The sequence below is a fragment of the Urocitellus parryii genome, chromosome 10 (assembly GCF_045843805.1).
Source record: "Urocitellus parryii isolate mUroPar1 chromosome 10, mUroPar1.hap1, whole genome shotgun sequence".
Taxonomy (NCBI): Eukaryota; Metazoa; Chordata; class Mammalia; order Rodentia; family Sciuridae; genus Urocitellus; species Urocitellus parryii.
Genome location: NC_135540.1, coordinates 1,874,761 through 2,017,489, shown reverse-complemented (window position 1 = coordinate 2,017,489; position 142,729 = coordinate 1,874,761). Strand labels below are relative to the sequence as shown.

At 44.3% G+C, this 142,729-nt stretch overlaps 4 protein-coding genes across 7 annotated transcripts; 3 read left to right on the top strand and 1 right to left on the bottom strand.

Annotated features, from left to right (window-relative positions):
• The first annotated feature begins 1,643 nt into the window (after nt 1-1,643).
• On the top strand, nt 1,644-42,841 carry Trpc3 (transient receptor potential cation channel subfamily C member 3). The gene is made up of 11 exons (XM_026411749.2): nt 1,644-2,411; nt 8,996-9,181; nt 18,357-18,521; nt 20,994-21,210; nt 22,358-22,591; nt 24,930-25,194; nt 27,523-27,718; nt 28,990-29,199; nt 32,121-32,204; nt 39,949-40,024; nt 42,068-42,841. The coding sequence occupies exons 1-11, from the start codon at nt 1,644-1,646 to the stop codon at nt 42,208-42,210; spliced, it is 2,544 nt and encodes an 847-aa protein (XP_026267534.2). The 3' UTR covers nt 42,211-42,841.
• A 6,836-nt stretch (nt 42,842-49,677) lies between these two features.
• Nucleotides 49,678-87,680, top strand: Bbs7 (Bardet-Biedl syndrome 7). Of its 2 annotated transcripts, none has more exons than XM_026411760.2 (19): nt 49,678-49,827; nt 61,190-61,255; nt 62,171-62,233; nt 63,556-63,731; nt 65,428-65,614; nt 66,424-66,496; nt 66,837-66,953; nt 69,224-69,354; nt 71,046-71,130; nt 71,898-72,000; nt 73,562-73,754; nt 74,906-74,980; nt 76,816-76,881; nt 80,437-80,576; nt 82,274-82,438; nt 85,011-85,120; nt 85,224-85,327; nt 85,452-85,575; nt 87,432-87,680. In XM_026411760.2, the coding sequence occupies exons 1-19, from the start codon at nt 49,792-49,794 to the stop codon at nt 87,563-87,565; spliced, it is 2,148 nt and encodes a 715-aa protein (XP_026267545.2). In that variant the 5' UTR covers nt 49,678-49,791; the 3' UTR covers nt 87,566-87,680. The 2 variants fall into 2 exon arrangements, with proteins under 2 accessions (XP_026267545.2, XP_026267546.2); XM_026411761.2 differs by lacking the exon at nt 87,432-87,680 and adding an exon at nt 86,507-87,321.
• Nucleotides 87,681-89,817: 2,137 nt separating this feature from the next.
• Ccna2 (cyclin A2) lies at nt 89,818-94,903 on the top strand. The gene is made up of 8 exons (XM_026411763.2): nt 89,818-90,024; nt 90,605-90,848; nt 91,721-91,833; nt 92,017-92,240; nt 92,888-93,095; nt 93,821-93,934; nt 94,235-94,368; nt 94,750-94,903. Exons 1-8 carry the CDS (start codon nt 89,818-89,820, stop codon nt 94,796-94,798), a joined length of 1,293 nt encoding a protein of 430 aa, XP_026267548.2. The 3' UTR covers nt 94,799-94,903.
• Nucleotides 94,904-95,545: 642 nt separating this feature from the next.
• Nucleotides 95,546-106,965, bottom strand: Exosc9 (exosome component 9). 3 transcript variants are annotated; one of them, XM_026411755.2, is made up of 12 exons: nt 106,802-106,965; nt 106,628-106,722; nt 105,581-105,700; nt 105,362-105,464; nt 104,143-104,280; nt 102,066-102,148; nt 100,695-100,827; nt 99,691-99,779; nt 98,918-99,064; nt 97,889-98,070; nt 95,904-95,982; nt 95,546-95,667 (listed from the first exon to the last, which is right to left on the bottom strand). In XM_026411755.2, exons 1-12 carry the CDS (start codon nt 106,865-106,867, stop codon nt 95,583-95,585), a joined length of 1,320 nt encoding a protein of 439 aa, XP_026267540.2. In that variant the 5' UTR covers nt 106,868-106,965; the 3' UTR covers nt 95,546-95,582. The 3 variants fall into 3 exon arrangements, with proteins under 3 accessions (XP_026267540.2, XP_026267541.2, XP_026267542.2); XM_026411756.2 differs by lacking the exon at nt 106,802-106,965 and having other exon boundaries at nt 106,424-106,712; XM_026411757.2 differs by lacking the exon at nt 106,802-106,965 and having other exon boundaries at nt 106,448-106,712.
• Nucleotides 106,966-142,729: the final 35,764 nt, after the last annotated feature.

Below are 142,729 nucleotides of genomic sequence, written 5' to 3'. Positions count from 1 at the left end.
CACAAGCCTCCCTGGGGTCCTCTCTGGTGTCATCTGGAGCCCAGGTTGGCCTTGGTTTCGATTTAGAAACCTTCCACAGAGTGGAGAGCTGCTGGGGACTGGTACCCTCTCTGGTCTACCTGCTGAGGAGGCTGCCCAGCCTAGATGTCCTCCTCCAGGCTCCAGGGAGGCCAGTGGCCTCCCAGGGACTTCTCAGCCCTAATTCTATAAATATGATTTTCTCAATGGAAGGAGGTATTTCTGGAATGTATTGTCAAAATAAAGCATTTTCCTTTCCAGCCACTTTTCAAAAGACAGCAATGTGAGGGGGGAAATGCTTTATCTGGTTCCTTTTGGTGCAACTCATACCCCCCCTCCCCCTGCCAAAAAATAAATAAAACACACACACGCACACACACACACACACACAAAAAAAAAAAACGACTTTTAAAGGAAAGTTATCTTGAGTGCTTCAGTCAGCAGAATGCTGGGACTGGGAAAAGGTAAAGACATGGATTTGCACGATCATTGTGCAATCTTCAATGGCCACTAAACACTGCACCAATCATTAAGGTATTCTAGATGATCACAATGTAAAATTATATTATTTATTTAGCATCGTTTTTCAGAGACACATAATTTCTTTTAAAAAGCTTTTAGCTTTTCATTCATAAGCTTATGAGCAAAATCCAGAGAACTTGATAAATTTTCATTTACACGTGTAGTGAGGAAGCACAAGGGAATGAAATTATTTACCCAACCTCATAAAAAAATTGATGTAAACGCAAGTCCCTGCACACATCAATTAATGACATGGCTTTTATAATGCAGTCAAATCTTACCTAATGAGGTTGGCATTAGCATTTCAGAGCACATTATTCTAGATGTTCAGTTAGTACCTAGATACTTTATTCTCAAAGTAATACTAGGGAACTTTAAAACATAAATCAAACCATATCCTATTAGTTCAAAAGTGCAAATATATAGGTAATTAAACAATTCTCATAACAGGACAATTACTTTCAGCAAAGTAAATCCGAATCCATACTTGAATTTATATTTGCTAAATCTTGATTAGGTCATTGAAAAGACAAACCCTGTGATTTATTTGGAGGGAGAGGGGGAGGTCCCCTTAAGAGAAAAAATTAAAACCAATATCTCACAAGATGGATGCTTGGCCTAAGTGCCAATCTCTGTGTGTGTGTGTGTGTATGGGGGGTGGAGAGAGAGAGGAGAAAGACATTTTCCATTAAAAGTAGGAGCTGTGCGTGGAGAGGGTCGCTGTGCCCTGACGCATGAGTACACGAGCTTCTTCAGTGTCCCCAAGCCTGGTGCCTGGTGCCAAGCACCTGCAGCCTCTATTTCCAAGACTTTAAGAGGAGGAGATGGTTACTGCCACAGGGCAGGCTGGCTGAACCCCGGCTGTGCCAGGGTCACCGGAGCGGTGGGTGGCTGGTGGGAGTGGTCTTCAGCGTCATTCCATCAGAACAGCATTTTCTGGGGACAGGAGCTGTTCCCTGAAGGGCTCCCTGCCGCCCGGGCGTCCAGCTGCTCCTTGTGGCTGCGTCCTTAGAGCCGGCCTGGCGGGGCCCGGGCCCGGGTCTGGTGCGCGGCGACCCTGCGAGCCCTGGTCCCACAGCTGTTCTGTCCTTGCGCCTAGGTCCATGGAGGGGAGCCCGTCCCTGAGGCGCATGACGGTGATGCGCGAGAAGGGCCGGCGCCAGGCTGTCCGCGGCCCGGCCTTCATGTTCAACGACCGGGGCACCAGCCTCACGGCTGAGGAGGAGCGCTTCCTCGACGCCGCCGAGTACGGCAACATCCCCGTGGTGCGCAAGATGCTGGAGGAGTCCCGGACGCTGAACGTCAACTGCGTGGACTACATGGGCCAGAACGCGCTGCAGCTGGCTGTGGGCAACGAGCACCTGGAGGTGACCGAGCTGCTGCTCAAGAAGGAGAACCTGGCGCGCATCGGCGATGCGCTGCTGCTGGCCATCAGCAAGGGCTACGTGCGCATCGTGGAGGCCATCCTCAACCACCCCGGCTTCGCGGCCAGCGAGCGCCTGACCCTGAGCCCCTGCGAGCAGGAGCTGCAGGACGACGACTTCTATGCCTACGACGAGGACGGCACGCGCTTCTCGCCGGACATCACCCCCATCATCCTGGCCGCGCACTGCCAGAAGTACGAGGTGGTGCACATGCTGCTGCTGAAGGGCGCGCGCATCGAGCGGCCGCACGACTACTTCTGCAAGTGCGGGGACTGCACCGAGAAGCAGCGGCACGACTCCTTCAGCCACTCGCGCTCGCGGATCAACGCCTACAAGGGGCTGGCCAGCCCGGCCTACCTGTCCTTGTCCAGCGAGGACCCGGTGCTCACGGCCCTGGAGCTCAGCAACGAGCTGGCCAAGCTGGCCAACATCGAGAAAGAGTTCAAGGTGAGCCCTGTGCGCCCGGCTGCTCCCTGGGCTGTCCACACTAGGCGCCAGAAGCTCTAGAATGGGTTTCACCTAGTGGATCTTAGGTCACCAGGGATTGGGAGCACCCTGCAGTGTTGATGTGATGATTTTCCCCTTGTCAATGATAGTGCTGTGATATTCGCTTTGGGGATGGGTATATTCTGAATCCGAGCTACAAGTTTGGTATCCCTCTGTGTTCTGGGTAAACGTTAAATAAAACTCAAGACTTCTCCATCCCCTTTTACCAAATAAGATTTGGTGTGACCTTCCCTCTCCCCAGTTCTTCCTCTTGTCTTGCAGTTAGTGTCCGGTGACACCCAACACAGAAGTAGTTATTAGCTTTTTGGTTTGTTTTTATTCGGGGGTAGGGATGGGGATGCCTGGTCCCTGGAGGAGCTGCAGGACCAGGTCCATGATGGGAGTGGACGCTCCTATTCCTTCCCTCTGCAGTGATATTAGTTTTGAAAGCCCTGTTAATGGGCACAAGTGTTTTGATAGCCCTTTACAATCAAAGATCAAGAGGATGATATAAAACACTATTAAAATCATTTCGTTAATGTGACTAATGCCTCTCCCTGAATTCCACAAATGTATATTCAGAGGGTGAGACATAGATGTCAGGTCAACGCAGAAACCCAAGGACACCCAAATGGGTTGCCTTAATGGATTTTGTTGTTGTTGTTAATGAGTGAACATTTTTATTCCGCTTTAATGGACTTTTTAAGTGAGTGAACTTTTTTCTGGACCTAATTTCCAGTCAAGCAGTATTATTTTTATAAAGATTATATATTAGTGAGAGACTTTTTTTCTCAATGCTGCATCCTCCTATGCATTTTGAATGGTTCTAGCTGTTAAACTCTAGGGCTAAAGTGTATTTCGTACTTCTGGTAAAAATCAGTCAAACTCTTGAGCAGTTCTTGTCTCCCACTTTTCACCTAAGAAGATGCAGGCATCAATTCCTTGAATGATTTTCTGGGCACCGTGTTAATTTTTTGGTTTAGTGTTGTGGTATCAAATCACAGGAAGAGTGGTTTGTCTGTCTTTCAAATCTTAATATCATTTTTCACATATAAGTGAGATTTATTCAATGTAACTAACAACATGATTCAGGTTAAGGAAAAACTGTTTTCCTCTGGGGTTCCAAGAAAATGGTGGGAGAGTGGTTTTCTCCCCTGCTTTCCAAACACCAAATTCCCTACCTATTCATCAGACCTTGCTAGACCTCCTGGTGGAGATCTAGCCTTAAGATGATCTTGTTAATTCATTCAATTTTTTTTCCTGATGCAAAAGCTAGACATAATTATTGTAAAAATCTTTTCAGAAAACATGGGAAAATATGAAGAAGAAAATTAGTATCACTTTATATCTAGTCCCTTTGAAGACATTTATTATGTGGTAATTGAAAAGATTAATTTCCTTGGATCCAAGATAAAAGTCTTTTAGATAGAATTCAGGTTGAAAAATTTCAAAATTTCAAACTGGCTAGAGAGGGTAGAAAAACATTTGGGTAAAATGCTTCTAAATATCGGGGGTTTTGTTTTGTTTTGAGACAATAATTGAAACATAATTCTGAATTTGCTTATTATCCACCATTTCAAAAGCACCACGAACCTTGTTTTTAGTTTGCTTGATGTATATTGAAAGTCTGCAGAAGAAATTCTACAGACAGGATTATTTTGAAAGATTCTGTAATTTACTAAAGGTGGCCATGTTTGCAGTTTTCCCAGGGAAGTCACGCAGAGAAGCAATGGCAGGCGTTTGTTAGTCCCGGTTTCCCCCGAAGCTGGCTAAGTCCATATCAGTGATGCTGGGACTCCACTCGGATGGAAGAGTCGCTGCTGATAACCTGTCAGGTGCAGCAGCCCACGGGGACAAGCGCAGGGAGTCCCAGAGGACAGCCATGGGGCGGCCACACACTGAGAATGGGCCAGTGTCCCCAAATCTCCAGTTCCTTTTCTCCTTGCATGGCAAGCGGGTGTAGCCTGACCCCCTCTGAGCCTGGGAGGACTGTCCTTCCTGCGGTCAGAGCCTCCCAAGACTGCCAGGCTCCCTGCCCTGATGGAGGCGCGGTTCCTCCCCTGCACCCCGTCCTCACTGTTCCCTTCTCATCTGCTCTCCCGCTGCCCCTGTGCCCTCCCATCCCGGGCGCCGGGCATCTGTCAGGGCTTTAGACAGAAAGAGAAGCTGGTGCTTTCCCAGCCTGACCCAGACTCTCTGAGCTCTGAAAGGGCAGTGCGAGCGAAGCTCTTCCTGGGGAAAGCAGGTAACCTAATTTGCCCTGTTCTGCCGTGTTCGCAATCCTCTCTCCGCAGGGACTTTGAGTACCAGCCTTGGAATGGAAAAATAGATATCGTGTTCCCTGGTGAAAACGTGGTGATTTTCCCCTTCTCAGACACCTATGCCTATTTCATCTTATTAATGGTCTGTAATAGCTCATGTCTCACCTCTCAAATTGCCTTCCTGTAGGTGCTTTGGAGGAGATTCTCAGCCACTGTGCAGTTTCCAAAGTTCCTTGAGGGCTGCAATCCGCAGGGTGTCAAAAACACATGAAGGTCATTACCTGCAGAGGTCGCGCATTCTAGGACATAGATTTAGATAGATTAACAGAGGACAGCCCAGTGACAGGTTATTAAAGAAGTATTTTAGATGTGCAAATGCTGTCTGAAGCTATTCTAAGAAACAGAATATCAGACAGGAGGGTTCTGGGTCTAATTGGCCACATGTCAGTGACAAGGAAGTCAGCCATCTATTAAACAGTGAGAAAGCAAATTGAAATTTCCTAACTCTGACTGAGCGGGTGATGTACTTTTTAAATAAAAGACAAAACAAAATGACAATAACTACAAAACAAAGCCACCAGCCTTCCTGTGCCTCAGTTTGCCTCTCCTTAAAGCAGAAAGGCAGTTTCGATTTACACCACAATAAGGAGAAAGAAAATAAATATGATCTACACGCAGGGTAATGTTTGAGAGCAGGAGGATACTCAAAGAGTCATCTGCTTCCATAGTCCTCTCATTTTACAAATGAGGAAATCAAGGCTAAATCCCAGGTCCCATTTGCTAAGCCTCGATTTGAGTGTCTTAGATCCCTGTTCTAGGAATTATAGCTAGAATAATAGACCTGATAATACTGAAGCACCTCTATAGTACTTAATGTGTACCAAGCACTTAATCCTTATAATACTTGTAGAAGGCAGGATTATTCTCATCAGAGAGAGCAAGTAAATTCCACCAGAGTACACAGCAGGTCAGTGGTAGAAGCAGGGTTTGAGTCCAGGAGTCTGACTTCAGGTTCTAAGGAAAGCCAAGCTTAATCACTACACCTCCTCCCTCTTTTGCTGTTAGAGAAAGGACCCTGGAGAACCAAGCCTGCTTAGAGTTGAATTTAGTTTTCCTCTTCAGGACAGAAAGGGATTGGAATGGAGATTAGACCATATAAATTGAAAGAAGTAGAGCTGAGTGTTGATGAAGACTGAGCTCTGCAGTCACTGCTTTGGCTTGAGCAGGTCCCGGGGTTTGCAGCGCCTGCCCTGTACTGTGCCGTGAGTCCCTCTGCCAACTGGAGGGCCATGGTAATGGAAAAGCAGCACTGTGAAGACCATTGAGCAAAGCTAAAGAGAGGAATGTCTTAGAAATTGTAACCAATCATGATCTGAGCTGCGAAGCCACGCGGCAGGACCTCAGAGTGGGATGAGCAGTCAGCATAGGCTTCATGGATGCCCTTCTGGGAACTGATGGCAGGTGCTGAGTTAGACAGAGCTGTCTGCCTTCCTGAGGGCTCCCAGTAGCTCTTAGAAATGGTGCCCCATGATGGCAGTGAAGGAGATTCCCATTAGCTGGTCCTGGTGGTGCACGCCTGTAGCCCTGGTATTCGAGAGTCTGACACATGGGTTGCTTGCGCCCAAGAGTCAAGAGTTTCAGGTCAATCTGGGCAATGCAAGGAGACCTCAGGTCAAACAGACAAAAAGAGAGAGAAGAGGAGGAGGACAAAGGCAGGAAGGAGGGAAGGGCGGACCATCCTCTCCGGCTATGATTGTTTTCTGCACTTTGTTATGAAAACAAAACATTGTCCTTGCAACTTGCATAATTACTAACTTTTTGTTTCTTGACTGACCTTTCGGTGAATGTGAAAAAAATTTACACAGCTTTACTTAAAACTGGACACTTTTCAGATTATGATTTTAAAGGTAATGAGTCAGCATTTGGGTATCACTGCAAAAGCCAAGTGCTGAGCTTTCTTCCAAACCTGGGAAGCAGCCTCTTTTATTTCTGATCGGTGGAGAAATGGCCATCCTATGTTTTACAAATCTTACAGAACGGTCTGAACTGAAGAGTAACATGAGAAAATTCCATCTAAAAAGACTGTATTAAAAAGGGAGCTTTCTATGGAAACAGGCATGGATTTAATACTTCTGTGTGCTATAATAAAATATTTCATTAGTCTTCAGGAATGGAGGGCAGATGGATGTTTAACTGACCCTCTGCTTAGAAACCAGAGACTGGATATTTTATTAATTTTATCAGTTGCGTGGTACCAACTTGAATGGAAACCAAAGATCGAAGTTTTATTCATTGTATCTGTTCCCTTATGAGAGGAGAAGGATTAACTGTGACTGTTCCGAATCTAATCTCTGACATCAGAAATGGAAACTGTTCTAGTTGGGGCAGCCTTTGAACAATACCTCTTTCCTCTACTTTATTTTAGTTGGTGCAGTTTTGCCCATAAGATCAAGTTAAATATTTAAAGGAAGAGAATTGGAATTCTTTGTGTCTTCTTGCAAAGAATGATCTCTGGAAGCCCAGGAATTCTGCAGTGCTGAGTATTGCTGGGTTATACAGACACAAGGAGTCTCAGAATGTGTTGCAATGAGGAATTCTATTTCCCTCAAGTGTACCAAATTAAATGACTATCTGGATGGCTTCCGTAAGGGGCTAGAATTTTAGTTCACAGAGGTAGAGCTGAGGTTTCTGAAGGTGAGACACTTTCCCAAGAGATGGTCTGTGGCACCTTGACCGGAACCCAAGGCTGGAAATAGAGCTGCCTTCAGGAGGCAGCAGGGACTGCTGTGGGCGCCACTGAATATGCAAATGAAATTAAAAACTCTCAGATTATTTTTAGCAAGGTGTTAGTTCCAGTGGCCTGGAAATTTTTCTCGCAGGTATTGACTTTCTGTAACCCTTGAGATTTCAATTATGTATAATCAGGCATTTCTCTCCTAGTTCTGCTGGGAGTGATAATGTGCCTTGAAGACAAACCAGGAAGAAAACCCTCCTCATATGGTGGGAACCCATTCACTCCTTCATGTTTATCAGAAAACATTCTCAAGCATGAGCTTGGGTCAGAACCACTCACAGGTCACTGGGCCCTCCTCCATTTTCTGCATCAGGACACCTGGTACAGATCTGAGAACTGTGCTTTGAGAAGCAAACTCTCCTACAAGGCAAGGGATGGCGACCTGGACGGGGTCCTTCCACATGTAGTCCATCTTCCATGTCCAATTGCCAGTCAATAGATATAATGTTGTTTGGGCTTTAGAATAACTATTGTGTGTATAAAACAGATACAACTCTTTGATCCTTTGGTCTTTCAGCATTGCCAATTAGCCAACATCACTTAATAAGAACCAGTGAATTATAAGCACATCACTTTTTTTAAAGAAATGTAAATTTTTTTATTTTTTGTAGTGATGGTGAATCAAACCCAGGGCCTCACACATCCTAGGAAGTGCTCTGCTACACTGAGCTACATTGCCAGCTAGAATTTTTAATTGACATAATGATTTTATATATTTATGGAGTACCATGTGAAATTTTGATGTATGTGTGCAACGTGGAATGATCACATGAGCAGTTAACATATTCATCACCTCCCTTATCATTGTTTATGGTGTGATACTTGAAGTTTACTCTCAGAAATTTTGTTTTGAGGGGGTGGGTACTAGGGATTAAACTCAGGGGCACTCAACCACTGAGCCACACCCCAACCCTATTTTGTATTTTATTTAGAGACAGGGTCTCACTGAGTTACTTAGTGCCTCATCATTGCTTAGGCTGGCTTTGAACTTGGGATTCTCCTTCTCAGCCTCCTGAACCCCTGGATTACAGGTGTGCACCACTGCACCTGGCTATTCTCAGCAATTTTGAAATATTACATATTACAATAGTTACATTGTTGTAACTGTAACCACTGTGCTATGCAATAGATTTTGAAAATCCATTCTTCCTATCTAACTGAAACTTTGAACCCTTTGTTCACCATCTCTCCATTCCCTCCTCACCCCAGTTAACCATTATCTGTTCTTCACTTCCAGGGGTTGGGGGGTTTAGATTCCACATGTAAGTGAGATCGCATGCATACTGTTTTCAGAACTGTCCCAAGTCATTGGGCAGGTCATAGAGGGGAACCTAGCTAAGGAGGAGGCAACTCCAGCCCTATCTATCTCAGCAAGGCTTCTTGTCTGGGGAAGGGACACCTTTGCTAATCCACACACACTTAAACGCTTCCCGCTGGGTAAAGGGAAATCTGTTGTTTTAAGCACAACTATAAAAACCTCTTGTTTTTAGAACGACTATAGGAAGCTCTCCATGCAGTGCAAAGATTTTGTGGTGGGCGTACTGGACCTCTGCCGGGACTCGGAGGAGGTGGAGGCCATTCTGAACGGAGACCTGGAGTCTTCGGAGCCCCCGGAGGTGCACAGGCCCAGAGCGCTGAGCCGCGTCAAGCTCGCCATCAAGTATGAAGTCAAAAAGGTGAGTGGACGCTTCACCAGGACGTGGCACACCAGTGCCAGTGTCCAGGATGCTTGGGGACCATCAGAGCAGATGCCATGGACTGAAGGAATTCCTGTTACTTCGTGACAGACATTGAGTAGAGAATCCAGGTAGAGCTGCAAGATAAACGTCTAGGTTTGGATCCTTTCCACTTATTTTCCATTATGGGTCCTTGGATAAGTCATAAATCTATAAGTTTCAGATTCCTCATATAAAAGGAGGACATTCCCCGTTATGTGTCTCAGGGTTTTGGTGGGATTTAAAAGGATGAAGATATGCAAAACATTCTGGCAACTGTTGCAATTTCAATGCAATTAATACTAGTATCTGTAGCTTGTATACATGTAAGTATAATCACTGTGCTATGCAATGGATTTCGAAAATCCATTCCTCCTGTCTAACTGAAGCTTTGAACCCTTTAATCACCATCTCTTCATTCCCTCTGCACCCTAGTTAACCACTTGTTCTTCACTTCCAGGAGTTGGGGGGTTTAGATTCCACGTATAAGAGAGATCGCATGCCTACTCTTTTCAGAGCTGTCCCATGTCGTTGGTACTATTACATTGACAACAGGCTGGGGAACTCACATGTAAGGTACTATTACATTTTTTCTCATCCTAATCTTTGCAGCAAGACTATGTTATTATTTATTTTACTATAAAATAGCTAAGATAGATGATGAGGTTTCTGTTGTTCTGGAAAACTGAAGGTCACTGACTTAAATGACATGTCCAAGGTCCAGAGCTATGGAGTTGGTCATATAAGTATGAGAAATTGAAAGTATGATTATTTTTATTCTATTGCAGAAAAACTGTTAGGTATATTTATAAAACTGTTAGGTATATATATTTTATTTATTTCTAAAACTGTTAGGGATATATATTAAATAAATAGATAATTAGATAATAAAGTATTAGATAATTCATGAAAATAGTAGTTGCAGTATTTTTCACTATAATAAAATCATATTTATCCAGAATCTGACAGTTTATCCATGTTGTAGCTGAGGGGGTTTCTTTGTTCTGTTTTTGTTTTTTGCTGTGTGTGCTTTAAATGGAGCTGACAGATCATGAAGACGTTAGCTATTATTAGAACAGACAGAGATCTGGTTTCCTGATCAGGTCAATGACCAGCACGGCTTCTGTCCTTTCTGCAGAGTGGCATGGGGCTTAGGAGGACAGGCATCGGAGCCACCCTGCAGGACTCAAGGCCTGATGTTGCCATGGGTTCCCCGAGTGGCCAGTGGCAAGTCGCCTGGCCATCTAGGCTCGATCTGCTGGTCAGGAAAGTGGGGACCATAACAGTGACTAACATTCAGGTGTTTGATGGTTGGTTACAGCAGATACAGGGTACTACACGGTGTTTGCTCAATAAGCATTAACTAATAACATTTCTCCATTATGAAAATTCCTGCTCAAAGTGAATGACCTTTAGGCAAGATCAGTCACTAAAGACATGTTTCGGGTCCCTTGTGCTGGTTCCAGTCCTTGGTATCAGACGTAGCCGATTTTAGCAGGAAACCATGGGTGTTAGGAAGCTCACAGAACCAGAAGGAAAGGTGGAACTAAGCTGGGCTTCTAGAAACTTCACTGGAACTGACCTGGACAGGGAGTTCCTGTGGCCCCAACAGAACGATTCTGCGGCTGAGCAGACAGCAGCTCCTGCACCGCGGAAAGGACGCTGTGAGTCCCCCAGCCTGTTGTCAAAGGGCCCTTGCAAGTCACACCAGCAGGAGCTCTTGGCAGCAGGTGAGGACGGGGCAGTCTCCCTGTACCCTCGTGGACACACACAGGTGTGCACACACATGCACAACACAACCACAGTGTGGAGAGCTTCTGCATGTGCCACTCTGTGGATTCTGTTCAGACATTAATGACAAATCTCCCTTTCCTTAACAAGACAGTCAGATGTGAAGGTTCTCAGCAAAGATCAAAGCAAAATAACTTTTCATGGAAATTATCAGTTGCAAGGTAATTCAGTTGGCTTGACCGCCCTCTTCTCAGCGCATCCTTGCTAGTTGAGGTTTCACTATGTTGGGGGAAAAGATAATTTCAACAAGATTGATAGTAAGCTGTTTTTAGAAAGTTGTCTGGACACGTCTTCACGGAGCTTGCAATATGTGGTCCTTCCGTTTGGCACCTGAGAGTAGAGAATTGATTCTGCTTGTCTCTGGTTTTTTATCATGGCTGTGGAGTGTCGTGTTGGCAGAGACAGCTCGTCTGCAGATGCACTCCTGTTAACCACGCTGTCTTGCAGAGTGATTGTCCTTCTGCATGTTAATTTTAAGCAAATTGGTGCATAGGTCACAATGTGTGAGGTGTCATTAATAGTAAATTTGCTAACAGTCAACCACCAGGAAACAAACAAACAAACAAAAAGTATTTAGAACTGAAAGGTGACTTAGCCCTTCGTAAGCATTTCTGTTCTGTTTGTTTTATGCCCTAAGGAATATTGAAGCCTTTGGTTTGGAATCTTCACTCAATAACAGTGTATAAGAACTTCATTCTAGCTAGGCATGGTGACACACCTATAATCCCAGCTGTCCTGGAGGGTCATAAGTTCAAGGCCAACCTCAGCAACTTACTGAGACCCCCCTCTGGAAATTAAAAACAGAACACCTGGAGGTGTAGATCCTGGGTTCAGTCACCGTCCTGGGGGGCTCTGTCCTGGAATCCCAGCACCGCCCCAGCTCTCCCTTTCCTCTGCTGTCTCGGAGGCGGGCTGCACTCTGCACTCCCCGCTCCCATCTCCACCCCAGCCACGGGGAAGAGCATCACCCCTTCCACTCTGCCACTTCCCTCACCACCACCTCCTTACTAGTCCCCAAGCAAAGCGACCTCTAGATGATAAGGACACGTCTGCCCACTGAGGCTCAGAGCTGGTCCACGGGGCTCCCAAGTGACGTCATGCCTTAGGGCCCCCTGTCCTCAGTAGCCTCGTGAGTCCATGCTCATTCAGCCGATGTTCCACCGTGGACACTGGCTTTATTAATGGCAAGCTGTGGAGGCCGACGACTTAGGACTTCTTTCCTCTGCCACCTGCCCAAGGGCTGCTCCCTGCTTTACTCCATAAGCAGGCCATGAGCCTGGACCAGCCCCGAGCCCCCAGAGCCCAGGTCCTGCCCAGGTCCATCCATTCACTCCATCCCGGCCTCACAGAGCATCCACAGGTGATGAGCAGAATGAATACGCAGAAGGCCGGAACAGGAAATATGCGACCGTGCTTTTGACGTTTGTATGGGAAAGAAATTTCCCACATGAAGGCAAAAGAAGTCTCAAAGCAGAAACAAATGATACTGCACCCCAGAAAGATCACAGACAGAACAGGGAAGGCTGAGGTGGAGACTCCGAGGTGGTGTGCTTGTCTAGCACGTGCCAGCCCTGGTTTCCAGCCTCAGCACCACATATCAGTGAATAAATTAAGTGAAGGTACTGTGTCCAATTACAACTAAAAAATGATTTCTTTAAAAAAAAAAAAAGCAAGGGACAAACTGGGAAAAGATTTTTCTGGATTGTCACTTACAGAGGATTGGTGTTCTTAATATCCAGAGGGCGCAGAGAAATGTGTGTGGAAACGTCCAGGGCCGGGGGACCGTGAGCAAAGGCTCCCCACGTGACCCCAGGAGAGGAAGACTCAAGTTTCAGTGTTTACTAACGTGCAGACCCTGTGCTCCCTCCCTGTTATCAGAGAGCCAGAGCCACAGCTCAGGGGAAGTGGCAAGCCCGCTCACCGCGTCCTATCAGGGAGTAGATCTTGAAGGTTACTGGTCCTAGAACTATTTCTGTGGGATGTCCAAAGCAAACCCTGAGGCCAGAAGGATGATAAACATTACTGTTTACATAGATGGGCACTCTATTCCACTAAGAGCATGGAATCCAGTGAAAATGAAATTGAGTTTCTGAAAATTAACTTTTGGACAAAAGCATTAACTTTGTCCAATTTGAATAATGGACTCTGCCCCTAAAAAGGCTTTTGAGTTCCAATCCTGGCTGAACCTCGGTCCTGCTCTTCAAGTGAGCCTCAACCCCTGCCCTCCACAGGTGTGATAAGTGCCACCTGGGAAGTGTCCCAGGAGCCGGCTGCTGTGGCCGATGGCCCTGCATCATGCAGACCACTCAATCTGTGGACCTGCGAGCCTGAGAGGAAGCGTCCCCTGGCTCCTCTCCCTGGGTTCCTCTCCCTGCATAATGGGCTCAGTTTCATTGTCTGAGACTCATCTAAGGAGGGGACGTGAAGCAGTGCAGGCCTGACAGCCCCAGAGCCACCGACTCTGTGCCCTCGGCCAGGCCCAGGGGCTGCCCCCGCACCTCTCCTACCCCTGGGCTCAGGTACCCGGACAACAGCAGGCCCTCAGCCCGGTCCACAGTCTGGGAAACCTGTACAGTATAGAAGCTTTACATTTATATTTCACAACTCAATGAGCTGTAAAAAGAAGTTGTCCAGTTGTCACTCACAAGAATATTTTCTTTTAAGCTGTATGAATTGTGGCTCTATCCGTGTCACTAAAAACAAAAACAGAGTGTTCCTACCACGTTTTTACACAGCAATATGATATGTGAATATTGTGAAATCTGATTTGATGAAAAGACGGTGTAAAATGAAAATGTTTAAGTGTAAACCTATTTAATTGTTCTGTCTAGCTTGTCCTGATTGGTGGTTCAGTTTACAACCTACTAGTCATTTGGCAGGAAAAAAAAAATGTTTGTCCTAGAGTGCTGTGGTGCTTTGCTCCACCAAAAGATCGGCGTTTGCTTGGGTCAAGCATTCTTCCTTCAAATCAGAAAACCTCAAATAAGGGTATTATTTTTGTAATGACTTCAATTTGCTGGTCCACTGAAGTTGGGAAACAACATACAAATTCTATCCAGCTAGTTGTGGTGTGGAACACAGGGATATTTTTTAGAAAGTAAAATAGTTTTAAGAGATAAAGGTCAGTGCCCTATTTTGAAGTCATTGGAAAGTGAAAAACTCATCTCCTAGAGGGATTAGTTTTGTTGGTTTTTTTTCCCCTTACTTGCTAATACTATATTTGGTTTTATCTTCTGCTTTTGAAATGCCCTTTATATGCTTGTAGTAGAATTTTAAATTGTTGAGAAAAATCTATTTGCATGAACTAAAAGTAATACAGATGTCATGGAGGGTGAATTATCACAAATAAAGAGAGGGTAGAAGTAGGTGTGTAGGAAACACACCTGCTAGGCTGAGTCTTAAAGTATGACACACAGAGCAGACACTGTGATCTGGGCTGGCATCTAACAGGCTGGGAGATTTGCACTGTGTGTCCAAGTCACAGCAAGTCAGACACTGACCCTCACGTTTGCTGTGTGGTAAGGACAGGTTTCCGTCGGGGGTCTGAGGCCGTGCAACCTTTATGCAGATGTAATTCATGCCATCAAACGCATCTTCAGGTCTGAGGATTAGCAGGCAGGAAGAGGGAGAGCCACACCACAGCTTCAATGTTTCCATCCTCAGGGTTTAAAGCCTCAGAGAATCATAGTCCTTGTGCTGCTGTAACCGAATATTTGAGGCTAATTTACAGGAAGAGAGATGTCTTCCTCGGAGCTCTGGAGATAGTCCTAGATCAAGAAAGCATCCGCAGGTTCAGTTCTGGTGAGGACTGCATCCTTCAGACAGGCAGGGTCCTGACGCGGCAGAGAGTGAAGACAAGCCAGCTCACCGTGGCGCAGGAACTCTCTCTGTAAGGTTTCATTCCCTCAGGGAGGGAGGGCCCTCTCGGCCTCCTCACCTCTTAGTAGAGGGATTTCTGCTTTTGTTTTAAGAGACAGGGTCTTGTGATGTTGCGCAGCTGGCCTTGCACTCCTGAGCTGAAGGAATCCTCCTGCCTCAGCCTCCCGAGAGCTGAGGTGTGCACCCTACACCTGGTCACCTCTCAAAGCTCTCACCTCTTAAGAATATCACATGGGCAACATCCAAATTTTGGAGGAGACACATTCAAACCATAGTCAGCAGACAAGCCCCAAGGAAATTTATCCAGAAATCCCAGTGGACACAGCCCACGTGTCTCCAGACCTCACGGGTATTCTGTGCCTCACAGAAACCCCTCGACTTATTAAAAAAAAAAAAAAAGGTGCAAGGTTGTGGGGCTGGGGCCACAGCTCAGTGGTAGAGTGCTCATCTCGCACGTGTGAGGCCCTGGGTTCGGTCCTCAGCACCACGTAAAAATAAATAAAGATATTTTTAAAAAAAGAAACATGATATCCTTAAAAAAAAAAAAGGTACAAGGTTGGCTTTCCAGGTAGTGACAATCTGGTGACTTATGTGCTCAGCCTGTAGCTTTCCTTCCTGTGCCAGCCTGGCCAGCGTTACCAGGGGTGCCCTTTATTTCTGCCTGTCCAACTTCCCACAAATGCACCCCCCCAAATTCCAAGAGACGTGGACCAACATCCAAATTAACACTGTTTCATTTTAAACTCTGTGTGCCCCACGTGGAGTCCCACCTCTGTGACCACGCCTGTCCCTTGGCGAGAGCTCGCTGCGTTCCCTGGGCAGGGCCAAGCCCTCTGGGCAAGGCGGGTGCCCCCATCTTTATCTTCTTGTGCCAAGTGCCCAGCACAGTGTCTGGCTCTCAGCAAGGTCTCAGCCATTCTGATGAGTGAATGAATAATGAGATGGACATTGGGAGCTGGAGAGAGGGGTGAGAATAAGAAAATGATACAAATATAGGACCAGGGCGGGGGTGGAAATTTGGAGTTCTCATCAAGGGTCCTAAGAATCTCGTCACCTAGACCCGGGAAGTTGTCACCCTTGATTATACCCACAGATTTCTTTCTCCTTCTCCTCCTCCTCCCTCTCCTCCTCCCCCCTCCTCTTCCTTCTTTTTTCTACAGCTGAGGATGGAACCCCAACTCTGTGCACCAGTGTTCCACCACTGAGCTACACCCCAGCCCTTTTTATTTATTGAGACAGGGTCTCACTAAATTGCCAAGTCTTGCCTCCAACTTGCAATCCTCCTGCCCCAGCCTCTCTAATAGCTGGAATTACAGGCATGTGCCACCATACCCAGCACTAGACCCAGGGATTTTATCATTTTCGAATAATGACTGCAATGTTACATGAAATATTGTTTTCAAAAGGCAGAAAGTTTAAAGTGTGACAGCATCTTGGTCTGGAAAGATCTAATGAGTACTTAGCATCCGGCAAGCACTAGAGTGCATAAGGACCTCAGATCTGTATAACTGAATGAAAGGAATTTATAATAAAATGTGTCGTAGTTTGGGCCACTGTAACAAAATACCTCAGCCTGGGTGATTTATAAACAAAAGAAATGTATTTCTCACTGTTCTGGGGGCTGGAGGGGGAGCTCAGGTGCAGCAGGGTTGGGCTCTGGTGAAGGTGCTTTTCCGGGTTACAGACTGTGATCTTCTCATTTACCCACATGTGGCAGGAAGGGGACTCTTACAAGGGCACTGATCCTGCCATGAGAGCTCCACCCTCACCGAAAGCAAAATGAAAGAGAAAGAAAAAGAAACAGAGACAGACCCCATGGGTCAGCCATGCTTAGTTCCTCAGTGGAGGGCAAGTTTTCAAGAGAGAAAATGGCAGCTGGTGACAGTAGGGTCTGAGTTCCCGAGGGTTTAGTGAGACTGAATCTCAGTGAATGTGTGGGTGGGGCAGTCGGGGGACAGTTGTGAAAGTCCAGAGCCCTTGTTCTCCTCTTCTCCCTGGGGGTTCACTCACCCTCTCCTGACACCCTCACATCAGGGGTTGGACACAAACACTAAGTCCATAACATATAAATATACATTGACCATCAAACAAGAAAAGAGCAGCCTCTTGCAAGCCGTTAAACCCTCCAAACACCACTAGGTAGTGGTGTTGCAAGTAATCCAGTTGAGTATTTCAAATATCACATCTGTGTCTGCATTCCCTCCGCTCTGTCAACTGGCTCTCAAGTCCTCTTGCACGCGGCTCAGTGGCAGCTGGCAGAGCTGTCAGGCCTGCATGCCCGGAGTGGGTGCCTGCAGGCTTCAGCCAGGGGTGGCCATGCGGGGGCATCGTGCCCAGGGGTGTGGACAGCTGGGTGGCTTGAGGAACTGCCTGGGTGACAGGCACCGTTAGGGTCACTGGCCAGAACTTGATGGACGAGAAACCCTTGGCCAGTGGGACTGCGGCTGCTCTCTGCCTCTCCAAGTTCCCAGAACATTTTGTGGGTGCATCCTAACAGGTTTGTTGTTATTGCTTATTCTGGCTTTCCAGAAGACAGTGAGAATTTTATTTTATCATAGTAAAAGTCTCCTTTAAAAAAATCTGTTGGCGCTCATAGTCCGCTTTGGAATGACCTCCAGATTCGCAAGCTTGGGCATTCAAAGGAGGGCGGACCTAGCACCATGGCAGCTTTGGGGCCTGGGAGCTTTACCTTGGCCTGATATTGTGCTTCCCGGAAGAGGGCAGGTCCCTGAGAACCCCGGTGCCTCTCAACGATGCAGGCAGATGGCGTGGCGAACTCAAGTGGCAGGCTGAAGTCAGTGACACTGGTTCATTTTTCCTGAAGAGACCGTAGTCATGAAATAACTGCTGGAGATGTTGTGTTCTTCTCGCCTGTGTGGAGGAAGGCCCTGCAAGAGGGCAGGTTTCTGAAATAGAGAAATCCCGGGGATGCCAGCCCGGAGGCAGTGGGCGTGGACCCGGCCCCACCTGCAGGTCACTGGTGCTTGGCAGGTCTGGGTTTTCAGTGACAATACCTACACACTCAGGGGGCACAGCATCTCTGTGTTTTTCATACATGATGCATTTTAGGGCTGCTCGAGACATTTAAAAACACCCTCTTTCAGCAGTAGTCGACAATAAGCCAGATACCTTTTGCGTTTCCATTGGCATTGAGTGCCAGGAGCCGGCAGATGGCAGGTCGCATGCTTTCACAAAAGGAGCCAGGCGCCACTCAAACTGCTCACAGGAAGCAGTGCACGTTGGAGGGTTTCTGTCAGAAAGAACTCTGATGGAGGACAGTGTCGGTTCCACGCCTGTCTCCACATGAGCTCTGCTAACAGTCACGAAGTAGCTTCGGGAAATGGAGGGAAGGCAAAGGAGGATTCTCCGGAACCTCCAGGGCCTGGGTCTGGCACTGTCTGGGCGCACGTGGGGCCCGGCTGAGCGGTGTGTGCGGTGTGGTGACTTCTCTCTCTCCCTTCCCCAGTTTGTGGCGCACCCCAACTGCCAGCAGCAGCTCCTGACCATCTGGTACGAGAACCTCTCGGGCCTGCGGGAGCAGACGGTGGCTGTCAAGTGCCTGGTGGTGCTGGTGGTGGCCGTGGGCCTCCCGCTGCTCGCCATCGGCTACTGGATCGCCCCCTGCAGCCGGGTACTGGCCCCACACCCTCCTGTGTTGGTGCAGTGTGACCCTCTAGATGAGGAGAGAAGGGAGCTTCCCCTGGATGTTGGTTCCCTCGCGAGCACAGATCTGTGCTGCGTCTTCAGGCACAAGGCGCTCAGGCCCAGGAGTTAAGATCTCGGGTAGACAGACAGGAGAGAGAGCCCAGCGCATTCAGGCCCACACTGTTGACAGCTTCATAAGCAGAGCGTTGACCGTGCTGGAACCAGAAGGGACAGCCCCACTGTGAGAACCAAGCAGTAGGTCATCGGGGCTGGCCGGAGCCCGCGGGAGCCATCTGAGGCTGGGTCCCAAGCCCACTGAGGACGGGCTCTCGGCCTGGGACCTGAGTCGCCCCCCTAGCCCTCGGTTCCTCCAGGCACATGTGGGGTCTGTGACATCATCTGGTTTTGCTTAGGCCACCTGTCCCCTACCCTTCCTCGCCTCTCGGCCTGCTCATGAGGAGCCCTGCAGAGGGGCCTGAGAGGTCCCTGAAGGAGGCGGGAGCGGGACCCAGCCTGGCCGCGGAGTCCCGGGAGGCTGATAAGGCACTGCTGGAGGGAGGGAAGGAGCTGCTCCGAGGCCGCTCAGTCCTGCTCCGTCTTCCAGAACCTGGTTTTATTTATAATGGGGGCAGTGTCAGGCAGAACGAGTCACGGCCACTTCTAAATGGCCCTGGAAACCCGTGGGCACTCTGGCTAGACTCCCGGGCAGTCCTGCTCCAGGGCACTGTGTGTGTGTGTGTGTGTGTGTGTGTGTGTGTGTGTGTCTCTGTGTGTGTCTGTGTGTGTCTGTGTGTGTGTCTGTGTGTGTGTCTGTATGTGTGTGTCTGTGTGTGTGTGTCTGTGTGTGTGTCTGTGTGTGTGTCTGTGTGTGTGTCTGGGGGGGGGATTCCTCATTCCTCTCACCTCAGTGCTGGGCTGCCCAGGGCAGCCGAGGGCAGAAAGCTCTCATGACGGACGAAGTTCTTCTGTTCCATATTGTGGAAAAGTACTTCCTGATTCTTCAGCTACATAAACACCAAACCCTGATCCATGAGGACAGCGCCGAGGGACACCACCACCCTCCCACGGGCGTCCCTCTCTGTGGGTGATGAACTGGAGCACTCCCATGTCTCCTAGCAGCTCACCAGCTAGGACAGGACGTCAGGTTTGAAGTGGACCTCTGGGCCACTCCTCACAGGGTGGTAGTCTCTCCTGGGCAGAGGGGGTCGTGGGAGCTGAGTCATTCCTCGTGCCCCCGTGTATAGCTGCAGTGAACCACCCACCCAGGGCCCAAAGGAGACAGCAAGCGTACTCCACACCTGCCCCATTACTCAGAGAAGGGCACAGCTTCCTCTTCCCCCTTTAGGAGAAGCAGATGCTGTGGACAAGCTGCCCCGTGTGCCCTCTCCACGGCTGTGGACAGCAGTGTGACACGGCAGTGTACTCCTCTGTGTCCAGCCTAGAAGATGTGAATTCTGCCATGTGCCCTCCTGTGTCTCCAGCCCCAGCAATACTGGATGTTCTTGGTCATTTGTCGACATCAGACTGAGGCTCTGGACATTTGTTCAAAGTTCAGTCTTTCAAATGCGAACCTCAGTGCTTCTGAGGTCACAGAGCGAGTTCCAGGCAGGAGCTGGGAGTGTGGACTGGACAACTCACTTGATAAATCTACCGCATGCTCAGGAATGAGGGCCGCGGAGGCCTGGGAGGCAGGAGGGACTGCTTTTCATTTCCACTAGAACACGGGACTTTTAAGGACATCGTGTCCCAGGGGATTTTTCAGGAGTCACCTAAAAATAATTACAAACTGAACTTTAGAATAGCTTTGCACTACAGCATGATTTTCCAAACTCAGAGGATGACTTTTAATTAAGTTAACCTACTTGGAGGTTTCAATGATTGAGGTGGTAATGGATAAAATATTCATTTTGATTCTAATATTTTCTGCCTTTTCATATGATACAAGGTATAATGATTTTGAAGTATTTAGAAATGAGAACTCGAATTTACTTCTGCTGTAGTAACTATGTTTTCCAACCCCTCAGAGAGTTTTTAATGCCCTGAAGTCTACAAACTTCTAGAATTTCAGTTACAAAGCATCACAGAACCGCATAGGGCACATTCAAAGTTTCTTTCCAGCTGCAAGGACTTTGATTTCGACAAGTCTCTCTCGTGAAGAGGGAACAAGAACCGCACGCGTCCTGGGAGCCCTGGAAGTGCATCTGCCAGCGTAGTTGCCCGAGGGAAACGAGACGTTGAGAAACCATGAATCCCGAGGAGGCCTTATTAAATCACTTTTCAACCCAGGGTCTCCCTGTAAAGATTAGCTTTCACCATTATAGCTCTTCAGGAACAGAAGCAGGTCTTTAAAGTGCTCCCATTTCCTTTGTCTGTTGTCTGTATGTGAAGTGTTAAAAGTGGAAGGCACGTTTTCTAAAGTGAAATTTCTCTGTCTCCCCGCTGCCCCGTCTTGCTCCAGCTGGGGCGGGTTCTGCGGAGCCCTTTCATGAAGTTTGTGGCACACGCGGCCTCCTTCATCATCTTCCTGGGCCTGCTGGTGTTCAACGCCTCCGACAGGTTTGAAGGCATCGCCACACTGCCCAACATCACGGTCACTGACTACCCCAAACAGATCTTCAGGGTGAAGACCACTCAGTTCACGTGGACAGAGATGCTGATCATGGTCTGGGTTCTCGGTGAGGCTTTGATTTCAAGTACCCTAACTTTTACCAAAAACTAGTTGTCTAAATAATGGTCAGTTGCTGCCAAAGCTGCTATGCCTTCCCTGGTAAGGACGTCACCAGTGTCAGGTGAGCTAAGGAGCAAAATAATTGAATAACTTGGTACATGCCTATAAAAGTTATGCCTTAACTCAGAATAAGTTTTTATGATTAACTTGACCTGATTACAAATTTACCATGTTTCAGAAATCTAACTTCAATGATTGAACACAACTAAGTTAAGTTTTTAAATGTAGTTCACTGTTGTGATCAATTGAAATGCTTATGAAATAAACTGAGGACTAAAGAACCTTTATGTTGCATTTGAGAGATTTTTAGGAGTTTCCATTTTCAGGATATTGGTTACTTTGCTTTGCAGTAACCCATTTTGAGTACCTGTGTTAAAGTGAACATTTTAATAAGTGCATGTTGGAACAGGTTTGTCCACTGATCACTGATCCAAATTTTTGTCTGTTTTCTGTCTTCCATCCTGTGTGTTTCTTGGTGTCTTCTCCTTCCCTGAGTGGATGGGCTTGTTATCCCCTTCACTGGCCCCTGGTCTCAACCTGGGCCAAGTAATCATCTTAGGAACTCTGTCTTGGTGAACTCTCGGGTTCCTGTGCCCTCTCACAGGGCGACCTTGTGCCCTTCTCCCCTCGAGGCACCTCTGCCTTCAGTTTTATCCTAAGTGGCGCCTTTCTGGGGGGGTTTGTCTTGTCCCTGGGATGCTCCTGGCCCCCCCAGCATGGGGCAGAGTGGGAGTGGGGAGAGGACAGTCCGGCTTCCTGGGTGGCTGGGGAGCCCGTCATTAGAATTCCAGGTGACTGTCTCCTGCAGGGGCTCGTTTGCCCAGTCACCATGGCTTGATGGTCAGCCACTTGGATTTTTGTAGGGACACCTCTTCTTCTGTCCTCCCTGAGTCTGACCTGCCTGCTTCCTCCCTCCTCTCTGCACCTGCCGCAGGTCCCGTCTGGGTGGCCACGCGTAGAGCCCTGTCTCTGGTTCTGGCGGGGTGTGTCCTCCCGAGGGAAGCCCTTCCCCCCAGGGTGGGCCTGGGTCGGCAGGCGCCTGGCGGCAGCTTCCCCCTGAGCTTGCTCTCACGCGCACCTCGCTTCCCACGCAGGGATGATGTGGTCTGAGTGTAAGGAGCTGTGGCTGGAAGGGCCCAGGGAGTACATCCTGCAGCTGTGGAACGTGCTGGACTTTGGGATGCTCTCCATCTTCATCGCCGCCTTCACGGCCAGGCTCCTGGCCTTCCTTCAGGCGACAAAAGCCCAGCAGTACGTGGACAGCTACGTCCAAGAGAGTGACCTCAGCCAAGTGACGCTGCCGCCCGAGATACAGTACTTCACCTACGGTGAGTGGCTCGCTGCGGGAGGAAATGCCAGTCAGGAGTACGGTGGCCTCCATCCAGGATGGGCGTGTCCCGAGGCCCCCAGGGGGCTCCTGAAACTGCGGATGTATATATATATTGTCTCTTCCCACACATGAATATGCACTTACAGTAAATCTAGTAAGTAGGTCAGGCACAATGTGAGATTAATGACATTCATGATAAAATGGAATAACTATAATATATGATAATACAGTTGCTAGCATCGCTTCTCTTTCTTTGGGCGTATTATTAAATAAAATGAGGGTTTCTTGAACAATGAACACTGCAATACAGTGACAGTGGTCTGATCACCTAGACGGCTCCTAAGTCGCTGATGGGCAGGTAGCTTATGCCACATGGACACACTGGTATTCATGTCCTACAAGAGACAGAATGAGTCTGCACAGATTGAGCGGGCTGCTCAGAATGCTGTGCCATATAACACTTAAAAATGGTTTATTTGTGGAAACTTCCACTTAAAATTTTCAGATCACAGTTGACCATGAGTAACTGAAACCACATAAGCACCCCCCTTAAATAATGGACCACTTCCGTGTGTTAGTGTGAAAGGTGTGTTGCACATTTGTGGACAGTGGACGCAGCATGAGCCTTGGAATCTATGAAGCCAGATCCTCAGGGCCCAGAGTCCCCGAGGCTGTGGGTTCAAGCAAATGAGACAATGGAAGTCTAAACGGCTGTGAGAGCCACGTGAAAAAGACGTAAGCTGAGGTGCCGGGGCACTGAGGCCAAGAGAGCCGCAGCTGCGGAGACGGCAGACACACCTGGCCCAGAGTGGGGCTCTTGCCGGACTTCTCTGTCACCAAGAGCAGGGGCCCCGTGGACATCCAGGTGAAAGGCGGCGGATGACCTCTTGCCCAGCACAGACCTGTCGGGTGCTGTTTGTTCCCTTCCCTGAACTGCAGTGACAATCTTCACCTACGTGTATAAATCCAAGCCCTGCAGAGGTGGAAGCTCAGGCGTGGAGTGTGTGTTCTGCTTGGAGGATGACTGTAGAGGCAGTAGTCAGGGTTCCCTGGGGGGCGAGTCCAGGTTGGAAGGCTGGGCTCCTGCTCTCACGAGCAAGGTCTTGCAATGTGTGGAACTGAAGCGTGGTGTCTCCTGCTGTCAGCAAGGATTTTCACCCAGCCAGGACACTGGTTCAAACGAGCCAAGGATCACCATTTGCACTTAAGAATTAGTCTTTATTTGTGTGTTATCTAGGTCTTGATATTTCCATAACTTATGTGTCTTGAGTTTATCTGTGTCTATTTAATGGCTGTTGTCTCAAGGGGACTTGGTGACTGCTGGCCTTCCACCTCCTGGACAAGTGATCTGATCATGGTTTTGACTTTCCAAGTCTTGGCTTCTGCATCTCCAAGAGGCCAGCATTTGCCACACATGCTCACGGGGCAGCACGTGACAGTGACGTGCTGGGAGTGTTCAGTGAATGTTAATGCTTCTTACTGCAATGTCCACAGCGTGTCCATGCTTTTGGAAATGACCCAGTTCACACAAAATCAGCCACACAGTTCTTCACTGACCTGCTGGGGAAATGGATCTGCTGCAGACTCAGTAACCCTGAAAGGCTCATTAAGCTCTTGTTGTGAATCTGCATCCCCAATCTTTACCCTTCCTGGCCTTTTACGTCCTCTAGAAACAAGTCAGCTTGCTTGGCCGTCACCTGGCAGCACTACTGTGGTCCAGTGACACTCTCCCTCAATGCTGTCTGAGATTTCACTTGCATAAACTGATAGACAAACTAATTTCCCACCAAACATGGGAAAGAAGTTTCACTTCGGGCTGGGACAATAGCTCAGTGGCAGAGCGCTTGCCTCGCACAGGTGAGGCACTGGGTTCGAGCCTCAGCACCACATACAAATAAGTAAAATAAAGATATTGTGTCCATCTACAACTAAATTGTGTCCATCTACAACTAAAGATATTTTTAAAAAAGTTTTGCTCCAGCTATGCCCATTGGACACCAGAAGAGCTGATTAATAAGTCTAACGATGAGAGGACAGGCCAGTGGGTGGTTGCGTCATCTGGACACGTCGGTGTCTGAGAAGTGCTCTAACTTCTTTATCTCTTATTCTTTTTCGGATCCATGTGTTGTCAGTTTAGTGTCTTTACACTGGTCTTTTCTCCACTGAAAGTAATATAGAAATTGTGTTTCTTGATTAACGTAAGAATAGTACTGGACAGTTAATTAAATGGGCCGAGAGCAGAGCCAGCCACCTACAGGACAGACCTACTGGTGCGTTCACTTTGCCTGCTGGCCGGGGGCAGGGCACTCCATTGTTCATCTCTCTCTCTTTTCTAGCTAGAGATAAATGGCTGCCTTCTGACCCGCAGATCATCTCCGAAGGCCTGTATGCCATCGCTGTTGTGCTCAGCTTCTCTCGCATCGCCTACATCCTCCCTGCCAACGAGAGCTTCGGCCCCTTGCAGATCTCTCTTGGAAGGACGGTGAAGGACATATTCAAGTTCATGGTCCTCTTCATCATGGTGTTTCTGGCCTTCATGATCGGCATGTTCATACTGTACTCTTACTACCTGGGGGCCAAAGTCAACGCTGCTTTCACCACGTAAGTCGAGCACGAAGAGGAATTCCAGCAGGTCTAGACGAAGCAGAAGAAAAATTCCAATTACCGTAGTGAAGGTGTTTTTAAGAGCAGAAAAAAAAACATGAAAACAGTCAGTTCCTGCGTGTGATTCTGTGGCTCCACAACTTCCTCTCTTTTACCTTAGTGAACATTTGGCCACAGAATCAATCAGGATTCGGAAAAAATCCTGGACAAAATCTGCTATTTTAAGAGACTGGAGTATGGGATTGCTAATCCTGGATGTCTCTTTCCTTATGTTAGATTTAGGCCTGTCCCTTTGTAGCTAGGACTACTCTTCTGAACCGGAAGCGCTGGTTTGTCTCAGTGAGTCTTTGACAGTGCGGGGAGGAGGGCGAGGGGAAAGGGCACGTCCTGGAGCCCACTGGAGTGGTGAGGCCGCTTCCTGCCCAGGGTCACCTGGTTCCTGCACTGTGACTGTCTCCCTGGGAAGCCTTCCTTGACCCAGCTGAGTCTCACTACCCCTGTGGGCTCGGGGTGGAGGTACCCAGACTGTGGGCCCTTCTCGCCCGTTGGTGTTCGGTTGTCATGGAGATGGCCTCCCTGTATCATGCTCCCTCCTGCCGTTCCTGGGTGCCCTGTGAAGGAAGCCACAGCTGGGAACCAGCTTCCCTCTCGGCAGGTTCCCCGTAGGGGAAAATAGCTTACCAAGGCCTTGCGGGCATCTGAATAGCTCTGAACTAGTGTTCCCAGCAGTTAACAGAGAGCAGTCGGAAGGTGCGAGAGACTGAAATTCACTTTATTGTAATAAAGGAAACCATCAGCTTGAACCTGCTGGGGAAAGCACAGAGGTACACAGCGCCCCCCCTTTCCCTCCCCCTCTTTAAATACTATTCCCATTCATTGTTTTCCGGAAAAAGAACTTGCTTTAGAACCTTTCTTTGTAATGGAATTTTACATAACTGTTCCAGGATTATTTATTTAGTCCTCGGATCAGGGATCACAAGTCAGTCACATGTTAAAAACAGCCATGTGCCTTTTGCCAAAGTGGCTGAGGAACGCCAGCAGGGGACTGGTGTGGGAGAGCCGGGTGCTGGTGGCTGAAGGAGGAATCAGGAAGTCCTGTGATCGGGGCAGACACGCGGCCTCCTTGTTCCGCTGCCCCACTTCATGTCCAGCCAAGGGCGGCTTCTGGGGAGGTGACACTGTTGGCTCTCAAGATCTGTGGGCTCCTTGTAAGTTCAGCGAGCCCTGGGTCACGAGTGGCCTGACAACACCGTGTCCTTGCTGAACCCACACAGCTGTTTTTCCTTGTCCTTGTTCCCTGTACGGCACAGGAGAACAACTGTTGCAACAACTGCATTGCAGTGTCACCATATCAAGTATTGTAAGCCACCTGGAGATGGTTTAAAGCATGCAGGAGAGGTGCATAGGTTATATGTAAACACTAAGCCTTCTTTAAGGGACTGGGCACCCACAGACGTCCATATTCCCAGAGAGTCCTAGAACCCAGCCCCCACAGATACCCAGCGGTGACTGACTGTATGTTCTTGTGACAAAAGATTCAGAGAGGTGTCTACGATGACAGGCTGGTCCCCCCCCCCACCCTTGGCCCCCAGTCTGCTAATTCTCCCTAGTTCCAGAAATGCCTATGTCTTTGGGACACTTTGAGATTTTTTTTTTTTTTCATAAAGTAGAATGTAAGTATCTGGTTTCCCTTGTCACTGGATGATAGAGGTTTTCGCCATGTCTGTCTTGTTTCTTACTTAACCCTCCTCTGGCATCGCTGAGTGAACACGTGGAGACAGGTCTGTCCCACTTCCCCCCCGTGGTTGCATGGCCTTCCGGGTTTCGATGCCCCAGAATCATTCAGCCTGTTCCTTGCATATCTAGCTTGCTTTTATTCTAAAAGCAAATTATTTCATAGCAAATGATGCAGCAAGGAATATGTTCATATACTTTTTAAAAGTAGATTCATAATTTTAATTTCTGTTCTACTCCAGGAAAACTGACTTAAATATCTAAACCATCTACCAAATCAAGCTTCAAACTTTCATCCTCCCAGGAGAAAGGAATGGGCGTGGTAATATGGCTTCAGCTTTCTCCTGCTGAGCACAGACAACTTTCCCTGGAAAGTCCTTCAGGAAAGCTCCCTTGGCCATTTAATCTCCAGTCCTGAAAACCTGAGGGGGGATTTCTATTAACCATCTTCAAATCGTTAGAAGTAGTGGCTAATGTTTGTTCTGATTGCATTTTACATCTGTATGGTGTTCAGCCCTGACTTGTCTTTACTTCTGAATAATTAATACTTGGAATCATTAATTAATTACTGTGTGTCTTTTTTCCCCACAGTGTAGAAGAAAGTTTCAAGACTTTGTTTTGGTCGATATTTGGGTTGTCTGAAGTGACTTCCGTTGTGCTCAAATACGACCACAAATTCATAGAGAATATTGGCTATGTCCTTTACGGGATATACAATGTAACTATGGTGGTGGTTCTACTCAACATGCTCATTGCTATGATCAATAGCTCCTATCAAGAAATTGAGGTAAGCCCACTGCGTCCCGAGCATCTGCCCTGGCCATCCCACTCTGACGGCATGCGACATCTGTTTCTGTGCCTTGTGGTCACAAAGAGGCTCCTTTCCGTGCAGAGAGCCTGGTCTCAGCTGTGTCTCCCCCTGAGCAGGTAGTCACTCCGGTCCAGTTCTTCTAGGAGCCCAGATCCCAGGAGGTCCCTCCCACTCCACCTCTCTCAGGGTGTCTCAGAAGTCTTGAAGTCACTGACCACGTACCCTGCCGTAGGCAGACACATTTTGTCTCCTGGGTTAGCCAGTCAGCGTCCTTCCTGGTGGAAGAATTGCTAGATGCCTGCAAACAGATGGCAAACTTGATCTGGTCAGAATTTCTAGTATCTGGAAACTGCTCGGCCTTGGATCTCTGGTTGGGCCTGGGGTGGTAGCATCTTCTTCACTGAATGTATTTTCCTCCATCCCCCAGTTTTGTGCTCGGTATCTTCCTAGTGCCTAGCTGTTTCTCAGCTCTACCAAATCTCCAAGTGTGTTTAGAGCCTCGCAATATAGTGTCCCCAACGCAGAGGTTAGCTCCTCCAGAAATGAAGCGCTGAACGCCTACCTGTGTGGGTGCGTCCGTGCCTGTCTGGGCTGTGTGACCTGAGCGACCCGGCCTCCTCCACCCTAGGCCCCCTCTTCCTAGCCCCTATTGGAATGGTCATGCCCATCACCATGGGGTGGCCCTGAGGAGAGGAGTAGATGGAGACCGTCCAGGCTACTGGGGAACTACATGACATTTGAGGGCATGTGTCAGAAACATAATCTCCCAAAATCTGTTCTAAATTCTCATTTTCCTTTTGCCCTTAGAGTATAACACGTCACGTGTATAACCTGGCTTGGGTGGGTGTGGGGAGGGGAGAGTGAGGTAGAGAGCCAAGAACTAACTTTGAACATGCAGAATTGGTGGGGCGAAGAATGGGGGGAGGGAATTAACACTTTTGTCTTTTCTTGCCTCTAATTTTTCTGATATTTTTGTCTTATCTTGTGAGGAATAGGAAATTCTGGTTATATTTTACTGGATATAGACAAAGGAATATGGAAAAGAAAACGTTTAAGTGGTGTCATAGAAGTGATCCTCAGTTTATCCCATAGCATATAGAGATCGTATGTAGAAAATTATGTTTAAGTTCCTTACCTGTTTCAAAAATCATTTATATTCATTGCTAGAATTTACATTGTTACTGGAATATTTAGTTTAAAAATTTAGTAGCTAATTTCAAATCAGTAATTTCTATTTTGCAACACAGGATGACAGTGACGTAGAATGGAAATTTGCTCGTTCCAAACTTTGGCTCTCCTATTTTGATGATGGGAAAACCTTGCCCCCACCCTTCAGCCTGGTTCCTAGTCCAAAATCATTTGTGTATCTCATCATGCGGATCATCAACTTCTCCAAATGTAGAAGGAGAAGGCTCCAGAAGGATCCAGAAATGGGAATGGGTAACTCAAAGTCCAGGGTAGGTATCGACAACTTACCAAGACCTTAAAATCCATGTTTTGTCTCTTTCTCCTTGTCTTTTGATGTGTAATTTTTATGTGTGGTGCAATAGTTTTTATGTGTGAACCTAGAAGACCTTGAAAGTGGCCGTGCATCCCACCAGCTGCCATAGACAAGGGCTTGATGTCTGCACAATGTTTCAAGAGCCACTTGTCTATGCTCTGGGCGGTCAGAAGTTCCTGGGAACCACCAGATTAAAAACAGACAAGACTCCCTTGAACTGTTAAACGTAAACAGAAACCTTGTTGTTAGGAAGCACTTTGCTTTGGTGTGTTCCATGTTCTCGGCTGTGATTCTGAAGTTAAATAATTTTAGCCTCAGATCATCCTCTTCTTGTTCATGGGCTAAGTAACTTTTTTCCTTTAGTATCATAAAACCGAGAGTTATTTGAGAGCTCCTCAAATAACTCCAAGCGCCCCTTTTATAATAGCAAGAATGGCCTGCCTACATTGTCCCAGTTGAGTCAGACTTTAATTTTAACAAACGTTTCATGATGGTACTTTATGAGCGTGAATTTAATTTTCAAAGATAAGCTTGGTAGAGGAGACAGAAAAATACAGGAAAAATTCAAATAACAGTGAAGGAGGAAGATAGGAGAAAATGTACAGGCTTAATATACAATTTTTGTCTAAAATTGTGAAAATGGCCTGTAGCTGTAGCCATCTAGAAGCCCACAGGATTTTAGGTTAATTCTCTAAAATACAGGCCTTCCTGAGCAGAGGTGGGTACTTTTTCTCAGTTGAAGCTGGGGAAAAGAGGATTAATGCAATTTAATTTCTCGGTTTTTAAGATAGAGGTGAGTTTGCAAGATTTGTTACAACCCTAGAATCTTATTCTTTAAGAATGCAATCTTTTAATCCTCTCTGACCTGCATGTGAGCTCTGACAGCTGTTAGGTTGTAAGGGAATGAGGGTTATGGCATGACAAGATTTAAAACAGAACCTCGTAAGCATACAACGAGAAGCATTACAGTGCAAGGAAGACAGCCCTGCTGCTGGACTTGGGCTTGAATCTTGGCTCTTAGGAGTCAGACCAGGTAGCGGGGATAAACCACGTGGCCATTTGAGCTTTAATCGCTTCCCCTGAAAGAGGAAGCTTCTGGAGGGTTGTGGTGAGGACTAAGAGAGCTCCAGCCTCAACAAATATCAGGGCCCTTCCCTATTCACAGTTTACAAAGTGCTTTGCAGTACGTCTGAACCTCAGGTCGTGCTGCAAGGTGGGTATCCGTTATTCCATTTTATAAATAAGACAACTTCGCCCTTCAAATTCCTCCCCTACAACTGGGCTGGCCGTGCAGGGCAGGCCTGGGTCCAGCTTTCTGTTGCACCTGGCTGCTCTGTGCTCAGCCGCCCAGTCCAGGCTGTGGCCTCCCTCTCCCTCCCTGAGCTGTACCTTCAGCTGTGGGGCAGCAGGTCTCCTAAAGGGGCCTGGGTGGAACTGTCATCCTGGGTGGCGCCTGCTACTGCTGAAACTGACTTTGCTTTGAAAGACTGAAGTATATAAAAGGAGTGTCCCAGGTGCGGAGTTTGCAACCCTAGCACCTCATAGAACACACCTTAGTTTTCTTCTTTCTTTCTGTAGGCAGCTGAGTCCGTGGACCTCTTTCCTGACCCTGTCATAAAGTAGAAAGGGGAACTCAGATTGAGAAGAGCACACCCAGGCCGCGGCTGCCTGGACCCCTCTAAAGGAAACTAGCTTCTCCCAGGAATGAGGGGAGCGTTTATGTAGGATGTCCACTGAGGGTGTCCCCTGAGGTCACCTGCTCCTGTCTGTGTGTGCCACGGGCAGGAAAGGTGCTGGTAGCAGAAGATGGGCTGGGCTCATCTCTGGGGAGGCAAGAGCCTCCGCTTCCTAGACCTCCCACATCTGGCTTAAGTGGTCGTTGTGATTCTAAGTTGCGCATAGGCCTGTTCAGACCCTTTCACCTTCTGCACAGTCATAGACTTTCGTGAATGCTGAATTTAGTAAAAATTTGGAGAATTCCATTTCCTGTTTTTCTTTATGGACGAGGGAGGCCCTGGAGCAGCCTTTCCTGCTCACCTGTCTGACTGACCTTGGTTGGTAGGCAGACACTGACCTCCAGTGGCCAACAGGAGAATTAACTCCGCTAGATGAGGTTTTTCCCTGGCACTGCAGAACTAGTGGAAGGGTCCGTGCCACCTCCACTCCCCGCCCCCGCATCCCTCACCTCCCGCATTGTGATGGTGGTTCTCGGGTCCTGGGGCGTATATGCTTTTTTGGACGGAGGCGGGGGGTCTTGCTTTTGAACCACACGTACCAGGGGGCAGTGTGCTCATGAGTAATAGGTCACACGGGAGTGGATGTGCCTCTGTGCCCCCCCTGCTCTCATTCTTGCCCAAAGTCTAGACCTTAAGAAGAGAAGCAGAGGAGGGAAAGAAAACCAAGATTCTGTAGCCCAATTCTCTCCCAAGTGTGATCCCAGCTCTTGTACGGCCTTGAGAAGATGCATTACTGAGACTTGTATTGTAAGGCTATGGGATCCCACAGTGCTACCCAGTAGCATGCCCTGCGCAGGCCCAGCAGCCGACTGAACTGCTTCCCTGGAACTGCGCTGCCAGGAGCCAAGTGCACATTTTGATCAAGACCAGGTCCCAGGGAAAATTGTGCCCAGTAGGAGCCAACTTTTAAAAAACGTGTTCTCAACCAGCAGTTCTGTTCCGCCCATCTTGCCAACACTTGGACCAGTGTGAGTACGCGTCCCCCTTAGAGCTTGCCTTTGGAATTAGATGAAGTCACATAGAAAACTCACCCTCCACAAGGTGTTCCTCAGAAATGTTACCAAGGAGAATAGGAGAGACTGTACTTCTGATTCCAAATGAATGTATTCTAATTTACTAGGTTAATTGTATTTTTTCCTAGTTAAACCTCTTCACTCAGTCTAACTCAAGAGTTTTTGAATCACACAGTTTTAACAGCATTCTCAACCAGCCAACTCGTTATCAGGTAAGAACTCCTTAGACATCTCTCTTTATCTGTGTGTGATTCTGTGTGTGTGTGTGTGTGTGTGTGTGTGTGTGCGCGCGCGCACGCATAGCCAGTGGCGCTATAAGACGGGAACAGAGAAGATGAGAAAAGAACACTCTAGTTGGAGGGGGCTTTAGAAATCAGTCTAACTGCTCCTCCCCTTCCCCTCCCTCTCCCCCTCCCTCTCCCCCTCCTTCTCCCCCTCCCCTTTTTTTTGGCTGAGGAAGAAGAGTTCTTTTCTCAATATTGAAAGCAAAATGTTGCTATAATTTCCAAAGCATGTTGCATAAACCTTGAACTGGACAAAGAAATAGGAGTTATGGTGTATTAGAGAAATACCTCTCTCACAGTTTGAAAATCGGACTGTTTCTGCAGGCTTTTCTCCAGAGCAACCCATCTTCCAGGTGACTGTGGTCAGGCTGTGCTCCTTCCATGGCACTGCTTTAGAATACCTTCGGGCAGGTGCAGTGACACAGGCCTGTAGTCCCAGCAGCTCAGGAGTCTGAGGCAGGAGGAGCGTGAGTTCAAGGACAGCCTCAGCAACTGAGCGAGGCCCTAAGGGAACTGAGTGAGACCCTGTCTCTAATAAAAATAAAAGGGGTTGGGGATGTGGCTCAGTGGTTAATCACCCCTGAGTTCAATCTCCAGTACCCAAATAAACAAACACAACACCCTATGCATTTACTGTTGGCTGTGACCCTTGAATTCTGTTCCTCAGCTGGCCTCATTTTGAGTCTTTAGATTCTGGTGTGCGGGGGGGGGGGGGGGGGGGGTGTCTTGAGGACAGAGGAAGTGATGATGTCAGGTGATGCTGGGAGAGTGACACGCCCACCTTCACACAGCTCTCCTGGAGGAGGGGACTCTGCAGAACTGATTGGCTCACTGATTACCACAGCCATTCTTTGGATGGTCACATTACATCCCATACGGTGTGCTTGTTTATCTCATCCAGCTCCTACTGAGAGAGAGGGTATTGCCAGTATTTAATGCCAGTATTAATAAGTAATACTTCCAGAAACAACCTCATGTACTTGACATTTCAAACGTGCAAATGTGGAGAATTTTCTGGTTAAGTATCTGTGTATTTAAATTTTTTAGTCATTATCAAGCTGATTTTGGTGGAGCTTGTAACATTGACACTCACGATACACGTAGGAGAGTATCTGTTTCCTTCCTAAACCAAACAGTGTGTGGCGAGGGCTTGGGGTCTTGTCTTACCTATGACAATGGCTTCTGGGCATGAGCTGGACCTTTACTTTGAGTGAACTTGACCTTGATTTTATGTTTAGTGTTCTATATTCTTAGGACCCAATGTCTACCTGCTTTTCTTGATGGCTTTTGGTATAAGTTAAGAGGAATTCTTAATATTTTAAGGTATGAGCTGTTGTGTTATGAGTTGGGAAGGTTTTTGCCAATTTGTTGTGTGTCGACATTCACAAGTGTGATTTCTTATTTCTGCAGTCACCTTCCCAAGTCTATCAGGTCGGAGATTCGTGCAGTCTTTGAAAAGATCTTCTCCCATCTGAGATCATTTAACAAGCTTTCTCCCCATCCTTATTTCTTAAGTTCTGTCATGTTTTATGTGAAAATATTCAGCCATGTAGAATATATTTTAGCATAATATGTGGGGTGGGGATCCAAATTCATTTTTTCTTCCAGATGATTACATAGCTCAGTGTGTTTGAATAATATTTCTTTTATACTGATTTGAAATCCTGCTTTTATTGCTAAATTCTGGTCTCTATTTGTATTTATTTCTAGCTTTTCCATTCTGTCTATTCATGCAATTTGACCATATTATTTTAATTCTTGTAGTTTAAAACAAAATCAAACAAATGAACCCCCATTTTTGCTATTCTTTCTTTTTCCTCCCCTCTCTCTTTCTTTCTCCTGTCCTTTTGAATTTTGGAGTTGATTGGTCTACTTCACAAACAGACTGGTGGTATTTTTACTGAGATCGATGTTTACTTAAGGAGAATTGGCACTGTGTCTGGGTACTGGGGGTTGAGCCTGGGTGCTCACCCCTGGGCCGCACCCCAGCCCTTTGTGCTGTGTTTGGGATCTTGCAGGCTGCTGAGCCTGGTCTTGAACTTGCTGCCCTGCTGCCTCGGCCCCCGAGTGGCTGGGATCACAGGTGTGGGCATTGCATACAGCAGGGACTGGCACCTTATGAAGTCCTCATTTCCTTTTGAGAACACGGTGATTTTCCACTGGTTCAGGTCTGCTTTGGTCTCTTGGAGTCCTGTAAGTAGTCGTCTTTGCTCATATTAATTAGGATTAATGTGGTACCATTCACACAGAACCACCAAACACCAACCACTAAAGGGCTAAAAGAAAATGGACATTTAATTCTCTTTTCTTTTCAAGAATTTGGGGTGGGGGGCGGCTGGGGAGACAGCTCGGTGGTAAAGCACTTGCCTAGCATGCGTGAGGCCCTGAGTTCAATCCCCATCACCACATTAAACAACAACAACAACAACAACAACAAAAATAATTCAGGAGGTGGTCATTCTTTTCTTCTATCTTCTTGGGTTCAGTACCTGAGGTTTGCAAGTTAAACTGTCAAAAGGCAGACTAACAATAGCGAAAATAAAACACCCTGTGATGGGTAGCTAGGATTTAGAGCTTGCGTATATCTTGCCAAGTGCAATAAATTTGTTGAGAAGTGAAAGATGAAGAAAATAGAGTTGGAGAATCTCATGGAAGACAGGGTTATCTTCCTAAGGTTGGCTTGAGCAGACCCGTCCTGGAGCCCACATTCTGTCCCCAGGCATGACAGATGTGAAATCCTGGCCTGGGAGAGAGGAGGGGGAATCTTTCCCAGAAGAAGATTTAAGTCCAGCTTTCAGGCAGATGGAGAGTGAAGTCGGGGGAGGGCAGGTGAGGGCCTGATGGTACTGAGCAGCAGCAGCCTGAGTTTGAATTAGTAAACAAAAGTTAGTGGACAAAAGAGAGTGAAAAGAGGCGCTGGCTCCTTGGGGAGGAAGCTGTTCCCGCCCACGTCTGTTCCTTCTCCCTGTCTCAGTGGAGGATTTGGGAAGGAACCTGGTTTTGTTTGCAAGGAGAACCAGCCGGGTCTGCACCTTGCCACCCCTCAGTCTCAGCTTTGGGGATCTCTTTCCAGGCCTTCCACTCCCTGGACAGAGAAAATCCGTAGTCTACACCATAAAGTCACAGTGTCCTCTGGAAATGTGACTCATAAGTGTCCTCAAGAAGTGCAGATGACTCCTGGAGGTCTGAGGAGTGGGGATGTTAATCTACAGGCTACTGTAGTTAGTCAGTAATTGGACCCAAAGAGGCAAATCCAATAAATCTGTTTTGGTCAATTTAATTCGGGGTATTAAAGGTAAATTTTTAAACGGCACTTTCACTTGTTACATGTGAGTTTCCTGGTCGTTTGTAGCACTCTGACTATCAGGACAAACAAGCAGCATTTGCTGCACAGAAGCATAGATGACCATAAGAAACTCAGAGTCCCAGTAAGGGAGTCATTTCCTGGGGCTCCCTGCTTTGTAAGATACACTGTCACATTCTCTCTGCACCGAGGTAGACACCTGTAAGTCACCACTCAGGTCTGGCAGCTCGCCTTCTGAACTTTGCTTCAGAGGGTGACGGGGGATCCCCTTCAGGAGCTGTTGCCACAGGGGGAGTCCCAAGGGAGAGCCTCGGCAGCTGCCCCAGACCAGCGGCCTTCCTGAGACTCACAGGAACCCTGCACCGTGGACCAAGGGGTTCAGTTCAACCCAGGGCCTTTCTTGCCTCCTAGAGGGGCTGGGGCTTGGTGCACAGGGGTGTTTAAGCTGGAAAAATCACAGTGGCGTTTCTGTGGGATGTGGGACCAGCTAAAAACACACCAGACATTGAAGGGGAAAGCTGTAGCCTTTAGCAGGCAGGAGGTGACAGGTGACAACAGCTCGCCTTCCTTTCTTCCCCGCAGTGAGGGAAGTCGATGAGCTTTGTTCAGGCTATTTCTGGGGAACTTGAACCACACAGGAATTTCTTTTTTAAAAAACGTGCCCTAATTATTTAAACATGACTGTAGAACACATTTATCCACTTGGATGTATCATCCGTAAATGGAGTATCATCTCTCACTTTTCTAATGGTACATGTTGTAGAATCACATTAGTCATGCAGTCATGGATGTGCATAGGAAATGATGTGTTTCCTTCTACTGCCTTTCCTACCCCCCCACCCCTGCTCCTACCTAAGCTAAGGTAACTCTGTCTCCCAGCCCCAGTGAGCTAGCATCTGCATATCAGAGAAAACCTTGGCCTTTGGTTTGGGGGGATTGACTTATGAGCTTAGCATGATATTCTCCAGCTCCATCCGTTTACCATAAACTTTCTATTTTCCTACCACTTTCCCTTCTGGCAGTGGGTGGAAGACTATGTAGACTTCCTACGTATAGTTTCAGAAAACTTGATGTAAGTATTTGAGAGAGTGTTGCATCGGGAAACGTGAGCGGTGACATCTTAGTCTGCACCCTAACTGTAGCTGACCTTCTCCAGCAGAACCTGTGCTTTTACATGCACTGCATTGTTTCCTCTGCACAGCTCCTTCTGGGCTGAGTTTTACTGCCCCGTTATAGAGATGAGGAAAGGAAGCTTAGAGATTCAGTGTCTTGAGCTCTGGACTTGTAAATAAAGGCCTGTATTCAAATTCAGACACTCCTTGCTCCAAACACATTCTGCTTCCCCTTCATCTCAAGAGGTTTTACTTTTTGCAGAGGTAGGATTTACAAATAAAAGTTTTCTTAGTGGTTCATGCAGACCACCTACAGCCCTTCCCTCCCAGCTCCTCTCAGCCTTCCGTGTCTACATGAAAACTAGGTCCACCAGGTCTGAAGGGCTCTGGCTGCTGAAGAGGCAGCGTGGCCGCCCGGGCTGGAGAGGCCCAGGAAAGGCAAGGCAGCAACTATTTGTTGTAATGGTTGAAGAGTTTTAATTTTATTACATTTAAAATAGCTGATTATGGACTTTTTCAAACACAGAAAAGTATCACGAGTATTCTCTTTGTGTCTGTGCTGCTGCCACCTTGACTTGACAAATGCTTTTGCCATATTCTAAGCCAGGCATGGTGACAGTGCCTGTGGTCCCAGCCACGCTGGAGGCTGGGGCAGGAGGACCACCCGAGCACTTGAGTGGAGGCCAGCCCCAGTGGAAGAGCCATATCCCTGGCAAAACAAAAACACTCTTGGATAGTTTTTGTAAGAAATTTCTGACGCAACTTAAATCCCCTGCTCTATGGCATTAGCTGCCGTCCTCCCAGACACCCTGGTTACCTGGAAGTCACGTGTGCGCTCTGCCCAGGCACACTTTTAGATATCTATCACCCACATAGATACATCCATAACATTATGCACTAGGTTTTTTGAAATTTGTATGAGCGTCACATGCCCCTGCTGTCTTTGCTTATCTTCCTACTGTTGTCTGCATTGATACACGTATCTCGCAGTTCTTATTCTAACTGCTGTGGAATGTTCCCCAGCGTGAAGAAGCCACTGAGTCTGTTCCTTCCTTCATTGAAGGACATTTAGCGAGCTGCTCTGAACTGTTGTAAAGATGAGCTAAATCCACCTCACTCTTCTCTCAACTTAGATCCCTGATACGCTCACCTCCCTCAGGGAGTTGTGCTGGGTAGGTAAGAAGTCTTGCCAGAGTGGCGGCAGCCCTGTCTGTCTCTGGCACAGAGCCTGGCCCGGAGCTGGCTCTCAGTGCGCACTCGCCGACCAAAGGATGAGCGTGTCTGTGAGCCAACGGGAGCCCAGCCCAGCTCCCACACCCCCCCACGGGTGTTCTGCTTTGCTGTCACTGGTGAAGTGGGCGTTGCCCACAGCGTGGCTCTGCCTTGGTCTGTTGTGATTCTCCCAAGCAGGTGTTTGGAGGAACCAGGGTGACTTTGCATCAGAAGGTCCCTGATTTCCATCTCCCTGTGACTGAGTTTCGGTTCAGGCCTTTCCCCGTTTCTTGTTACCTTGGAAGCGTGGTATTTGACTCATGTAGCGATGCTGAGCTGCCAAGCATCACTGTGTGCATAATCAGAAACCCACTGTGTGCACACTCAGAAACCCACTGTGTGCACACTCAGAAACCCACTGTGTGCACACTGGGAAACCAACCAGGGATGTCATGGGTCCACTCTGTGCTCCTGTGCATCTCCGCCCTGCCCCGCCTCCACCCAGGGGCTACCACCATCCTGGAGTTTGGTTTTCTAATCCTCTTGCTTTAGTTTTCTTTGTAAATTATAGGCTTATTAAATATGCAGACAGTCCTAAAACATAGGTTTATTTCCTATTGAGCTTCGTAACAACAGTCTCATGCTCCCTGATCGGCAGCTGGACTCTCCCTTCCACGTTGTGCTTCTTGGGTTCCTCCCGCTGCCGTGTGGGGCTCACAGTGTGCTCCTGGGCACCGCAGTGAGCACCCACCGCAGTGAGCACCCCCGTGACTGGCTTGTCCGTCTCCTGTTGCTGTTTGTTTCCCGTCACCCACGCTGGTCAGGCCAGGGCTGCGTCTGTTCTGCCTCTGGCTCCACCGTGCGGCTCCCTGGGCCCTTCCCGCTTTCTGCACGAAGGCGCGCCAGTGTCCGGCTTCAGAAGATGAGACCACATTGCTCTCAAAGTGGCTTGTCCAGGAAAGGGGGGTCCTCGTTGGCCCCCGTCTTTCCCAACACCTCTTGGCGTTGCCAAATTTAATTAACAGAAAAGAGTGTGGATGCTCCGTGGGCCTGCTGGCGTCCATGTTCCCGTGGCTGCGAGCGCCTGTCTGCCTTTCGCTCTTTTGAGTCTCCCTGTTGAGTCACAGCTTTTACACGTGTTTTCACATATTGGATACGAACTGTTTGTCAGTTACAAGTCCCGCCAGGATGTTCTCCCGCTCTGCGGCTTGGCCTGCCCTGTGCTCAGATCTAGAGATCTAGAGTCCTAAGGACACTTACCAATATTTTCCATTACCGTGGGAAATTTTTATCTTTTTTGAAAGTCCAGTTCCACTTTGAAATAAATATTTCTCCTACACTTTTTTTAAGGACTTGAAGGTTTTGTCTTTCACACTTAAGATGCACTAGAATTAATTTTTGTGTTCCGGGTATGAATGAAGACTCTAGTTTTTTTCAATGTGGACAAATCATTACCCTATAAGAACCCTTACTTAGAGTGGAGAATAACAGTGACATATATTGCTATGAGGGGAAAGCCTGGGATATAGCATGATACCCAGGAAATGTAAAATTTCATACGTGCAATAATTATGAATATATAAAATTTAAAGAAAAGCTATTAGAAGGACATATGTGAAAGTCACAACAGCGATTATCTTGGGATAGTGGTATTATCAATGGTTTTGTTTATTTATTTTGCTGTTCTCTGTATTTTCCAAATTCTTTGTATTGAGCCTGCAGTAACAGTGTGAATAAGGCAGTGTCTGTCTATGGGAATAATATAGTGTCAGTGCACCTGAAAGAGAAACCATTTCTTATTTGGAAGAGAAACCATGATTTGAAATCTTCCAACTCAGCGTTTTGTAAAGCTTCTTCCATTTCCGAGGCATAAAGACAAGTTCGTGGGTCACGCAGTGAAGTCTCAGACAGGTGCAAGGGGGGTGGGGGTCTGAGGCCTGGGTACTGTGTCCCTAGTTCTGAGAACTTCTTCCAGGCATGGGAGGCCCCCCAGGAGCAGTGTCCAGGGCTGTGTGACCACTGACCACTTCTCCTTGCCCAACAGCAGATAATGAAGAGACTGATAAAGCGGTATGTCCTGAAAGCGCAAGTGGACAAGGAGAACGACGAGGTGAATGAAGGTAAGCCCCGAGCAGCCCGTCCTCCGAGACGGAGGCCGGGGAGCCTCCACAGCAGGGCGCGGCTCGGGCTCCCCCAAGATCGACAGGACAGTCTCCTGTTGCCCCTCCAACATGCCACCTTCCAAGCGAACGGCATCTAGATGCTGTGCAGAGCAGTCTCCCCTCTTCAGGGTGCCCAAGATTCTTGGCCCCTGGAGATGGCCGACCTCCTGACCCGGGGTCCTCCATGGTGTCTGCTCCATTTCCAGTGAGTTCACACGAGACTCGACATTTTCCAGTGATGCAGGCAGAGGAGCAATGGGGGCCCCTCAGATGGACCCCTCACTCTCCAGGAGGCCTCTGTCTAATCTGGAAACAAATCTCAAATCCATTTGCCTTGTCTGAAGTTCCTGTCGTGAACTTCACTGTGCCCACTGGCTTCCTGCCTAAGTGTCTCCTTCTCAGGGCGCATCCTGGGCACAGCCTTAGAGCTGGGGGCGGATCCAAAGCACAGGCCTAGAGTTGGAAAAAATAAACCTGGGGAAAAAGTTTCCTGAAAACAGAAAGTGTCCCTTCCCCTGAGACATGCATGGATCTGTGGACGGGGGTGAGAGGAGAAAGGCTGGCCTTGGCATCGCTGTGGGCGGTGGAGCCTTTACCTGATCCATCTGAGATCCCTGCCAGTCGGGGCCAATCCAGTGGTTCATATGTGCAGAAAAGAAGTCTGTGAATGTGCGACTGAGAACCAGCAACTAGGGGCTGACCTAGACAGTGTCAGGGAGAAAGAAGTGGGATGGGTGTTTGCTTTGGAAGGCAGAAACCTGCTCGGCTGTGTCATGGCCACCCCTGGAAGACAGAACTGGAGCAAAGTGGGAGGAGCTTGACGGGCATAAGAGCTTCAGAAACAAGTAGCATTTATCAAGCGCTTGCCCAAAGGAGGAAAATCAATGAGATTGAGTTTTGGACAAAATTCTTATAAGAAAGTTGATAACAGAGCTCATGCAGGGTCTTAGATGAAGTAAGTTTTCATCAAATAAATGATAAACTAAATGCAGCACTGATGTGTAGTCTCTGCGTACCAGGAAGGGTAGGGTAGGAGCGAGAAGCAGGGCGGTCCACCATGGTACCCAATAACGTGAGGAAATTCACATGGGCTGTGGATGTAGTTCAGGGGTAGAGCATGCGCTTAGCACACATAAGGCCCTAGGTCTGGTTCCCAGTACCACAGAAAAGCAAAAGCAAACAAAACACAAAAAGCACCAGAGTGCTTTCATCAAGTCCCTCGGAGCCTGTCATCTCCAAGACATCCAGGTTTTCATCGCCATCTCCCTCTGCTCCGAGCACCACCAGGCAGAATCACGGCACGGCCTTGTTTGAATGCCGACATCCTCCTGTCCTCCCCAGAGAACAGAGGCTGCCCGTGGCCAGTGGCATGGTGTCGGAACCCCTCACCCCACCTCTGCCCCAAGCTCACCTGTTCCCCGGCTCCAAGCTCATGACCTTTGTCTGCCCTAATAAACAGCCCCTTCCGCCCATTCCTTTCCCCTTTCCACTCTGATTTATAATTTGCTTATTTATGGGAGCATTAGGCCCTTAGATAGAGTGATTCTTTTTAGTGAAGGTCAGTTTTGCGTGGGTTCCCCTTGATTCTGGAAATGGGAGAGATGACCAATGAGTGTGGACCTGAGGTCTGTGGGACAGAGGGAGGAGGGCAGATGAAGAGGGCAGCTCTGTAGTCAGGTAACCAAGAAGACCCTGCATTAAAGGCTGGGGTGGAGCTTGCTCAGCATGCAGAGGCCCAGGGTCGGATCCAGCACAATAAAACAAACAGAAAATGTTGGGTTTAGCTGCAGGACCATGCTTGGGCTTCAGCCCTGCAGGCATAGCTGGACTGTTCTTATAGCTTTGAGCAAAGGTCAGTGTGTTTGTGAAGACAGATATTTCTTAAACCTTGGGAGACTTTAGGAAGCAAATGTATTCAAGTCACATGAGTTTTATTTTGTTCTTTTCTAAATTCAAAGAGAATCACCAATTTTATATATTTTTTAATACAAATACTTACAGGTGAATTAAAAGAAATCAAGCAAGACATCTCCAGCCTTCGGTATGAGCTTTTGGAGGACAAGAGCCAAGCGACCGAGGAGCTGGCCATTCTGATCCACAAACTCAGCGAGAAGCTGAGTCCCAGCGTGCTGAGGTGTGAATGACGGCGGCTGGAGCCTGGGGGTGCACCGCAGCACAGATGTGGCAATAACGCTTCTAAGTGTGAAATACTTGAAAAACTGGTGTACGTTTTTAGTAGCAACTACCTTTATCATGTGACTCTTCAAAGGTTAGGGTTAAGGATTTTGCAGTTTTATCACAAGAAAACGCATTTCATTGTCTGCCTTGACATTACAAACGACAATATACCATTGTATTTAAAGGCCCAATATTACTATGTTACTGACAGTTTTGTCTATTTTAGAATATACTCTGTTTTTGCACTACCTGTTTGCCTCCAAGAGATTGTAAACTCCTTGGAGACAGGACTATGTCTTATTCATCTTTGTGTCTCCAGCACCTAGTACAGTGCCTGGTACATAGTAGGTGCTCAATAAATGTTGAAGCCAAGTGAACTGAACTGCCAATAAAATACAAATAAAAATTCATCACTGTGTAGCATACCTTCCCATGTCCAACTTCTCAAGAGTTTGAATTTTTTAAAATAGAAATGGAAGAAATTTTACAATCAGCTATGACCTAGTGAGAACTATGACCTATTTTCTTAGAATTTTAGGCATTGCTGATAATCCCAGGACCAATGAGCCCTGAGTGAGAATTTAACAATGAGGTTGGTTAATGGAAGACACATTACAGATTTAAGTTTCATCGGATTGTCCGAAACAACACATTAAAGATTTTTCTAAAATAGATGACATTTGCTTTCTGTTGTGGTCTCTGACTCATTGTTTGTGAGTAATGTGAATTCAGTTGATGGGAAGCGAGTTTTTTTTTCAAGTTTGGGGGCAGATGGGTTTGTTATTTGATGATGACCTTCTCATTTCTACATCCGATGCCTCAGTGCTAAATAAGATTCCAACACCTGACTTTGGGTCTTGCTCACTTGTTGCATTCTGGGCTTCGGTGGTCAGCTGATGGGAAGGGGTGGGAGCCACTAGGCCTGGAAAGACAGTGCCAGGCACCATGCGGTGGCCTCCCGGGGGGCAGCTCTGTTGTCACTGGCATCTCCCATGATTGACATCTTTTTCTTATGAAAGGACTTCAGTTCTTCCTACCTGACCTAGATTGTGAGGGACCTTGCTGGACGTCCTGCACAGCTGAGCTGAATGCTGGTAATGTCCACTGGGCACGTGACTCCGATAGGAAAGGGGATGTCAGCCACGGGCTCTGTGGTCTCTTCACAGACTGCAAAACACTCAGGATTTTTGTCACCAGCTAGGTTTCAATCTCCAATAGAGTGACTTCAAGACCCTGAGTCTCCTCACCTGGATGCTCTCAAGCTTCTCAGGGACACCAATTGTGATCACAGCTCAGAGAGTTTGACACCGGATGCTCTCCTCATCCCTGTCACCAGGAGGGCTGTCTAGAGACCAAGTCAGCATTCGGGGCTGGGGTGTGACTCAGTGGTACAGTGCTTGCCTGGCAGACAGGAGGCCCTGGGTTCAGCACTTAGCACTGCAAAAAAAAAAAAAAAATTAAATAAGACCACATAAAGCTCTTTAAAGACTGCTTCTCTGCTTCTTAATTTCTACTTCTTAATTTTTTGCTACCTTTGTAGACTATTTCATTAACTTTTGTTTTATGCTAATAGCATAATAGTATTTGTATGCTATTAATATTTTATGCTGATTTGTGCTAATAGTACTTGTCTTAAACATTTTTCCATTTTAGAATAAAAATTTTAAAAAGCAAAAAAAATTAAAAATATTTTCAAATTTTGTGTATTTTATGTCACTCCTCAGAACTGAATGAAATAGTGGATTTTTCCATTGTTGTATGTTACCGTGAATTAAAACAGCAGTGATATGTAGTTTCTACAAGAGACACTTCAGTTTTTTCGTATTGTCTAGGATCCCAAGGTGGAGGTTTTGCTTATGGCGTACTCAGTAATGTTCCTAACTGAGCTTTGGAAAAAAGCTGAATGAGGGGCTGGGGATGGGGCTCAAGCGGTAGCGTGCTCGCCTGGCACGTCCGGGGTGCTGGGTTCGATCCTCAGCACCACATAAAATAAAGATGTTGTGTCCACCGAAAACTAAAAATAGATATTAAAAATAAATATTAAAAAAAAAAGAAAAGAAAAAAGCTGAATGAAGAAGTGTCAGATTCAGCTGGGACTTGGCCCTTGGGATCTGGAGATCAGAGGTTTGAGGACAAAACCCAGGCCGTCCACACCATGTGCACATAGTCTGTGGGTTCTCCTTCCTTCCTTCCTTCCTTCCCTCCCTCCCTCCCTCCCTTCCTTTCCTCCTTCCCTCCCTCCCTCCCTCCCTTCCTTCCTTCCTTCCTCCCTCCCTTCCTTCCCTCCCTCCCTCCCTCCCTTCCTTCCCTCCCTCCCTCCCTTCCTTCCCTCCTTCCCTCCCTCCCTCCCTCCCTCCCTTCCTTTCCTCCTTCCCTCCCTCCCTCCCCTCCTTCCTTCCTTCCTCCCTCCCTTCCTTTCCTCCTTCCCTCCCTCCCTCCCTTCCTTCCTTCTTTCCTCCCTCCCTTCCTTCCCTCCCTCCCTCCCTCCCTTCCTTCCCTCCCTCCCTCCCTTCCTTCCCTCCTTCCCTCCCTCCCTCCCTCCCTTCCTTTCCTCCTTCCCTCCCTCCCTCCCTTCCTTCCTTCCTTCCTTCCTTCTTCCTTCCCTCCTTCCCTCCCTCCCTCCTTCCTCCCTCCCTTCCTCCCTCCCTCCCTCCCTTCCTTCCCTCCTTCCCTCCCTCCCTCCTTCCTTCCTTCCTTCCCTCCCTCCCTCCCTTCCTTCCTTCCTTCCCTCCCTCCCTCCTTCCTCCCTCCCTTCCTTCCCTCCTTCCCTCCCTCCCTCCCTCCCTTCCTTCCTTCCTTCCTTCCCTCCTTCCCTCCCTCCCTCCCTCCCTTCCTTCCTTCCTTCCTTCCCTCCTTCCCTCCCTCCCTCCCTCCCTCCCTCCCTTCCTTCCCTCCCTCCTTCCCTCCTTCCCTCCCTCCCTCCCTCCCTCCCTCCCTTCCTTCCCTCCCTCCCTCCCTTCCTTCCCTCCCTCCCTCCCTTCCCTCCTTCCCTCCCTCCCTCCCTTCCTTCCTTCCTTCCTCCCTCCCTTCCTTCCCTCCTTCCCTCCCTCCCTCCCTCCCTTCCTTCCTTCCTTCCTTCCCTCCCTCCCTCCCTCCCTCCCTCCCTCCCTCCCTCCCTTCCTTCCCTCCTTCCCTCCCTCCCTCCCTCCCTTCCTTCCTTCCTTCCTTCCCTCCTTCCCTCCCTCCCTTCCTTCCCTCCCTCCCTTCCTTCCTTCCTCCCTTCCTTCCCTCCTCCCTCCTTCCTTTCATTCTCTTTCTTTTTTTGGTCCAGTCCTCCCATAACTATAGGCTCCTGACATAGCTTTGTGTGGGTGTGGTTTTCTGCACTTGTATGAAGATGGCACTGCATTGTTTTAGATTTCATTTCTTCCCTTCCTCAGAGTTCTGAGATGTTGAGAAAGGAGAGGTGATGACAGGTGTAGTGGACACTGTGGGTGGCATTGGTGCCCCATCCTGGAGCCTGGGCCAGGACACCCCTGGGACCCCTCCACAGTCTCTGGACTCTCCACAGATTCCAGAACTCCTGGACAGTTCTGAGGACGCTCCAGGGGTCCTAGCTCGTCACTGCCCAGCCTCAGTCCTAGGAAGCAGCCCTGCCTGCTCCCGGTCCTCCCCACAGCCAAGGATTGCCTGGGGCTGGCCCCTTGGATGATAGTGGGTGGCCTTCGGGTGGCCTTCTCCCTCCAGCAGAGCTCCTGGGGTCAGGCTGGCGCAGACCCACCCAGCACTTGTCCGCCCCCCTTTCCTGGCCCTTCCCCTTCCCCTTCCCCTTCCCCTAGAGCTTCGCTGTGTGTCCGGTGTCCAGTCTGGGAGGGCTTCTTCAAGGGGATTTTAGGATTTGCTTTTTCTCGTTCTGTGAAGAACGTTGCTGATATTTTAAGGGAATCACATTGGATCTAGAGATCACTTTGGGTAACGTGCACATTTTAACGATGCAAATCCACCTAGTTCTTGAACACGAGAGGTCTTCCCACTTTTTGTGTCTTTTCGGTTTCTCACATCAGCGTTTTCACATCACTAATTCAGTTTAGTCACAGGAGTTTTATTATTTTTGCAGCTATTATGAATAGAATTGTGTTCTTCACGACTTCTTTTTCAGCAAGTTTATTATTGGTGTATAGAAATTCTTCTGATTTTTGTATGCTGACTTTGTACACTGCGACTTCACTGGATTCATTTGTGAGTTCTGAACATCAGCTGGTGGAGTCTGGTGTTTGTGGATAGAATCCTATCACCTCCTGAGATCCTCCTCGGTGCCTTTCCTTTCTCTTCCTGATTGCTCTGCTACTGCTTCCTGACAACCTGAGCAGGGTTGGGGGGGTGCCCATCCTTGCTTCCTTCCAGACCTCAGCTTCTCTCCCTTCAGGGTGGTGTTGGCTGTGGGTTTCTCAGACGCAAACTTCATCTTGTGGAGTTATTTATGTTCTTCCCCGAGTAATTTGTTCAGAGTTTTTTTCCTGAAGAGATGTTGAGTTTTATCAAATGCTTCCCTGCATCTATCAAATGATCATGATTTTTGTTCTTCATTCTGTTGATTACACCTATTACATTTATTGTATTGCATTGCATCCCTGGGGGTGGGAGGAACCACTTAAATATGGTAAATTGTGTGTGTGTGTGTGTGTGTGTGTGTGTGTGTATGCGTGGGCACGCTTTGATACCGGAAACTTCTCATTCCGTCTAAGGTTTCAAATGTGGGGCTCATGAGGATCCCTAATGCTCCTGATGACCTGACATTGTCTGTGGTTATCAGTCGTGCTCACCTCCATTTCTCATCTCTGATTTTATTTATTTATGTCTTCTCTCTTTGTGTCTTTCTTTGAAAAACAAAACAAAACAAAACAGTGATGACAAGGGAAGCCCCCAAACACAGCACGTGAATCAGCTCAAGAGAAAACATTTGTGACAGTTGCTAGGTGAACTTTTTTTTTTTCATGGAAGGCTATTTTTAATTTAAATCATGATTATTCAGACTCGGATATTGGTGTACATTTTCTTGCGAATTTAGAAAAGGAACTTCTCAGTTCTAAGGAAACAACTGGCATTTGTTGTCAACGCTTAAAATTCAAGCTTTGAAGAACTGGGGGAATTGTGTATTGACTGTTTCACAATATTCCAATGCTCCAAGATTTCTGATGAGATCCACAGTGATCAATAGGATTTGGAGGGATTGTTATATAATGAAATCACATTTCATATTGGAACTAAGTTTCTTTTTTTTTTAACTAAATTTTCAAACACTACCACTTGTTGACTTTGCACCACATTTTCTTATGTACATAAACAAAAACAACATACCTAGCCAAAGCAATCCCTAGCAAGAAGAGTGAAGCAGGAGGCATCGTAATACCAGACATTAAACTGCACTACAGAGCCACAGTAACAAAAATGGCAGGGAACTGGCACAAAAACAGACACATAGACCAATGGTACAGAAGAGAAGATACAGAGACAAACCCACGTAAATACACTTATCTCATACTAGACAAAGGTGCCAAAAACATTCACTGGACAAAAGATAGCCTATTCAATAAATGGCGCTGGGAAAATCGTAACAAAATGAAATCAAACCCCTGTCTCTCACCCTGCACAAAACTCAACTCAAGGTGATCAAAGACTTAGGCACTAGACCAGAGACCCTGCACCTAATAGAAGAAAAAGCAGGCCCAAATCTTCATCATGCCAGTTTAGGACCTGACTTCCTTAACTAGACTCCTAAAGTGCAAGAAGTGAAATCAAGAACCAATAAATGGGATGGATTTTTAAAAAGTTTCTGCTCAGCAAAGGAAACAATAATGTGAAGACAGAGCCTACAGAATGGGAGAAAATTGTTAACCACGTGCACTTCAGATAGAACATTAATCTCCAGGATATATAAAGAACTCAAAAAACTTAACATCCACAAACCAAATAATTCAATCTGTAAATGGGCTAAGGAACTGAGTAGACACTTCACAGAAGAAGAAATAAACAAGTGATCAATAAACATATGAAAAAAATGTTCATCATCTCTAGAAATTAGAGAAGTGCAAATCAAAACTACTCTTAAGAGTTCATCACACCCCAATCAGAACGGCAATTATCAAGAATATAAACAACAATAAATGTTGGCGAGAATGTGAGGGAAAAGGTACATTCATACACTGCTGGTGGGAATGCAAATTAGGGCAATCATTATGGAAAGCATTACAGTGATTCCTCAGAAAACTTGGCATGGAACCACCACTTGACCAGCTATCCCATTCCTCAATTTATACCCAAAGGACTTAAAATCAGCATATTACAGTGATGCAGCCACATCAATGTATATAGCTGATCAATTCACAATAGCTAAACTATGAAAGGTGCCCTTCAATAGATGAATGGATTTTTAAAATGTGATGTGTTTATATATATATATGATGGAATATTACTCAGGCTTAAAGAAAAAAGACATTATGGCATTTGCCAATAAGTAGATGGAGCTGGAGAATATCATGCTAAGCGAAATAAGTCAATGCCCCCAAACCAAAAGCCGAATGTTTTCTCTGATACACTGATGCTAGTTCACAATAGAGGGAGGCTAGGGACCAATAGATGTACTTCAGATTATGTAAAGGAGAATGAAGGGAGAAGAGGGGTATGGGGGTAGGAAGGACAGTAGAATGAATCTGACATACTATCCTAGGTACATATATGATTACACGACCCGTGTGATTCTACATCATATACAACCAGATGAATGAAAAATTATATATAATATAATTATACATTATTATATACGGTGTATCAAAGTGCATTCCATTGTCATGTATAACCAATTAAAACAAAAATTATTAATATTGTTTAGTAATATTACATACCAAAAACAATAATAAAATTCGCATGTTTGGGTTTGCAAAAACAAAAAACAAAACAAAACAACCCCGATAGATTGATTACAAAAGCAGACCTGGGACTCCTGTCATCTACTATTATCTTGGAGAGAGTTGGTAAACATTTTTAAAATTTTGAAAAATCAGTTATTTTTATTAAGATTCTTATGCAATGGGGTTTTAGAAGTACATTAATTAAAAGCATTTTCAGTTCTAATGTTCAATACAGCAAATACCAATATAAATTCATGCAAACAAAAGGTCCAAGAGTTTTGCAAACTCATTGCAAAGCTAAACGTATGAGGACGGCTGCTGAACGCCAACCCCTAAAACGGAGACCCTAACCCTGGCGCTTTCCTCCTCAGAGTGCAAGAGCTCAGCAGGCACGCGCCCAGCTGAGCGCCCTGGGCGGGAGCTCTGAGTCTCTGGTCTCCCTGGAAACCGCCCGCCGGCCCGCCCCTCGGCGGACCCCGTGCTTTATTCCCCTTGTTCTGATTGGAGCAGGCTGCCGGCGGGGGGTGGGGTGGCACCGCCCCTCGCGCGAGCGCACTGACGTCACGCCGCTGCCGCCGCCCCGCGCCGAGCTGCCGAGTCCGTGGCGGAGCTGAGCCCAGGCCGGTACCGCTGAGGGCGCGGCGGCCTGTGGGGCCCCCGAGGCTGCGGTCGGAGTCCCTGCCGCCCCCCGCAGCCGGCATGGATCTGGTTTTAAACCGGGCGGATTATTCACAGGTAAACCCGAGGGTGGGGCGGGCGCCGTGCGGCGATCCGGCCCGGAGAGGCTGGGTCCTCAGCCGACGCCGCCGGGTCTTCCCGCCGCGGTTCCCCGAGGGCCCGGCTGGGAGCCTGCGCGTGCCGCCTGGGGCGACGGGGCGCGCCCCGCGGTGCGGTCCTCGGGCTGCTCTGGTGTCCCGCTGTGCGGTCCTCGGGCTGCTCTGGTGTCCCGCGGGGCGTGGGGCGGCGGTGCGGTGCGGTCCTCGGGCTGCTCTGGTGTCCCGCGGTGCGGTCCTCGGGCTGCTCTGGTGTCCCGCGGTGCGGTCCTCGGGCTGCTCTGGTGTCCCGCGGGGCGTGGGGCGGCGGTGCGGTGCGGTGGTCGGGCTGCCCCCGTGCCTGTCTGTGCGGCCTGGGGAGACGGTGTGCGCCACGCAGTGTGGTCCTTGGGCTGCTCTGGTGTCCCGCGGGGCCTGGGGCGGCGGTGCGGTGCGGTGCGGTCCTCGGGCTGCTCTGGTGTCCCGCGGTGCGGTCCTCGGGCTGCTCTGGTGTCCCGCGGGGCGTGGGGCGGCGGTGCGGTGCGGTGGTCGGGCTGCCCCCGTGCCTGTCTGTGCGGCCTGGGGAGACGGTGTGCGCCACGCAGTGTGGTCCTTGGGCTGCTCTGGTGTCCCGCGGGGCCTGGGGCGGCGGTGCGGTGCGGTCCTCGGGCTGCTCTGGTGTCCCGCGGGGCCTGGGGCGGCGGTGCGGTGCGGTGCGGTCCTCGGGCTGCTCTGGTGTCCCGCGGGGCGTGGGGCGGCGGTGCAGTGCGGTGGTCGGGCTGCCCCCGTGCCTGTGTGTGCGGCCTGGGGGAGACGGTGTGCGCCACGCAGTGTGGTCCTTGGGCTGCTCCAGTGTCCCGCGGGGCCTGGGGCGACGGTGCGCCCCCAGCCGTGCCAGAGGTGCTCCCCCAGGACTCGCCCTTGCAGTTCTCCCTGGCTGAAGCTGCCTGTGCACCTCCAACTCCTGCCTCTCAGCTCTACCAGAGCCTTTTACAGGCATTTACTTCTTAGCAGCCATTGTCCACTACCAGCAACGACAGTCTGTCAGTGAGCAGCTAGTTTATTCAGAGAACTTAGCATGTATACTTGACTCTCATAACAGTTTTCAAAGTACGTGATATTATAAATGAGGATTTAGGGTCTCGCCAGCGACCCGCGCTGACAAGATGAGCTGGGTTCAAGGAGCTGGCTGCAACATTAAACTAAGAGAATGGCCAAGAAATCACTCAATACATGGACATGAGTTTCTCACATCGAAGGTGGGATTGCTCTGTGACTTCAGGGTCAGCTTCCACCGTGGATGGCTGGAAAAAGAGAGCATGCACCTGAGACTTCTTATTTTTATAGAGATGACACACAAAGGACTCTTGATAGAATATTCTACCAAATAAAGCAGGGGATGAGGTTTCAAAGGTGGAGTCTTGCTTCATGATGTCTTGTGGTCAGGCAGATTGACATCTTTGCAATTCACACCCATCTCAGGTGCTGTGTGAGATCACAGGCCCAGTGAGAGGAGAGGTGCACTTGCATCCCACAGCCCAATCAGTGTACAATGCCAGACCTGTCCCCTCATATAGCTACAATGTGCATAGCTCATACACACAACCCATGGATGGCTCATGACATCAGGGTAAATAGACTGTTCAATAGCTAAAAATTATGTTGTTATTTGAATAAAAACCTTGCAATCTAGAACTTTCTATTACATCTAGTTTCCTTTCTTCCCAGATTCCTTTCATCATAGAATTGTCTTTTCCAAGTTCCCATCTCCTCCTTTTTAGCCATCCTGTTTTAGCTAATGGTGCAAATATTTGCTTAGTGAGTTTCCCTTGGAGTTTTGCTAAGTATTTCCTACTTTAATATCTTTTTTTAAAACCAGGGAATGATTTCAGGGGAGCTTTACCGCTGAGCCACATCCCCACCCCTTTTTATATTTTTATTTTGATATAGAGTCTCACTCAGCTGCTTAGGGCTTTACTAAGTAGCTGAGGCTGGTCTTGAACTTAGGATCCTCCTGTCTCAGCCTCCTAAGTTGCTGGGATCACAGGTGTGTGCCACTGCCCCCCTCCATCTTCTGTATCTGATTATCACACTTGCTGATTTTATCATAGATATTTCTTGAATTGGTCCCACTTTTCATCATCTCCATCACCTCCTCTCATCTTCCTTGCTAAAGTAATTGAAATTGGCTCTTAACTGGATCTGTACGTTCCAGGTTCACCTTCCTCTAAGTCATTCTTTTGTATCACTTGCTAGAAGGATGTTTTAAAAATGCAAATCTTAACAGATTGCTTTAAACTTTAATACTACTCCCTGAAGTGCACAATGGAATAATTTATGCAAATTCTTTCATGATCTGCTTTTTAAACTTCTCTCCTGTTAGTCCTGTCTCTTCCTCTAGCTTTATCCCTCTATTGACAGATCCCTGCTGAGCAAGTTCTGCTGTCCCCATCTTTCCATTTTTCTCTTTTGTAGAATTATTTACATTTTGGGAAATAATTTTCACCCTCAGTTAGATTGGATGTTATTATCAGCATGTTTGGTCTTTTATTTTATCATTGTTATGTTTGGTACTGGGAATTAAACCTAGGGACACTTTACAACTGGGCTGTTACAGCCTCAGTCCTTTTTATTTTTGTTTTGGGACAGGATCTTGCAAGTTGCAGAGGTTGGCCTCAAGAACTCATGATCCTCCTGCCTCAGCCCCCTGAGTTACTAGGATTGCAGGCATGGACCACCACACCCAGCATGTTTGGTAATTTAGGAGAACTTTTCTATATTATCTTTCAGTAGCTACAATCTATTTCCAAAGATTTTTAGCCATTTTACAAAAATTCTTCAACACTGTATGAAATTAGAAAAGACTTACTAAAAAACATTTTCACGAAACACAGAAATGTCACATAATTGTTTTTGGCTTGGCTACCTTATGGAATAAATTTTAGTATTTTTGATTGTTTCCTACATTCTGACTTTTGTGACCTGTTTTATTAGAAAATATCAGCTGGGCATGATGGTTAACACTTATAATCCCAACTATGTGGGAGGAGGCAGGAGGATCACAAGTTTAAAACGCTTAGAAAATTTAATAAGAACTTATCTCAAAAAATAAAAAGGGCTGGGGTTATTGCTCAGTGGTAAAATTTCTTTGGGTTCAATCCCCAGTGTGTGGGGAGTTCATTGCTGATTGTGATACTAGGTGTATCAGGAGAGGTGTTGCATCAGAGGAAGGGATGCTCCCCAGGGAGGTCCTCAGCACAGAAGCGGCCACCTCAGCAAGGTGGGTTGTGAAGGGAATTCCCTGAAATTCAGTACTGGACAGTAGAACACCACAGAGGCTCGGAACGTGGGGAACTTCTAACATAATATAAGAAATAATCCATGAGAGACTTGGCCCTGGAGGGAAGGGGCACAGGCAAAGAGGGGACAGCGTGATGTGGCCTGGGGGACCCTGGAGATTAGAAAGGGAGCGGAGCTTAATGGACCCAGAGGCAATGGGGCAAGTTCTTGAGTGAAAAGCAATGAAAATCGCTTGGCCTACAGGCTGGTCATTCAGGGGGCGGGGGGAGGGGCGGGACTGGAGTCTGTCCTGGGAACCATCCATAAGCACTGCCCCTTCATAAGCAGATGCCCACGGACAGAGCCAGCACCCAGGGCTAGCTGCTGGGAGCCCCGGCTAGGACTCTGCAACACCTCGCAATGGGGGACATGGTTGGCCCGCACTCCCCCGTCCACCCCACCCTGTGCCGGAGACGGGAAGCTGAGGACCACTAGAGCCAGCCCGGGCTCCGAGCCACAGCAGCTGTCAGCTAGGTGAGGAACACAGGGACGGTGGACTTACCCCCAGCCCTGAACCCGGAGTTACAGAGCCCAAAATCAGTACCAAGAACGAAACTTCACCTTTGCCAACAGTTTTGGCCGCCTCAGCAGAAACAAGCCCTTGATTTCTCATTAAAGAAATAATGAGGAATATTGTTCTTTTTTCATACCCATATCTCTCATTTTTAATTTTATTCTTTATTCTAATTTTTAAAAAATTTTCAGATATTATTTTTTTTCTATTCTGCAAGACTGTGTATGAGTTTTGTCACTGCATAGATAGGTTCAAATATATGTTTTTTCATATAATTTTACTTCCATTTTCATTGCTTTCTTTTACCCCTGTTTATTATGTGCCTTGTTTTGATGTAGGTGGGGTGTAATTATATGTGGGTTTGAGTTGTTTTGATCTTACATTTGTTTATTCCTGATTATTTTTGTCCCTCTTGTTACTCCTTCCTCACTCTCTTTCCCCATTATTAGCCAAATTTTCCTGTTCCTTCTTTCACTCTTTTTATTTTTTAATTACTTTATTTATTATGCTCCTCCTTTATCTGCTATTTCCTGCCTCTCTTCTGTTCACTTCCTAATATTCCAAACTTTTTCTTGCCTTCCTACACTATTTTCTCTTCACCTAAGAAACTGCAGTCCCACTATCTAATAGAATTCTATAGTTTATGTAATTCCTACCCCATTTGTGTTATGATTATAAATATAGTAGACAATATAGCAGACCCCTGCTGTTTAATGTCTGATCTAGTTCATGTTCTTTATTGTTGGTGCTGATGTTCAATGCTGACCCCCTGTAGAAGTGGCAGTTAGTGTCACATGTGTCAACATAAACAGTGGACATTTACCTTAAGGCCGTATCCTATTGCTAACATCAGTGCTGCTTCTGGCTCCCTGCTTCCTCTAAGAGGGGCTGGAAAGTGCTGGGATGCTTCAAATTCACAAAGTAGAGATCCTGTTCTGAGCAATGCTCATAGCTCAGCCAAGTAACAGCACATCTCACCTCACATGATCTAGCCCCACCTGGGCCTCAGCAAAACTTCAAAACACAGAATTGGAGAAGAAAAATCCCAAACCAATAACCAAACTCCAAAGAGCATCAAAATCCCAGAGAAAAAGTATAAGAAACTGATACAATGTTCAGTGAACTAAAAGAAGATCTAGGAAAGGAATTAAGAGAGCAAATAGAGGAGATGAAAGACTGTTTTGATAAAGAGAGATGCTGGTAGCAAACCAATCAGAACCACTAGAAATGAAAGACACAATGAATCAAATTAAAAATCCACTCAAAAGCATCACCAACAGATTAGATTGCATAGTGAACAGAACTTCAGGCCTTGAAGACAGGGCATATGAACTTGAACACTCAATATGCTGTAAAGGGGAGGGGAAGACCATGATCAGAATACAGAGGAACTCTGGGACAGCATCAAGAGAACAAATCTGAGAGTTGTTGGGACAGAAGAGAACATGGAGATGCAGGGTTAAGGCATTAAGAACATCCTCAATGAGATAGTAACAGAAAAGTTTCCTCATATTAGAAATGGGACATTCACAAATGGGAGGCATATGGGACCCCCAGTAGATAAGAGCCTATTTAGGACACATCATAATCAAAATGTCTAACAGAAAATAAGAAAACATGTCTGCAAGATAAAAATCTTATGCCACATTTAGAAGCAAACCAATAAGGCTCACTTGTGACTTCTCAAGTCAGGTTCCAAAATCAAGGAGGACTGGGTATGGTGGTACGTGCCTATATGCCCAGTGATTTGGGAGGCTGAGGCAGGAGAATCACGAGTTCAAAGCCAGCCTCAGCAACTTAGACCCTAAGCAACTTAGTAAGATCCTGTCTCTAAATAAAAAAATATAAAAAAGGGCTGGTAATTTGGCTCAGTGGTTAAGTGCCCCTGAGTTCAATCCCTCGTATATAAAAAAGAAAAAAGTCAAGGAGGGCCTGGAATGAGATTCTGAAAAACAATTACCAGCCAAGATTACTATATCCAGCAAAGCTATCTTTTGAAATCAGTGGGGAAATAAAATCTTTCCTTGACAAGGATAAACTGAAAGAAGTCATGACCACCCAAGCCAGCACTACACAGAATACCTAAAGATATGCTGTACACAGTGGAACCCAAAAACAAACCACAAAGCTCCCAAATAAAAGATCAGTAGAAGAACAGTCAACTAAATGAAAAGACAGAATTAAATACAGCAAATAAACCAAAATGTCAGGAAACTACACATGCATTTCCATGATAACACCTAATGTAGATGGTCTCAACTCCCCAAATTAAAGACATAGATTAGCCAGATTTGGTTTTTGGAGCAAAAACCAAGAGCCAACTATATGCTGTTTGTTAAGAGATTCATCTCATAGGCAAAGACATCTACAGGCTGAAAGTAAAAGGATGCCAAAAGATAGTTTATGCAAATGGAATCTGAAAGTAAGCAGGAGTAGGTGTTCTCATATATGACAAAGTAGATTTCAAGCAAAAATTAATCAGCAGAAACAAAGAAGGCCACTATATACTGGTAAAGGGAACAGTTCATTAAGAAAATATAATGATAGTAATATGTATGTGTCTGCCACAGTCCGGCTGCAGCAAAATAACCCGGGGGGAGGGGGGGAGTTATGAGCAACTTGTGTAGATTGATACAGCAGGAGTAGGAGCCATTTATTGTAGGACAGGAGGGGTATATATACATTCCACACAGCTTATCTAATTAACATAAACTAGATACAGCAGTCAACCAATAAGGAATCTCCACACTTAATGGCTCGCTGGCGTTACTTCACAAACCACTCCCTCTGGCAAAATGCCAGGCGCCATCTTGACTTGTTTACAGACTGTAACATGCACCAAATGTTAGTGTACCTAATTACATAAAAAATGTCTTGATATTAAATCACAGATAGACCCCAGTATCATACTACTGTGTGATTTCAGCACACCCTTGTCACCAATAGATCAAACAAATAAAAATCAATAAAGATATTTCTGACCTAAATGATAATATAAATCAAATCGACCTATGAGACTGTTTCACTCCAAAACAGCTGAATTTATTTTCTTTTCAGCAGCTCATGGAATCTTCTCCAAAATAGCACATATTCTAGGTTTCAGTATATTAGTAAATATCAATGACACACACAAAGTCCCATGCATCCTATCAGATCATAATGGAATGAAACTTGAAATCAACAGCAAGAAAAATAATAGAAATCACATAAACACATGGAAATTGAATAGTAGTTTTAAATGAGAAATGGGCCTAGAGGAAATGAGAGAAATCAAGAATTTTTTTTAGAAACAAATGGGAAGAGTGACATATCAAAATCTCAGCATGAAAGCAGTTCTAAAAGGAAAATTTATAGTATTGAGTGCCTACTTAAAAAAAAAAGGATCCCAAATAAGCTTATGCTTTACCTTAAGACCTTAAAAAAGGAAGAAAAAATTCCAAAATTAGTAGAAGACAAGAAATAAAAAAGATTAGAGCCAAAGTTAATGAAATTGAGAATTAAAAACAGCACACAGGATCGGTGCAACAAAGAATTGGTTCTTTGAAAAGATAAATAAGATTAATAAGTCCTTATCCAAACTAACCAAAAGAATGACACAGAAAACCCAAATAAAATGAGAGATGAAAAAGGAGATATCACCACAGACACTTCTGAAATTCAGAGAGCCATTAGAAACTATTTTGAAAATTTATACTCCAGTAAACTGGAAAATCTAGAAGATATTGACAGATTTCTAAACATGTGTGACCAAATTTAATCAGGAAGTTATAGAAAACCTAAACAGACCAATATCATGCAATGAAATTGAAATAGCAATTAAAAGCCTTCTAACAAAGAAAGCTGGAAGGGAGAAAACATTCCCAAATACATTTTGTGAAGCCAGTATAACTCTGATCCAAAACCTGACAAAGGCACATCAAGGAAAAAAAAAAAACTACAGACTAATATCCCTGATGAACATAGATGCAAAAATCCTTAATAAAATATTAACAAACCATATTAAAACACATCAAGAAGATAAATGGGTTTAATCCCAGGAATGTAAATTCTTAATAAAATACTAGCAAAGTGCGTTAAAAAACACATCAAGAAGATATACACCTTGATCAAGTGGGTTTCATCCCAGGGATGTTCAACATATGCAAATCAATTTCACTATGTAAATAGAATTTAGGACAAAAATCATATGATTATCTCAATTGAGGCAGGAAAGGTGTTTGATAAAATTTAGCACCCATTCATGTTAAAATGCTAGAGCAACTTGGAATAGAAGGAACTTACCTCAATACTATAAAGGCTATATATGACAAACCCAAGCCAGAAACAACATACTGAATAGAGAAAAGCTGAAAGCATTTCCTCTAAAATCAGGAACTAGACATGGATGTCCACATTCACCACTTCCATTCATTGTGGTTCTTGAAACTCTAGCTAGACCAATTAGGCAAGAGAAAGAAATTAAAAGGATAGAAATAGGAAAAGAAGTAGTCCAGTTATCTCTTTGCTAATGACATAATCCTATATCTTGAAGACCCAATAAACTCCTACCATCAGACTTCTAGAGCTAGTAAATGAATTTAACAAAGTAGTAGACTGTAAGACCAACATTCATCAATTGATAGGTTTTTTTATACTCCAATGGTGATTCTGCTGAGAAAGAAATTGGGGAAAATAACAACAACAAAAAATGAAACCAAATCACCTGGGGATTAATATAACCAAAGAGGTGAACGATCTCTACAATGAAAAGTATAGGACACTAAAGAAAGAAATTGAAGAAAATCTTCGAAGATGGAATGATCTTCTGTGTTCTTGGATAGAGAGAATTAATATTGTCAAAATGGCCAACTACCAAAAGCAATGTGTAGATTCAGTGCAATCTCCATCAAGGTACCAATGACATTCTTCACAGACTAGGAAAAAAGCCGTCCTGAAGTTCATTTGGAAGAAAAAGTGGCCCAAAATAGCCAAAAATAATACTGAGCAAGAAGAGTGATATAGGGAGAATCACAATACCTAATCTCAAATTGTACCACAGAGTTACAGTAAGAGGAACAGCATGGTACTGGCATTAAAATAGACATGAAGACAGTGGAATGGAAGAAACGACATAGAGACAAACCCACATACTTAATAGTCATCTGTTACTTGGCAGAGGTGTCAAAATATATGTTGGACAGGGTTGGGGTTGTGGCTCAGCAGTAGAGCGCATGCCTAGCATGTGTGAGGTGCTGGGTTTGATCCTCAGCACCACATAAAAATAAATAAATGAATACAGGTATTATGTCCAACTAAAAAAAAATATTATATATAATGGAGAAAAGAGCTTTTTAACAAATGTCAGGAAAACTGGATACACATATATAGAAGAAGGAAACTAGGTCCCTATCTTTCATTATGCACAAAAGTCAAAGTGGATCAAAGACTTAGGAATTAGATCAGAAACTTTGCAACTGCCGGAAGAAAACACAGGGTTCAACATTCCATCCTCTTGGTGCAAACACCAGCTTCTTTAACAAGACTCCAAAGCTCAAGAAATGAAAAAGTCAGTAAGTAGAATGTCATTCAACTAAAAGAGTTTTGCATAGCAAAGTCAGGGAGTAAGAGTGAAAAAATTGCCTACAGAGTGGAAGAAAGTCTTTACCAGCTAGTCCCCTGACAGGAGATTGGTTAATAGCCCAAATATATAAAGAACTCAAAAAATTCAATGCCAAAACCTCAAACAACCCATTCAATAAATGAGCAAAAGAACTTAACATTTCTCAAAAGAATAAAACACAAATGGCCAACAAATATATGAAAACATGTTCAACATTTCTAGCTATCAGGGAGATTGCAAATCAAAACTATACTAAGATTTCATCTCACTGTAGTCAGAATGACATATATCAAGAAAACAAATATAAAAAGTGCTGGGGTTGGGGTTGTGGCTCAGCTACAGAGCGCTTGCCTAGCACATGCGAGGCACTGGGTTTGATCCTCAGCACCACATAAAAATAAAGAAAGGTGGGGCTAGGTTGTGGCTCAGTGGTAGAGCACTTGCCTAATGTGTGAGGCGCTGGGTTTGATTCTCAGCACCGAATATAAATAAGTAAAATAAAGGTTCATTGAAAACTAAAAACATATATGTTAAAAAAAGAAAGGTATTTGAAAAAAGAGTTAAAAATGCTGGCAAATTTAACACGATCACACTGTGCACGTATAATATGCCACCTTTTGTGTACCACATTGTTGGTGGGACTGCAAATTAGTGCAACCACTCTAGAAAGCAGTGTGGAGATTTTTTGAAAAACTAGGAATGGAACCACCATACAGCCCAGTTATCCCACTGCTTGTTATTTTTCCTAAAGTACTAAAATCAGTCTCTGTGACTAAAAGACCTGACAAGAACAGTTAGAGGCGGAAACGTTGATCTGAGGCCTCATCGTTTCAGAGCTCTCAGTTCATGGATGGCTGACTCCATTCCCTGGGGCTCCAGGTAAGTGGCAGGGGAAAGGGCACAGGACATCACATCAGGAAGCAGAGAGAGAGAGAGAAGGACTCTACGCACCAAAGGAATGCCCCCAAAGGGACACCCCCCCCCCCAGCGACCCACCTCCTCTAGCCACACCGTACCTGCCTTCAGGTACCACTCAGTTAATCTCTGTCAGGATTAAATCACTGATTGGTTAAGACGCTCATAATGCAGTCATTTCACCTGTACGCCTTCTTGCACGATCTCACACATGAGCCTTTGGAGGACACCTCATATCTAAACCATAACAATAGGGTTACACCACATAAATGTTGATAGCTGCACAATTCACAATAGCCAAGTTACAGAACCAACCAAATGCCCATCAGCAGATGAGTGGATTAAACAAATGTGGTGTACGTACACAGTGGACTTTTACTCAGCTGTAAAGAAGAATGGAATTATGGCGTTTGCTGGAAAATGGATGGAATGGAAACATCATGCTATGTGCAAGAAATTCGAAAACCAAGGGTCAAACGTTTTATATATGGAATCTAGAGAAAATAAGGGGGGGAAGGAGAGGGAGATTGGATATAAAAAATATAGGGAAGATCAGTGGAGTAGGAGATGGAGAGGAAAGGAGAAGGGACAGGAAAGGAGAGAAAATGTGGAATGAATTTGACAAAACCACACTGTGCATGTATAAGTATACCACGGGGAATTCCACCTTTAAATGTAGAAAGCATCAACAAAAATAAATGAGTGAAAGATCAGTAGAGTAGGGGAAGGGAGGGAGGACGGTAAAGGACTGAAATGGGCTACATCACATTCCATGCATGTGTGACTTTGTCTAAATGAACCCAACTTCCATGTATAACTATAATGCTCTAAAAAAAAAAATAGGCATCATTCATTTCAGATAAAAAGAAAATTAAGGCTCACTATGATCTGATCTACTCCTTTTAAATTCTGATATAATAACTTCAAATTACAGAGTATCACAAAAACATTGACTAGGCAGCTGGTCTGTTTTCTTAGGTGGGAGTGACCTCGCAGAAGACTATGAAGCTACTTCCTTCGTCAAGACATAGAGCGGCACAGAAGGTACTGTGGACACCTTGCTTACCTCTCCTCACCTCCTCCTCCACCAGGGAGTTAGTCTTTTAAAAACAGTCGTGTTAAAATGAAAATGAATTTCTTTTAATTTGAATGAAGTTTGACTACCAAGGCACATTTAGACATAGTAATTTTCTTGGACATTTTAAAAATTATTCTGTACGTTTAGTAAATAGCATAATAAACTTGTTAAAAACTATATTCCATTTTTCTGCCAATAATTTGTTCTAAGTGTACCAGATTGTGTATATGGAAAAAAAAATATAAAGTATATCAAAATGTAGAGAAAATTCTTTCCTTAAGCTTTACCATATTTTTAAGTCATTTATTATTTTGATGTTGAACTTTGTATTTAGTTAACACTATTGCTTTTTAATAAAAATAAGGTCTTTGAACCTTTACATGTTTAAATTATGAAGATCTCAAAGAATATTATGTAGGTTGTATCTATCAAAACTTACTGTATTAAAATTAAGTCTAAGAAATGTTAAAAATATTTTAAAAATGTATATGTTTATATAGATAACACATTTTTATTGAAAGTATTTTTTCTAAAATAATTTAGAAAGACTAGTGATATGATGTTATATTCTTGCAAATTCTTTAGTCTCAGGCATAATCAAAGGCTGAGTTCTCATATCTGTTTTCTATATTCAGTCTGTTGTGATATGTTGTTTGATTGAAATATGTGAAGAAAACTCAGCTTGTCCAGATACATAGCTGGAAATGAGAAAGGTATTTAGATAGCATTTTCAGATGATTCTGACTATTCTCTTCCCATTTGATACTACACTTAAACTTGAGGATGTGGTTTCTTAAACATTAGTGCAGTGTAGAATCTGAAACTATTTAATGAACTTTTAATAGTAAAAGGAATGTTAGATTTTTACCATTCTGTTACAGGTGGTTATTGGAGATCATGATGGAGTAGTCCTGTGCTTTGGTATGAAGAAAGGAGAAGCAATGGTAAGTGCAGCCTTTTTAGACGGGAGAAGTTTTTTAAAAAGACAAATGTACCACTTTTTTTTTTTTTTTTTTTTTTAATACTCCTAGGTTAAGAATTTTCTACAGTACAGAGAGTGGAAAGTGGGGTGAGGGAAGGTCTGGCTTGTTCCCAAAGTCCTTGCCAAGTGGTCCATTCATAGTCCTTCCTGCAAACCAGTGGCCTTTCAAGTAAGCAGGAGAGTCTCTTAGAGTGTGCAGGTGGGGTCTTATAAAGCATACGGTGAGAGTGGAAGCGACTGTCCTGTCGCCTTGCCCCTTAGCTAGCCCAACCAAGGTTTCATTGTCATACTCAAAGGGGACACATGCTCCATCTGAGATGGGAGCTTGGGTACTCACTGTATATTACATGGTATTTAAAAAACAGATGAAGAGAGTTAAAACTCCCAGAAGCACCCCCTCTCCATTGTTCACATAGCCTCCCAGAAATCTCATTTTCTGTGTATGAATCATGACAGGGAGGGGGAATGGTGCAAATAATAAATGGAAAACACGGAAAAAGTCAGTGATCAGAAATGTTGTTTTTAGTTAGAAATATGATTAAGGTATTAAAATATTCTTTTCAGTAAATTCTGTAATTAGTCCTTTACCAAATTTTTAAATAAAATTGTACAAAGTTCAGGTGAGATTAGTTTCAAAAACATGGTTATGGTATTTGTACCATGTCCATTGAACCTTAGTAAAGAGTTTGCCAAGTGGACTTTCCTGTAGAACCAGTCCTTCTCGAGCTTTATCCTGTACTGGAACCAGCTATGGAATCCTGTTAAAATGCAGATTCTCACTCAGTAGGTCTCCAATGGGTTTAAGAGTCTGCCTTTTTAATGAATTTAGCAATGCTAATCATACTGCTCTGGTATGTGAACACTGCTTTGAGTTGCAAGGATTTAGGAAAAGGTTGGGGGAGCGGTGGGTCTTATGAAAATAGAAGAGAGGTGGAGGGTGAGAGGAGGGAAAAGGAAGGTACCGGGGAATGAAGTTAACCAGATTGTGTGGCACGCATGTACAAACATGTCACAATGAATTCCACTACGTATGATTACAGTGCTCCAATTGAAAAAGTATCAGGATAAATACGCCAGAGTTTAAGGATTTCTAGCACAAAACCAGAAGACCCACTAAAACAAATAGATTTTTTTTCTAAAAATGTTTCTATATAGTTTCTATAAAAGTTTCTGTAAATTTATAATGTTTTGTAAGTTCAAAATTATAGCAGTTTTTTATGGTAAAGGAAAGAGGTTTACAATACAATAACTTGTATACTTACTATTTGTGAATGATTTTTTCAGGCAGTATTCAAGACCTTACCAGGGCAGAAGATTGCCCGACTGGAGCTGGGAGGGGTTCTTAATACACCTCAGGAGAAAATCTTTATTGCTGCAGGATCTGAGATTAGAGGCTTCACCAAGAGAGGAAAACAGTTCCTCTCTTTTGAAACGAACCTCACTGAGAGCATTAAAGCTATGTATGTTCATTGTACATATCTATTTTCAATGTTTCTAGTAGACGTAGATCATGTGATTAATTTGTCATATCTTAAGTTTTCTGGAAAATAAAATTAACTATGTTACAGATGTTCCACTGGAAACCACATTTGCTGTTGAATATTTTTTTGTTGTTGTTGTTAAAGAGCTTTATTATATAAACACATTCATTTGTTGTTTTTTTGGATTTTTGTTTCCAGTACCACTTGGATTGGTTTGAGGACACTCTACTGCTGAGCTGTATCCCCATCCCTTTTTATTTATTGTTATTTTGAGATGGGGTCTTGATAAGTTGCATAGGCTGACCTTGAATATGTGGTCCTCCTGCTGGCCTCAGGAGTGGTGGGATCACAGGTGTGAGATCCTTCTCCCTTGTCTCTCCAGTAGCCATGATCTCTCCAGTGGCCCTGCTCTGGGCATTTCTGTTTGAAATACATTTTATTTTTAATTGTACATATTTGTGAGGTACAGAGTGACATTTCATTGCATGTATATGATGTATAATGATCAGATCATTATATGGTAATATTCAGAGCCAAACAGTAAGGCCATGTCATAATGAAGTGAGGGGCAGTACAGGGTAAGCAGATCACAGGGCGATTTTAGTATTGAAAACTTTTAAAGGGACCATAGGGGTGGAGAAATAGATGAAAGGCCGAAATAAAATTATCTTCTGGATAGTCACGTGGTGATAATCTAGAAGTGAAAGATATACATGTTTAGTGTCCCTTTTCTCAAATACTTGGGACCAGATTCCAAAACTTTTCAGATTTTTCAGATATTTGCAAAGACTATCAGTTGAGCATCCCTTACCTATAAATTTGAAATGCTCCAAGGTCTGAAACTCTTGGAGAATTATGTTAATATAAAGTTTAGGGTTTAGGATTTTCAGATTGCTTAACCTGCATTCCAATAGCATATATGAAAAATATAAATTTTTATCAAGAAATTTCAGCTCCACCAAGAGAAAACTGTATGTATTCTAAGAATTAGAACATCATTATGATTATTACCAAAATTTTGTTAAAATAATTTGAAATGAACTTGTTTCTCATTTCTTTATTCCAAATAAAGTTCTAATGGAGACATTCTCCACTGCTTATCATGTAGTTTACAATAGATTCACTTTGAGTAGGCTTTTCTGGGCTGTCTAGTGTGGTAGTAAGAAAGCTTAATTCTAGAGGTCAAAGTGCCTGCCTGCTTTGCAGCCCACTCCACCCACTGTCACTGGTTGTGAGTCAGCAGGCTGTCCCCACCCCCCCCACCCCCACCCCAGCCCCCACCCCCCCCCCAGCCATGGTAGTCAGTAATCCCAATTTACAGACCATGAGGGTCGATTTACATGGAAACCCCCAGGACAGTGCTTGACAGGGAATGTCCTACACATTTAAAAACACTTTTCTGGTATTTCTTCACATAGAAATTATCATTTTTGTTTTCAGTTTTTCTGAGCTTAGTTTGTATTGCAAAACCTTAAGCTTTAAGATCTTCATTTTTATCTTACAAAATAAAAAGGTAATATCAAAAAGGCCAGAAATCAAGTGGGGAAATGAAAAAAAGGTTGTGTTCTCTAAATCTGTGGTAATTTTTGTTTTCATTTCTGAGAAAAATTCAAGAATTACCTGTGCTTATTTTTTAAATTATGGAGATCTGAAATTACTATTTTAATGTTCTCAGGCACATATCTGGCTCTGACCTCTTTCTCAGCGCAAGTTACATCTATAATCATTATTGTGACTGCAAAGACCAACATTATTACCTTTCTGCAGACAAAATCAATGATGTCATCTGCCTTCCAGTGGAAAGAGTACCTCAGATTACACCCATCTTGGCCTGCCAGGACAGAGTGCTCAGGGTTTTACAGGTGGCTGTTTGCATTTTTGTGACTTTTCATAATCTAAGTAAATGAATAATTATGAGTATTGTTATAAATTATTTTAACAATTACTACTTTTGTCCTGTATAAAGTTGTATATGAAAAATACTTTTCAAATTTAATTGATAAGTTAATTTGTTTAGTTGGGGCAAGTGTGTTGAGACCTTTTGCAAGAGGGCATATGTGGAAGAAAAAAGGACACCTTCTCCCCCTGCCCCAGTTTCTGACCTGGCCCAGTCGTAGCAGAGGGCTCTTGCTACAGAGAACCTCCAGCAGCATTTCTCCTTCCTTTCTCCATCACTCTCCTCTTCCCCCAGAAATCAAACTAAAGGAAGACATTAGGTTAGGGAGAGGGTGATATTTAATTTGAGTTTATCCAACATTTTGACAGTAGGTAGAATGAAGCAAGTTTGTTGGATAAGTAGGTAAGAGAGAGGGAAAATCACTTTGGTGTCCTCACATTTCCAGGGAGGTGCTTGATGGCTGACACAGCTGTTCAGGTCATTGCTGTTAGTGACCTCTGTGTCTCCTGGAGGTGGTCTCCTGGAAACCCTTGGAGTTTACTAGGTAACTGGAAGGTTCGTTGGATCGGTATTTGATAGTAGTTGGTACAGTTAATCCAAAAAAATATTTTTGAGACAGGGTCTTATTAAATTTCCCAGGCTGTCCTTGAACTTGGGATCCTTCTGTCTCAGTCTCCTGAGTAGCTATGATTATAGGCAGGTGGAACCAGGCCCAATTCTCTATTATTTTAAATTTGTATTCAGTTTCAGTTTCTAAATATAAATTCTTCTCAGGGTTCTGATGTGATGTATGAAATTGAAGTTCCTGGCCCACCTGCTGTCTTAGCACTGCACAATGGAAATGGAGGTAATCAGGGTTCACTTTTCACAATTAACTGTGTTTATAAAATATATTAAGTGAAAATGGGAATTGTAGAAGGAAGATGAACTAAAATTGAGACATTTAGCTTCTGATAACTTGCCAGTAACTCACAGTAAGGAGTCATTGAACTTTAATTTTCAGTTTCATCTTAACATTAGATGACGGGGATTAGGAGGTAGACTTCTCTCTCGAGCTACAAAATCCTGTGAATATATAACCATTCTCCCAAATCATTTCCTGCCTTAGGATATTTAAATGAGGTTTTTACATGAATATACTTTAATTTTAAAGAAATGTCACTAATGTTTCCTCTAATTATAACTAGGCAACTCTGGGGAAGACCTCTTGTTTGGAACGGCAGATGGGAAGCTCGGGCTCATTCAGATCACCACATCCAAGCCAGTGCACAAGTGGGAAGTTGGAAATGAGAGAAAGCGGGGAGGTATGGTATCAACGTAGCTCAGATCCCGAAATACCCGTAACTGTTAAATTAAAACGGTCATGCAATTTACTGTTTTACTTATTTGTATTATATAGTAGCCCTATGTAATAGGAGAGCCACCTCTGGTTTACGTACTGTTTATTCATCAGGTCTCTCACTGTAGGTATAATATTTTTAAAAATAAGAAATGCTAGTAATACTTCGGGAAAATATGCTGTGGTAAAATTCTTTGTTAACTGTCCACGATAGGCAGTTAATGGGACCTGAGAGTGACTGGTACAATGCAAGGGAATGCTGTGCTGTCTCAGGGGACTCCGTGCCTGACTTGGGAGGTAGGGATGGTTTCTTACACATACAGGATCCTCACACACTTATCCCCTTCACAAGTACTTGTCAGGAGAGACAAGGCCTGGCCTTGTCACATGAAGAAGACACAACAGAGCAGTATGTTAGAGTATTGAGAGAAGGGGAGCTGCTTTTAGACTGCGTGGTCCAAGAAAGTGTCTTAGAAGAGGTTGAATTTGAGCTGAACTCTGAAGAGGAAAAAGGAGGGTGTGGAGATTTGGAGGGGAGAGAGTTTTGCAGGAGGAGAGGTGGACTCAGTTCACCTGTGGAGTAGCAGGATGACCAGTGTGGCTGCGTCCACTCACAGGGTTTGATGACCTGGGGGAGGTAGGGTAGGGCTGCTGTCAGTGGAGCCTTGCCTGGAGGTCACAGTGGGGAGTCCCTGGAGAACTGCAGTTGGGGGCGGGATGTGATTGAGTCCCCAGAAGAGACTACACTGCATTGAGAATGGATTGGGGAGGCAGGTTACAGTGGAAACATGGAGACCAGTTATCCTTGTAGCCTAGTCCAGGCTGACTGTAGCTGAAGTGAGAGGAAGACAGTGTCAGCATATATTGTGGGGCAGAGCAGATAGGATTTGCTGGTAGATTCAACATGGGGAGTTAGAAGAAGAAAGGAATCCAAGAGATAGCCTAGATTCTCAGCCTGAGTGCTGGGTGGAGGAGGACTGGGGAGGGAGCAGGAGGGTACCCAGGAAGCTGTGGGAAGGAGGAGAATAAAGAGCTGTGTTTGGAGCATGGGAAGTGTCAGGCAGTGTACAGGAAGAGGCTGAACTGGAAGTGTGGGTCTGGGCATGGGGAAAGGAGATGTGAACTTGGGGCCCTTGCCAGGTCGGCTGTAAGGTAAAGCCCTGGATGAGGCTTGTGGGTGGAGAGGAGCAAGCTACTGATTGTGCTCAGCGCTGATCTGTCCTCCCCCATTTTGAGTGAGTTTACAGTTTCTCTTTTTTTTTTTTTTTTTTTGCATTTTGGGGTGGTTGATCATTTATCAGCAGCCACATAAAACACAACTCTTCATACATATTTTTAATGGCTCCTTTCGGCCCCATCTTCACCCTCCTTGAGCTGTATGGATGCCTCCATTTCTTGGAGTTAGTCACTCTTTGTGGCTTCCCCCTTTGCACGCCACCAGTTTCAGCTTCCTGTACTCTACTAATCAACCACAGAGTTCCATCTTGGGAAGTTTCACTGTCAGTTTTCATCAGTTGTTGTATCCCCTTCCACTCTTTTTGACAGTCTTCATGCTTTTATTGACATGTTAGTGGAATTTCAGGAAGAAATGTTGTAAGCATGTGTATACGTGAATGTACCCTTTAAACAATGAGTTCAATACAATCTTCAATTGCAAAGCCAGATGTATTTGTGCCTTTAAATGTAATGCCATTTTTCTAAAGAGAAGCAAAATGTGCTTGCTATTCTTTATTTGCTTCCTTTTTCTTCATAATTTATTTTTTATCTAGATGGTAACAGCAACTCCTACTAAGCCCCAGCATGATCAATTCCTCTCATCTTGCTATGTTTTTCATCACATATCTGAGTTTCTTAACGTAGGTTCCACAGAAGCCTAGGAGTCTATAACATGTCGCTAGGGATGTGCAAGAGACATGAGTGAAAAATATGAACATTGATTTTTTTTTCTTTCTTTTTTTTGTTTACTTTCTTTTAAAACTTTTTATTTTGAAGTAATTTTAGATTTGCAGAAATGTGCAAAAATAGCAAACACAAATACACAAATAGTTCCTGTATACCTTTCACCCAGCTTAATGTTAAAATCTATCGCAAGTACAATACAAGAATGAAAACCAGAAAATCAGAGCTGGGGCTGTAGCTCAGTGGCAGAGCGCTTGCTGAGCCAGTTTCTCACTCTTATTTGGTATATACATGACTCAACTATTAGTTTTGTAATAACATCACATTTTTTTAAAGGTATTTTGTGTATTGACAGCTTCGATATTATGGGTGATGGGGTTAAAGATTTACTTGTTGGGAGAGATGATGGAATGGTGGAAGTGTACAGCCTGGATAACACAGAGGAGCCTGTTCTGCGATTTGACCTGGTAGGTTGGTCCAGAGGATTCTCCATCTATGTGTTTATTCCTTGTCGGGTTTTATAGAGATGACTAAGGGCTGAATTTTATTAAGGAAAATAATATTAAAATCTTATGTTTGGGGCTGGGATTGTGGCTCAGTGATAGAGCATTTGCCTCACACATATGAGGCCCTGGGTTCAATCCTCAGCACCACATTAAAAAAAAAAATAAATTAAAGGTATTATGTTCATTACAACTAAAAATATTTTAAAAATCTTATGTTTGGTCTGAAACATTTTGATGTTATCAAAATTTCTAGACTACTCGTTTGCTCATTTGAATAATAGACTGTTTGCTTCTAAACTGAATATTGAATTACTATTTCTTTATACTTTTAAACCTTTATAAATTTCTCAAGTAGTAAATAGTTCACCTGAGTTTCTATAATGCATAGCAACACATTATATAGCAGTTGCCTTTCTATGTTTGAGTTTCATGAATGAGAATATTGTTTTAAAATCCAGGAATAAACTGTACACCATTAGGGCAGTATCAGAAATATCCTTAAGCAGAGAGGAACAAGTAGCACTTTCGCTTGTAGATACTCAAGAGCCAGCTGTGAAAGAAATACTAGATAAGAGTAACTTGTTTACAAAATTTAAATGTAATTAAGTCTGTATATGCTGCTGAGGTATAGAATCACATAGAAAAGCATTCTGGCATGAACAGAATCATATTTTTCCATTTGTGTTTTAAGTATTTTAGATTTACTTGAAATGCTATTTAAAAATAGGAAATTAAATATATTAATAGGAAATTAAATATATTAATAAATTAAATATATTAGCAGCATTTATCTGCTCTGCCAGGTCTGGCACTAAGGCCTCGCCCACTGTCCCTCCTGTTTTCTAACAGGAGAGGTCCTGGCTTCAGAGCTTACTGTGAAAATGGAAAAAAAAAAAAAAATGGGAATATGCTTGATGTTAAGCCAGTCTTATTCTAGCAAAATGTAATATCAGTGGCAATGCATTTTTTAAAAAATCAGAGTATAACTGCAAGACTTTTAAGTTACATGTGTTGTGTGTATTCACATGTGAATATATAACAGTTAAAAAATTATTGCTGCTTTCCAAATAGCTTTAACCAGTACTGACTTACAGTGCTGGTTGACTCACCTGGTGATTATTGTTGACAAGTTTGGGAAGTATTGCTTAAAAGATGATATTATTTACAAACTTCCAGAAGTACCGTCTTTGTAACTATGTAAAATTGTGATGAAAAATCTATATGCTAACTTAAAGATGTACAGGAGGATACATAGTTTTGTTCATCTAAAAACTCTCCTTTTAGAGAAAACAAAGAAGAGGTGATCTAAAGTAGTTTTACTTTTGTAATTTATTTTTAAAAATATCCTTTCATTATGTAAATAAATTATTTTTTTCTCATTAGATATTTATAGTGTTAGCCAAGTGTGAATTGCCTTTTAAAGGGACTAGAGTCATTTTAATCTTCTTTTCCAAATTTAAATCTGTTGGAATTTTCTGAGATTTGTTTAAGGTTTTGTGTTTCTAATCTCAGCATCTACACATAATAAATAGACACTCGGTAAATATGTGTTGAATGTCTGGAGACAGGATAATGAATTTTGGCAGCTTGCTTTGACTACCTTTGAAGTTTTCAGCTTATTAATAAAATGCTTGGTCTTGAATTTATTTTAGGCATTGTCTGAGAGTGTCACGTCCATCCAAGGTGGTTGTGTAGGGAAAGACGGTTATGATGAAATCGTGGTGTCCACCTACTCAGGTAAAGAACGGTGAAGAACCAGGGACCAAGGTCTAAATGCATGTTCTTTTGATGGCTACTTTTTTGAGAAGTATTATTAGTAAATCCTTCCTATAGAATTATTAGGGTTATTGGTTAAAGAATGAGGAGGTGGGCTGAGGAGGCAGTACTGGGGAAGCACTCACCGGCCTGAGCCAGGGTCTGGGCTCCATCCCCAGTAAGTAAGCAGAGGAGGAGGAGCGGCCTTGTCCATTGGATTGATGAAGTGTTGACGTTTGACTAACCCTTTTTAAGAGCACTTAGCATGTTTCTACTAGCTTTGAAAAGTAAGTGGCATTCTTTATTAGAAGGGAGCTATTTAGAAATCTAGTTGGCTTTGGACTGTGTGCTTGTCTTGTAAAAACTTGTTTGCTTTTGAGCATTGAGTTTTGCATTCTTACCAATTTCATGAGAGTTTAAATCTCCTTAAAAGTGATTTTCAAAAGGTGATGCTTACTTGTCACTTTTTTGAATTTGCTAAGATGTTCTGACTTACTCCATACTTGAAAACTAGAACTATTAAGAATAGAAAGAAACCTTTAAGCATAGTATTATAGTATTTCAAGCAAAAACAGTATCACAAATTGCTTAAATACTTTTTTTTGGTCTGAATTCTTTCCAGCTTGGTTTTGTGTTTTGCTGTATTCTGGAAGAACACAGCTGAGTTAGGTTGATGGTGGTGGACTAGGGGCTCACGCTGTCAGCACCTAGCAGCACTGACTGGTGCGTGACTGTTCTCACCTCTACAGGCTGGGTCACAGGTCTAACAACTGAGCCTGTTCATAAGGAAAGTGGACCAGGAGAAGAGCTCAAGATCAATCAGGAGATGCAGAGTAAAATTTCTTCTTTACGGTAACTTTTGAGTTGTGTGTTTCATTTCAAAGTGCTGATGGCTGCTTACCATTTACAGATAGATGCACTGCATTTTATTGGAAGGCATTGTCACCTTTTAATGTGAAAGTTCATTGGTTTGAGACAATTAGCAGGGAGTGTTGATGAATATCTCCTATTCAGAGTTCCACCTTTTCAATGCATGATCCCATACTGACTCTTGGACAGAGAACTGTGTGTTTCCATCTGTCAGAAATGGTGGCTGCAGTGTTTTGCCTACCCCACCGCCAAACAGACATCAGAAAGAAACCTAAATAGGCATGTTGTTTTCTCCATTTCTCTTTAACTCCAACATTCACTGTTGCTGTGCACATAACTTTGGCTCATGAGTTTTCTTACTGGAACTGAATGCCGCCTCCTGTAGGTACAGGGTTTGCTCTCATGGCCTGCTCAGTTCAACACTTCTGTAAGAAGAAACCGCAGACTGCAGGAGGCTGCTTCCCACAGTGAGGAAGTGGGAAGTGGCCAGTCATTGAGTTTCAGCCACCTCCAGGGGAGGGAGGCCTGATCTGTATTTTGGTGAAGATCAGAGGCTACAGGAGCCTGTAAGGCAGGAAGGCCCCAAATTCCAAGAGCACAGGCCAGTCCCCAGGGCCACCAGGAGAGCCGCCTCGTATGTTCACGCAGACTGACCTGCCACGTTCATGCAGAATGCCAAGTTCATGCAGCGGGAGTGCTAGGTTCAGTGAGTGCCTTGCATCCTCAGCACAGTACTTTTATTTATAGCCGAATCTTGCCTTCCTGACTCCTCTGGGATGTAAGCTCCAGGCGCCAGGCTTATATTTGGTTCATTCAGCACCTGGAGCACTACTAGGTACAGAGAGGTAAATATGTGATATGCAGAGTAAATACTTCCTGGGTGAATGCATCTTTTCCTCCGTTCACCGCACACATCCCTTCCACACTTCTCCAAGATCCTTTCCCCCTAAACCAGGTTGATCTGCCCATCACTGTTGACTCCATCTGCATGTGGCCTTTCCCTAGGCAGTGCCTGTGCCCGTCAGTCTCAGCGGGACCTGCTCTACCGTTTGGTAGAGCTGATGCTGGGCCACTAGCCCAGGATCATCCCTGTGGTCACCAAAAGGTGAATACTCAGCAGCTGCTCTGTATTTTGTCTTCCTGCCCTAATCACACCGGAGGTGCATGTTGGCTGGCGTTTCTTGTTATTAAGTCCAGAACATTTTCCTGCCATATTCTTTTTTCTTCTGCCTAGTCCTAGATGTAGCTGTAGCCATACTCCTGAGCTGGAGTTGACTGGTTGTAACCTGCCTGGGTACTCACAACTCTTTATTCATGTTTCTGGTATGGAACTGAGTAGATGCTTTAATTTGGGGGTTAGGAATAAATGATGTGGAATCAATTGGTCAGTCAGAGAAACTAAAATTTTATTCCTACTGATGGTATAGTTCTAGCCCAACCAATGAAAACCCCATTTTACAGAAGTAAATGTCTCGAAAATTTCATGCATTTCTAAGGACTTCAGATGTTTAAAGATGACAAAGTTGTATGTCTTTTCTTCTAGGAATGAGCTGGAACATCTGCAGTATAAGGTGCTACAGGAAAGAGAGAACTATCAGCAGTCTTCTCAGTCAAGCAAAGCAAAATCAGCAGCACCTCCATTTAGCATAAATGACAAGTTCACATTAAATAAAGATGATGCCAGCTACAGCCTCATCCTAGAGGTGCAGACCGCAATAGACAACGTCTTAATACAGGTCCGCAGCATGGCTGGGTTCTTGGTTTTATGACTGGATCTGTTTTGTACTCCAGTCGTATGCACTTATTATTATTGAGCACATTTAGTTTCAAATGGTAATTTTAAATGTTTATGGCTTCTTAATTTTCCATGAGGTAATCAGTTTGCTCGTAGGTTATTTGAATGTTATCTTTACTTTTGAGTTATCCTAAACTTAATAAACAAAAGATGGGTGAACTTCAGTTTCAAGAAGTGATAGAATAATAAGGATTTTTTTCTTTTACTATACTCTGGGAGAATCTCAACAGAGATGTGACTTAGAAAACTCTAGTATTTAATGCTCTTGTTATACCCTTTTAAAAATCTCCAAGTACTAAAATGATAATTTATAGTACAGCTTACTCATTAGCTCAGTGGTTTCTAGGTAGGTCAGTAGGCAAGACAGATAATCTCAAAGGTGAGATTTAGGGATAATAGCTCTGTTCATTTGTTTAATAGTTTTATTTACTTTTAAGTTGGAAGATACTCAGGAAGTAGAAAAATATACTAGTAGGATGAATGGAAAATAAGAATAAGATGGAAAACCCATAAAAAGATGAGAAAATAATAAATTGGAGCAAGAAGACAAGGTTTAAGAAGATGTGGGAAGGGGTCGGATTCTTAATAAATCTCACAGACAGAAAACTCCTCAGCCAGGCTGCTCTCAGTTGCTGCACTCAGCCTCAGGAGCACCGTCATATGACCCCAGCCCTTCTCTTAGCACCTGCTTCAGGGAGACCATAGCTTACCTTCTTCTTGTGTAACAGGTGAAGCTACAATGGATAAAAACGAGCCAGTGTAATCAGATGCCCCTGTGGTTACTTATAGCCATGGTAACATTTTTAGCACTGACGAAAATAGAAGATCATGCATTTGAGGGGATGGTAAGAGTTGATATTTTGTGATTCTGATAATCCAAATCAGAAAAACACAGGTGATTGTGAAATAACATTTATTCTTCATTAAATATTTTCCAGAGCTGTATGTGATCAAGTGTAAATTAAGAGAATTTATACTTTCACATTTAGAGATGAACATCATCTAGGACACAGGCGACCCTCAGGGAAAAGATGTTCTGTGTACTGTTTGTATGTTTTCCCTCTGAGCCATTCTTTTACATGTTCACCACAGAGCGATGTCCCCATAGATCTGCTTGATGTGGATAAGAACTCTGCAGTTGTCAGCTTCAGCAGCTGCGACTCCGAGGTGAGTGACCTGCTAGCCCTTCTGCACTTTCTGATGCCCCCTGCCTCTGACCAGGTCCAAGGCCAGGTGGTAGCTGTCGCCTCCTCTGCAGCTGCTGGGCAGGCTCCTAACACTCCACAGATTCTCGTCCCCAGCTCCAGGCTCCAGAGGCCAGGGGTCCCCAGCTGCTGGCCATCAGTCCCATCCCTGGCACTGCAGCTCTTGGCCTCCTGCTCCTCTTCTCTGCCTCCCACTGTAGACGCTGTGGCTGCCACCGGGAGCCTTCCTCCAGCATCAACCTCACTGCACCTTCCCTTTCCCAAAACCTTTTAAGGATCTTGTTTCTTGGTGGATGTGGATCTAGATTCCCCCTTCCTCAGTGTGGTACAGGAAACTCTTATGCCTCCAGCTCATCCCATCAGCCACCACCACCCCCATGCACATAATTTCTGTTGAATTGAAGTTCTTAAGATGTCTTAATTGCTGTGAGTGCACACATCCTGCGCTGGGGCACGGTCTTCCTCTCCCTGAGCTTCCTGGCCGCCCCGCTTTTTCATCCAGCAGTCATTCAATGAACACATGTCGCACAGAGAGCCCGTGAAAGGTCATAGAGCTTTGACCTGCAGATACCACTTTCTGCTGCCTGGTGCTGGCCTGAGCAGTCTCCACCAGCCGTGTCCTGAGGGAGGCCAGGGGAAGAGGCCCGGAGGGGCTGTGGGGAAGGCCAGCCGGAGCAGCACTAGGGTAGCAGTGGGTATGTTTTGAAAGGGAGGAATCAAAGAATGGGCGAAGAAAAAATCTCATAGCTATTTGAAGGAAATATTTTAAAACCTTTCTTCATGTTCCATAAGAAGGTTATAGCTTCTTAGAAAATTTATTTGGAGACTTGAAACATAAAAATAGGAGAAGCTAACATTCCTCTCCACACTCATTACCTATCTAAGCATGTGCCCCACCCCACCCCCTCCTGAACCTAGTCCCAGACAGTTTATCTCTTTAATCTGTATTATTTTATCCATAACTACTTCAGCACATAATGACATTTGTTTTTAATATTTGGTGTATTTATTTTTAAATAGATCTGTCCTTTCTGTTCACTGAGTTGAAATGATTTAAAATGAAAAAAGAGTTTTCTTTTTTATATTAACATCCTTTTAATTTTTTTGGTTATTTGTTAAAAATAGGAAAATAGCAGTAAATGAAAATTATATATAAAATATTTCATATTGTTTTGTTGTTGCAATTTATGCACCTAGGTATCTTTTTCTATTTTTAATTGTTTAATTTCAAGTAATTACAATATTTGAAGAAACCATTCCAGTTTAATTCAGCAAACATGTACGTCAGGTACTGCGTTGTTTGCTGGAATCACAGAGACAATATTTTTCTCTTTTCTCTGCAAGTATTTGTGAAAATCAAAGGCATTGGTCCACATGGCTTTTTAAAGTAAATGTTTGACATTTGCATTGTTGGATTTTTAGAATGAACTCTTGATGTTTACAGGTTTCATTGTAGGCTCAAAGTAGGAGCATGAGCCTTAGGGTCTTAGAAAAATTTGAATTCATTTCATCCCTGATTAGTTTTGGAAAATTTCCCTAACCCCTCAGTGCCTGTTTCTTTATGATGGAAAACATTTTTATTGATGATGTTTCTGTGGTTAAAAAGCTGAATTCATGGGGCTGGGGTTGTGGCTCAGCAGTAGAGCACTTGCCTAGCACGATTGAGGCCCTGGGTTCGATCCTCAGCACCACATATAAATAAATAAATAAAGGTGGTGTGTCAACTATAAACTACAAATATTTATTAAAAACAAAAACCTGAATTCATCATTTTCCCCAACTTTGAATTCTTTCCAGTCAAATGACAACTTTCTTCTCGCCACTTACCGTTGCCAAGCAAATACCACACGGCTGGAACTGAAGGTAAAAGTGTCCAACGTTGCCTTTACTCGGGTTTGAGCGGCCTTCCCCTTGGCACATCCGCGCCTGAGGTCACCTTCCCCTTGGCACATCCGCGCCTGAGGTCATTCCTGTGGGTTGAACTTCTCCCTGCTTCAGCACCCTGCAGTTACCAGTTGTAAAGTTATTGATCGTAAAGTTCCCGGTAACTGGGATTTTTTTTCTGATTTCCCTTGTGGAAAGTCTCAGAGTATGTAAAAGTAAGGATCCCACATCTTTGTCACCAGCTTCGTGACAGTCCTGTCACTGGCCACCACAGGTCACTTGGAAGCAAATGCAGGACACTGGCAATTTCCCCGTGAATACTTTGTATATATGTCTAAAAGATGAATACTTTTTTAACAACAAAAATGCTGTCAGCCATTTTTAAATAAGTTTCTTAATATTATCACTTAGTGTTCAGATTCCACTGATTTTTGTGATCCAGTCGTAGTCTAAATGAATCTGATTCATGAGCATTTCCCTGATATTTTCTTTTTGTCTAAGTTTTACCCGTTGCATTCCAGCGATTTCATCTTAGTATCATCTATTTTAGAAAACACTTGTACAGGTTTTCCTTAGCAACTTAGTAACAGCCATCTTTGTGATTAAATATTGAGCATAGCAGACAAACTTATATTAGTTCTTTTGTGTTGGGAGGTTTCAAAATTTTTTAGTTTTGATACACCTATGATCTAAAATTGAAGGACTGTTATTTTTCCCCCTGGTGTTGCTGATATTTTGAAACTTGAAATATGCTTTTTCAAGAGAGATGCTGTTGTACCCATACTTTTCACATTGCTTAAGAAAATTTGAGTTAAATGTAATTTTTTCCCTGAACAATTCTTTTTAATCTTTGTAAGTATCCTTTTATACATAATTGGCTGTGGCTCAGAGGGACAGAGCTCACCTAGCATGTGTGAGGCACTGGGTTTGATCCTCAGCACCACATAAAAATAAAATAAAGGTATTATGTCCACATACAACTAAAAAATAAATGTAAAAAAAAAAAAAAAGAAAAACTGAAAACTAGGATAAACTTATTTCTAGAAGACTTTACTCAAGCATATTGTATAAGTGATCATATTATGCCCCTATTATTGTATGTCACTAAGCAAGGCTGCACCAGTAAATTTGAAAGCCAATCTGAAAAATTTTTTAAAACTATATTCTTTTATACAATTGGACACAATAATTTTAAAGTTCAGAGGGAAAAGTAAATGCCTGAAAAGAGCCAAGAAAATTATGAGAAAGAAGAAAAGTAGGTGGAATGTGCCTCAGCAAGAGAGGAAACGTGAACGTTGACCAGGCAGCTGGGCCGCAAGGAGCCTGCCCGTCCCCCAGCTACGGGAATGCCAAGGGGCTGTGTCCTGCTCCTTTCAGACCCCTGGGCACTGGGGAGAGCACTGCCTGTAGGGCGCTGGCCAGGGTGGGGTGGGGATGGTGGGCAGAGCAGAGCGCCTCCCAGTGTAGACAAACAGGCTCTGTAGCAGACAAGGGTCTAGAAAGAGAGCCCGCACACGTTTGCGGGAACTTATTGTGTGACATCTCTATTTAGGGAAAAATCAGATTGCTATTTCTATTAAAAATTGGTATTGGCTTAACTGGCATTCATCTGAAAGAAAAGTATGTGGATTTGGGGGTTATTTTTCTTTTTCTTTGTGATGCCGGGGATTGAACTCAGGGCCTTGTCCAAGCTGGGCAAATGCTCCACCACTGAGCTACACCCCCAGCTCCTGGTGAATTTGTACCTTTTGCCCTGTGTGACAAATTCAGATGAGTTAAGTACTTAAAGAAGAAAACTGTCTTCCAGACACCAGATAATCATTAATGAAAATAAAAGCAATCTGTGTTACTATAGAGAAGATCACTGAATAAAGAAAATAGGCAAGGAGTGAAGATGGGCAGTTCTCAAAAGAGAGAAGCAAAAGAGTTCTGCCGCGTTATTGGGAAATTAAACCAACATAGTAAAAATGTGGCTTCTGCTCCTCTAACAGGTAAAAAAGTATTAAAATATCAAAAACATCATCTCTAGGTGACAGGGATGAGTAAAAGGTCATGATTAGTCATGGTTGGTGGACATATACATTTTCATAGCCATTTTTGAAGACAAGTGATATAGGGCTCCTCGGGAGGATCTTTTAATAGCAGTAAAGTCCCAGCACCCAGATGACTGTGTGGTTAGCTGCAGCCTGGCTTAGAGAGGAGTGAGGTGGAACTGAGGGGAGTACTCGTTGTTGATGGTGGGTTGCGTGGTGGCTGGAATTCCTGCCTCAGCTGTCTGCTTGGAGCGTGGTCCAGGGAAGAGCAAGAAGCAGTTAGTCCCTTTGTGTTTGGGTGTATCTTAACTATAATGCTACGGGAGAAGAAGATCCGAAAAGAGACACCCCTGGAGGGCCCTCATTAGGCAAGGTGGGACAGGTGTGAGTGGGCTGGGAGAGGGGGAGCGCACTGCAGGGGAAGGAAGGGTGGGGAGAATTGTTTGTTACAGTCATTATTAAAAATACAATTTTCATATAAAATTGTTATATTTATTATTAAAGTTCGTTTTATTAAGGAGAAAGTTGTGCTGTTGCTGGAAACTTACCCTTTAAAAGTAAACCCCAAATTGGATTTATAAGGCCTATTTTCTTTCTGAATTTTTACTCATTGTCTTTCTTATCCTTTTTATCTTTTATCTGTGTCCATTTGCAAAAAACATCTTACTTTAGACTTCATTTATCTTTCTCACTTAGGCAAAACATTTGTTTATTTTTTTTCACATGCTACAAAAAGCATGAGATAAACGTCAGTTGTTAGATTAGAGAAGTTACCTTGCAGGACCAGCAGACCTGCGGTCTGCCCTGAGTTGGGACGGGAAGCTGGGGTAGGAGCCAGGAGCCGTCAGCCTCGGCACCCCTCTTCAGGCAGGCCTTACAGCTTAGGGAGTCATTTTATGTTAGGAGTTCTGAGTTCTTGGGGCATCTGGGAAACATGTTCTCGATGGCCTGAGAGAATTTCATTCAAGTGCTAGTTTAATATGTATTTCTCTGCTTTTAGAGACAATCAAGAATTAGGCTTTTGGGAAGATTTCTTTCTGTCAGTAAGATTTTGTAACAGCAACAGTATGGTATAATCCCCATTCCTGAGAAAGTGTTGTGTCCCATGAGTTATAGTTATTTTGAAAACTCATTGATCTGTTCAACAAAAATGTCTAGATTTTAAGTACTTTTCTTATGAACCTTGTAGAACATGCTCACACCTCTTTTTAGATACGACAGAATTGTACGTCGAAGTGTGGGTCTTATCCTGGAGTGGTGAAGGGCTGGGAAGAGTGGACAGGCCAGCTGGAGTGTGTGGTGGGCAAACCCACAGGTCGACTTTGCCCCGACTGCCAGGGTTGGTTTTATTCTACTGCCCTGTCGTGGGGAAGAAAGTCGTGGCCTAGTAAAATGTCAGACTAGTGCAGAGGAGTTAGGCAACCTGATAACTTGGTGAACGTAACAGAGGCTGTCGTGCTGCTCATGGTGGCTTTTTCTTTCCTCTCTTGCGGGACCTCAGATCCGCTCCATCGAAGGCCAGTATGGCACACTTCAAGCCTATGTGACTCCAAGAATCCAGCCCAAAACCTGCCAGGTGCGCCAGTACCACATCAAGCCCCTCTCTCTCCATCAGAGGACGCACTGCATTGACCACAGCAGGTGGGCAGAGGAGGGGCAGCGGGCTTTTCAGTTACTTACGCTGTTCAGATCAACTTGCTTTTTCTTTCTTTTTTCATAATCTATTTTTAAGTTGCAGATGGACAGAATACCTTTATTTTCTTTATTTTTATGTAGTGCCGAGGACCGAACCCAGGGCTCACACATGATACACGAGCACTCTACCACAAAGCCCCAACCCAGCCCTGTTTTATTCCTGTAGTGTATATTCTGGTAGCTTTTTCTCCATTTAAAAATTAACTTGTGGTTTAATAGTTAGGCATGGGTTTAATATTCCTAATAAATATAAGATTTTTGCTCTTATTTTCGAAGCTGTTTGAATTGAATTTTCTTGTCCACCCCTTTCCTGCCAACCTAAGATGACTAGGGTAACAGTTCTCTCAAATACCTACTGTAAACACATCCCATTTAGCGGCTCTGTGTGAGCAGGGCGCTGCTGCATAGCCTCACACATTGCATTTCCTTCTCTTGGCTTCAGGGAATACAGGTAGAGACAGCAGAGAGCATGGTGCCCATTGTTTCTGATTTCCAGGGAGAGCACCTTCCTGTGAGTAGATTTTGAATGACAGAGAAGAGAAAGAGATGGACAGTCACCGAAGGCTTTCTCAGTGCCGTGTAGTCTGTGTGTGCTTACGTCTTGTCACTTACCTTATAGCACCGGGTCTCCGCTTTACAGATGAGAGATGGAGGCCTGGAGAAGCCTGTAGCTTCTGATGAAGAGCAAGAGCTGAGATTTGAGGCCAAATTCCAAGTTATTTCTATTGCAGCTTCTAAAGTAAAAAGTGATTTAAATAAAATAAGAAGGAAATTTCTTAAGGAAGGCTTGTGGGAAACAAAGAAAATAGATGTTTGGGGACATCTTCCTGCTTGAAGTTGAGGTCAACTCGAGTTGGGGCAGCGGGGTGTGCTAGAAAGAAGAGCAAACTGGGACAGAGACTTGGATCACAGTGTGTCCCCATGTGGCTTCAGGAAGAGAATTTCTCTAGATTTCAGATTTTTCATCTGCAAACCAGAGAACTGGTTTGGATGATCTTAAAGATCTGGCTGGCTTCCTTTCCTTAGCTCTGCATCCTGTGAAGTTCCTTCTGAACTTTTCCTTCCATATGCTCTGTGTTTTCTCACCCTTTGTGGTTTCCCACTTGGCTTATTTTAAGCTTTGTGATTAATTTTCAGACCCTTGTTACTTTTTTGTGCTGTTGCATGATAGGAAATGTTCCCACATCCCTCTAAGGCCGAAGGCGTCGTTCTCTAACTTGCCTGGTGGCACACAGCGAGACCCGGCTTTCCCACCCTGCCTGTCTTACTTGAAAGCCCAGTTCCTTCCTTCATAGTAGGCTGATTCTTCCCCTAGGGAGATTCAGATGTGAGTGTCTTCAGTTTATATAGTAGAAACACTAGATGAACTTTTTAATAGTGAGATTGACCTGGTAGACTTTTTTTTTTTTTTTTTTGGTGAAGCTTAGTGTAATGAAAAAGGGCTATTTGCATGTCCTGACTGAATATTAAGACATCAGCACAGGTTCAGGTATAGACCTAAAATCCAAATGTATGTCTGTGTAACGTGTGATGTTAAGAAGACCCGTGTTTTCAAGGTACTTGTTGGGGTACTGTTGGAGGCCCTGCTGGGCCTGTGCCCATGAGGCTGTGACATGCCACTCCTGTGTGCATTTGCCTTGCAGACCCATGAACACCCTGACGCTGACAGGCCAGTTCAGCTTCGCTGAGGTCCACTCCTGGGTGGTGTTCTGCCTGCCTGAGGTTCCGGAGAAGCCCCCAGCAGGAGAGTGCGTGACCTTTCACTTCCAGAACACCTTCCTGGACACCCAGCTGGAGAGTGTTTACAGGTGCGTCACACCTGCTGGGGTCATAGGCCGTGTCCGGTTTCTATTTTTTAAGGCAGGAGTAATTTACAAGTCACAGGATCAGAAACCTGCGTGTTGAAGTGACTCTATTGGACAGCAAATAGGGTCAGTGAGGTTGGGAGAGTGATTAGGAAAGATGGGTATGCACAGATCAATACCTTTTCTAAATTTCCAACAGGAACAAGCATCATTTAGAAGTAGTTGAAAAAGGTTCTTTCGGAGGAGGAGTAGTAATGATGACAGAATGTCCACAGGAAACCTGCAGGGATATTTTTAGATCGCACAGCACACGGAGAACTTGGATGAAGAAAGAAGGTGTGCTGTGGTCACCCACAGGAGGATGTGGCCAAACGGTCCTTCCCATCCCATTCCAGCTGGATTTCATTCCATGGGAACAGAAATGGCCTTGGCTTTGGGCCGCCAGCTGTGGCCTGCTGGGGGGCTGCCCTGGTGGCTCCTCTGCTGCAGCTATGCCCTGTCCCTTCCGGGGCTTCTCCCCACCCTGCTCTACACTGGAGGTGGGGGGGCTGGACTCTGGCCTCCCCTCCTGCCTCTGAGTGTGCCTGTTTCTCAGGCGAAGCCAGCCTGTCTGTCCTTTGATCCCAGAGTCTTCACGCGCCCACTCTTCCACTCGTTTTTGTGGGTCTCGCTTCGTGGGCTGGGGGCCAGGGCTCTCTCTTCCCTGCCCTGAAGAGCCGGGTCCCCGCCACTGCCTGGCCCTTCACCTGGGAACCAGCCTTTCTAGTCCGCCCTGTGGAGGTGGCCCTCCAGGGAGCAGTCAGCCACCTGGCCTCGCTGCTCACCCCATACACATGGCAGGATCCTGATGAGCGGGCTGCCTTGGCTCTTTACCCTTCTCTGTTTGACATTCGTTCCTCAACAGTCCGACTCCCTCTACCCTCGAGGCTCAGTCCAACAGCTACTTTTCTGAGGACTTCCTTGATTATTTTCTGTTTCCATAGCATTTTTTTTCTTTGTGATACTGGGAATTGGACCCCAGGCCTAGTGCATGCTGGACAGGGTCTCCCCCGCTCCAGTATTTTATTCTTACCTGTCTTTGAGATGTATTGTTGTTTAACTGAAGTATATTTTTTGTGTAAGCTTGTCTAAGTTCCACGATATCCTCAGGGGTATTTTTAATTATCTCTGTTAATAGCCTTCCAGCACCTAACATGTGGCTTTGGATACAGTAGGTGCTTAATAAATGTTTTTCAAGTTCCTGAATAAGATGCCTGTATTTGGAGGTAGTGTAGAAGATTTAGAGGCAGGCATAATGAGGTTCAGCTCCTATATTCATCTGCTGTATTAACCCTCTGAGCTTCAGTTTTCTCTTCTGGGAATGGAAATAGTAGCACTTACCTTATAGAACTGCATGACAGTTAAGAGGATAAAGCATAAGAGGATAAAGCACGTAAGTCGCTCCTCGGTGCCTGGCACCGGGGGTTTACATTCATCACCTGTTGGGCTGGGAGACAGGTGGGAGTGCCTGTGATTTCTATAGCACAGTTGGGATCAGAATGTAAAGGTGTATTGTTCATCTTTCTGGAAAAAACAACTTGCATTTGCCTACAAGTAGTCTGTACGGATGATCTATGTGGACGAAGGCCAGAGGAAGAGACCTCATGAGATATTGAAAGATGGCATGTATTCATTAGGAAGCTCTGGTCATCACAGTGAGGGACCAAATGCAAAAGTCTCCAGTAACTGTCTTGGGCACAGGTTGACCCGTGGCTTAGGTGATGCCATCAAGATGTGACCCTTGTCCATCCTTCAGTCTGCTTGGCCACTGCCTCCCACCAGTGCCAGTGACCACACTCCCTGGCTGGAGTGTCGTCATTCAGTCTTGAACCCTTTGGTGGGGCGTGGGCCGTGTTGCCAGGTGCTTCCTCCTGGCACCTCAGAAGCAGATGGAGGCAGAGCCACTGAAATTGTGTGGAGGGGGCAAGAGACGGCACGAGTTTCTCAGAGGAAACTGAGGGTCCCGTGGCGAGCAGGGCGGTGGATGCCGGGCATGGGTAAACAGCAGAGTGACTCTTGCAGGTTTGATGTCAGATTTCTTTTAAGGATGAAGCATATAGTCATGTTGTCGTTTGTGTGATTACATCAAAGAAAACAGTTGCCTGTGTATGTAAGTAGGCGATTCTAAGTGCATTTTATATATGAGGCAGCTGTTGGAAGTGTTGATGACACAGAAGAAAATTAGTTTTAAATGAAGTGCTTAGATACATTATATCTTAAAGAGGCGTATGTCCAGCATGCTTAGCTTTATGAGTGTGTTCAGAGCTGACTCAACAGAGAGAACATGATTCCATGTGTAGGTATGCTTTTATTAACACTGTCAAGACACCTAAAATCAGATAGAATGTAAACAGTTAACTACTAGTCACAGGATGTGTGTGGATGTGTATTGACGAAGCTATTCCTGTGTGCAGCTTTCTTCTTTCTTTTTTTGTGGTACTGGTGATTGCACATACTAAGGCAGCACCCCACCCCTGAGCTACGTCCCCAGCCCTCTTCTACAGCTTGTCTTTTTAAAAATGTATTAATTTTATAGAAAAGGAGAAGGAGTTTTTAAATCTGACAACATTTCTACAATATCCATCCTAAAAGATGTGCTTTCTAAAGAAGCTACAAAAAGGAAAATTAACCTCAACATATCATACGGTAAAAAAAAAAAAAAATCTTTCTGATTTTGTGTAGTTGTCTTACAATGATAATGTTTCTGATGAAAATGACTTATCTGGTTGTGCCTGGCAACTTCTTGCAGAGATAAATGAAGTATCCGTCAGACACACTTTAATGCTGATCCACCCAAAGCTGGAATACCAGCTCCTCCTGGCCAAGAAGGTGCAGCTGATCGATGCTTTGAAGGTACGTGTGTGTTGTGGGCTCGTGCCACTGTTTTAAAAGTGGGATTTCTGGAGTCAGAAACACTTCAGTGTCCTGTTGGCTGAATTTGAACACCAAGGTGCTTCTGTTTTTGATTTTAAATAAGGAATTGCAAGTTCATGAAGGAAACACAAACTTCCTGATACCAGAGTACCGCTGTATCCTAGAGGAGGCTGACCACCTACAGGAAGAATACAAGAAGCAGCCTGCACACCTCGAAAGGCTCTACGGTTAGTGCCCTCTTCTAGAATACCTGGCCTATACCTTGCTGGGTACAGTTAGTGCCTAACTCTTCCAGAATACCTGGCCGTGTACAGTTAGTGCCCTCTTACAGAATACCTGGCCGGTACAGTTAGTGCTCTCTTCTAGAATACCTGGCCAATACCTGGCCGGTACGGTTAGTGCCCTCTTCTAGAATACCTGGCCAGTAGAGTTAGTGCCCTCTTACAGAATACCTGGCACTAACTCTTCCAGAATACCTGGCCGTGTACAGTTAGTGCCCTCTTACAGAATACCTGGCCGGTACAGTTAGTGCCCTCTTACAGAATACCTGGCCAATACCTGGCCAGTAGAGTTAGTACCCTCTTCTAGAATACCTGGCCGGGTTTCTTTGCCACTGGCCGTTTGCCAGGTGGGAGGAACAGGCGAAAGATGATAGTGGCCCTACGCCAGTGACAGCAGCCATTGCACAGAACACTTCTGTATCTTGTCAGCTAGTTTTAAATCATATTTTTACTTGAAAAATCCTAGTAAAAATTCTTAAGTGAAATTATACTGTGATGAAGGACCATGGTGTAAAATGAACCTAACTTATGGAGCACAGCATGATAGATTCTTCTCACAAATACTGCCAGGTTTTACTGCTACTATAAAATATTTTTAAATGCAGGTTTTATTATTTTTAGGCAAAATTGAGTAAGGGACATTTATATCTGTGTCAGTTTACGGTTTAAGCTTATTTTTCTTTGGTGGTGAGAAGCTGGTTGTTTCACAGATCTACTGAAAGTAGGAAGAGCAGGTGGAGGACAGGGGCCCGGAGGGAGGGAGGGAGGGAGGGTGCGGTCCCTGAGCAGCGCCGTGGGGTGGGCTTTTACCCAGCACTCAGCCGCTTTTCTTACTTTAACTGAAACGAGACTGAAGGGTTTCTTGTCTCATTCCCAGTTAGTGGCAAAGCCTACTGTGGAACCTCTTCACCCCAAATGCATGCTTCTATGCTGTGCTGAGTGTCCGCAGTCACTGGAGAGCCAGCTGATTCCAGCCCATGTTGATCCCGAAGCCTGCCTTGCCTGAATTGATGATGTGCCAGAGACTTTCTCACAGACAGTTATATATACACGTGTATATACAAGTATATATATGTGTGTATACATGAGAAAACAAATTTTTGAGACAGGGTCTTACTAAGTTACTGAGACTGCCCTCAAACGTGGGATCCTCCTGCCTCAGCCTCCTTAATCACTGGGAATACAGGTGTGCACCAGCACACCTACTTAATATAAAATAGTTTAATGTTTCGTACAGGGTAGGCACAGGATCTCTTTTATCCTTAAAATAATGTATGGAATTAGTACAGATCAACCATCTCTTATCAGTGACTTCAAAATCTAGAAATTAAAAACAAAATCTTTTTGCATAAATTGTTTGACAGTAAATCTCACTTAATCTGAATAAGTTAATGACAAAACCTGATTTAAATGGACATGAAGTTATTTCTGATCTTACTGTTCTTAGTGTAAATATTCATCCATGTATTATGTGGCAGAAGTAGTATCATATTATGAGTTGTTGCCACTAAGGCCCCTTGGGTTAATACCATGTAGCCCATTAAGGATATTCCTTAAGTGTGAAAAATTCTGAAATACATCAGGGTTTTGGATAAAGGATTGGTAGCATGAATTATTCCTATTTTATATCTTTAAAAATTAAAAGGTGAGATAATTTTTCCAGATCTTTGAACCCAAGACTCTTGGCCTGGAGGTCAGCTATAGGTATAGTATTTTAATTATCAGGCAGTTGCTCACTTTCATTAAATATGTTGTTCTTGAAAGAATGAATCAATATTAAAACATTTTTTTTTTTTTTACAGGTATGATCACCGATCTTTTCATAGATAAGTTTAAGTTCAAAGGCACCAATGTGAAAACCAAAGTACCTCTCCTGTTGCAGATTCTGGACAGTTATGATCAAAATGCATTGATTGCTTTCTTTGATGCTGCATGAAAGATAAACAGGGCAAAGTCCCAAAGAAGTGGTCTTTTAAACAAAATGTTAAAGCCAAATTACAAGCCAGCTTGTAATAACTAAATATATTTGAGATACATTGACTTTAAGCTTCTGTTTCTTTTGAAAAATGGAACTGTTTAAAAATAAAGTCTTATTTTTAAAACACAAGTAGAATGATTATGAGGGATATTAATGAATTTGGGGCAAGTAGATGTTTTAATTTTTAAATTGAGAAATTTGTATTTGGAAGCAGGTATGGTGGTGCACAACTCTAATCCCAGCTACTCAGGAGGCTGAGGCAGGAGGTTCAAAAGTTTGAGGCCAACCTCAGCAACCTGGCAAGACCTTTTATTAAAAAAGGGTTGGGGATGTAGTTCAGTGGTAGAAAGCCCTTGGGCTCAAACCCCAGTACCACCAAATTAAAGAAATAAATAAAGTAGATTTGTAAACTACTTTACAGATTTCAAAATGTCTTTTTATTTTGTATCTTACCTGGTTTGATCTTCGCAATTCTTTTATATATTTGCAAACCTCTCAATGAAGTTACATGGTTAAGCTGGTTCTGCACCTGGTTTGTGTCCTGATTCCTGTGTGTCATCAACCAGTGGAAATAACCTACCAGTGATTTTTTTTCCCTGGGAGTTGGAATTGATTTGCCGCTGATTTCTTTGTTGCTTGGGGACATTTTGTGACCCTGCTGCAGTTGGTGAAGTGCTTCACTTGGCTCACTGCTGTCAGTGGAGACCAGGGAAGTAAGTGGGGCTCAGGATGGAGGGATCATAACTGGTTGTGCTCTCCCCAGTCCAGCTCTCCAAGTGTGCACCTGAAGAGTGACGATTTCTACAGTTTTCTTGCACTCAAATCCACTAACTTCACTATATATGAAGGAAAATAGCATTTTCAAGCTATTTGGTTCATTAATTCTTTTTCATTTGGGGGGAATACTGTATTTAAAGGTTTTAAAATGGCATAAAGATACCGGAAAATAAGCTATTTTATATTTTCAAGAACGGTAGACTCATGAAATTTCCATAAAACAGAGATTCTTAATTATATGTCATATTATGTGCCAGTCTTGAATATTAAATGTAAAATTTGTTAAAGGCACTTGTAGTTGAGTTTTATTCTAATAAGGTCATACTGTCTTTATTGTGGGGGTGAGGGGATGGCATTGGGGATTTAATGAATCCAGAGCCTTGCACATGGTCTGTACAAATGAGCCACACCCCCAGTTCCTGTTTTTAGTGTATTCGAACAGCCTTAATTCCTAAATGAAATATACAATCATATCCGGGCCACCAAGATACCACTGTCTGCTTTGTGTTGGCTGCCACAGCTTAGGGAAAAAGATAAAAATTAGTGATGATTTAAATTTCTTGTAATACATAACTGTCACATATTATCAAAAGTAGTGCAATCTTAGATTGATTGCATTTTCATTCCGAAAAAAGCATGAGCCGGGGCTGAAGGCGTAGCCCAGGGGGCGTGTGCTAGGTGTGCAGCGGCTCTGAGTTCAGGCCCACCAGCCCCACGAGATTCGGCCTCGGGAGGCGCTGCCTTTCCAACCCTAACGTGCAGACGCCCTTCCGCCCAGTTAACTGGCAGGCGGAGCCAGAGACGCGGAATCACCTGGCCTGGGGGACCGGAGTGCTGAGGCTGCGGACGGGCAGCACCCTGCGGTTGCGGGAGTTTAATTCCGTCAGTCCTTAGAAGCTTAGGGACGCGGGGGGGCTGGGAGCCTAGGGAAGCTTGGCGCCAGTCCCCGCCCCAGGCCCGGCGTGGCCCCACCCGGCGCCCGTCCTCCCTGCGCGGCCCCGCCCCCGCCTCTACCCCGTCGTCCCTGCGCAGCCCCGCCCCTGCCTGCGCAGCTCCGCCCCTGCCTGCGTGTCCCAGTCCCGCGCCCGGAGGCCCCCGCGCTCGTTGCGCCCGTCGCTCTGGCTGACGTCACGGCCGGAGCGCTCATTGGTCCATTTCAATAGTCGCGGGATACTTGAACTGCAGGAACAGCCGCCGCACGGCGGGCTGCCGGCTGGCTGCATCTCGGGCGTCCGCGCCTCCGCGCCGGGCCGTGCCGCTCCCCCTCCACCCTTGGCGATCCGCTGCGTCCCGCGCGGGTCCAAGCCGGTGAGCCGCGGCGGCCAGGCTGGCTGGGCCGCGTCGGACGGCCAGGGCTGGAGCGTCCCCGGCGGGCGGGCAAGCGCACGCTGCTTGGCGCGCGGGCTGACCGCCTCGCGCCCCCGGGATCCGCGATGTTGGGCAGCTCCGCGCCGCGGCCTGCGGCCCGCGAGACGGGCCCGGCACTGCCGGCGCTGCAGCAGACGGGGTTCCAGGAGGACCAGGAGAACATCAACCCGGAGAAGGCGCCCGCCCCGCAGCCGCGGACCCAGGCCGCGCTGGCTGTGCTGAAAGCCGCGAACCCGCGGTGTCCCGCGCCGCAGAAGCCCAAGACGCGCCGGGTAAAGGTGCAGGGGTCTGCCGGAGGGCGTCTGGGCGGGACTTGGGAGCACCTCTCAGCTCTTTAGGGGGCTGGGGTCCAGAGTCCACTCGGTCCCGGGTTTTCTGTTACGTGGGATGCCGCTGGAGTGGCGTCTCCCATTATTCTTAGCATGCTCCCTCGTGGAAGCATCTTTCTGTAGATAATGGGGTCAGATTCAGCCCTACAGCGTGAATTGGCCTTCGCCCAGCTTCCAGCTTTCCTCTCCACTTTCAAACCCCAGGCACTGCCAGGACCGGATCCCCCACCCCCACCCCCACCCGTCTGCTCTAGACGGTACCTCCGTTTCGGGAAGGGGTCTGAAAAACATTTTGCTTTTGGTAAATTCCGCCATTTTAGCCGGATTTGCTCTGTTGCTCCACCCTGGGGTGAAAGTGGTGAATAAGTACATTTTTCCTCTTTTCCTAAACTTATGCTTTAGCCTGACACCCCATCCTTGAAGCCTTGGTTATTTTAACTCCACGTAGTTCTGATTAGTTACAAGGGGAAAAAGGTAAAACTCCATTGAATAAGCTCAAGGCCTGTTATTACTTTCCCTTTAGGTCGCACCTCTAAAGGATCTTCCCGTGAATGATGAGCATGTCACTGCTGTTCCTCCTTGGAAAGCAAACAGTAAACAGCCTGCATTCACCATTCATGTGGATGAAGCAGAGGAGGAGACTCAAAAGAGGCCATCTGAAAAAAGGACAGAGTGTGAGAATGTCCTGGCTTTTAGTACAGCTGCTACTTTACCTGGACCAAGAAAACCTCTGGTGCCTCTGGATTATCCAATGGATGGTAGTTTTGGTAAGTTTTAAGACACTCCTATCTATTTGTTATGATACACTGTATGGAAGTTTTGTATAACAGGCTTAGAGAAGATGTGATCTTCCTCTACTGTCACCCTGATACTTGACCTAGTGACCTACAACACCCAGATCCTCATGCCCTTTTGTGAACTCTACCAACTTAATTTGCATACTGATTAAGTAGACCTTGAATTCTTATTTGAATCTGATCCCATTTGATTGTTTCAGAAAATGGATTCCAGTTATATTTATAGCTTCACTTTTCAGATACCATTTCAGAGAGTGCTATTTGAAGACATAAGTAGTTATAACTTTTTTTTCTGTAAAACCAATCTGAGTGATCATCTGCAAGTGACACTGTCCTGTACCAAGTTAGTAGTTTTCCCTAACTCACAAAAATAGTAGCTGCTGTAGACAGCCCTGCTTATAGTTTTGTGCTGTTTCTTCACTTTCTGATAAAGTACTGATTCTAGGTGATGCCTAATTGTGCTCTGAAAATGTCTGGCTATGGGGTCTGAATTCTCTTAGGGAAAACCTTAGATACTATTAAAAACTTGGACAGTAAGTGCTCTCCTAATAGAATCACATACCATCTGCTCCTATCTCTCATGGAAGATGAATGATACTTTAATACTCAATCTCCTATTAGTGGCTTATCAACATTTGTCTCATTAATTGGAACCAATTCTAAATCTATGTAAACAGATACTAAAACTAGAGTAAAACATTCCAGGTACTTTGCCATGAAAAGTCCTTTTTAGTTGAATGAAATAAAAATGCCTTGGTATTATTAGACTCCTTATAGGGGTACTCATTTTTAGCTACTAAATCAAATGGAAGCAATTCATCTTGTCTTTTGAATTCTCTCAGAGTCGCCACACACTATGGATATATCAATTGTGTTAGAAGATGAAAAGCCAGTGAGTGTTAATGAAGTGCCCGACTACCACGAGGATATTCACACATACCTTAGGGAAATGGAGGTAAGGGCTGAGCCCACTCTGCACACTAGGTTCACTAAGAGCAGCTGAGTGAAGTGCAGAGAATGGTGTTTGAGCTCTGGGGTCACTGTCTTTCCAGTGCTTCTCTTCAGTTCACAGCACGCAGACCTGTTGATGGTGAATGGTCCAACTGCAGTCTTAACACTACTGACCTTTCCTGGACAGGTCAAGTGTAAGCCTAGAGTGGGCTACATGAAGAAGCAGCCAGACATCACTAACAGTATGCGGGCTATCCTTGTGGACTGGCTGGTTGAAGTGGGAGAAGAATATAAACTACAGAATGAGACCCTGCACTTGGCTGTGAACTACATCGACAGGTTCCTCTCGTCCATGTCAGTGCTGAGAGGGAAACTTCAGCTTGTGGGCACAGCTGCCATGCTGCTGGCCTCGTAAGTCCACTGTTCCTTCCTGTTGAGCCTCTCCTTTCCATGCGGGAAATGAATGTGATCTCAGCTGTGACATCCTTACATACCCAGGCCAGAGTCAGAGTACTTTAGGGATGGCTGTGGTGTGAGAGCTGAGGGGACTGAAGGGTGAAACTGTTCTAATCTAGAACACTAGTCTTCCTAGAACTGGATTCCAGGGTACCTCCAATGAACATGAAATATCACGTTTCATAATGATTAGATTACCAAGCTTGAAAGTGTGGTTCCTTCAATAACAAAGTGCTTTCTGGCATACAAATAGTATCTTCTACTAAGGCATGAAGATGGAATTTAAAAATGGAAACATCAAATGTCTGTTTACCTAAGTTTCTAGCTACCTTGTGAGCCCTGGCATTGGTCCTATCCTGGGAAATCTCATGTCTCTCACTCAGTTCTGTGCTGCACTGGGAGGAATGTGTCACAAGTTCTCTTGGATTTGGATTTAGTAGTAGTTGAAGGTCTCTGCTAGAAACAATGGTCAAGTATCAGTGAAAGTGCAGTTGGTAAAAAGTGGACTTGGGGTCATTCTGTGTATTCTGCAAATGGGATTGCAGAGCTGGGAGGTTTGCTTCTCTTAAAAGGACTTACTATTTAAACTTTTTTCATTGTAGAAAGTTTGAAGAAATATACCCCCCAGAAGTAGCAGAGTTTGTGTACATCACTGATGACACCTATACCAAGAAGCAGGTGCTGAGAATGGAGCACCTAGTTTTGAAAGTCCTTGCTTTTGACCTAGCTGCACCAACAGTAAATCAGTTTCTTACCCAATACTTTCTACATCAGCAGCCTGCAAACTGTAAAGTTGAAAGCTTAGCAATGGTAAGTTATTATTTTGTTGGAGATTCCTATGTAATAATTAGAAGTGAGCATGAGTTTAATTCTACATACAAATGTAGAATTTGCTTTGCTCAAGAGATTTAGTATTCTGGGGACAGATTAATGTTGCAGAATGGAAAAAAGCCTACCACAGGTGAAAGACAGTACATGGTTGGCGCTCCCTATCTCTAGGTTCTCCACTCATAAATTCAACCAGTCATGGACTGAAAGTTGTCAGGGGAAAATCAAACTGCATCTACACTGAATAAGTACAGACTTTTTCTTTTCATTACTCTCTAAACAATAACTACGTAAATTTTACGTGAAGAATTACAAGTGACCTAGAGATGGTTTAAAGTATACAGGAGGGTGTCTAAGCATATACAAGTGCTAGACCATCCACATATGTGGGACACGAGCATCCACTGGTTTGGTGTGTTTGAGTGAATGGGTGGGTGCTGGAAGAGGATCAGCATGGACACGGAGGGACAGCCATGTATTGGGAAAGCACTAGGAGTAGTGGTTTGAAGAGAAAGTCTTGGGAAAATGGGGAATGCGGGATGAAAGTGGAGCGAGACACCATGATAGTGGGTGTGTAAAGATGCGGCTATGTATTTTTTCCAGGGTTGTCACAGAGGCAGGATCAAAGACAAAAAAATTAGGTCAGAAGGAAAGGGTCTGAGGTTTGAATTCTAGAGCTCTAGGTCATCGAGTGTTTGTCATTGCAGTTCTTGGGAGAGTTGAGTTTGATAGATGCCGACCCGTACCTGAAGTACCTGCCATCAGTGGTTGCTGGAGCTGCCTTTCACTTGGCTCTCTACACTGTCACAGGCCAGAGCTGGGTGAGTAGGACACTGCAGGCGGTCCCAGGCCGGGGTGTCCGGGTGCTGTGACTTGGGAAACTATTCCAGTATGCGTACTGTTGAACATGTTAGGGGAAAGGCTTGGTTGTGAGCTTGGATTTGAAAGGCGTGCTTAGGATTTCAGGCCCCACGGAGGCTGCAGTTCATGGTGCTGGTGGGGAAAGTAGTGAGAAAGGATCAAGGCGTGGGAATGGCCTGAGAAAGCAGATGTGGGGGTGGGTGGTGGTGGTGAAGAGGCGCTGACCACAGGCTCACTCTGGTCCCCTGCCCCTCCCGTAGCCTGAATCGCTGGTACAGAAGACCGGATACACCCTGGAAAGCCTCAAGCCCTGTCTCCTGGACCTCCACCAGACCTACCTCAGAGCCCCGCAGCATGCACAGCAGTCCATAAGGGAGAAGTACAAGCACTCGAAGTAAGAGCCGAGCGCGGGTTTCCAGACTGTGACACTTTACTTGATCAAAGGACACATGAGGTTTGCCACAGCTTCTTTACGGAGCTCTTCTCAGGCTGTGGCTATCAGGGTGGACCACCTTCCTAGCATGAGCCAGGTCCTGGGTTCCATCCCCAGAACCGCCAAAACAAAACAGAAACCCTGATCTCTTGGAGCTTGGAGAAGGATGTAAATGATGCTTTGTCTTGCAGATGGGGGTGAGGGGAGAGGAAGGGGGATCCAACAGCAATTCTAAAACAACCTAACCAGACAGACCGGAAGAACATTTCTGAGGGCCCAGCACACACAGCACAGGTCTCCCTTGCCAGTGAATATTTACTAACAAGACTTTTTAATTTACAGGTATCATGGAGTTTCTCTCCTCAACCCACCAGAGACACTAAACATGTAACGTGCAAGACTGCCTGTTTTCTAAGATGTAAATCCCTCAGTACATGGTGTACAGTTTTTATCTTGGGTTGTCATTTCACAATCATTTATGAATATAGAAGTTATGGTCAAGGACAAATTATGGTATCTATTACTTTTTTTAATGGTTTTAATTTGTATAGCTTTTGTACATGTATCTATCCTAGATATTTGGCTAATTTTAAGTGGTTTTGTTAAAGTATTAATGATGCCAGCTGTCAGGATAATAATAAATCGACTTGGAAATCTTTGACTTAGTTAATTGGAGGTTTAAATATGACTTGTTTCAGATTCTCTTAAAAAAGACAATTTGTAGTTTGTTGTAGAGTGGGGAGTGAGGAGCCTTCCTCTTTAAAGTCATTTTAGGAAAACACCCTGAAAAATCCTGGCGTTCATTTCCTCAGCAACTGGACTAGTGTGCTGACGGTCACCAACTAAGCACGCCTGGACTAAACCGCCTGCTCCCGCAGTGAGACCCTCAGACTCAGCTCTGTGTAAACACCCTGCAGCAGCCTCTGAAAGTGATGTTTTTTTTATTCCTCATCAACTTCTAGACTTTACCCAGGCCACAGAAGAGGTTGAAAATGGTTTGGGAAGCTTTTTGTGCATATGAACAGTCAAAAAATTCACTTTAGAGGTTCATTTTAAAGCTGACATTTAAAAAAAATCAGGCTTTATATTGGAATTATGAATAAAAAAATGCCCAGAGTAGTTTGTACTGAATAAATTATCCTTTTAATAACTATATGCAAATATACAACTTCTTGTTAGTTAACAATTCTCTTCTTTTTTCTTTTTCTTGCTGGCTTTTTACTTGGTGCTTTTTCTTGTTTTGCACTGACGATCTGTGTTCTGTGAATAAAGTAACAGTTCACTGATGACATGCTTGTTGAATTTTGGATCATTAAATTAGGGCTTCGTTATTTTTCTAGTAGGATATGAAATGTGGCAGCTGTGAGTAAAAATTTTGAAATGCATCTCATGTCTACAGAACTGGGCACAGATTTCTTATAAGCAGAGTGAATGAACAGGAATGAAAAGGGGGAAGATAGCACAGAACCAGGGGGCAATAAAGTGGAAATCTGTACCTTATTTTCTTTGGATTCTTGTCTGGTTCTAAAATGATCATTTCTTCTTCTTCACTGTCTGAGAGCACTATAGGGGCATCTTGAAGAAAATACCATGGAAAGCAATATAAGTAATCTCCTGAAAATTTCCATGAATTTATGTCTGATTCCAAACTCCTCTCCACACTGAGACCCCCAGCTGCTTTCTGGGGTTTACAGATCGATAAACTTTGTTCTTCCCAAATCTTTCTCTCTGAAGTCAGTCACTCCTTAGAGCTCAGAAAAACTCTCCTCTAACAATTCTCATTTCCTTAAGTTGTATTTGTAAAGGCTGAACACACAGGAGTATTCAGGAGGAATCTATGCAGCATCTATCACATCTGATCTGCAAATGACCTGCAGTCAGGACTCTAGCTAAGCTGTCGGTGCTGCTCTAGGTATGAAGGGACAAGGTCCACCTTAGCAGCTGCTGTTGTCTTCCATTATAAACAGAAGCAGAACTGTTGGGTCAAAAGGCACGTTCCAAGATTTTTTTTTTTAACCAAATCCATCCAGAAATACTGTTCCAATTCCTCTAAGTGGAAATGATAAAACATTTCCCATTGACCCTTGAAGATATTTCTTTCATTATTACAAGGACTGACCATTAAAAATGTCATTCATCCACAGCATTAACAATGAACACATTATACACACACAAGTCAACCCTTTCCCTCATTGGTTGATTGCCTATTAATTCTTCAGTTTTAGTTCGCACCTGTTATGTTCACGTCCTTTGGGAATACTAACTCCATCCTCCCAGTTTCATGATGTGATTGAAAACATTAGTCTTCAAACCAGAAATAAAATGTCCAACTATTAAATGTATGAAGTATAAGTGCAAGGACACAGCACTGGAAGGAGGTAAGGAAAGGCAGCCAGCATCAATGAGAAAACGGCTAGGCTGCTGGGTACAGGAAGTGGTGCTGGATTTGTGCAGCACTTAAAAAGGAGCAGCTGCATACGCGCCTGCATGACCAAAACGAGATCATACCCCGTCTGATTCAAATGCATGATATGTCAAGATCACTGTACTGTCATGTGTAACTAATTAAAACAATTTTTTTAAAAAAGGGAGCTACGTAGGTCGATGTGGAAAACCTTGTGAACACGAGTCCTGGGGCAAACAGCTTACTCCATTGGTAAATAGCTACCTGGATAACACCAAACAGAAACAGCCCCTGGGAAAGCTGCGAAAGTTCTCACCAAGAGAGTTTTCTCTTCACCCATTTACCAAAACTTCTACCACGAAAAGCAATTCCTGATCTTAAAAAGGCCAGGCAGAATTTTGTATTCATAAAAGCAAAAGGATCCATAGGCAAAAATAAACGTCTTCATTTCCTCAGCTTTTAGAATGCAAGGTACACATACGATGGACAGTATTTCAGGCATTTCTAGAAATTTTGTGTCCTTTAATTCTCCACTAATATGGCAGCCATTAGCCACATATGGCTATTTAATTTTATGTTAGCTATAATTAAATTTAAATTCAGTCCCTCAGACAAACCCATTTCAAATGTTTAATAGTAAGCCACAAGGGGCTGGTGGCTTCTATACAGATGCAGAGTTGTACTACATGATGTAATATAAGTTTTTTTGAGTCTAAAAACTACAAAACTCATTCCCTTTAAACTGGCACAGATACGTGTACAAAAAAATTTTTAATTAAAAATGTTGCCATAACTTTATATGCTAAAAAGTCTACCACTACACAAAAATAAACATTCTTTAAAAAAAGAATTGATGTTAATGTTGCAATTAGTCCCATTTGGTTGAAATTTAAATCACAATATTTAGCCCCTCCAAGAAAGGGTCACATACCCCATGTGTAGCTGCTCTATATTCTCCACAGATCTCTACAGACTATCTGTGTTACACAGCTACACACAGGTCAGGCACACGCTTCTGGAGACAGGTCTACAATACTCCTGAGCAGGATCACCTAAAAGCCAAGCAGCATCACTTACCTTGGCTTCCAATATCGGAAACCTCTGCTGTGTCCATCTTCACGTCATCAGGAAGGACAGCCTCGTCACTGCCACCTTCGTCCTCACCTTCCTTCTCAGAGTCTTCAAGTACACCCCAGGTGTTCTCTACTCCCTCTCCGATCTGGGCAGTTCCAGGTGTCCACAACACAGGTTCAGCAATGCTTCACAAGTTAAGAAAACTGAAGAGCAAAAGCACTGCTACTTGAACTGATGGAAAAAGTCGTATCTTGTAAGATTTATTCAATGATTCCTCAAATTCTCATGGAAAAGAATACAGCTGTAGAATGGAGAGCTGAACAATGAAAAATATATAACTCAGGATTTTATAGACACCAGAAATAAAGAGTTATTTTTTATATTATTATAAAGACAGTAAGAGAAATAAGACAGTTGTAATTTAGTTAATTTAGTAAACAAATACTTTTTTTTTTTTAAAGAGAGTGAGAGAGGGGAGAGAGAGAGAGAGAGAGAGAGAATTTTTAATATTTATTTTTTAGTTCTCGGCGGACACAACATCTTTGTTGGTATATGGTGCTGAGGATCGAACCCGGGCCGCACGCATGCCAGGCGAGCGCGCTACCGCTGAGCCACATCCCCAGCCCAGTAAACAAATACTTTTTTAAGAATAAAGTGTAATAGTGTATAAGGTAACCTGACTATGCCATTGATACTAAATAACAAATTTTCAAAGGAAAATGAAAATACTATAAAAATATTTTTGGGCAGTGTTAGGGATGTAACCCAGGGCCTTGCACATGCTAAGCAAGTGATCTACCACTGAAACACACCTCCAGTCCCTAAAATGGGTCTCACAATTGAGAATTTTCTGGTTTCTGCAGAGTAACCAAAGAGAAGCTAGATGTTAAACTGTCGACTTCATATGACTCATATTACTCAGTTTTTTCTCTAACAGTATTTCAGAAAGGAAATGTCAGTATGCACACACAACATCAGTAAAGCCAACAGCGCTATCCCTCTTGTTATGCACAAACCACACAGCAAAGATACACTTCTGGAGGAGGCTCAGCTTCAGCCATGATCTCTTCTGCTTTCTCCTCTACATCTGAGGTATCGACGGGGGCCTTTTCCATTTTAAATGCTGTGATTCTTTGATTTGCTATAGACTCTGCAAAGCCAAACTTTCCACCTTCTTTCCTGTATGTGGGTTTTTGTTGTGGATGGGTGGACGGAGAATGATAAAGACAGATGAAAGAAAAAAAACAGAGAAGTAAAAGTATTTTATCCTTCAGTGGTGAGAAACATTGGAATAGTCTATTTGACTAACATGCCTGTCAAGGAAATAACAACAAATTCCCATAATTATCATTTATGGAATCATGTACCAGGCATGTGATAGGTGCTTACAGTACACTCTCTGATCCTCAATCAGCCTACCAAGAAGGTATTAGCCTCACATATGGTACAAAAGAGACTGAAGTCCTAGATTACATATCTTGGTAAGGTAACACAGTAAGAAGTAGAGATAGGAATCAACTTATTTGTGTTCTTTCCATTAACTGAGTTACCAGATTGTTTTTCCCCTAAGAAAATGTGAATTAAAAAAAAAAAATCTTACGGATTTTCAATAAAAGTAATGTTTAAAAACAGGAATAAAATATAATAGAATTTAATCAACTTTCAAAAACACAAGTAGTATATTCATTTAAGGTTAACAAATAAGGAAAGATCAAGTGTGATAATTATATTGTTGACCTTGAACAAGAAAGGCCCAGAAATATGTATTTAAAAGACCATTTAGTTCTGAAAAAATGAAAACTTACCTAACTTTCTGGTCATTCTCCAGAGCTTTCTGTATTAGCTCTGTAATTTCTGCTACTTTCACACCAGCTATTTTACTGCATCTCAAAACCTATTTGTAAAAGTGAATTCTGTTAAAGACAACAAACCATATGGCTTTAAAACTACAATCATGAAATTAGCCTCTCTATTTTTATAATTTAAGCTTTTCCAAATATGAAAGTGATGTATTGTTAACACAAGTCAAGGCAAGATGAAGAGCTGTTAACATCTGAAGAACTACTGCATTAACAGGACAGACTTTCTTATGTGACAGTCTGACACTACAGGAAAGGCCTGCTCAGGTGTGCACCTTCCCATAAGAAACAGGAGCCTGACTATGGCGCTAGTAGGAACGTCAGCCATGAGGACAACAGAAACCAGTGTCTACTGAGCACCTAATGTATGCTGGACATTGCTACATACCTACATCTATTTACCCTCTCATCCTATTTTACACACACACACACAAAACAGGCCCAAAGACCCAGCATCATTTGCCCAGAGTTAGTGCGTGGCGGAGCTGGATGGGAAGCCCAGCAGCACCCCTGCTCTCCTCTACTTATTCTGCAGGTCCCACAGCGGCACTCTGCTTTCTATGAGTCTCCATGTGAGTCTCGCATGTGGCTGGGTTTCAGAATCACTCTAGTGGTAGCCAAATTCTACAAGTAAGACTATCGTCCTAACTCATTTCTACCTTTTGCCATTAAAAAAAAAAAGACATGCCATCTTTCTTTCACTGAAAGAAAAAAAGTGTTCCTCTAGTTGGAAGGGTCAGGGTCAGGATGGTTACATGTGGGAACAGCCAGAGACAAGAACACCTCAGTGTCCACTGTCAACAGAATGTAACAACTGTACTGAAACCTGATTCCCGCACATCCTAGGATCAATCGATAAAGTACTCTCACTGGATTTTGGTTAAAAGACAAGAAAAAGCTTCTAAAAAGAAGAGACCTATTCTTAAAGGCACATTAGTCAAAGCACTAACTTGATCTTTCAGTAGCATTATCCCACCACTGGACTGGATGGTACAAATCTCTCGATGCTTATTCATGGCAATCACCAGCAAGCCATCCATTACCCGTTCTTCTCGTTCATTAGGATCCACCAAGAGATACATTCTGAAATGAATATTAAATGATCCTGAACAAATCCTGAGGCTAAATACTTGTCATTTTTAGGGTATGGAATTTTTTTTTAAAGACAGCATCAATGAAGTCAATAGTAAAGTTGCCTAAGCCTGTGGGTATGAGTCAATTTAATGAAACAGGAGTCAAGAATATGGTTTTGTAAACAAAAATGCTTAAGCGGCTATTTCTTGCTATTGCAGTGAAATCACATCTTAAACATCATATAATCCAAACCTAATGCTATCTCTTAATAAATGACTTCTGGCTCATTAATAAAAAGCTGGATACCATTAAATTAGTTAACGTTGCCCCAACATCCTGTTCTAGATTCTGCTAATGATACATGAAAAGCAGTAGCATTCTGCACCATCCAATATAGCAGTTAGTAGTCATATGGGATTAATAAGCCCTTGCAATGTGACTGGTCCAAACTGGGTATGTAAAACACTAGATTTCAAAGATTCAATGGAAATTTAAAAATGTAAAATTTTCATGAGTGGTTATAAATATATTGAGTATAATAAAATGAAAATATTTTACATATTTTAGGTTAAGTAAAGTATATAAAAATTCTCTTTCTACCTCTTTAATGTGATCTTGAGAAAATTTTAAATTATTTATATAGCAGGCATTTTATTTCTGTTAGACATTACTGGTCCATTTCCCTATAATAAAATTCCACATAACAATGGCTAAAGTTGAGACCTTCTAATTCTTATGCACAACACTGTTAATACATATTTTTATAGCTTTCCCTTTTTTCTGAAGAATTAAGACTCAAGCTTTCACTGAAAAGTACCATCCCATGAACCTAAGAGACACCACATTTTCTGTTAGAAGAGTTAGCAACAAATTGAATAGACTGCTGGAAAGCCAAAGGAAACTAGATTTTCTCTTTGTCGTGAATCATTCTCCCTTGTGATCTGCTCCCAGAACTAACAAAGCTCCAAAATCTACAGTAATTCTTAACTTCAAGAAAGGCAAAGTTCTACTGTGCCAGGGTAAATTCATCAAATTCTAAGTATACTACAAAAAGAAAAATATCGGGAAGCGTAATTATGGAATTGTTTTGTTATTTCTATGAGAAAGCTCTTTGCCAACTAGTGCCCTCAGGAGGAAATATGAGGTGCTACAATATTAACAAGGGTCACTCATCTGCCCACACACTTGGCAGGGCTACAAAGTCCCTGTGTGCTTATGATTTCTGCCCATGTCAGGACAGGACTTACCCTTGCTGGAAGAAGGCAAAACTGACACAAATGGGCATGTGGTGGATGCTCAATGGTACAGGATCACGTTCTTCAGGTGCATACTGTTTCAGAAGAAGAGGTTCAATAATCATACTTAAGTTCGCAACATACAAAATACCACCATGGGAATCAAGTAGTAAAAAATAAAATTCCTTCTAAATTTTGGTGAGTACCTAAATCACTTCTTTTACAATCATTTGTTTGACTTTGCCACTCAGATTCCTTAAAATTATAAAAAATTATATGCATTTTTCAAAACCCTAATTGAGGTATAACTTACATCCCATAAAATCTACTTCTTGTAAGTATGATCCATTTTTCCATTTTTAGCAAGGGTATAAGTATGCACCACCACTGCCTTCCCACTGTGTATTTCCATTACCCCACAAAATCCTTAAGGTCCTTTACTAGTCAATTCTGTCACCTCCACTCAAGCAACCACTGGCTGATCTGCTCTCTGACCAACTCCCCTCTGCTCCGTATTCTATACAGACGAATCCAGTGATCTGCAGTCTCCACCCCTGGCTTCTTTCAACTTGGCCTGTTTCACCCATCCTGCAGCAGTTAACAGCAGTGGACCCCAGGTGGATGAAACACACCAAGTTCTCCCTTGTATCAGTGTACACTGTGTTTGTCCATTTACCAGCTAGTGAACCTAGGGCCATTTCTTGTTCATGGCTATTAAATGAATGCTATGAACATTTGCATACATCTCTCAGGCACACACGCTCTTTTCCTCCTAGAGATTCCTAGGCATACAATTGCTACAAAAAATTTTCCCTAGTTGTAAGCCATTCAACTTATTTTAATATTATAAGGTCAAATGTGCTAAAAGATGTACACATTAGAGGAGTATTTTATTCTTCTATTGTTATTTTTCTGAATACAGAATGTTGTTTACATTTAACATTTAAAGAAACTGCCAAACTTTTCCAACACAGCCGTATCATTTTACATGCCCAACAGTAACAACACATAATCTTACAAGTGATTTCTTTTTCAAGTTTACTAACTGGCCTCTACTTTTTCTTTCTTTTTTTTTTTTTTTTTTTACTTTCTATAACCACCCACCTTCTCTAAAGGAACATTTTCTCTACTGTTAATAAACTCTACCTCTAAGTCTATAAAGAGAATGCTCCAATCTAGTTTTAGATTGTTCGGAAAAATTGGGCACCTGATGTTTCCTTTTGGAACTTCCAGGCTCAAACTATGACTACAGTGAATTTTCATTATTGTAGTATGTAATTTATATAAATCAAACTGAGCTGGGTGCAGTGGCACACACCTGTAATCGCAGTGGATCAGAAGCTGAGACAAGAGGATCTCAGAGTTCAAAGCCACCAGCCTCAGCAACAGCAAGGCACTAAGCAATTCAGTGAGACCCTGTCTCTAAATAAAATGCAAAACAGGGCTAGGGATGTGGCTCGGTGGTCAAGCGCCCCTGAGTTTGATTCCCAATACCCAAAACGAAACAAAAAACTGACATAGCACAAAAGTCAGGCACAAAGATCAGTGGTTTTCAAAATGTGGTCCCCAGACCAGCAGCATCAGTATCAGAAGTGCAAAGTCCCACCTCAGTCCTACTCTGGAAGTGGAGCCTAGCAGTGTTGTTTAACAAGCCTCTCCAGGTGTTTTGGATGGACTCCTGCCATCTACATTGCTTAATGAACAGAAGTCCTAGAGAGGGGTTAATCTGTAGGCCCTCAGTCCTGTTCAGTTTCTGCATGCCTCTCACAGGATAAGCATTTCAGTGCTGAGAACCATGGATTTTTCACATGTGACTCCCTAAACATGGGTAACCATTTCATCTAATGTTCAATCCAAAGAAGTAGTTATTGCATTCTCTTCTGGAAAACCAAGCTCAAGGTTACATTCATAACGACAGACATCTAGATAAGGAAAATTCTGACCATATATACTTTTGTCTTATATATATTCCACAACCTATGGAATTGCCATCTACAACATGACTTTACTTAAAGTAAGTTGTCTGCACATCAAGAATACCCGTTCATCCATAGGGAGGGAGGGTCTGGCTCAAATCATGGCGGCTTACCAGGGTTACTTCATCTCCTTGGACAGAGACATCAGGCCTTCGGAAGTGACACAAGGCCACAATTGCAGCAATGCTGGCAGCATCGATGATGTTTCCATCATGATTTAATAAATGTAGGTCCACACGTATCTGCCAAACCTAAAGCAAGTTTAAAATAAAAATAAACCTAACTAAATGAAACCAGTGGTTATTTAACAGTAACACTGTTCAATTTTCTTCCTTCCAATTCTTCTATTTTATCAATAAAAATGCAGAAAAATTTAAACCCTCCCCCTAAAAAAGCAGATCTGAAATACTAATAGTTTACCTTTCTATATGAATCATTAGACAAAAGTAAACTGCATATTCTAAGTAAAAGTAATCATCCCAGCATTTATACCTGAGATTTTCCTAAGTCCAAAACTATGGTTTTATTTTAGCTGCTAACTTACAAATCTCAAAATGTTAGGTTTTAAATGATAATATGATTACCTTAAAAGAAATGCAAATTAAAGTGTCACTTCAGCCACAAGTGATATGACTTCTTTGGAATAAAAAACCTAACAAGACACCCTCATCAAAATAAAGTTCTCATACTCTCACACAATACAAGTTTTTGACTAAAATTTCCAGTGTAAGCCCTGTTTATGACTCACTAGGCGGCCCATGTAAATCAATGAACCTATCCACAAGAAGGAGCAATATGTTCTTTATTCATAAAAAAGGAAAACACTACCTCCTCCTATCAAGTCACCCAAAGTAAATGACAGCTTATAAGAAAGAGCCACAAGTTCTGTGAATAATACATTTTTATACAAATCCAAGTTGCTATTTTAACCCTTTTAAGATATTTTCTTATGCCTTAAGAAAGAGATGGCAAAAAATTCTAAGGGCAGCACCTGGGAAAACTTGAAGTGATATGAACCAGTATAAAACTAAATTAACACCTTCATGGTAGTGCATGCCTATAATCTCAGTGACTAGGGCGGCTGAAGCAGGAGGATCTCAAATCAAGGCCAGCCTGGGCAACTCAGTGAGACCCTCAACAACTTAGAGAGATGCTGTCTCCAAATAAAAAGCAAAAAGGGCTGAGGATGTAGCACCCTGGGTTTGATCTCCAATACAAAAACAAATTTTTAGAAAACCACCTAAATTAACCAAAGCTCTAAGAATGAAAGCATAGATCTAGAAACCAATGAATCAACAACAACTATACTAAGATTAAGAATTCATTCCTCACCTTTTCACCAGCAACAACACAAAGAGATTCAGTGTCTATACACTTTGAATTTCTTAGACATCTTTCCAAAAGTCGGTTCAACTTCACCAAGAGATCTGACTGCCTATGAAAACAGGAATGGGCTAATGTCATAAAATGTAACACCAGGCATTAAAACAACAGGTTACAGCTGTCAGATTCTTCTATGACCAAAGCAACTCCAGATAAAGATGTAAATACCTGCCAGGTTCGAATGCTGGAGCAGCCATCTGAGAGAGTTCAAGGTTAAAAAAAAGAATACCTTCTGTTGCCCGATTGAGTTTTGGAGAAACAAGTTCACAGGAAACCTGTCCAAGAACTCTGCAGAGATATAGGTACAAAGATGTTAACTAAATATATTTCCTTTCTTATCAAAAAAGTAAGAAATAAAACAATTGAAATTTTACTCTCAATATGTCAAATGGACATGAGATAAGGATTACATATAAAACATACTAACAGAATGCATGCAGAGATAAAAAACATTAATGTGCCTAAGAAGATACCAGAAAAGTAACTGATCACAGTATTTACATTCCACAGATGCAGAGGAAAATGAAGGACTTTTAATACTGTTTTCTAAAAGAAATACTGATACAAGATGGCAAGAAAACTTGAGCTTTCCCAGGGTACTAGGGCCTAATGTCCTCACAACTTCCGAATTCTTATTTCACTCAGAAAAAAAGGAAAGCGGGCCTGTGGCCGACAAGTGCTCAGGACCTCCACACCGCGAACAAGGGGCGCACAGGGGCAGGGGACTGCGCACACAGCGGCGGGGCACGGGGGCGGGGCATGGGGTGGGGCGGGGCACGGGGCGCACAGGGGCGGGGCACGGGGCGGGGCGCACAGGCCAGGTGCACAGGGGCGGGGCACACAGGGGCGGGGCGCACAGGCCAGGTGCACAGGGGCGGGGCACGGGGCGGGGCGCACAGGCCAGGTGCACAGGGGCGGGGCACACAGGGGCGGGGCGCACAGGCCAGGTGCACAGGGGCGGGGCGCACAGGCCAGGTGCCCGGCGCAGGCGACGGTCCCCAGGACGCGTACCGGTCAGAGCTTCGTGGTACTCACGCAGCCAACACCGGCTCCCGATGGCAGCCCACGTGTGGCCCCAGAACCCGAGCTCTGCGCTCCGGAACACCCTCACTTTGGGCAGCTACACAAAGTGGTGTGCAGACTTCAGGGCTGCTTCGTGAACCCCCGGCCGAGCGAGGTCGCCCCCGCTCGGCGCCGCAGGCGTCCCGCGGTTACCTCGTCTTCCCGAGCTCCACCACGCAGCACCCGTAGTCCGTCCCGAAGGAGACCCGGATGCTCCTGTAGTCGTAGGTCTGCCTGCCGTCCAGCCGCTGCAAGCACAAAGTGCGGTCACGCGCCCGCGCGCTCGGGGCAGCGGCGTCCGGCCCGCCCGTCCCGCGGGCCGCCTACCTTCTTTTCCTCGATGGCGCGGAGGAGGAAGCGGCGCTCGCAGTTTGAGAGCGGTGTCTCCTTCATGGTGTCAGGCCGCGGGCCCCACGCGTACGGGTGTCGGAGGAGAAACGGACCGCGCTTCCACGTGCGGCGCGCAAGACGGGCGTCATGCCGCGCGTCGGCGGGCTGACGTCACCGCCATGCGACGGCAGACTGGCGGCCGTCACCTGGTGGGTGGAGAGAGCGTCGGCGATCTGGTCGCGAGTGTTCTCCTGGAGTAGCGCGGGAGGGGAGGACTGCGGACTTCGCCCCCAGTCAGCCCCGGCCTCGGCGGATCGCGCGGGCGGGGTTCGGTAAGACCGATGCCGGTGGGCGGGGGGCTGGGGGCAGCTGGGGAGCCGCGGGGCTCGGAGGCGGGGGCCAGGGCCCGGAAGCTGCGGCGCGCCTCGCGGCTCCCGGCGCGGGCGGAGCTGTTCCCTCCTGCGTCTCGAACCACCTGTCGGCGGCGGTTCTCTTTCAGCGCCCGGCTCCCGGAGAGGCACTCGCCAGTGGTCATCGCGACGACCCCCTCCGCGGCCCGGGCCGACTGCCTGGCCCAGCGCTTCGCGCTACTCGCCTGCGCAATGGGAACGGTGGTGCGTGTGTCGTGGGAGAGACCGAGGGCTGGGCCGGGGGCGGGGAGCCTTCCGTGACCGCCGGTGCCGGGCGCTTTGGACGGCGGAGGCAGGGCCGCCCTGCGCGGGCTCCGGGCGGTTTCTTCTGTCTCCTCACCCTTTTTTTTTTCGTACATGTGATACATTTTAGTCGTTATTTGCGCCCCTTGCAATCCGTGTACTCAGTAAGTGTCTAAAGAGGGCTACTGTATCCCAAGAAAGAACAAGTGCTGGGAAAACCGGTAGGCAGGTCCTTTCTTTCCAAGAATTTAGATCCTCTTTTTGAAGAGACAGTAAAAACCTAAACAAACAAAATCAAGCGATTTCTCACACCGACCGGTATTTTCCAACAAAAGGGGCCCTGTTTTAGTATTTTAATAGGAGTAGTTGCAGGAAAAGATGACTAAGAAACTAAGTTTTTGAAGCAGGAGGAATACTGTGCAGAGAGGTGGAGGGGACTCAGTGGATTCAGTCTGAGGACGGGTCTTGTCAGGAAGAAAGAAAGTTATGTCTACCTGCTCAGTTGATTAGTTTTCAAGATAGGAGGTTATGTGAATTAATGTGTGTAGTAGTTTCACACCAGAACTCCTGATTAAGTTCACTTAAATCCTGATTTTTTTTTTCCAGTGGTCATTTCATAATTCTTCTTTCAAACGAGATGAAAAGGGACTTTATCAAAATAGTCTTATTCTTTCCCACATTGGAAATTTGGAGTTGGAAAGAAAGTGAGTTTTTTCTAAATTATTAAAAATTAATGTCAATAAATGTTTCAGAAAAGTGCTGTGTTGATTTGATTTCTACAAATAAAATCATATTAAAATTGTTATTGTGGGCCAATTCTTTGTTATGCAGATACATACCCACACTTACACTAGGGTTATGTGATAGGCAAAATAATGATTCTTCCTAAAGACACCCATATCTTGGTCCCTGGGAACTGAATTATGTTAAAGTTACTTAAGGGTCTTGAGGGGATTATCCTGGATTATTTGGGTGAGTTCATTGTGATTACCAGGGTCCTTGGGTGAGGGAGATGGCGGAGTTAGAAAGTGGGAGAGGAGAGATGTGATGACAGGCAAAAGTCAGGAAAGAAAAAGATAACTGCACTGCTGGCTTTGAAGATGCAAGGGGCCACAAACCAAAGGATGTGGGAAAGTCCAGAGCAGGAGAGAACGATGAAATGGTTTTTTTCTCCCAGAACTTTCAAAAGGAACAGAGCTGCCTGGACATGTCGATTTCTGAGCTCCAGAACTGTCCAAAGAGATGTATGCTCCTTTGCCCCATTGTTTGTGCTAACTTGTTACTGCGGTGTCTTAGTCCAGACCACTGTAACATTGTGCTATAGATCTGGTGATTATGAACAACAGAAATTCATCTTTCACAAAATTTCAAAACTAGGAAGTACAAGATTGAGGTTTTCCCAGCAGATTTGGTGTCTAGTTAAGATTTGTTTCTTATTTTGGATGGTTCTCCTCTTGTCATGTCCTCTCACTGCAAGGAAACAAGGGAGCTCACTGGGGTCTCATGAGGATACTAATCCTGTTCGTGAAGTCTCTACCCCCATGACTTAATCAAAGGCCCCACTTCCCAATACCATCACATAAGGGGTTAGGATTTCAACAATGGCCTGCTGTAGACTAAATGTTTATGTGTGGTGTGACTGGCATCATCCAAGTTAAATGAGGTGTGCTCACCTAAAATATTTACATCTTGTTCCCCATTTATTCTGTAGAAGTAGCACCTTCAAGGGCTGGGGTTGTGGCTCAGAGGTTTAGCGCTGGCCGAGCATGCATGAGGCACTGGGTTTAATCCTCAGCACCATGTAAAGTAAAATAAAGATATTGTGTCCACCTATAAGTAAAAAAAATAAATATTAAAAAGTAGTACCTTCAAGATAATCAAGGTATATTTTAACATGATTTTTAAAAATTAGTATATGATGTTAGCACAAAGTTAACACCACAATTGAGTAGTACCAAGAGTTCTCATGCCCTTTCCTCCCTACTATGGCCTCCCCCAGTTGACATCCCTCACCGGTGTGGTACTTTTCTTACAATGAGCCTGTCATTATCTGTTTTATGAAGCACAAGAGATTGAATAATTTGCCCACATTTACAGAGCTAGTAAATCAGAACCAGGGTTCATATGCAGGCCTGTCTCCAGAGACTATCTTCATACTTACTGTACCATACTGCTTCTTGAAAATGGGAATCCATTTCTATGCCAAGTGTATTATCTTCACCCTTAATACCCAACCATTTACTTCCTATCTTTATGGATCTTTATTCACTTAATTACTTTGCCCTCTGACATATATGTACAGAATAAAGCTGCTATTATTAGGTTACCTAAACCCAATTTCTTTTGCTTGGCTTGACAACTAGAAGCAGGGCTTATTAATACAGAAAAACATGAAGTCTGTGGCACTTCTGTGATTAGAGTACAAGAAAATATAATTTCGGTCATGCCAGCAGACTCCCTGCCTTCTGGATTTGATAAAGCAAGATTCCATGTAGGGTCCCATGTGGCAAGGAGCTGACAGTGTTCCCTAACCAACAGCCTGGTAAATGTTAAGGCCCTCAGTGCACAGCCCAGGAGGTACGAGAGCCTCCCAACAATCACAGACTGAATGTTGAGCTTGCCATGTAGCACCTCCTGCAGAGACCTCAGCCCTGGCCAGTGGCTTGAAGGCAGCATCCTAGGTAAGAGGGATCCTTGAGCTAATCTAGTTAAGCTGCACCTAGAATCCTGACTGAAATCTAGAGGCAATATTTGTGTGCTGTCTTAAGCTGCTAAGAAGCAACAAAATAAACTTCTCAGATGAGCGTCCCTTCTGGATTTTACAACTCATCTCACCTTGATGATAGTGCAAAGAAAATCTCCATTTGACAATTATTTTTTATTTTATTTTATTTTTTGCCACCAAAAGGTCATCAACCTGCTGCTAACATTTTTTGAAGGAATTTGTAGCATATAACACTAGACCTGTGTCCCCTACGTGTGATTTCTTCAATGATCAGGAATTTTTTTAATGATCTCTAATAGGTTGCCTGAAAGGAAATGTATTTCAAGAATCTTACTAACTAAAGTTAACTATACTTTTCACCCGAGCAATGTTAAATGTGTGGGAACATGACTTCTGATGCACAATCAGAAAAGCCTTGACCATTTTCGCTTTCATTTAAAAGAAGAAGAAACCTGAGTTTGAAAGATTTCTTTGTCAAAAGCCAAACAAAAAATACATTTCACAATGGATTTTTTTTTTTTAAACTGGGAATTGAACCCAAGGGTACTCTGCCACTGAACTGCATACCCAGCCCTTCTTATTTTTTGAGTCAAGGTCTCATTAAGTTTCTGAGGCTGAACTTGATCTTATAATCCTCCTACCTCAGCCTCCCAGTAGCTGGGATTACAGATGTACATAGCCATCTGCAGCAAGCAATGGATTTTTGAAATCTGATGATGTTATCTGGAAATGAAAAATGATAATCTTCATTATAAGTACACATCTGCAAAAGAAATTGTGATCAAGAACTAGAAGGGAAAATTTAAATTAATGAGAGGTTATACATTAATATTAATGGTGGTCTTTAATTTTTGTTTCTGGTAATAATGATAATAATTATAATAAACCTAAAATAATCTATAAAAATTCAGTCATTTTTATAAGATTTTTTCCTGTGAACCTACTATGTGTTAGGCTGTATTCTAGCACTAGGAAAATGTAGTATAATTTTTAAAGTCTTTTGGAGCTTAACTTGAATAATAAAATAATCAACACAATAATGTCTGGCAATGATGAGTGATAGAAAAGTATAGCCTGCATGACGAGAGTGGTTGGGAGGTTGCTCTGCACGTGGGGGATCAGACGGCAGGTGCCTCTGGTGAGTGTGGAAACTGGAAAAGTAGGGGATGAATATTTAGGCAAGTGGACATTAGTGTTCGAATTAACCAAGGAGGCTGTGTCAGCTGGCTTTTCAGACAAGAACAATTTTAGGAGGAAAATTTTATTTGGGCTCGTGGTTTCCGAGGTCTCAGTCCATTCCTTGACCCTGAAGGTGAAGCTGAACGTCATGGCAGAGCTGAGCATGGAGCCATACCTGTAATCCCAGCAGCTCAGGAGGCTGAGGCAGGAGGACCACAAGTTCAAAGCCAGCCTTAGCAAGGCCTAAGCAGTCTCAAAATAAAATATATAAAAAAAAAGGTGGGGGGCTGAGGATGTGGCTCAATGATAAAGTGCCTCTAGTTTCATCCCTGGTACAAAAAATAATAATAATAAATAGAAAAAGAACATCATGGTGGAAGAGTGTGGCAGAGGAAACCAGCTTCTGAAAACAGCCACCACCAAACAAGGAGAGACTAACTCAGCTCACCAAATATACACCCCAAAGGCATGCACATCTCCTCCAGCCACACTCCTCCCACCTTTGGTTACCACTCAGTTGATCCCTATCAGGAGATTAATTCACTGATTTGGTTAAGGCTCTCAATCATTTACCCGGAAACCTTCTTGCATTTTCTCACATATGAATTTTTGGGGTCACCTCATCTCCAAACCATAACAGAGGTTGTGAGAGAAGGTTGCTGGAAACAGAGCAACTGAGCTCTGAAGAGGCCACAACTTGCCTAGGGTGTTGGGTGGGTTCCTGGGACACCTCCATGTGGTTTCATGGAGGGAGTTCAGACTCCAGACCATGCTTCCTGGCTCAAATTCTACCTCAGCAACTTACTAGCTGGGTGACCTGGGTCAAGTCATAAGTCTCCCTGGGGTGAGGAAGGGGGAGCTAATAACAATACCTCATCTTACAAAGTGGTCATGAGAATTGAATGTTAATGTGCAAAAGTACTTAAATAGCCTGAGCCCATATTTAGCAAGAGATAAACATCTATCACAATATTTATTCTTTATGAGGTGATGTCAACACATGGTGCACACAAGAGATATAACAATATGCCTTGTAAATGGAGGGCTGTTGCCTTCAGGTTGGCAAGCCCAATTTCCAGCCTCTAAGAGAGTTTCAGCACAAAGCTACTTTCCAGACACCTTAGGTGTAACAGGCGTTATTAAAACAACAGTCGGTATAAAGCAGTAGGTGTCAGGAGTTCTTTGAAATCAGCCAACAGAGGTACACATTTTTAAAAACTTAATTGTTATAGACCATGGGCTTTAGCAACTAGAGCCCTGAGTTACATGCCAGCTGGGGGACTGGGGGGTCGTGGACTATTCATGGATGGCACCTCTTGTCTTAGGCCACTCAGGCTGCTGCGACCCAGTGACTAGACAATGGAGCTTATTTCTCACAGCTATGAAGGCTGCAATGGTTGCTGAGGGCTGCCTGCATGCTGTGTCCACACAGGGCTGACAGATCCACCATTTTGTACATCTTCTCATAGGGGCACACTCCTGACCCACCTCACAGGCCCCACTGCTGGCCACCATCACGAGGAGGATTTAGGCCTCAACATATGAGTTTTGGGGATACACCAGCATTCAGTCAATAGCACCTCTTTAAATGGAGTCTAGCTGACACTCATAGGGATTTAATATGTACTAGGGACTTTCCAAAGGTATTTAAGAAATTAATTTATTTAAACTTTGCAATCTCTTTGCCAGGTAGTTGCTATTATTATCACTCTTTTACAGACTGAACAAAATGAGACAGGAATTTGTTTTCTCAAAGTCACTGAGGTCTCAAGTGACAGGAGCTGAATGAGGCTGCATGCTGATGCCACACATGTGTATCAACTGAGTTTCTACCTCACAGGGAAAATGGTAAGAAGACATGGACCGTGAATACTAGCTCTGTGCAAGACACAGAGTAAGGGGTGCATTAGTATTTGTTGAATGATTGACTTTGCAAAATCAGTGGATTATATCATTAGTAAGTAGATTACCTGCGTATCTTATTATAGGTAAAACGTTCAGTCTTTTTCATGGTTTAGTTTCCTTCATGTGCATTACACCAGCATTGCAAATCACTTTTGCAGAACAGCTGTGAGGACATCAGACCATCAGGCATAGTTTGTTCAGAGCCCCTGCTGGCTCCTGCTGGCCTCCTCCCACATCCCTAATGCTCACTCCCACCTGCTGGAGCACCTGGTTTAGCATGGCATGGAGCTGCAGGAAAGCTTGCCGCTGCACCAGGTTTACAGCTGCTCCTTCTTTGTGTTTTGGGGTCTTGGGGAACTTTTGTTCTCTTCAGGATGAAAACCCAACTTACAGTTATCAGTGATGAAGACCATTAGAGATTTTCTACATAATTTTAGCTTTTTAACGAAGGAACAAGATGACTACATTGTCCTTGAAGAGCATTTAAATTATACAACTAGCAACTGATGCTTATTTCAAACCCTAACTCTGTTTCAAATTGTGGAGCTGATCCAACATAAAATTAGATTACTCATCTGTTAGAGAAAAGCTTCCAACAGGAAAATTTAGGTAGGACATGAGTCATAATGTGACATTCTTCTGCCTGTAAATAAATTCTATTTCACTAATCCATATGTTTTGAAGGAGTTAAAAAATAATGAAAATATGAAATTTTTGTATGCCTAACCCCTTCATGAACTAGATCTCATATATTTTAATTTCTCAGTTTTAATTGGACCTTGGAAATAAGTCAGCCACTTTCTTTTCAGCAAACCTTTCCAACTACATTTTTTGTTTAATGAATAATTTGTGATAATTTAAATGGAGCAAAAGATTGAACTATGCATACTTTCCTTCTATTTTAATACAGTTTATATCAGATGGTGTGGTCCAAGGCAAAAACTAGTAGTAACAGTTTTTCAATGTTGGTTGCTGGGGGCTGGGGCTCAATGATAGAGCACTTGCCTAGCATGTGTGAGGCATTGAGTTCGATCCTCAGCATCACGTAAAAATAAATAAGTAAATAAAATAAGGGTATTGTTTCCATCTACAACTAAAAAGATGTTTTTAAAAAAGTTTTTCAGAGCTGGGGTTGTAGCTCAGTGGCAGAGTGCTTGCCTTGCACATATGAGGCACTGGGTTTGATCCTCAGCACCATAAAAAATGAATAAACAAAAATATTGTGTCCATATATGACTAAAAATATTTTTTAAAAAAGTTTTTCAATGTTAAAAGCAATAGTTCAAGATCTCCCTTTTTCAATTTTCCAAGGAAAATATAGTAGGAGATGAGAATTGAGCTTCATAATTTCAGCAGGTTAGGTTGCAGTACATCTCTATGACTGAGTTTTCAGAGAATGAGTTTTCTCCCCCTGGGAAGTTGCAGTTCAACAGCTCAATCAGGGTACCACTGAGATGGATTTAGCTTTGGTCACAGAATTTTTAAGTGGCACCCCACGCCCTGTTCTCTTTCCTCTTTTACTTTTGGAGTGCTGGGGCTGCAGATGAATCATAGCGCACTAGAGAGTGGGGGTGGTGGGAGAGCCACAGAGCGGTCCTTGGTGAGTCCTGGGGGTCACGGGCCCATTAGTTGAGGGTTGGAAGTCTGTCAGTGTGTATATAAGTGTCTCTGTCTGTGGAATTTGGGTTGACTTACCTCTCCTCTTGTTGAACTAACGAAAACTGAGTATCTCGCTTGATTTTTCTGTGTAATTTGTCATCTTAAAATACAAACTTCCCTGACACTTACGACTTGTAATTCTCTTGATTTTTCTCCTTCTCTGGGCATTTGTTTTCAGTTCCTTCAGAAATTTCTCTTCCTCATGTCCTCTCTTAAGCGTCAATGTTTCATGGGTGTCTACCTGAGAAAATTTCTCCTTTTATGATTCTCCCTAACCTTCCACCTCCTTGTTAGCCATACCGGCCATGTGTGGGTTACTTCCAAATCCATTAGACTGGGCAGACCTCCCTCCTGAGCTCTGGATGTTTCCCGATGTTCCACAAAAACTTCAAATTCAGCATCACAACTGAACTCCTGATCTTTCTCCACAAGCCTGTCCCTCCTCCTGGCTTCCTCTGGTGAATGGCAGCCCCCACCCAGTACCCAAGGGATCAAGGCGTCACTCTTGACTTCTTCCTTTCACTCCTCGCTCTCTCAGAAGCACCAAGACTGACTGATGCCACCCACTCGACACTTGACCCTGTGTGTGTCTCTCTCACTACCATCATGTTGCCTGATACTGTTTGTTTTCCACATGATGCTGATGCTTCCAGACCTTAGGTCTAATCATGCTGTTCCATACCACACACCCATAAATTCCATTGCTCTTAAACCCTAAGCTCTATACCATGGTTCTCACAGGGGTTTATGATGTAGTCCCTGTTTATGCTCCCATTCCCACCTGTAAGCACTTCAGTTAATCTTCAGCTTTGCTGAGTTGTTTTCAATTACTCAAAGGCACAGAGTTCTCTCTCACCTCCATCCATTTGTATTGGGATTCCCTGCCTGAAACACTTTCTCCTGGTCAAGTCCTGACCCTTACTCTTGAGGCTTCAGCCCAGAGACAGCAAGAAGCCCTGCTGAAGCCCAGGCTGGACGGAGCCCTGCCCCCATTGTGGCAGACATAAGCTTCAGGTGGTCTGCCTGCTCAGCCATGTCCCACTCAGCTCTGTGAGGAAGGGAGTCACTTACTCTTCCCCATTCTTGCACCCAGTCCCAACCCTGCTTAGCTCTCAAGACCCAACCAGGTCAGGCCTGTTCAGGGCAGCATGGCCATGAGCTTGGTTCACTTTGCTGTCCACGATGTCCGGGCTTGCAACCTGGAGAGAACTCAGCAAATTCTGAATAGTGGATGAAAGAAGGAAGGAAAGAGTGGCTGAGAGAAGAGGGGAAGAGTGGGACGGAGTGTCCGTGGAGTCACAAGCCCGCCCAGGATGTCACGGCTGCCTTCCCGCACTGCCCAAGGCCACTTCTGCACATTTCCAACAACCTCGGAAGGCCAGGATGCCCATGCTGAGGTGGGTGAGAAGACGTCAGAGGCCAGTGGAAGGCAGCTGGTCCGGTGTGTGTGTGAGCCCCAACACCTGGGCCAGACTGCAACTTCAAATAAATCGAATCTCCAAATTAGAAAATATTGTATTTCAAGTAACTGTAGATCTTCGTTTAGAGAAAACTCTTCAACATAATATAAATTATGGAAAGTTTCGGTGACACTGACCACCCTTGCCCAAAGCCTGCTCAGGCAGGACAGAGGGCAGTTGGTCCTCTCACTGCCAGGCCGGGTGCCAGGCAGTGCTGCATGGCACCAAGTTCCGCAGAGCCATGCTGGTGACATTTGTTCAGAATTGGGAAGCTTCACAGAATCCAAAAAAATCCCATCAGACATCTCGCCATCCAAAATGTGTTCATGAGCTCCTCAGGACATCCAGTTTTCCTCCAGGCTATCAGTCAGTATTCTGGTAATCAGGCTTTGGGAAGTTGACCTAAAAGCTCTGGTTTCTACAGAGAAGGTGATCCATGTTATATGTTGATGGAGTGGTTTTAACGGAACAGTGAATCATGTGCTGGTTCATTAACATCATTTAAAATCATATTTATAGCAAATAAGTACTGAAACAAATTATGTACAAAACTTAAACTACTGACTATAACTGTCATTTCCCTTGTGTCATGATTTGAGACAAGGTGTTCTCTAAAGCTCGTGAGTCAGTGCAAGAATTTTCAGAGGTGAAATGATCAGCATGGTGGGATTTCCCCTTAACCTTCTGGAAAAGTTTTCTGTGTCACAGATAAAAATTGGGAAGAAATATAAGGTCCGCTTGGCAACCCAGGCTGGGCCATGCTCAGGCCTCTGGCTGGGGTCCAGGTGAACTCCTGGAGGCAGTCCTGGGGACTGGGAGCCGGTGGCTTTCTCTTGGTCTCCCCTTGGGCCTGAGGTCTGTTTGGCTTGAGACTTGTGGCACCAATTAGCAAAGTGATCATTTGTTCAACCCACGTGCTGTGAAATCTTGAGTTCCACAGTGCATCCTCACAGGCGCATGTTGAGTTGTGCGTGGGGCACTTAAGCCCCTCCAGGGGAGCCTGGAGGCCAAGGGCTCCTAGCCCAGGGCTGATTTCCCCTCCTGCGCTGAGACGAGGAGCCGCTGTTGGAGCGAGGCCAAGCCGTTGGCAGCAGAGTGGTGTCGGCCCACTTGGCGAGGAGCACCACTGGCCCCCACCTCAGCAGAGCCGAGCTTTAGAGCTGCCGAGAACAACTGTGGGTGGGTGGATGGTACAGGAAAGCACAGGAGCAGCGCGGCCATCTCCAGAGAGGGGTGGAGGACGAGCAAGAAGAAGATGTCCTCAGAGATGTGCCACAACCGCCACCGGTGGCTTACAGGGGGATGTGGTGTGCATTCAGTGGCCACAGACAAGGCAAGGCCGAGGGAGTGCGGAGGAGTGGGCACAGGACACTCAGGATGGGCCTCCCCAGCGCTGGCCGTAGGCACACAGCAGGCCGAGAGCTCAGGGCCTCGGGCCCCAGGCCCTTGGCATAGGAAACAACTCAGGCTCTCGCGACATGTGGTCCATGAGGGCTCCTGGAGAGCAGGGAGGGTGTTGGTGGCATTCTAGGGTCCTACCAGGTTCCCCAAAGTGGATCAAGTCACCCAATTGATCAGACATGGTCCCCCAAAAACAACACGCTGGACATGAGCCTGTGACCTTCTGGTTGGAGAGGTGGAATTTTAGTATTTAGCATATTGATTCTGTGGGCACTTGGTTCCTTCTGACTTTCTGTTCCCTCCAAGGTCCTTTTCCCTTGTGTCATGATTTGGAGACAAGGTGTTCTCTACAGCTCTTGAGTCAGGGCCAGAATTTTCAGAGGTGAAACGGTCAGATTATGAGAGCTGTGACATAATCAGGGGATCAATCCCTGAAACTGTGGGCAGGTAGGGTGTGGCTGGAGGAGGCGGGTCCCTGGGGGAGGGATTATATTTGACTCTGGTGAGTAGTGCCTCTCTGCTTCCTGGCACGGACCTGAGCTGTTTCCCTCTGCCACACCCCTCCACCGTGACTTATGCTTCTTCTCAGGCCTGGAGCTATGGAGTCAGCGAACCACGCGTGGGCTGAGCCTCTGAAACCATGAACCAAAACAAACTTTTCCTCCTCTAAGTTGTCTTGTCAGGTCATTTGGTCACAGCAATGAAAAACTGACTACACCCAACAACTCAGCCAGACCCTGTCACAAAATAAAAAATAAAAAGGGCTGGGGATGTAATTCAGTCATAAAGCACACTTGGGTTCAATCCCCAGTAACACCCCCCCCCCAAAAAAAAATATTGACTAAAACAGATTTGCAGACCCCCAAAAACCAGGCCCAAAGGAAGCAGAGGTCCAACCAGAAAATATTCAAATATGTGGTTATCTCAGTCTTCCCATATGAATCCCACCTCCAGCTTGTTTATATCACTTTGACACTTTTAAAATCTAACAGCTAATTTCCATATTTTCATCTGTAATTGTTATCTATTTTATCTTAATTTAGTCTCCTCTTAATCAGAAAATAACAATTCCTTCAAGATGAGGATGTGTATTAGTCAGCTTGCATCGCTGTAACAAAATAACCTAGAGTGCATGGCTTAAACAACAGACATTTCTTTCCCACAACTTTGGAGGCTGGAAGTCCAATATTGCCAGCAAATGTGATTCTTGCTGAAGGTCTTTTACCTGGCTTGCACATGGCAGCCTTCTCTCCATCCTCCCATGACAGAGAAAGAGTCTGGTCTCTTCTTATAGGAGCGTTAATCCCTTCATGTGGTGCCACAGACATGACCTCATCTAAACCTTTTCCCTCCCATAGGCCCCGCCTCCAAATACCATCACCAGGAGGTTAGGGCTTCACACATGAATTTGTTCACAGCAGGATTCATAGCAGGATTCACTCTGATATTCTATCTAAAGCAGAAGGGTGAACTAGGACAAGACAGATACAGAGTTAAAAGGAAATGTTTTCCCCTCTTGGTACTTGCATGGACCGTGTACAGTCAGACGTTGACGGACCTTTTGTTGCTGGCAACTCTGTAGGTACTGGAGGTTTGTGGTTTTGACCACGAATCCAGGAGGCCACGTGAAGGGCAGAGTCCAATGGCGGATCTGGACTAAGGAACCAACCCTCACACACTAGTTGGCTGTAATAACCATCGCAGCGTGCCGAGCACGGAGGAGGAGGTGGGAATGTGAGATGGTGCAACCACTTGGGAAGACAGGTTGGCAGCTCCTCCAAGTGTTCAGCTTAGAGTTAAGTAGCTAACGTAGTGTTAGACATATGGCCCAGCAGTTCCACCTCCACATATCTACCCAGGGGAGATGAAAACACGTTCACATAAAAACGTGTAGGGGATGTTCATGGGGATGCTACTCGTGGTAGTCACGAAGTGCAAACTAAAACTAAATGTCCTTCAACTGGAGAATAAATAGAAAAAATGTACTATCACTGTGCAATGGAATGCTAGTTAGCAGTGAAAAGGACTGAAGTACCAATATACTTCTGATTAAGAAGAAACTAAATCATGATAAAATAGATGACAATTACAGATGAAAATATGGAAATTAGCTGTAAGATTTAAAATGTGTCAAAGTAATATAATTCATAGGGGAAGACTGAGATAACCACATATTTTAAGTACCATGTTGTGGGCATCTACATGCCACAACAGGGGTGACTCTCAAACTCAGGATGCTTATTGAAAGGAGCCCGTGAGGAACAGCACATATCATGTGATCATTGATGTGAAATGTCCTGAAAACACACCTCTGTAAGGCCAAAAGTGGGTGAGCAGTGGCACTGGGCTGGGGAAGGGGTGGTATGCAGACAGGGGAATGGAGAGCGATTGATCATGGTGTGAAGTTTCTTTGATGCTTAGTGAAGACATTTTAAAGTTAGGTTATGGTGATAATTGCCCAAGTCTGTAACATCTAAAAACCACCGCAGTGTATACCTTAAAGGAGTGTACTTTATTATACGTAAGTGAGATCTCAATAAGCCTTTTTAAAAGAGAGAACATGTCAACCCACCCGTCCAAGCTACAAGATGAACCTTTTCTGACTCGACTGTGACGTTTCTGAACTACGTATTCCTTAGTGTTGATTCACCACTCACTTCTGATCCCCAGGAGTAGGTCTCCCCTAAATATATTAGAGCCTCTGTTTTTTAAATTTAATGTCATAAAGAACTAGCAATAGACATTCGATGGCTGGCAGACCAGAGAGGAGTCCACCAAGCCCTGGCTCGTTCATCCGTTAGTGCACTCACTGGAGTTTGGTAGTTTCTGTGTGTGCCGAGCCCCAGACTAGTTCAGTAGACAGGCAGCCTGGGCCCCACCATCATTCGGCTTACAGTGATGGGTAGAGGTGTCCTGGGGCTCATGAAAGGAGGGGATCAAAAGCATGTACTGTCCAGGCGTCTCGCATGGCCAGGTCCTGTCACAAGGAATGGTTTTTTTTTTAATATTTATTTTTTAGTTGTAGTTTGTTGAGAGCCACAGCTGAAGGGGCCCCAGCAAACTTCCAGCTGCCAGCTGATGATTGGCTCACAGCAGCCCCAGCAAACTTCTAGCTGCCAACTGATTGGTTCCTCTGCGATGATGCTCATTGGGCTGTTTTTCCGCCCTTTCAGACCACGGAGCTGCTCATTGGGGGACTTTTTTTTTTGGCTCTGCCCACGCGACCCAGCCAATCGGCCTCAAGAGCAGGAGGAGTGGGGGTTGAGAGGCTTGTGGGAAGCCGGTGGTGGCAGTTGGGCTCTGAGGGAATTCCTGAAGAGCTGTGTGCTGCCGCGCGCGTGTGTGTGCGTGTGTGTGTGTGTGTGTGTTCTAAAAATAAAGTTCGTTTCTTTTGACAAGTGGCTTCTGAATTGTGCCCAGCCAGACTGCGGCATTTGGTGGGCCCCATGGGGAATGAAGAGGGTAAGTAAACTGCTCGCCCCTGAGGGCAGGGCGAGAGGATGGGGAGCCATTCTAAGTTTCCTCTTTTGTTTTGCTTCATTTTTGTTTTAAGTTGCCTGTCCCTGGAGATGAGTGAGACGGAAGAAAAACCGCTCACATCTGAGGAAAAACTATTTGCGTCTGAGGAACAGATAGGGAGAAAGGACGGATGCACATGTCAGGAGGATAGAAAGGCTGATATAATGATTTTTTGTTGTTCCAATTTTGTTTCACTCTGTTTCAGTTTTGTTTGGTGTTATCTTGTTGGGTTGTATTATAGTTATAGTAGAAAAATTCAAGTAAAAGAGAAAATCTCTCGAGCTAGTCAGACAGAGGAAAAAATTCAAGTAAAAAAGAAGGTCTCTCAAACTAGTCAGACAGAGGAAGAAAGTTTAGAGCAGAAAAAGCCATCAGGGGAAAAGTTACAACAGGAGACTGCTAATAACACCTTTCTATCATCAGAGGACGTAAATGTCCAACCAACAGTGCCATCTCCATATGCTGGGAAGCCCCCAACCCTTGCAGTTGATAGATGGGAACCTGAGACAAGACCTCAAATATTAACATGCCCTGTATTTGAGCAGGCAGGAGGGCAGCGAATTCACCATGCTTTAAATTTTAAACAGTGAAGCAGCTAAAAGAGGCTGTAACAACCTATGGTCCTCAAGCACCCTTCACTATAAGCATGGTCGAATCCATTACCAACTTGAACATGACACCAGCAGATTGGGCTAATATGTGTAAAGCTGTTCTAAATGGAAGGTTGCCAATGAGGAATTTTGCAAGGAGATGGCTAGGCGAAATGCAGCAGCTGGTTATCCTCAGAGAAATCTAGATATGTTGTTAGGAAAGGGACCTTATGAGGATCAGCAGCAACAAATTGCATATGATCCTGGCGTATACTTACAAATTGCTGTTGATGCGGTTAGTGCATGGAAGACTTTACAAGGACATGGAGGTTTACAAAGTCAGTTATCTAAGGTAATACAAGGTGCTAATGAACCTAACGCTGAATTTGTAGATAGGCTTATTCAAACAGCTACCAGAGTTTTTGGGAATACAGAACAAGCAATGTCATTAATAAAACAACTGACTTACGAGCAATCGAATCATTGGTGCAGAGAAGTCATTAGACCATGGAAACATGAAGATTTAAACACATATATTAAATTATGTAGAGACATTAATGAACAAGGGCAAGTAATGGCAGCTGCAGTACAACACGTTTTAGATGCCAGGCCAAAAACATGCTGCAATTGTGAACAAACAGGACATTTTAAAAGGAATTGCCCCATAGGAGGACAGTTTAATAAAACTAGGTATCAAAGGAGTAGAATACCGGGTATTTGCCCACGATGCCGTAGAGGGAGACATTGGGCTAATCAATGCTGTTCTCAAACCACCATAGAGGGTACTCCATTATCCAAAAACGAACAAGGACCAGGTGTTTATCCACGATATCGTGGAGAAAGGCATCAGGCTCCATTGCCAAAAAATGGACAGGGGGGCCCAATGCTCTGGGGCCCAAGACCACAAATATACGGGGCACTGGAGGAACCTAGCAACCCCATCAGGGTAGTGCCCAGGACACATTGTCCATTAGACCCCTCACTAGACAAACCAGAGGGAGCGCAGGATTGGACATCTGCACCTCCGCCAGAACAGTACTAACTCCAGAGTTGGGAGTTCAAATTATTCCCACAGGGGTAAAAGGACCTCTTCCCAAAGGAACAGTAGGCTTATTATTGGGATGCAGTTCTTCTACTCTAAAAGTACTTATGATAAGTCCTGGGGTAATTGATCCCGATTATAAAGGTGAAATAAAAAATATAGCCAGTTCTCCAAAGGGTATATCAGTAATTTCACCAGGAGATAGAATAGCACAGTTACTAATAATACCCAGCCTACATGATAAATTTTCCAGGTGTACTATAGAAAGAGATTCCAGAGGATTAGGCTCCACAGGTGTAGATTGGGCTATGCTTTTTTAAATTTAGATTCTTGCCCCATGCTAAAACTAAATATTCAAGTACATGAATTTAATGGGCTACTGGATACAGGTGCAGACCTTAGCATCATCTCTCATCAAGAATGGCCAAAACATTGGCCGTTACAACAAGCCACTCAAACGCTTCGAGGCCTAGGAGTGGTGACTAATCCCCATAGAAGTAAAATGGTATTAGATTGGAAGGATGTGAAGGAACTATACAGCCATATATATTGGATCATCTTCCCTTAAATTTATGGGGACGAGATGTCCTAGATCAATTAGGACTAACATTAACAAATAACATCAATTCAAATGTGTCCACTATTATGGCTAGACAAGGTTTTAGGAAAGAAAAAAGTTTAGAGAACAAGAACAAGGTATAGCAGCACCGATACAAATAGATCAAGGAACAGACAGACATTGATTAGATTTTCAGGAGGGGTCACTGAGACAATAAAAATTACTTGGAAATCAGAAAGACCAGTATGGGTTCCTCAGTGGCCCCTGACTAAAGAAAAGATACAAGCAGCCCATGACCTGGTCAAACAACAATTAGCAGAAGGACATATACAACCTTCTGTATGTCCCCATAATATTTCCATTTTTGTCATCAAAAAGAAATCTGGTAAAAGGAGATTATTGTAAGATTTAAGAGCCATTAATAATGAGATGGTTATTATGGGACCTGCTCAATTGGGGATTCCCCAATTGTCTGCTTTGCCAAAAACCTGGTATGTTTTAGTTATAGATATTAGAGATTTTTTTTTAATTCCAACTCATCCTGAGGATAGTCCATGTTTTGCATTTACTATCCCTTCACTGAATCATGAAGATCCTGATCAGAGATATGAATGGAAAGTACTCCCTCAAGGGATGGCTAACAGCCCAACTATATGTCAAATTTATGTTCACAAAGTAATCCAGCCACTTAGAAATCAAAATCCTGAACTACAAATATTTCACTATATGGATGATGTATTATTAGCACACAAAGATTATAACACAATGCTAGAATGTTATGCCACACTTACAAACTTATTAAAAAATTATAATCTAGGGATAGCAATAGATAAAGTACAATTAAGTTTTCCAATTAATTATTTAGGAGTTCTATTATCTTCAACCATGGTCCGTCCACCAAAAATTCAAATATGAGTAGATCAGCTCAAATCACTTAACGACTTTCAAAAGTTATTAGGAGACATAAATTGGATAAGGCCTTATCTAGGCATACCAACAGGGAGTTGGGACCTTTATTTGATATCCTGAAAGGTACATCAGATCAAAATTCACCCCACGTTAACGCCTGAAGCAAGAAAGGCATTAAAAATCATTGAAACATATATGGAAAATATGCATTTGGATAGAATTGATATAAATTTGCCTTTATTATTCATTGTACTACCAACAAAAAATATTCCTACAGGAGTATTTTGGCAAGAAGGTCCATTATTATGGATACATTTATCTTATTCTCCTAATACTATTCTTACTAGGTATCCTGAGGCTGTAGGACAATTAATACTCAAAGGAATAAAAGCAGCAAAGGGAGTGTTTGGAATTTCTCCCAATAAAATTATTACTCCATATACTATGGATCAAATTGATGAGTTAGCTAATGAGTTAAATACTTGGGCAATAATCATGTGCAAATCTAATGTTTCATTTGATAACCACTTACCATCTAATCCTTTATTGTCTTTTTGGTCATCTCATCCTGTAATTTTTCCAAAAATAACAAGAAAAACACCTATAATGAATGCTCCAAATATATTCACTGATGGGTCAAATAATGTACAGCAGCAATAGTTACACTTGATCAAACTTTTACATTTTTAGTACCCAAACAATCAGCTCAAAAAGTAGAGCTTAATGCAGTATTACAAGCTTTTGTGAAGTTTAAAGATTCTGTATTTAATTTATTTTCCGATAGTCAGTATATAGTTAATGCTATAGTATCCCTTGAAAATGCTGGTAGGATTTCCCCTTCCTCTACTGTTTTCTCTTTGCTTTCCACTATACAAAGTCTAATCTGTGACAGAAAAGACCCGTTCTTTATAGGACATATCAGGGCACATACAGGATTGCCTGGAACCCTTAGTTTGGGCAATGATTTAGCAGATAAAACTACACATGACATACATATTTTCTCTACACTAGAAGAAGCTATAAATTTTCATTAAAAGTTCCATGTCAATGCTAATACTTTACAAAAGCGTTTTAAAATATCTAAGGAACAAGCTAGACAAATAATAGAACAATGTCAAAATTGTGTGACCTTTTTACCACAAGTTAATCTTGGAGTCAATCCTAGAGGATTGATACCTAACCTTATTTGGCAGGTGGACGTCACACGCTTGCCAGAATTTGGAAAATTAAAATATTTGCATGTTACAGTTGAACTTCTTCCAGATTTTTGATGGGCTCCCTTCTTGCCGGAGAAAAAACTAAAGATATTATAGCTCATTGCTTACAAAATTTTGCCACTGTGGGTGTTCCAAAACAGTTAAAAACAGATAATGCCCCTGGTTATACTTCTACCTCTTTTAAACAATTTTGCTCATCATTTGGCATTACTCATATAACAGGAATCCCATACAATCCACAGGGACAAGGCATAATTGAAAGAGCTCATCAAAGTATTAAAATGTACTTATTAAAGCAAAAAGAGGGAATTGGGAAGGGGTATATATTCCCCAAAGATAAATTTAAAATAACACTTTTTACTCTAAACTTTTAAAATTTGGATTCATCACAGCTTAGTGCTGCGGAAAAGCATATGTGTCCAAAAAATGTACATAAGCCCAAGGTACTTTGGAAGGATATTCTAACAGGACAATGGAAAGGTCCTGACCCAGTGATTGTCTGGAGTCGGGAGTCTGTTTGTGAGTTTCCACAGGGAGAACAGCAGCCGATTTGGATTCCATAGAGATTAACTAAGGTCCTGACCCAGTGATTGTCTGAGTCGGGGGTCTTTTTGTGTGTTCCTACAGGGAAAACAGCAGCCGATTTGGATTCAGAGAGATTAACTAAAGCGATTTCTACAGACCAAAAAGAAGATGATTTGGCTCAAATCCATAACAGCTGATATCCAGAACTCCAGTTTGGCTACCCTTACATCTGCGACAGAACTAGGATGCTTTTTTCAATATCTATTTTATTATTGCCCTTTCCCACATCATGAAGTTCTATTTTGTTTTTTGAGCTCATACAGACGTAGGTTAATGTTTTGCTGATCAGTTCTATTTTTTGACTACAGAGTTTTTAAACATTGCAATGGAGATTTCACCTGTAAAAAGTTATAAGGCCTTTACTATTATGTTATGTGTTGTATGTATTATATTATGTGTGCACACTTGTGTTTTGTGTTGTGTATTTGTATGTACGTATGTCCATATATCATGTATGATGAGTGCTCATGAAAAAATGGATCCAAATATTTTTTTTATTCACGTGATTTAAATGGTTTAATTTAAATTGGGTAAACAGTTGTTGAGGATTATTTTAATATGTGAACCAAAAAGGAGGTTAACAGATCTGTTTGTTTACTTTCACCTTTTCTTTTCATTATATTTAATAATTCTGTTCAAGATAATGTAAATTATTCAGAAAATTGTTTTCTTTAAGTGCCTTCTGGAATGTTACATAATTTTTTCTTTAGCCATTATTGCCAGAATTCCTATCTTCATCCCAGTGCCGGTGAAGACAATAATAAAACCAATGTACAGCTTCTGCAATAGCTATCACTGAACTGCTTGCAGAACTTGCCTGGACTATGTATCACTTGTATGTATTGTGAACTCACTTGTATGCATTGTGAACTATCTGTTGGTGCAGCAACTTGTGGTAGTGTTGGGATATTTTTGCTGATGGTGTCATCCGTGGTACAATTTTTCCAAAAGGAGCCATCACTGAACTGCTTGCAGAACTTGCCTGGAATATGAATCACTTGTATGCATTGTGAATTCACTTGTATGCATTGTGAACTATCTGTTGGTGTAGCGACTTGTGGTAGTGTTGGGGTATTTTTGCTGATGGTGTCATCGGTGATACAATTTTTCCAAAAGGAGCTGTCAATTGACTTGGTGTATCTTCCTCCCTTCTGCTTGTGATGGTGTTTAGCTAAAAGCTAAAATTTGGGGGCCAACAGAGGTGAGGCAAAGAACCTCACCCCGCCGCTGGTACAAAGACCTATCCACAGGTGTGGCTGTATGCTGGATCGATAGTCAATGATGGGTAAGATCCAATTGCAATGGTACCAACAGGAGGCTGACGCCTTGAGGTCAGCTCATCCGATGATGGGTATGGACCATATGTAGTATTGGACAACCTAAGGCAGGCATGGTCCCTAAGCCACATGCTTGTTGTTTAAACAGAGAGGGGGAGATGTTGAGAGCCACAGCCAAAGGATCCCCAGCAAACTTCCAGCTGCCAGCAAACTTCCAGCTGCCAGCTGATGATTGGCTCACAGCAGCCCCAGCAAACTTCTAGCTGCCAATTGATTGGCTCCTCTGCGGTGATGCTCATTGGGCTGTTTCCCTGCCCTTTCAGACCACGGAGCTGCTCATTGGGGGACTTTTTTTTTTTTGCTCCCCCCTTGTGACCCAGCCAATCAGCCTCAAGAGCGGGAGGAGTGGGTGTGTTGAGAGGCTTGTGGGAAGCCGGTGGTGGCAGTTGGGCTCTGAGGGAATTCCTGAAGAGCTGTGTGGTGCGGTGTGTGTGTTCTAAAAATAAAGTTTGTTACTTTTGACAAGTGGCTCCTGAATTCTGCCCAGCCAGACTGCAGCAGTAGTTGGACACAGTACTTTTATTTTATTTATTTTTATGTGGTGCTGAGGGTGGAACCCAGGTCCTTGCATGTGCTAGCCACAACCCCAGCCCATGAGGGATGGTTTTAGCTAAGACAAAGGGCAGTTTAAAACCTCCTGCCCTCCTCTCTGAACATGGGCAGGGCTCTCTGGTGCACATGCAGTCTAGCCTGGGGTGGTTATTGTTGTCTCTGGAGACCCTCCTACCCCTCACCCCTTCTCACTCCCACCATCCCTCCTGCTTATTCCACCCCAGCTGCCATGAGGCCTACTGGGCTGGAGAATGATGAGCAACACAGACCTGGTGTCACAGTCCTGGAGTCTGGAGAGGCAGACCAGGTGCCTGCTTTGTGGACAGTGTCTTCTTGCTGTGTCCTTGAGTGGCGGGAGTGAAGAAGCTCCCAGGCACCCTTATAAGGCACTGAGCCCACTTGTAAGGCCCAGTCATCCCCAGAGGCCACCTCAGACTCTGCCCCTGGGGTTACACCCCACGTGTGACTGTGGGGGCCCAGCACCAGCCTACTCCCATCCCACGCTCCTCCCTGGGAGGATCCAGCGGTATGGGGAAATCTATTTCACATATACTGTCACGTGTCAATTAATGGAACTTGTATCATAGGGTGACTTTGCCACTTACACAAGCTGAAATGGCTCAGCTGTCACTAGGCAGGATCATTTTAGGAGACTGCCATTATATATGTGGCCCATTTCTGGCCCAAATGGTATGGTTGCTATCAGCTAACAGAGAGGGGAGTAGTTGAGAACTGTTGGTCTTACGTGACTTCCCCTTGCCAAAAGGGCCATGTTGGGATGTCATTAACCCTTCTCATATGACCTGTGTTTTTTTTCCTAAGTAACTCAGGGATCCTTACTCAGAATGAGGGTCTTGCTTTATCACACCCCCACAAATCAATTGGCAATAAATATTTACCAGTCACTCTGATCAGAAATACGAGGCTGCCACACAAGTATTAAAGCCAAGAAGACCCTTTGCTTTCATGCTGGTGGGCTTTGCAGATGGCTTCCACACACTGGGCATGGGGGTGATCAATATTGAAATATTGCTAGATATCATTATGATTTGATCTTAAGTGTCACCCAAAGGCGTCCTCTGCTAAGGACTTCGTCCCATCTGATGGCACTGGGGGGTGGCAGAACCTTTAGTACATGGGGGCATGCCCTTGAAGAGGATGTTGGGACTTGAGCCCTCCTTCTCCTGCTTCCTGGCTGCCCTGAGGGGAGCAGCCTGCCTCCTCCACAGTAAGCAGCCTCATGACAGGCCCAGCAGCAGGAGCCAAGTGACCACAGCCTGGAGCCTTCCATACTGGGAACCAAACAAACCTCTTCTCTAGGTTGATTTTCTCAGGCATTTTGTTACAGCAATAGAAAGGTAACAAATGCCAATTATTATAATTATGTAAACAAATGTGTAACTTCTTTCTGAACAAAGAGCAGAGTTTCCAGTTTAGCTCTGTTCTGCCACCACCTTGAACAAGCTATTTGTCCTCTCATGGCATACTTTTATTAAGATCTGAGATTTTATAATACAACAATAAATCCAACCTTAAAAACATCCATTGTGCCTTTTCTAGAACTTTCTGGAGCATAACAACACATAAACACCAGGCAGGTGGGAGCCTCCGCCCAGGGTTCCTCCGCCTCCAGTGTGCCTTTACCTGGGTGCCTGAAACACCTGCTTGGCTTCAGAAGCCTGAAGTTGGGCCTGATTGCTCTTCTTCCCCACAAGTGTCCAGGGGCACCCACGTTATGGGTCCTCAGAACACACTTGGACTAGCAGGATGCTGAATCGTGGCAGAATTGCTGGTCAGAAAAAGTGGAGGAGTGGAGGGGATAAAGCCAGGACCATGCTCTTTGGTGTGAAGACCACCCACGAGCCACTAGCACAGCAGATTTACAGAAAGACAGAGAAGGAAAGAAGCTTCTCTGTCATCTATATTTCCTTTATTGTAAACTGAGCATTTTCAATTCAGTTTGATTGATTCCAAGAAACATTTTCCTGAATACGATAGATAGTTGGGCTCATTTACACCTTGTACTTTGTAACATTCAGACAGGCACACCCCTAGAAAGGGCTGGAAAATTCCAACCCAGCAGGAGGGTGGAAGAGGAGGCTGGGGATGTAAGAAACAAAGGGATTGGGATGCCTTTTAGGGTTTTTTTTTTAATTTTTAAATTCGTATTTTTTTATTTAGTTTTGCAGTACTGGTTTTTGGATCCAGGGGTACTCTATTATTGAGCTTTATCCCCAGTCCTTTTTATTTTTTATTTTGAGACAGGGTCTTGCTAGGTCATTGAGGCTGGTCTTGAACTTGCAATTCTCCTGCCTCAGCCTCCTAAGGTCCTGGTATAGGTGTGCAACACTATGCCATCCCCCTGAAAGCTTTTTGAAAAATGGTGTATACCTTTTAATATTTTTAAATAGAGATCTAAAATTTTTCATCATAAATTTAAACAAAAACAAAGGATATTGCTTATGGCATTTGCAAATATTTGTGATTTTCAAAGACTTTTGTTTTTTAGTTCTAAATGGGTACATTACTTTTATTTTTATTTATTTATGTGGTGCTGAGAATTGAAGCCAATGCTCCATGCATGTGAGACAAGTCCTTTACCATTGAGCCACAACCCCAGTTCCAATATTTACATTTTTAAATAAAGATATCTTACCCTGCCTCAGTGAATATGTAGTGTCATGATCGGAAACTGTCATCGTTCATCCCAAGCCTTGTAGCCAAGCTCCTCTCTAGGCCTCGCGCTGTCTGTCTTTCCTCCTTGGCCCCATTGCTGCTCCGCCCTCCCGTACATTTTATTCTGATGTGATACATTTATGTTGAAAGTCTAGTTTGGGAATGTCATCACACTTTGTGTGAAATACATATCCTGGGATCTCAGGTGTAAAACAGTTTCTCACGGAGTGACTGTTGTCATAGACACTAGCATATGCATTTGATTAAAATGGTGGAAGTCCTGAAATCTGATGCTCCTCTGTCAGGTGCCACAGCCCTGGAGAGAGGCAGAGGAGGCTGCGGGCAGGTTCCTGGGAGGCTTGGTGGCCGGGAGACAGCAGCAGGACACAGGCTTATCCTACAGAGAGGGGTGTGTAGGCGTACCTTGGGAGGGGACGGCGTCACTTGACTGTAGCAGCAGGGCTTCCTGGACCGGGAGACCTCCTGGAACAGGGCTGTGGTTGGAGCTCCGGAAGGCAGACTGCCTGAGCCTCGCCCCTGTTCTGGGGTTGGCCCACTTGGGGCTGCCTGAAGGGAGAGAGAAGGCCAGGGAGACACAAGGGGGTTTGCACCTGGAAGGTCCTGCAAGGTCCCTTCCCCAGCTGGGCACTACTGGGAGGAGGGAACCGTGAGTGGGGCCTGGCAGGAGAGTCCCCATCACCTGGGCCTGCACTTGAAACAACCTTGGGCCCTGGGCCTTCCTCTTTCTCTGGCTCACACTCTGTTCTGTTCCTTGCATGCTGCTGGCCCTGGTGCTGCCTTTAATTCTGTGACTCAGGGCTGGATAATCATACTAGCAAACACCAAGCCTCCTGTGTAGGTTAGGAATATCTGTAGGCCTCAAACTAAAAACTACTCTGTCAGTTCCTCTTGATAGTCTCGTTTGATAGTTATCAGGCATTCCTGCCTAAGAATCTCTTCTGTAGCCTCCAGTCTTACTTATTCTTGGGGGCTAACATAAGGTGTATACCTTAAGTTACATTTAACTATTATTATTATTTAAAATGCCCAGGAATATCTCTGTTTTGGTTTTAACTGTCTTTGCTAAGTGTTTAAGATGAAGCAGTCAAACTGACTTTTGTTTCTGTCTATTGTTAACAGTCAGCCGAGTTTCCATGGAGTCCTGGGGCCTTAGAGCAGCTTCTCAGTTCCACTAGTGTCATTTGCACTAGGATGGGTCCAGGCCTTGCTTGACCAAGTGGCTTCCCTTGGAAGAAGCATCAGGGATGTCTCCCTTCTCTGATGACCCCCCTCTTCATAGCAAACGCACTGACTGGCTTTCTGTCCTCCAGTGGTCTCATGAATCTCCCTGTTGGGGAGGTTATGTGGCCCAGAGTTGCAAAGCTCTTTACAGAAGTCCCCTGTTCCCTGGATTCAGACTGACTCAGAGGGCAAGAACCAAAAATTGGATTTCTTGGCCTTTTTAATTTAACTTTAATTTTAAAACTTAATCTTCAACATACAGCAAGTCAATTTCAACAGACTTATATTAAGAATACTGGGCTTTAATGTCTATCTCTCTATCCTGTAGGTGATAACTCCTTATCTTAAATTAACCCAGGTTGTGAGTTCTTAAGCCAATATCTCTGCAAAACATTAATGGGTAATCCTAGGTCATTTATAAGAAAACTACAAAATAAAATTAACAAGAGTAAAAACATATTTAGTTTGTGTAATAGCTACCGTGAACTTTGGCAGAGTTATACATCATATCCCCTGTTTGAGATCCTAGTAATCTTGACAAAAACCAACTTTTGGACACAACTTTAAATGTACTGAAATCTGGCCTACTTCTTTCGTAGTCATTCTCACATGTAGTGAGATGGGACGCAGGCCTTATCTCAGGTAAGGAGGGGCTCTTCATAAATTTTAAGTAAAGTGCTGTAGTTCTGAAGCTGATCTTTGCTTTTTAAACATCATTTTACAAAGCTTACATAAATTGTTGCTCAAGTTCACATGAATATTAGCTAATACAATATAATATCACATCTAAAACATGAATTAAAGAAAGGCTGAAAGCTTTTAACCTTTTGTAGAAAAGTAGCAAAGTACTTTTGTGTTTTGCAATATTAATCTTTACATAGATTAGGCTCTCATTAATTAAAAATACATTTAAATTGTATCTCAGTGTAAAAAGTAACATAGAACTTTACATAACTTATTGATAACAAGTCCAGTTATAGAACACAAATGATATAAATAAATCTCCAACATGTTTTTCTTTTAAGCCTAAAATTACCATACAACTTTAGAACACCAACTTGATATAATGTTCTTTTAAAGCTTCTACATTACAGACTTGTATACCTGGAAGATATGGACATATTAATAGCACTACACTACATTGATGTTTTTATATTAACCAAATTTAGCTTTTAAAGAAATATCATAGCACAATTCTCTAAAATAACAGTTCTTGTTTAACCAGCTATTTAGTTTCTTTAAGATTACTTGCTCAAAAAACTTACACATATAACCAACTTACACAGGCCTTCTTTATCACTTACTTAAACCCTCTTATTTACTTAATAGACTCTCTTATCTAGAAACACATTTTCCTTCTATTAAATCCATACCTAGAACCTTCTAATTTCTCCTTTCCATCTGTTAACCTTCTTTTCTGTTCAAATTTTAAAACAATCCTTGTAAGCTTCTGAATTTAGGCAGACTATTTCATTTTAATAAAAATAAATACTTGATTTTACTTACTATACTCTTAATTGAAACAGTTGAAACTTTTGGGCCTTTGTATATAGAAATTTTCTAAAAACCCTTGTATATAGAATCACATCTGTTTACCATTTGATGAAAACACAACGTCTAAGTATCAGGAATGACAAAACAAAAAAAAAAATCTTTTTTTTTTTTTTTAATTTTCCAATTTACAAAACCATCGATAATGTTACCCAATGCAATTCAAGGAGTTAAGAGTATTCAATGGTATATTTAACATTTAGCGTTTTAACCTTGTAAATCAATCAGATATCCAACAAAAGTATACATAAATGAGTAACCCCATGTCAAATCTACTTTACTTATTTTATCAAAACATCAGACAAGTGTATTGAACAGTGTTAGCCATTTCTTCCTTGTTGAAGAAAAGTCCTAGAACCAAAGCATATCAGACACTTCATAGACATCAACATTCACATCAACACCTAGAAAAACTTGTAAGCTTCATTTTAAAGACATCATTATTTGTATCTGTTTACCCAATTTAAATTGAACCGTTTAAGTCACGTGAATCAAAGATATTTGGACCCATTTTTTTTTGAATTTCATGAGGCTCCTCATATATCTGCCAATCTTCATGTCACTGCATGACATGTGGACACACGCACAGACACACAACACGTAACACAGGTGTGCACACTTAACACAACAGTAAAGGCCTTGTAGCTTTCCGCAGGTGAAATCTCCATTGCAATGTTTAAAAACTCCACAGTTGATCAAAAATTGAAGTGATCAAAAAACATTAACCTAGGTCGGTAGGATCAAAATTATGAGCTCAAAAAATACAGAATCTAAGAAAAAGCCAGAGTCCTGGAAAAAAATGACTGGCTGGTAATTAGAAATTACCATAAGTTTACTTTTTTTGGTTTAGTCTACTTTAAGTTCAGGTAAAAGACACCTTAACTCTTTTTTTCTTGGGCCTCAGATCAGTCTCCTACTGAGCTTGCAGGCTTCTTCTATTTGCATTTCAACTTAAGTCCTGGCTGAGGTCTGGAAGGAGCAGGGAAAACTGCTATTCTGAGCAGAAACCTCATGCCTTAAGGCATTTTAACCTTAAGTCATAATTTTCAGGTTTGGGTGTTAAAAATTATGATATAAGTTTAAGATACAATTCACAAAATTTCATAAATTTACATCTTGTTTTGTCAAAGGAAAAATTTTCTTACATTAGAAAAACTTGCTCACACATAACTGAAAATAGGATCTTACTTGATAATATAAAAGCTACCATCAGAAGAAATCCCTTCATGATCATTAAGCCACTTCCTTTGTTCTAAAGTTCCTAAAGTAGTATTAAGTTACATTAAATCACCTGAAAAAAAAATCCAAAAGAGAACCATACTACCATGTATATCCAAAATTAAGCTTTAAAAATTCCCAAGACAGTTGCTATTCAATGTCACTCCAATAATCCAGACCAACATCCCAATCCAACACTTTCCTTTCCCAAATCCTACACACTTAGGGGAAAAGATACCATACCGTGATTGACTATCCTTGCCCTAATTAATGCACTGGTACACCTGGTGAAATCTTCCCAGGCTACCCAGTTCAAAAATTGGTGAAAAAACTGAATAATTGGGAGTTACTTGCCAACTTGGAAGTAGAGTTCTTTAGTTTTCCATCCTAAGTATTTAAGTTCTCTGGCATGAATTATCTGAAATCATAAACTAAACAATTACCTAAACCCAACTTTTAACTGCAAGATTGTGCAATGCTTCAAAAACCCATTCAGATACCAGATTGTTACAATAAAACATTATCTTTTAGACAAACATTCAGCCAAGATCATTTCCAAGAAACAATCTATAATATCAACACATTACTGCATTCAATGCCCCCCCTTTTCTAAGTAGACAGAAGTGGAGTAATCCTTACAGTGCAGGGAAGGAAGGAGGGATTTCCCCGAAGCAAAATGCTTCGGCAGCTGTGGGGAGTCCCTCAGTCCCTCCTTTTACCTACAGGATTAGCTCCTCTGGTCTGGTTGGACCCCAGGCACCAAGCACACTCCACATCTCCTAACTTTTCAGTAGTCAGCTCTCAAAAAGTTCATCTCATATTCTCTGCACACAGTTGTTCGGAGTGTGATGCTTTCCCAAGAAAGTGAAGCGGGCGCTCCTCTAGAGTCCCATCTGGGGGGCCAAAACTTGTAACTGAAAGTTGGGTTCCTGTCCTCGAAGCCAATGAATGCCAATTTAATAATGAGGACAGGGTTTTGAGAAAAAGAAAAAGGGAGATATCAAAGTTCTTAGATCCCCAGCAGGCATTTCCCTCTGCAGTGGGTGCACTCAAGCCAACTAGGGGAAGAAAGAAAACATTGCTTCCCTAATCTCGCTTAGCAAAGGGGAGTCAAGTTTATCAAAGTTCTTTAAAACACAGCTCAAAGGAGTGTTAAGAGGTGAGAAGAGAAAAGCTGGCAATCTTTACCACACACTCAAATTTCGCCCTCTTTCCCTAACCTCATCAAAATGTGACACTAGCAAAGAAAGGGGTAGTCTGAGTCTGTCCCATTTCGTCAAGCGTCAGTCCAACCTAAAACAATGCCAGCTCACTTAACAGAGACACAGACAAAAAGACACACAAAGACACAGATTACAAACAGATGGGGAAGCGTCCCCTACAGATTGGGTCTGACAACCCCAGATTGGGGAAGCGTCCCCTAAGATTGGGGTCTGGGACATCTCCCAGGAGCCCTGGCCGGCACCCTATAGTGCATCCACCAAGGCCAGTTGCCAGCCCAGAATTCTATGGGCTGTAGTCAGAACAAAGCAGACAACAGACACACAGATAACAAGACTCACTGGTGTTAGACTCTCTGGTTTGTGGGTCCTGGGGGCCGGGGGATGTTATGCCAGATTCGTGGGACCCCAATAGACCCCCATGAGCCGAATCCGATGCAATCACACAAGAGTCTTTATTGCAAGCTGGAGCCTGGACTCAACCGTTTCTGATGCAGCGGCCCCAGAGAGTGAATCCCGGTCCTTTGTTCAGTGAGATTTTATAGGTTTTGGGGGGTACTCTATGCGTCACAGCATCACACAGCAAATCATTTCATACACGGGAAAGTCAAACAACAGCTCTTCACATTGATTAGCACATTCACTGGTGGGAACAAGTTGGGTAGGGGTGATTGGTTAGTAAAAGAGGGTGATTCATTTGAACTGATGGGTTTAGGCCACGAGGGGAGTACGTGCTGAACTACTTGGTTTCCCAACATGTTATCAACCACCCTAAACTACTGGGGGGTCATCTGGCATCCCAGGTATTTCCCTGTCTCATGCTGATTGGAGGTTGCTAGGGGGTTGCTATGGGTCCCCACCTAGCCTGACTGAGTCAGGGACACCTGGCACCGCAGACCTCTCCTGTTATTTACAGACAAACAACTCAGCAGGGTGGGTAGGTGCTTAGGAGTGCTCCATGGGTTTTTCCAAGGACAAGGGCCATGTCCCCTTCCTTAGGACAGGCCTTGAGGTAGAAGCTACTGTTATTTATTTATTTTTTAAAAATGGAGCCACATTAGTTTCTGGGTAGTAAGAGCAGGAACAGCAGAGAATTAAAGAGGAGGAGATTGGAAATAGGAGTGTGGAGAGACCCTGAAGGAAGCCCATCTAGCTAGGCTGACTCTGCCTGGCTCCCACCTGTGGCATCTGGAAAAGGCAACAGTGTGGAGTGGGAAACCAGCTGTGGTTGCGGGGACCGGGTGAGCAGGTGAAGTGAGGAGACTCTTCTGCATGACGTAGTCATGGGGCTGTGATAGTCAGCTCTCCGTCACTGTAATGGAGTACCTGCCACAGCCTCCTTATGAAGCAAAGAGGTTTGTCTTGGCTCTCACTCATGGAAGTTCAAGTCCAGGATCAGCTGGCCTTGTAGGCTCAGGCCTCTGGTGAGGGCAGAGCACTCACCTGCCATCTGGGTGGCAGAGAGGGCTCTGGGCCCCTCAGTTCTCTGTGAGGGCATGCACCCCACGATCTAGGGGCCTCCCTGTAGACCTTCTGGAGGTCCACAGCAACTCCCAGTGCCACACCCAGGACCAAGCCTTCCTCGGGGTGGAGCTCTGGGGGTGATTCCATATCCAAACAGCAGCAGATAAACAGGGCTGGATGGGGGGCCCCCACAGCTCCTGAGCCCATGCTCAGAAGAAGATGACTGGGCTGTGTGACCTGGCCCTCTCAGTCCCTCCTGCTCTGAGTGGACTGATGGGGCAGGCGGACCTCCAAGAGGAGGAGGGTCCCGGAGTGGGCCCTGGAAAGGCGCACCTGCCCTGCGGACCCTTCCCCCCTCTCTCTCCAGACCCACCGTGAGGCCACCAGCTCTCCTCTCCACGCTTTCCCCCACGATGCCTGCCTCACCTTGGGCCCGGAGCAGCGAGTCAGCCGCCCAGGGACGGAGACTTGAAACCCAGAACCCAAACCAACTTCTCCTCTAATTGCTCTCATTTGGTGTTTTGGTCACAGCAAAGCCAAAGCCGATTGACAGAGTCAGTGTCATTGTGCATTTGTCAGAATTCAGAAGACACAACTGCAGGCTGGGGCTGGGGCTCAGTGGCAGAGCACGTGCCTAGAATGCGAGAGGCACTGGGTTTGATCCTCAGCACTAATAAAAATGAATTAATAAATAAAGGTCCATCAACAATTAAAATATATACATATATATTTAAAAAAAGAAGAAGATACAACTCCAAGAGCAAGCCCTGATGTAAACCACGGGCAATGCCTGATGGCACGAGGAGACTCGTGGATTGCGACAGTGAACAGCTCTGGGGCAGGCTGGGCAGGGGCAGCAGGACTCTAGGGGAAATCCGTTTAGCTGTGAACCTAAAACTTCTCTGGGAAATGAGAGGTGGGGGAGTCCTGATGACAAGTATCTCCTTAGGAAACTCATCATTTTAAGAAAAGATACATAGAGGGAGAAGCCTGGGCACAGCCAGGAAGGTGTCCATGTCCGCGAGCAGGTACCCGGGGAGGATCTTCACCTGCCTTGGGTGGACCTGAGACCGGGCTTGATGCCCTCTGGTCTCAGCTGAGGAGTGCAGGAGCAGGAAGATTCTGCAGGAAGGGTGGACCACCCATTCGCTCCGGTAGGCACGTGCCCTGTGCCCCCTCCCCCGCCCCCCTTCTCCTGTGCGGAAGCCTGGTCCCCAGGGTGACGATGCTGGGATGGTAGGACTGTTAAGAAGTGCAGTCTAGTGAAAGGTGAGGAGGCCGTGGAGCCTCCGCCTTCGTCAGCAGGTTGGTGCTGCTTTGAGAGCGGGGTTCGGGCTGGGACTGAATTAGTTCCTGAGAGCATGGCTGTTCTGGCTGGCCCAGCAACTGCCTGGGATCCTCTTTCACAGGCACAGCTCCCCACTCTCACAAGGGCTGCCACAGTGATGCCATCTGGCATGAGGTTTCAGCACCATGCTTCTGAACTACCAGAACTGAGAGCTGGAGAGACCTTTCCTTTACAATTACCCAGCCTCAGGTATTATGTCATAGCGATGCAAAACTGTCTAAGACATCATTGAATAAACAGTTCTAGGAGAACAGGATAGTTACATGCAAAAATATAAAGGTAGATCTCCACTTTATACTGTATCAAATATTTAAACATACAAAATAAAACCATCAGTCGACTAGTAGGAATATTAGCTGGAGAGTGGTGGGTGTGATCAGTGAGGCAGGCAGTGAAATACACAACTGGTCTTGTGTAAGCGCAGAAGTGCTCCCAGAGCAGCACCAACTTGATATCTCAATCTCCTAAATTGTGGAATAATGGTAAGAGGGGTAGTTCACTTTTACTGAGCCCTTATTCTGTTCTGGGCAGTATTCTAGGCACTCGGCGTGTATTAAACCATTACTCTCCTCAGCAACCAGCCATGAGCATGTTGTTATTACCTCCACTTCACAGACATGCAACGGAGTCACAGGGAGTTGAGGTCACATGCTAGTTAGGAGGGAAGCCAAGACTTGAATCCACACAGCCAGACACTTCGTCACCAGACTCTAATATGAAGTGACATTAAATACTAGGTGCTTTTTGAAAATGGTAGACATTCCATGTTAATATATATTAAATTTTGGCAAAGTTGTATGTGTAGTGGTAAATTTAAACAATTTGCATATTTCCTTTAGAAAGGCTCTAGAGAAAGCTTTTCTTCATTTAACAGTTCACAGAGAAAGCATAGTATTATTTTATCCCCTATATATTTCACTAACCAGAGAGTATAATTTTGACACTGTTTCAAGGCCTATTTCACAGTGTGTAGGATCACAGTGTGTCGAGTAGTTTTAGACACATGGTTGCTGTTATGCATAAATTATTTTACAAATATGATTATAGTTTATCACAGAAAGTGGACAGTACAATTGTGCATTACATTAATATTCTGCTTATGTTGAAGCCAAGAGCAAATGTTGTCCCATCATTTATTTGGCTGAATAAATATGTGAGCCTCATTAAAGATGAATGAACACCAAACAACACATCAAACACACTACTTAGTAATACTTCTGTGAAATGGTCATTGTGATGTTAAAGAAGGTATAAAATAGGTTGCCAACTGCTTGATAACAAAGAATGCTTTATCAGCGGGGTGTGGTTGTGTGTACCTGTAATTTCAGCAGCTTGGGAGGCTGAGGCAGGAGGATCACAAGTTCCAAGCTAGCAAGGCCCTAAGCAACTCAGCAAGACCCAGTTTCCAAATAAAATATTTTAAAAAGGGCTTGGGATGTTGCTCAGTGGTTAGGCACCCCTGGGTTCAATCCCCAGTACCCCCCCCCAAAAAAAAAAGAAAGAAAGAAAAGAAAAGAAAAGCTCTATTAATTCTCTTTAGTATTTAAAGAGAAATTTGTACGATGAGACAAATTTTTTTTCAAAATTAACGGAAAGCAAGTAGAAGCCTTTTCCTTGGTGTGCTGGAGATGTGGAAAGCCGCAGCCTGTGTGCGCAGTGGATTTTTGTTCACTCCCTTGGAGAGACCCTGAGGACGGCTGGCAAGTGCCCTGTGCCCGGAGCCTGGTCCTCTGCAGCCTGGCGGGGTCTTCCTGACTCCTTTGGCACACCCTTTCCTACGCGGGAGTGACTTGGGCTTGCTCAGGGAGGCTGAAGGGGCATGGGCAAAAGGATTCCTGTGTGCCGGGTCCGTTTTATTTAAAGAAGATTTAGTAGACATACAGGCAGCAGCCAGCTCAGGTTGGTGCCCAGGTTCCCTGTGTGACAAGGAAAGCCAAGGGAGTGGGGAGAAGTCACGATTTTGCTGGGGAAGAAAGGGTTAAAAGGAACGTCTCTCTGGGTGCCCTCTGCACCTGGCAGCTGTGCTCCTGAAAGGCTTTCGGCTTTCGCTGCTCCATCCTGCCTCAGGTTTGCACACAGTGAGGAAGTGGCTGATTTGGGAGGCCTCTCACATGTAGGTTATGCATGAAGAACTCCACTCCTTTAAAGTAAAACAGGTGCGTGTCCTGGTGGGGGCATGAAGCACCCTCTTCTGCTGATGTGTCTGAGGCTCCTCCAAGAGCAAGTTGTTTCTGGGAGAAGGCGCACTGGGTTCCAAGCTGCCCTGCCATCATGGCAGATGGGAGCAATTCACTCAGATCATCTGGCTCTCACCACCCCTGGATTTGGCAGTAAGGATGCTAAACCATTTGAAATTTGGAAGCAGAGGGATTTGGAGATAATTATGTGTAAGCCCCTAATTTAGGGACAGAAGCAGGGAGAGTTAGTCACATGCCCAGTATTATATGGCTCAGGCTGGCAGGGGTTGTTTAGAACCTCAGCCTCTTAAGTTTCCAAACACACCAGGAACTCCTTCTCCAATACCAGAGAACCTGGAGAAATGTGGAAGAGACAAGCTGTACTGGTAAATACAACTAAGGATGGACAACATGAAAACACTGGGATTCAGCAGTTTTCCTCTGCAAACCATGTAGGTGGCAGGGGCTGAGCTTCACCATGAGGTGTGCCCATCCTTCCCATGGTAAGAAACGGCTCGACCAGAGCTGGAGTGGGGGAAGCATGGCTCTTGATGGAGTATGGTGAACATCTGAGCCCATGGCTCAGCCCTACCACACACGAAGGGATCATGATCGGGAAGAGTGACACAAGAGCCAGATGGGGACCAGCTGGCAAAGCATACGCATTATCTCAGCGGTAGCCCTGCCCTGTTTCCACTGTGGAGTAATTGCTATCACAGTACCCCTGGGTTCGACCAATAGCATCTCAGATGGAGTAGAACAGAAGCTCAGGCTTCTGATTATCAGTACAGCGCTTCCAGGAGGCAAGAGCAGCCAGTCTCAACCCAGATTTAAAAGTATGGAAACGTATTTTTTTGTTCAAAATGAGATGTCCGGAAGCAGGGGACCCTCCAGGGTTGGCTGCTGGCTGGCCCAATGGCAGCAGAGTTGCAGTTTCCTTCCGCCGTATCATCTGTCAAGGTGGCTTTGTCCCCACAGGCAGTATCATCTGTCAAGGCGGCTTTGTCCCCGTGAGGACAGAGTCCAGGATGCCGGTCCTGTTTACTTACACTTGACTTTCTCCAGCGGGTGAGCACCTGGACACTGGTGCCTGCTGCCTCGGCTCCGCGGTCGTCCTCTCCTCTGCACGGAGCCACACAGCCCTGCCACCCACTCTGGCTAGGTTTCACCCAGGGACGCTGGCAAGGCCTGGAGGGTGGGGTGAGGGAGGTTTTCTTGTCTCCTGGCTTCTGTGGTTCCCAGGCCAGAGCTAGTGGCCACGGGTGCTTGGACCTGCTGGGATCCGGCTCCTGCAGGTGCACTGCACAGAGGTGCTTTGGTGGCCTTCCTGATGCAGGGACAGTGGCTCTGGTGATGCCCTTTGCTCTTGTGACTCCAGGGCTATGCCTTTGTGCCTTTCTCCCCTCCTCCCTTTGGCTTTGCCTACCCATTCAACAGCCTCCAAACAGTTTGACGGTTTAATCAGCAGCAAATTTCCCTCCTTAGAGGCAAAGGTTTTTTTGTTCCCCTTTTTGGGACAGTGACTGGTATGCTGCCATTAGATCATGTCACTTCCCATCAGAGGCTCCCTCCTGGACCAAAGATAAAAACTCACTGTATTCTCAAGGTGTGTTTTGGACCATTCAGGACTGGCTTCCCTCTTCCCTGGCATGGTGCCTCTCAGTCCCATAGAAGGCCTCAGGAAGAGGCAGATTCCTGCCTGAAGTCAGGATCCTGGAGGGAAGAAGAAAGGGGTGA

Excerpts from the sequence above, each read along its gene's own strand:
- Trpc3 (XM_026411749.2), top strand. The coding sequence starts at position 1,644 with ATGGAGGGGAGCCCGTCCCTGAGGCGCATGACGGTGATGCGCGAGAAG. Across the intron at positions 25,195-27,522 it reads GTCAACGCTGCTTTCACCAC|TGTAGAAGAAAGTTTCAAGA; the intron begins GTAAGTCGAGCA and ends TTTTCCCCACAG. Across the intron at positions 40,025-42,067 it reads GAACGACGAGGTGAATGAAG|GTGAATTAAAAGAAATCAAG; the intron begins GTAAGCCCCGAG and ends AAATACTTACAG.
- Bbs7 (XM_026411760.2), top strand. The coding sequence starts at position 49,792 with ATGGATCTGGTTTTAAACCGGGCGGATTATTCACAG. Across the intron at positions 61,256-62,170 it reads GACATAGAGCGGCACAGAAG|GTGGTTATTGGAGATCATGA; the intron begins GTACTGTGGACA and ends ATTCTGTTACAG. Across the intron at positions 74,981-76,815 it reads TCAGCAGCTGCGACTCCGAG|TCAAATGACAACTTTCTTCT; the intron begins GTGAGTGACCTG and ends AATTCTTTCCAG.
- Ccna2 (XM_026411763.2), top strand. The coding sequence starts at position 89,818 with ATGTTGGGCAGCTCCGCGCCGCGGCCTGCGGCCCGCGAGACGGGCCCG. Across the intron at positions 90,849-91,720 it reads TCCAATGGATGGTAGTTTTG|AGTCGCCACACACTATGGAT; the intron begins GTAAGTTTTAAG and ends GAATTCTCTCAG. Across the intron at positions 94,369-94,749 it reads GAGAAGTACAAGCACTCGAA|GTATCATGGAGTTTCTCTCC; the intron begins GTAAGAGCCGAG and ends TTTAATTTACAG.
- Exosc9 (XM_026411755.2), bottom strand. The coding sequence starts at position 106,867 with ATGAAGGAGACACCGCTCTCAAACTGCGAGCGCCGCTTCCTCCTCCGC. Across the intron at positions 99,065-99,690 it reads GAGAATGACCAGAAAGTTAG|GAAAGAAGGTGGAAAGTTTG; the intron begins GTAAGTTTTCAT and ends ACCCACATACAG. Across the intron at positions 95,668-95,903 it reads AAGAATCCAAAGAAAATAAG|AACACAGATCGTCAGTGCAA; the intron begins GTACAGATTTCC and ends CTTTATTCACAG.